A 113498-nucleotide genomic window follows, 5' to 3' on the forward strand; every position below is an offset into this window, starting at 1 on the left:
ATTTTCCAACTCTAAATGATAAACATTGCAAATCTCATACACTAAGAGATAAATGTTGCAAATATCTCACAATACTTTTCTTTAAATAATTCATAAAGCCAAAGGAAGGACCTAACTATCTTCATGTAAAAAAAAAAAATATAATGAAGGGCTGTCTATGGTGGAGAAGGGAGTCAAGGGAATAGTTTTGATTCTAGATGAAGAAATGAAAGAGAGGGTTGTGAGAGATCAGAAGATTTCTCAAAAGAGGTAGAGATATTAGTTTCCATTGAGACCTATTAACCTGTTACCCACTTCAGAAATAAAAAGATCCTTTCATAATTTTAATTAATTTTTAATTTAAATAAATATGATTTTGGCTAATCACGTTAGCTCAATCCTATGTTAAATGTACTCATATAAAATTAGTATTTTGTGAGAGCATGCATGTAAATATCAATTTGGAGGATATTCATACAAGTTCCAATATTTAGAAGGGTATTTATACAAAAATATATGATTTTTTTTGCGTGTATATCCTTCTAAATATATGAAATTGCATGAATATCCTCTAAAATTATTATTTGCATACATACTTTTATAAATATTTCTTTTTATATGTTTACCTTGGCATTTTCATTATTTTGGTTTTAAATTACTAACTTTTTAACGATGTTAGATGGTATGGGTAGATATATAAAAAGAAAAAAAAAGTATACTTATAAAAATAAATGTTTGATGATGATATAGATGTAAATATTAATTTTGAAAGAATATTTATGTAAATTTTAATATTTAGGAAAGTATGTGTTAAAAAAAAATAATATCATTGCGAAGGGGCTTAGGTCACTGTTGTTAAAAAAAGAAATTAGAAAAAATAAAATTCAGGGACAACATAATTAGACTAAAAAAGAAACCGTTTCTACGACAAGTGCCGGAAGCAATGCCAATTGTAGGGCATGTGAGGTCTAGACGGATCTCACCAACCGGGGTCTCTTGCACTGTGGAAAAAGAAAAACTCGAGAAAGCCCAGCTGTCACACTCCACTAATGGCCATCTCACCGCCCACTTCGACACTGATCGCCGATCGCCGCCCAGTCTGCGTGAGATCTCCACTCACGGCCCCCAAAGAGCCCAAGTGGCTCCACTTAATTCCGTAATTCCAGGGGCATTTTTGGAAATCTATCCAAGTATTCACACCGCGATCCGAGCAGAACGTTTTCCCCATTTATAACCTGTTCCGTGTCGGCGACACCCCGATTACCACCACACCCCCTTCAAAAAGAACGTTTTTACTCCCCCCGAGACGAGAAGGAAGAAGAGGAGGCCCGCTCTCCAACTCCACCCCCTCAGCCTCCTCTCTTTCTCTCTCTCCCCCCCTCCCTCCTTCCCTCCCTCCCTTTCTGTCTCTGCCCTTTCTTTCCCAATCTTGCTCCCGAAATCGATGGGAATGATCTCCAATTCCTTGACCCAGAAGTTGTGATTGTTTCCTTTTCTGCTTCCCTGGTTCCCATCTTAGGATCCGTTTATTATCTTCTTAGATTCGGAGATCCAGATCCGGCTGATCGGGATGGCGGCGATGGCGTCGCGGCGGCTCCGTGAGCTTCAGGCCCAGCCGGGGAACAAGACGTGTGTGGACTGCGCCCAGAAGAACCCGCAGTGGGCCTCCGTCTCCTACGGCGTCTTCATGTGCCTCGAGTGCTCCGGCAAGCACCGCGGCCTCGGCGTCCACATCAGCTTCGTCCGCTCAGTCACCATGGACTCCTGGTCCGAGATCCAGCTCAAGAAGATGGAGGCCGGCGGTAACGACCGCCTCAACGGTTTCCTCGCCCAGTACGGTGTTCTCAAGGAGACCGACATCCCCGCCAAGTACAACACCAAGGCCGCCGCCGTCTACCGCGATCGCATCCAGGCCCTCGCCGAGGGCCGCCCCTGGCGGGACCCGCCCGTCGTCAAAGAAACGCTCACGACCGGCGGCGGCTGCCGGGCCACTGGGACAAAGAAGCCCCCAATCGGTGGCGGCTCCGGTTTATCGGCGGCGAATAATGGAGGGTGGGATAGCTGGGACGGCGACGACTTCCGGTCGTCGTCGGACATCCGGCGGAACCAGTCGGTGGGCGATCTTAGGGCTGGGGGGAGCGGCGGCGGCGGAGGCGGGCGAGGAGCGCAGCCGTCGAGATCTAGATCGACGGAGGATATCTACACGAGGGTGCAGCTGGAGGCGTCGGCCGCGAACAAGGAGAGCTTCTTTGCGAGGAAGATAGCCGAGAACGAGTCGAGGTCCGAGGGGATCCCGCCATCTCAGGGGGGAAAGTATGTGGGTTTTGGATCGACGCCGCCGCCGTCTGCTCGACGCAACAATCCGCAGGGAGATGTGCTTCGGGATACGGTTTCCGTGGTTTCTCAGGTGAAGTGACGCGCACTTTTGTCTTTTGCTTGATAGATAGTGAAGCGATGATAAATCTTGCATACATCTTGGCATTTTAATACTTTTTTATGGCTATTTATGGCTATTACATTTTTTTTCCACATTTTATGGTATTTATTTATTTTGTCTGCAAGTTCCTTGAGAGCCAGCTTGACATTGTTGGAATAACTACATTTGATTAGAAAAATGTTATGCTTATTAACCTGTGAAACTTAAATAATTAATATATAAATTGTTAAGCATGTGCGGAAAGTCGCTGCTCATGTTCCTTTCTCTGGGGTTAATGTCTGCTACCTGTTTTTATATTTTCAATAATTGGAGCAGATTTCTATAACATATTGTAGGAAGGCTGTCAGAACTGAGGTTTGAAAAGGTACAAGCATCGATTGCAAAGGGAAATCAGGATTTCTATATGGAGGAAAACCTTTTCACCTCCCGTAGCGAGGCATATTGTGATATATATGGATGAAAGATGTGCCGCCTTCTCTAGCAATATTGGTAGCTAGAAGGCCTTCCACCAGAGGCATAATTTTGGAACATTAATGTCAACTCATGCTTCTGCATTATTATACATAACCAATCCAGCTAACCTCCAAGCCTCACAAAGGATGCGGCCATTGTGATCATCTAACAATCTGCCAAACCTGACAATGTCCTAGTACTAGATGTAGAGAACATAATTGAAACAAAAAGTAATCTTTTTGGCATGTCAATGAGAATTCATGCTTCTGCAGTGTCATATGTAGCTGAGCCAATTAATCTACAAGCCTCTGACAGCATCTGGCCATTGTGATCATCTATCACTTTGCCAAACCCAAAAATATCCAAGTACAAAATGTAGATTACGTTTAGCTTGGAGGCCAATTGTTGGGTAGGGGGGCTCCTGACCAATCTAAAAGCAATACATGCTCCTCAAGCTTTTTTCGGTGTTGGCTCTTCTTTCTTTTAAGACACTAGGAATAAAGGATCTATGTTTATCTATGTACCTTCTATAATGGGATTAAGAAGTGTAGATTTTTCGTTCATCATCTTTCTAAAATGTCCAAAATTCCTTTAGATTTCTTCTTTTTTAAAATGTTCAACATATCTCTATTTTTGTATAATTGTCTAACAAATCAAGTTCCAGAGTTCCTTTCAGATATTGCTAAACTGAACTTATTATCAGTTGGTGAGATCCAGCTTTTCTTAAGAAAAAAGACAAGTTGTAACTACTGCACTAAATATCTAAAGACATGTGCTCGATCACCTAACAATGAGAGGGAGCATTACATTTTGAAAAGTTTTCATCAAGTTTCAATCGAAAAATACCATGGATATTTGTTAATATTAGCCTATATGCTGGAGAAAAGGTTTCTTTCACTTTCTTGCTAGTACCAAAAAATGTTGCTGTTTACAAATGACCTCCTCTTATTATTTATTAGAAAACTACTTGATATTGCTGGCCTATTGATGCATGATGAGTTCATAGGCTTTCTAATTTTACTATCTGTTGGGATAGAAAGAAGAAGTTATTAACAAGGAAATGAGCAAGGAAAGAAGGGGGAAGAGAAAGGGAAGTGAATGAGAGAATGAAGAACAAAGATGGGAGAAGAAAGAAGAAGAAAGTAATACCCATAAAAAAAGAAAATGAAAGAGGGCTAATAAGAGGCAAAAGAAAAATAAAGGCAGGGGTGCAGTGGCTGTGCTCCAAAATTCTGACAAGAATTTGAGGTCAAATTCTACTACTTGGAATCAATAATTAACTAATAGGCATTTCAAATATTCTAAAAAGTGATCATATTCCGTAATCATAATTTAGATGATCTGTCCTGGGTTGTGGACTTCTAATTTGTGGTTTATATTATGTAAATAGGAGTTCAATTCAACTTTCTCCTCTCTCTCTCTCTCTCTATCTATCTTCTCTCTGCCTGCCCCATCCCTTCTTTCTCCCTGTGTGTTTCTTTGGGCATGCTTGGATGCACATGCAAATAGGTGCTTGGTCGATATTTTGTGGACTTGTACATATACACATGTAGACATGTTTGTTTGTAGATATTTATGCACATGCATGTTATATGGTTTAATATATGCATTCTTAATTATGGCATTCATGTATTTACATATGTACTTATGTAGCTTCAGTGTCTGCTGTTTACCAAACAAGAGCCATTATTATTGCCATCATCTTAATTTAACACTGTATTTTGGTCCTTTGGTTGATACATCTTGTTAATTGATTCACTATTTCTAGAGACTTCATGGCTCAATGCGGGTGTTTCAAACATAGATTGCAGATCTGAACAGTTCTATCTTGTACTTACATGTTGCATTCTAAATTGTTTTGTGCTATTAAGTTTGATCGTATTGCTCTAGAGGACAGGCTTTGTTTCTACGGTAAGGTTGCTTTCTTTGACTTGGGTGTCATGGGTTTGAAACACCTCTCCACAGCCGGGGATAAGACTGTGTATATCTAACCCTCTCTAGACCTTGCAGTAACGGGAGCCTCGTGCACTAGAATGCCTTTTTTAAGTTTGATTATATTACTGGATCCTTGTTTTGTTCAATTGTTTGGTCTTCAATTGCTAATAAACTATATTTACGTAAAAAGTGAAGGGGTGTTTTTACCTTCTTGGAAATCTCCTTTTTTGATCACCATGAATCTTTTTCTCTTCTTCTGTACATAGTGAGCCCTATACTGGTTGTTGCTGCACATCTTATGCACTATTTAAATTACCATGTTCTTATTTATTTTGTTAGGGTCTTGGTCGTCTGTCCCTGTTTGCAGCGTCTGCTGCCAATGTTGTCCAAGCAAGCACGAAGGATCTGACTTCCAAGGTATCTTTCATTTCTATTGGTATTTCAGCAGTTTTTAGGTATCATAAATATTTGATATTTAGCTCAGGCACTGCTAAATTTCATTAGTGTTTAACATGTATTTCTGGTTGGTGATAGTGAAGAAACCTTCGATTAGATTTTGAATTTTATGCTGCTGAATTTTTTTTCACTATATTGATGGTCTTTTTATATCTGAGGCATACTTTAGAAGTCAATGAGAAAAAATGATAATAAAATTAGAACATGTCTCCTTTTATGCATCCAACCCAAGGCGCTTGCGCTTGAAAGCAGCCTTGGAGTGTCCTTTAGGAACCTTTGGATACTAAGATTTCCGACCTCTTACTTTCGTAGTTCTGAATCCCAGAATTGACTCTCACCATTTATTTGATTCAGTTGATATCATAAATCAAATAAATGTCCGAATCAATCATTAATAAGTAAGGGTTACTTCATACCTATTGGTACTGGTTTGGACCGGTACCCAGAACTGACTTTCTTTGCTAGCTCACCCAAAACTCTGTCTTCAGGAGGAAAGCTTGCTTGAAATCAAGACTCAAGCTCTTTCAGTAAGCTTGTTCCTATAAATTTTGCTTTGAAATTTCTGATGTTACTAAATACAACAGATCATTTATTGATATGTTTTGTAGCCTATCATCTGGCCTTTCACTTTCTTACTCATTAATCTTCAGGTGAATATTGCCATTATTATTATTTTTTTGGGACATTCATATGAGTTTGTGAAATAGTTATCCATAATTTTGTACAAAAGGCTTAGTCATCTGGTAAGTATTTTACCACTTTATACTAATTTCACGTAGTGGTAGCCAGCAGTGGTAAATAAATATATTGGGAATGCTGTATTAGAATAATTAGCAAATTGGGATTCATAAAGCCAACCCAGATGGTTTGGACATATGTTGATTGTTGTTGTTTCCTGAAGTTGTAGCTTTAATTGGTAAAACATATCTTGATTAGAATATAGGGCCATAAAAAAGAAGTGCTTTCTAGATGCTATATGCCTGATCTGTTCCATTTCATAGTGACACAGGAAGCTTATCTTGAGAAAATAATTTATGTTTATGATAGCTTAGCTCATACACAAGTACATCATTTAGGCAGTACAAAACAGAGATGTCCCAACCAACTGAGGCTATTGAATTTAAATTGTACTCTTTATGAAGTTGAGAAAGAGGATGGGGAGATTCAAGCAGGTTTAGATCCAGTAGTCTATAATGGTTTGAAGATTCTCCAATTAGGAGGTGGGGCTTGGATAGGAAATGATAGCAGAGTAAGATACTTGTCGTTGACCTAATTTATGTGACAGGGCTTCTGTTTAGTGTGTTTTATTTTTGTAATCTTGTCTTCTGCTTTGAAAAAGGAAAGAAGATGCGAATGACTCTCCAACACAATTTACTTCTACCTAGCTCAATGTCACTGATTATCTGTTTCCTTGTAACCCTCATCTACCATGCCTGTTACAATTACCTATCTGTAGTGTGCCTGTCATGAGCCAATACTACACCAAGGCAACATTGTTACTTCCAACTTTATATCAATGTTTATTGACTAGAACTTCTGTGCAGTGCATGGTGCCTTTGTGCACAACTGGCAATGGAAGTGCTACTGATACATAAGACTAACTCTTGTTGATTGTTGCAAGATAGTTTGGTACAGTCTTTTACCTCATTCTGGGTATCCCTTGAAAGGTGCCTTCTGTTTCTGGAGTTCCGAAAATGTCAGAAGTTGCTAGGAATCTCTAAGGCTAAGATATGTGTCTCTAATTTGAGAGGGAAGTTGCGTAGCATTTCTGTGCTAATTTTAGTTTTTGTGGATGTAAACTACAATATTTTTTACAAGTGGAACACATTGTTGTTCCTATTATTAACTCATATATCACAGTCATCCATCTCTTATTCAAGCTTTAAAATTTTGTGTGCTATCATTTGATTGACAACACTTTGGCTTTCAAATTTTATGTCCTGATCAGGTGTTAGTACTGTACGATGTAAATTGCACAAGGTTCTTTTTGCTGCCAAGGTCTAGTAATTATCTCCATCTAGTGGAGATGTTGTAAATTTACTGTTGATTGGTAACTGATTGTTACATGTATGCTTGAAAGATCCGAAACAATTATTGTTTATAATACTCATACTCTTAAAAATGACCTTCGAAGAATTTAATGGGATCGTTTTTCAAATTACAATCATCCATCAAATCCTTTTATTACCACTGTTTGATATCTGATATTGGATGCTTTAAACTACAGGTGAAGGAGGGAGGTTATGATCAGAAAGTGAATGAAACTGTAAGTGTAGTAACTATGAAGACCACTGAAGTTGGGCAGAAGACATGGGGAATCATGAAAGGTGTTATGGCAATGGCATCACAAAAAGTCGATGAGTACACCAAGGAAGGGATCAACTGGAACGGGGATGATTGGCAAAGAAAGGAGAGCGAGAAAAATGGGCACTATCAAGATTTTGGACAGGATAAGGGCTTCAATTCCTCCGAAGGGAATTCCTTCAAACGTTACAATTCTGTCAGCTCTTGGGATGACTGGGATGAGAAAGAAAAGAAACAAGAGCCTGAGAAAGGGACCCAAAATAGTGAAAGCTGGGCAGGGTGGGATGATGTGAAAGATGATGGCTATGATAATTACAGTTACAGCCCATCCAACAAGGGTGTCAACCACAATGGCAAATCTGGTTCTTTGTGGACTGAGAGCGGCTTCCTTTAAGGTTGGCCAGCTTGTCAGATCTCTTTTTTCCTTTTATAATATCAAAATGTGGAGAAACTTGTGTGTTTATGCTAGTTTATAATGTTGATAGCTTTGGGTTCCCAATAATTTCATTTCTTTTGTACGAAGTCATCTGAATACTTGTACTTTGTACTTTATTTTTGCATCTGTGACAATCAACTATATCTATGATGCTTGCTCTTATTTTGCCATTTGATAATTGTGTGTGTCTAAGTATTGTTTGAACTTTGTACGGTTGCCAATTAAAAGTCATGCCATTCATTTGAGCTTAACTGCTTTTCAGCAGAGGGCATTTTGGAGCCAGTTATTAGTTTTTAATCTGCAGCATAAGCAGTGTGATTTTACGCATCGACTGGTTGTTCGATGAGTTTTGAAGAGTCAAAACAGAGTGGCCACGATTAAATTTGGTTATGATAAGTTTGTTCATATTTTGTTGGTTACCTCACATAGGTGGTACAAGGATCAGCCTGCATTGCTTGATGCCTGTTTTAACCGAGAATTTTGTTTGTTCATGGAGAGAGGCCTGTTTTATTCCTATGATATCTATGAGTTAGGTCTTCCGAATATTGCGCCATTTTGACCCAACCCACCATGCACGGCTTGGGGTTGGCTCGCAGCAGGTGAGCTGAGTAATGCTGGCAGACGTTGGAATCAGGCCGAAGTTTTTGTTGCTTGAATGCTTGATGAGGTGCCATTGAATGTCATGCATCTGAGCAATGGAACTGCAACAATGGCATATAGCGTCTCTCTCGGCATGCTGCAATCATTTAATTTTTCTTGTTTATGCACTATATTGAAATTATTTGTGATATTGTTTTTATAACAAGCCTTCTGGTTTCTTAACAAAGAGGTTAATTTGTTCAAGTTTTGGAGTCACATGGAAGCTGTAAAAAACTGTGTGGAAGATCCTCTTGCTTATCGTGTTTTCTACTTTCAGCGGCTTCGTGGGTGTTGCCGGCATCCACGTCAACAACGGTTCCATCGCTACCTTGGAGGACCATGGCGACAGGTGTCTCCTCCGAGTGGTCCACGTCGTGCTGCTGGATCACTAGAATATATGACACCACCCCGTGGCTCGACGACGCCGGCGCGTCCCCGATGGGCCCCTGCTCCTGATGCTCCGCCTGCCGCTCGGCCAGCTCCGCTACCATCGGCTACGGGAGCCGCCCCTTCCCCATCACTATTAGCTCGTGCGCTCCGCTCCTCGCGATCGCCAGCGCTGCCTCCAAAACATTCCCCACCGGCGTCTCCTCGTACCTCGCTGTCCCATCAGTCCGCCCCCGGAACACCGCCACCGCCGCCTCGTCCAGCTCCTGCCACCCAGAACAGCAAGCATCAGATTCCCCACCAATATGTTGCTTGACGCGTAGTCACATACATACGATTAAGAACAGAGATTTGTTGAACGAATAACCATTTCAAGCTCGCGGTCCATGACGGCGGTGGAAAAGGTGTAGCTGTCGTCGGCGCTCTTATCGGGGAGGGGCGCAGCATGACTCTCACGCCGCGGTGCTCCGCCATCCTGCCGGCCAAAGGAGAAAGTGGTGTTGTTGGATAATGAGTGTTCGGGACAAAGGAGAAAAAATAGCACAATAAGGGAGTGGGTGTTGATTCCATGAAGGAGCGAGTGTCTATGTGCTACGTTTTCTTGCCTTATTCATTACATTTTAAGAATAATAAAGAATAGAGAAAAAAAATATATATTGCTTATTGTGAGAGACCAATATTTACTAATATTAATGACAATATGATTTGTTGCAGTGTTACATTAAATTTTAGAAATATCGTGAAAAAGGAGCAATAATTGCACCTTGCATATATTAATGATGATGGTATGAATGATGGGGGTTTCTTAGGAAAGGCTTAACTTATGCAGAGTCATTCATCTTATGGTCTTTGGTATTAGTGACATTAATATTAATGACAAAAATTTTAGCTCAATCATCATTAAACTTTAGTATTTAATATGTTGCAAGGAGCAAAAAAAAATAGGTATCTTCCATATTAGTTTTTCAAAAATATTTGAAAAACGGGATAAAAACCGTACCTCACACATCATGTGAGGTTAGTTTTAATTACGATGCTATTAATAATGAGAGTTTATCTATGAGGGCTTAATTTGTAGAGAGCCATCATATGGAAGGGGGTATCAGTAAACATTAATAATAAAAATTATTATTAAAATTTATTGTTTAATATGTAAAAAATTTGTCTACCAAACACTCTGATTTATTATAATTTAGTATATTGCTATGTTATATTTTAAAAATAATTAAGAAAAAGAAAACATACCTTATGGATCATGTGAGTTACATGCTAATTTGTGTACTTTAGTCTACAGAAAATAAGTACAGTGCATGTTCGAATCAGTAAAATTGTATGAACAGCAAGTCCAAGCATGCGCATGCAATTAAATAACTGATTATCTAAATATTAATAAATAAATAGCTAATAAAGTTTAATGAATAAAAATTAATCACGTGAGAGCCAGCTGCACGACATCTTTGATGTCGACGAGAACGAATAAATTTATGTAAAATATGTTCGCTTGGTTACTCTTAACACGGTCTAATTCACTCCGTTTCGGTTCCCCCAGGCAGTCGCTCCCTTTCTGGTTCCCACTCTCATCCCCCGGCCCTTACCCACTTACCCTCCCATCGCGCTCCCCAACCCCTTCCTCTCTCCTCGAAACCCTAGTTCCCCCGATCTCCTCTCCTCCCAAATCCACCGCTGATCCCATCCTCCCCTCGAAAACCTAGCTCGCCGATCCCATCTCCCCCTTTTCGATCCCGCCGACATGTCGAGCGCCTTGGACATGTCTCTCGATGAAATGATCAAAAAGAACAAGACGTCCTCCGCCGGAAATTTCCGCGGCCGGGGACGAGGGTCTGGCGCCGGCCCCGCCCGACGCTTCCCCCCCCGCTCCAGGAACCGCTCCGCCCCTTATTCGATCGGCAAGGTACGAGTAGGGTTTCCACCGTCCCCTCTGGATATCTCGATCTCCGCCAGATTTCGATTCGCGGCCTTCTCTTCTTGAATCTAAGGTTTCTCACTCGATCTTCATTCCAGGCTCCGGATTCGGCATGGCAGCATGATATTTATTCTGGCCAGATGAGGGGTTATCCGGCGCCGGTGGCTAAGCCAGCAGCTATAGAGACGGGCACCAAGCTCTACATCTCCAACTTGGACTACGGGGTCTCGAACGAGGATATCAAGGTCGTTTTCTCTACCCTTTCTGTTTGATTTGGTTTATTTATGAAACTTTGTGATCCTACTCTTAGGATCTACTGTTCTTTCTTGTCTTTCTTTCGATCTTCTTTGGGCAAAAAAAGTTCAGTGTGTTGCTTTTGAAGAGGGTTTTCTACGCTCTTTCGTTTGTTTACCTATTAATGGAAACTTGGCATCTTGCTGATGACAATCGACATAGTGGGTAGATTCCAGATAGTTCTGTTCTATAACTTTCTTTAGTGGTTCTTTGGATTTTCTTTAATATAATAAACTAGGATAGCACTCCAGAAAATTTAACACCCAGGATAAGCAAAAAGTTGAAAACCCTTTTATTACTTGATACATATCTTAAGGACTTGAATACTTGGACTTTTAGATATGCCTTGGCCATAGATTCGGTGAATAACTAACGAAAGCCCTAACCCGCATGTGTGTGTGTGTGTGTGTGTGAGAGAGAGAGAGAGAGAGAGAGAGAGAGAGAGAGGAACAAAGAAGAGGAAAAGTGGAAGAAAACTCTATGAAAATTCTATTGATTAAGCAAAACAACTCTGCTGCAAATTAAACCCTAGGCTGCCTTATATTGACTAGCTTTGTTAAAGTAAATAGGAAATTTATACAAATAATAAAGGAAACACACTAAAAATATTTAACTAGAAACTATAAAACTTCTGCAAGAATCAACATTGATAAAAAATCCCCGAATCTGGTGAGCGAGTCTGCTGGCTCCTGAGATTTGGGTCTGAATGATCATAATAATTTCCAGCTGTATCCTGCATTGCTCCTGAGATTTGAGTCTGTGTTGCACTTAGCATGGTCAAATGCATCAATATAAGATCCATTTTAGAACTAAATATGTTTCTATAACTACCATTATAGGGATAGGAATCAAGAGATATCAATTATAAGATTAGGATGGGAGGATTGGACATCTCTTTTCTTGGGCATCTTATGCGGTTCTGGTAGATTGGAAATATCCACCTTAAGATACCATCATCCAGTCCTCATCATGCATGCAATTGTCCATGGGCTGATTAAGCTACTTTGAAGGAGGACATGTGTGCGCCGTGGGGCGGGGTGAGGGGGGGCCTTTGTTCCCATGAACATTGAAAAGATGGATGTTATATGAGAGATGGAGAATGGTTCCTGGATACCTACTGCGTTAGTTTGTTACACAGAAGTGGAGATGTCTGCTAAGAAACACATTCCCCTGTCAGCTTGATTCCTTGCTTTATAGTTAACAGAATTATGGTGTAATTATACGTGTAATCATGCTGCGTTTAAAATAGAATACGTGTTCAAATGTTGGGAAGAAGTTGAGGGTGGTGTATGCAAGCAAGCTCTATTGCATGTTTGTCATGCCTTTAGGTCACCTCTTTCCATCCCAGCTTGTCATGATATTGGAACACCTGTAGTTACCTAGGATAATCTTTTATTCCTCATGAAAATCTGCTGGATGCTTGTTTTTGATCCGATCTCTCAGACACTCCTTGTATCTATATTTTACAGTGAGGGGAATCTTTATTTGGGCCTTGTTTTTTTTTTTTACTGGTCAAAATTTGGCTGTTTGGTTGTCTAAAATTTTGATTAATTTGGTCTAGGAACTCTTCTCAGAGGTTGGTGATCTGAAGCGCTACTCAATTCATTATGATAGGAGTGGAAGGTCCAAGGTATTTCCTTCAACTCAGCCTTGGCATTTAGTTATAATATTTCATTTCTTTTTCCTTATATTTGGAAAAAAAATGTTCCTAAAGGGAACAGCAGAAGTTGTCGTCTCAAGGCGAGGAGATGCTTTAGCAGCTGTAAAAAGATACAACAATGTGCAACTTGATGGCAAACCAATGAAAATAGAGATTGTAGGAACAAACATCCCGACACCAGCGGCTGTGTCTCAGGTTTCAAATGGGAGCTATGGAAAACCTAATGGTGTTTCTAAGAGGTTTGAGATTTTTGCCCTTTATCAGATGCTTGCGATTTAATAAGTTCTTTGTTTATTGTTGCTTATTGTTTGTGAGATTGGTTGTTCACCTCTTGCTTTAAGTTTATATATTATAGGTAACTGCCGTTGCTGAACAACTGTATGACATGCATGTCATCTAGTGCCCCTAAAAAAAGTGACCTTCTATATTGTCTTCAACTCTTAACAAATGTCAGTTTCTATAGTATTTTAAAATACTATCATTGCTTTTCTGAGTTGAGTGTTACTTTTTTTAAAAAAATAGGAAATTTTATTTGTGCAGCTTGTTTTTTCAGAATACACAATAGTCATGAAAAATGTTGCAATACTTACATGCTTTAGTGTGCATTCTCACAAATATATTTAATTCTTTTCAATTACTACTCACTTTTTAATTGCTTAAATGCCATATCATCATAGAGAAGGCTTGCTTTTAAACCTTATTATATTCCAGCTTGATTTTTTTTTTTACTGAAACCATCATTGTGATACTGGCAGCCAACAAAGAAAATACATGAAAGGTTTCTAAGTCAAGTTTTGAAATTTAAAAATGGTTTATGCATGCAATTTTGAAAGAATAGCACCATGTGTGCCTAATTTTCTCGTGTTAAAACAGATAGTGATCATAACTAAGGTCTCATAAAAGTTCAAGATGGCAAAATCCTAAATGATCGACAGATTAGCTTGTTTATGCATAGGCATAGCAGAGGCTTCAAACTTAGCGCCCATGCTTGAATTTGTGGTTGAATAATAAATTAGTATCCAAGCTTAAAACCGGTCAGCCTCTACATACTTCAGCTTGTCATCTCCTTTGCCAGCTTGACAATCATATTATGCAGAATGTTTACATGATTAATGAAACATTTATATGCACAAATATTGGCACAGCATATGGTATCCTTTCACTACTCATTTTTTAATCCTAAAGTATGCTTTTATTGATCTATTGGATAAAAAGAGATAATTTAATCAATCTTTTAACTCTCCAGAGTTTTTCTCCCACCATCTGTTTCGTAATCTACATGTAAGTTTGTGTTTTAATTTTTAAAGTTTCCCCATAAGAGATATTAAAAATGTAAATGATGTGCTTATGGTCTAATTTTTCTATAACATTCAAATGAAAACACATTTAGACTCATTATTAGTTTGTGCTGTTTGACTATCACAGTTGCTATCTCTATACTGATTATAATGAAGGTTGCTATTCCTAGTCACTTGCACGAGTACTGCTAATCGTATATATAAGTTCATTTTCTTCGGATTTCACGGTTCCTTGAAGAACAATGTCATAAGAGGTAGTACATATATTTTCGGTAAAAGATTTCGATTTTGAATACGTGTTCATGTGCATGCATTATAAGAGTTAAGGTAGCCTAATAACTTGTTTCCTTTCTTTTCAATTGAACAACATATGTTTGAGACCAAATATTATAGTATTCGAATTATAAGAGTATGTATATGATTGCTTACATTTTCATGCTTACGTTTTTATTTTTTTATTTGTTTCTGTGTAAAGACTAAATGAATTTATCGCAGATATTGTAGGCTGAGTAAATCATAGAAAATTCTTTTTTTTTTTTTTTGCTTAATTCAAGATGCTATTAAGCAACCCTCATAGCATATCTTCTCAGAGATATTGAAGAATTGCTTCTTACATGTAGTCAAATTTTCATGTTTCCTAGCTCAAGATGATAAATCAGAACATATTGATGACCAGCGCATGGTGCATCCCATAATGGTTACATTCTCTGAATGACAATCGTACACCGTCATTAAGGTTTTGAAGCGCTGTTGTCAAAGCAATCTGAGTAGGTTAATTGATATAAGTTACATTCTCTGAATGACAATTTTACGTCATTAAGGTTTTGAATCTCAGTTCTCAAAGCAACCTGAATAAGTTACCAGATTCCAATATGAACCTAGACATATTTATCTCGCCGAGGTGGAAAATTGGAGGGATTTTAGAGTTGAACTTACTTTGGTAAATATCGAAAGATTGGCCAATACATGGTAAATACAGGGTGAGAAACCCTATTAAAGAGAGAGTTTGAAATCCTCCAATTGTGATCCATGAGGGGTGAGGGTAGGGAGAGAGGAAAGGAGGAAGAAGTCTAACATGTAGCCACAAGCAGCTACCTAGGTGCCTAGGCTCCCCTTCAACACCAATGCAAGGCTCGCCTGATTGCCTGGATCCTAGGTGCTTGCCCAGCAAATTGATTGTGTCTGCAATGGGCGATGCCCAATTCACCCAATCCAGTTGGGCGCTCGCCTATCTCAGCCCAATTGAATTGGTTCGAGAGAATTAGGTCTGGATTGGTGACTCATCAAACAAGCTTCAAGGAGGAGAAACTCAGGGTGCATGTTCTCTTTGCTCATCCAACCTAGGGCATGGATGGCTGTGTTCTCTTCACTGCCCTCTCGCTGGCATCCTGGTGGATAGTCGCTAGCCTGTGGGGATTCCAGTAGTGAGATAAGTTTCTCTCTCTCACGTTCTCTCTGCTCTCTTTGTTCTCCATCTAATCCTTTTTTTTTCCTTTCTTTGTTTCTTCTTTTCGTTCTGACTCGTCTCTTTGTGGCCGGATGCCTAGTGAGATTTCCATATAGGCTTCCACATCTCGGCCCATGCATCTCTCTCAAATCAAATCCGAGATGCACTTTTTCACAGCATCTCCCTTTGTGAAACTTTTGTCTATTCATTTTTTTCATCTCTGTGCCAACATTTGCGATGAATTTTTGATATCTGCTAGGTCTCTCACCCATGTATCTTACTTTCTTTTTATCTAATTTGCTTTCTTCCATTTCTATCAGCGATTTACCTAAGAAATTTGTCAATGATTTCCTTATCTATTATGCTAATGTTGTCTGATCATCTATTATAGTCTGACGATAATTTCCTGCTATTATTTTCTGCTTGCACACTTCTTTTGATTATTTCCTGTGTTCGATGAACTTTAGTGGGCACAAAATGTTTAGAATTAGTTGATGATTTCTTGAACCAAAGCAATTGATTATATTCACCATGAGTAAATGGGAGCATGGAAATAATGGGGCTCAAATGCTTGTGGTGATGTAGAAGAGGAATGATTGACTGGAGAGGGAAGATTACAGAAGTCCTAAGTGTTGGGATAACTCAATACTTTCCCTAGTTTTGTTTATTTGTTTATTTTTTGCACATGGAGTGCTGTTCCTTCTCCATGGTCGGACAGCTGACACTGCTTATTCCAAGGCCTCAAAATTATAGCTATATGAGTTTAAATGGATGTCCATTAAGTGATTGAATCTGCAGAACAGGGGAAAATTTCTTTTAATTCTTTCAGTATTCCCTTTTGTTTTGAACTTTTGATCTTGTGATTTATTAGGATTATTTGTTTTAAGTATGTTGATAATTTATTGAGAATTTTGTGAGTTGTAATCATTGATTGAAATTTATGGAAGTATGGGTTGTTTTGTAAATCCTGTACAAATTTTGTCACTTAATTGCTTCGGCTACAGACAGGTCCATCGTCTACGGTTGCCTAGGCTATTTGACAACAATGTTTCGAATCATTTATCCGATATCTGCTCTGTGAGAGCAAGCAAAGTGTCTTAGCAATATGATCCTCAAAGTTAGGAATCTTATACCTAGGGTGTGCTTCAAAAACTTCCTGGAATCTTGTACCAGCTCCTGCTTAGCGCTTCAAGATGAAATGTTCTCTTCCCATGCGCTTGCTCCCGGTTCTGGCAACTAAGATCTTATCTGTGAGTTAAAAGCCACAAGATCGTGGAGTGAATCGTGATGGAGTACATGATCTACAACTTTTTTGAGGAATCCCTCCATAAGATTGCCATGGATGTTATCTATGTTCTAAAGCGCTGAAATGGTGCCTTTGATATCTTTGGTAGATGGGGTACGAGATCACTTTGTTATCCCCCTTCTGATGCCAAAGTTCTTGGGCAGATATTTCTCTATTTACGGTTAGGTTTGATTTAAGTTTGGATGATTTAGCGAGGATGATGTTTTGCCTTTTGGAAGAGGTGGTTGAAGTTGTGGATGATCCAATCCTTCAAAATATAATAAAAATGCTTGTCATTTTGACAAGGAAACCTGATTAAGTTATTAAGTCGAAAACTACACAATCTTGGCAGGGATACTGATATCATATTGGCTAATACATTGAGGTGTATAGGTTTATTGCAGCAGATATTATGCTGGCCGATGTTTTTATTGTATTGGTGAGTGGCTGATACCAGTACAAACTAATATATTGGCTGAAATAAAACCTTGCATCCAAGTGCATATGCTATATTTTTTTTGTATGTGTTTTAGGTTTACAAATTTTCCACTTTCTCAAATTGCATGCCTTTTTTTTATTGTTGAAGTAAGGTTATGGTATTTTGAATAGGTTATGATACTCAGAATCTCAAAAATTTGACATTGGTTAAAACACCATCCTAAACATGTTTTCATTAATTACATCTTTTCTGAAGATTCTAATAGGTGGAGGTTCCTTCATATGTCCATCATGGATTGTTGGTTCTTTGATTTGTTTGCTAGGCAGTGAAAGGCATCTTGATTAATATCAAAAGAAGAGGATGACATGGAATTAACACTTTTAGGGGAAAAATGAAATGTGTAAAAAAGGTAGTCTGTGTTTTCGTGGTAGAATGGGTCAGACTTTCACCTGAATCTCGTCTTTCTGCTAGGAATTTTATGTATCAATTGATTTTCTTCAACATTTAAAACTTGAGAAAATAAATAAATGGTACTATTGATTCAGTTGTGCCTCCCATCTCAAAATGTTTTTCCAATTTCTGAAAACGTTGCCATTCAGAATTTCACCGTGTAGTGTTCCCTGTTTCTGATTTTTGTATGCTTTATTAACATGTTTCTAATGCGGCAAGATGATGTGCTTGCTATGACAAAGAATGACATATTGCTCTCTTAGAAGCAGGAATCACTAAATTTCAGAGTCGAACTCATTCTAGTTCACCATTCAATATTCCCTTAGCACACATACCTTGTGCCACCCTTACCATTTCTTGTGCCACTTTGGTCTTTGAACGATAAAATAACTGTACAGCTTTGCATTAAATTTTGTCAATGCTCTTCATGATTCTACTTCTAGTTAAGATCTCTCCTGGTTTTTCACAGGGAATTTACATATAAAGAAGTGACTTCGACAAAAAGAAACGAAGTGACTTAGACAAATCTTGTTTGTCGATAGCCTCGGACCAATCAATCGAACTAGATATCTGACTGATGTGCAACTAGTTCACTAGTAAAATGCCTCACATTTTACTATTGTTATAAAGGGCTTTCCAGTAGTTACTCTTCATTTGGTCCTGAAATGCTTTGGCGTTGATCTCACTTGTAGCGGAATGTACATTTTTTAATCGTACATGATATTTTTATATCAGTTTATTTTTCAATCTATGTATGAGAAGTAAAAGCTCCATATGATGAGGTGATTTTACTTTAAAAAACTGGAAAATAGTATGGATAGAAAGGTAGGCTGTATCCTTCTATAGGAGTTTGTGAGGACACTTGGAATCTTCATCATGCATAATAAAATCAGTGTCTGAGAGATAATTAAGAAACAAAAATGGGCATGCAGAAATCCTTAACCAACATGCTGTAATTCATTGCATTTAATTCTCTTCTTGAATTTGCCTTGCAAACGACAGCATATAGAGTTTGAGGAGGGCCATCATTTGACTAAGATCTTGAATATTCATGACATGACATTTGTAAACTATGTTGTTGTTGTGATACTACACTAATGCACCTTGACAACATCTTTTCCTGCAATTTTTACAGGAGATTTTTTGGTCTCTGGTAAATTCTGATCCATCACTGACATGTCTTACTGGATTCCAAAAGATAATGAGATATCCAAATTGATTATCTTTTGTTTTGTTTGTTAGTTGAAATGTTTTCAATCCAAGCTTTGGATCGATTCTGCCACCTTGTTTCTCAATGATTTTTCTATTGAAGTGGGTTTATGTCTTAAATCCTAACTTTTGCTTGTTTTGGCATGCTAATGGAACAGTGCACCAATAAGGGGCTCCATAGGACAGCCACGAGGTGGTGGCCGTGGAAGGGGGAGGGGCCGTGGTCGAGGTAAAGGCCGCAATGAACCAATTTCTGCTGCAGAGCTTGATGCTGATTTGGACAAGTACCATTCAGAAGCAATGCAAGTCAACTGAAACCACCTCTTATCTGGATTTTATGTGCTCCAATTGCTTGCTCAGTGCTGCCCAATAGTTTTTGTTTTTCTACATCCATGCTGCTGTAGGAAAGGGAAGATAGTACTCTTAAAAGTACTTCACTGGTTTATGGGGCTCTGATTTTCTTATTGTTACTGCTCTTGATTTCAACATGCTACTTGGATTAAGTGGACATCTGGTGACCGTGCTTGAGGATCATTTCATTTGGTTGGCTTCATTTTTCTCACTCTCAGTAATGCGGCTCGGATTCTATCTTGTATTGGTTGCGCAAACTGTTCAAGTCAGCTGCACAGGGTAAGCTGCAGTGCTTTTGAGAATATGCGGTCCTAGTTTCTCGTTCTGAATTGTTTCACATCCCATACTGGTGTAAGGTATGGGTCTTGTTTCTTAATAATCTATCTGCCTAATGCTGTATTATGTTACTGAATTATGCATTCGATAAATGATTGTCACAGTGTAAATATGGTTTTTGTTTACTTTTTATTTCTCTTAAGCACTAACACTTTCTTTAAGCATAATAATATTATTATTCCATGCAACTGCAGCCTGAAAAAAATTATTGTATTGTTTTACAGGTAGGCTGTATAGCAGAATCCTTAGTGACAAATGCTTTCCTTTAGTAGCATCTACTCAGTTGATGGTATGAGGTTCCTTTACCTACCTAAACCAAAAGTATCCGTGGGCTGCTGTTGATCTACGGTAGTATCAGCGCCATGACTATTGAAAATATGCTTGACGGTGCATCAAATACCATTAGAATTGCGCGTCAACTGAAAGCAGGTTGATTTTGTGGGCTGTGCTTGTTGGGCTTTAGGTTGGCAAGGTGCCTAAACCAAAAATTCTGTGGGCTGCTGTTGATTTCACAGTCATCAGTGCCTGTGAATGTTGGAAATATGCATGATGGTGCATCAGATATCATTAGAATTGTGCATCAACTAAAATCTGGTAGATGCTTGTGGGCCACTGAGGCAGAGGTTAGGGTGTCCAGGTGCATAAATCAAAAATTCTGTTGGCTGCTGTTGATTTGCTGTAGGATCAGTGCCCACGAATTTTGAAAATATGCATGATGGTGCATCTGATATCATTAGAATTGCGTGAACTGAAAGCAGGTTGATGCTTGTGGGCTATGCTTGCGAACTGAGGCTGACCTTAGGGTGTCGAGGTGCAGAACCATGTTTGGTTTTGCTTGCTCATGAACTGTTGAAGGTATTATACCTGCAATATAACATATGCTCGCTGATATCTGTGCAGCGTGTGATCAATGCTGTGCTCGAGTTTTTGGTATTTGGGATTGTGATGTTGAATAAAGTAGAAGGTGATGGCTTTGGAAGTACTGATATAATGATCATTGGCCAAGTTGGTCATTGCTCAAGCCTCAAAGGTGCTTATATGCCCCTGGCATAGGGTCACATTGTTTCATTAGGCACTGCTATCATGAGAACTGGTGCTGAAGATGAGGTTTAATTGGGTGGCACCTTGGATCCTTCATGTCGTATCTGATAGCTCTGAAATGAAGTTGAGATCTCATGGTATAAAATATGGCGATCAATTTCAACCGGAAGAATTGTATATCATCTCATGGTATTTCTCTTATCACCACTTTAGAAGTTGGTAATCATAGCGGTGAAAAGGAAATATTTGCAGGCTGGATGAATAACTAACTTAAACAATTTACCTTGGGATTATTTTTTGACTTCTTGTAGAGGTTATCATTGGCTTCCTTGCGCAGCTGCCTTAAGAATGCTGTGCTTGTATGTCATGCCAGTGTCACAGCAGTTGGTGTGCCTCACAAGCGACATCACATGTTGGACGCTGCATTTTAATGCAGTTCAACGTAACAATTATTTTTGCTGCACGGTCCGTGGGAAAGTTTGATCAAGTTCTGCTACATGGCCAACAAGCTTAACTTTGCAGTGTAGATGATGATGGTGCCTATCTGGCTTGCTATTGCTGGCAAGCTGTATTTGTGCATACCTTTTATTCGAAAGTGCCATCTGGATGTCATATCTTGATGCTAGCCTCTATATGTGGCTTGATGAAACTAGAATGGCCTTGGTCAAGCAAGATCAAGAGTTATTCATGTCTTTTCAGCAACCAACGGTTGCATGGATTGCTTCTGAATGGAAATGAGATTCATGTTCTCACGAGTCAATGGTTTTTTATTTGGAGCCGTACAACAAATTAATGATATTGAAACAACATTATAAAACGTTTTATTTCGTAAATCCCGTCCAAAGTTGAGAAAAAAATAAGAAAAGCTATTTAATAGTAACCGAATCAAATAGGCACACCCAATGGTAATCAAATACGGACCTCTAGATAAATCTACTTTTAATTTCTAAATATATTTTTAGTCAGTATATATCATATTAATATTTAATAAATTAAGCCATCTAGCAAGCTAATATATATTTTTAGATAAATTATTATATATATTTTTTAATTTTGTCTTATGTCATCTTTTACCGGCCGGAGCTTCTACAAAGGTTTCACAAAATCCATCCGTTATGAATCATGAACTTGGTCCCTCTTCTAAGGAATTTTTGCTCCTAATTTGTCTCCCCGCATGTTAAACAAACAATTGAAATACAAATACGCCAATGCCCAGAATTTGGTGGATCATGATCTAACCTATACGCGCGCGCGCGCCAAGGTCTACAATACCAAATGCATGATGTAGAGCAGAGCTGACTCAATTATGGCCCAACATCTACACCTATAGCACCTGATATGTAATTCACTTGACTCCAAATTGGACTCAATCCGGCTGTGATAAAGATTAACAACTAGGGTGCATCTCCAAATGCTAAACGCAGCACCGTTTCCCGTTGTCATGCAGGAGTGAACGCTGCTGACCATACTGCTTTGGGATGTGCACGGTTCAATTCGAATCAGTTTAGATTTAGTTTTTGAACCGAACCAATTTAAACTAATTTTTTAAAATCGAAAATGTAACTGACCGGCTAAAAAAGTCTATTCAGACCAATCCAAAAAATTCGGCTCAATTTGATTTATCAAATTGATGGTTAATGAAGTGGACCATATGGATTTAAATAAGTTTAAATATAAAAATTTTATTTTACATAGAATTGATGTTCAATGGGCTAAAGTAAATGCACTGGGCTAAATTTTCATACACGTAGTCGTGGCCGAATGGGTCAATTTAAATATATATTCTTATATATACATATAGAACGGATCACATCAGTTTAAATGTCTATACTTAATACTTATATATACAAATAGATCAGATCGGATTGATTTAAATGTATATATTTAAATATACATATGATTTGGAATGGGCCGGATCGATTTGAATTGGTTTTGTGAAAGCTCAAACCAAAATCAATCCAAATCTCTTCGGTTCAAAACTTTCTCAAATTGGTATCAAACCCAAATATATATATATATATATATATATATATATATATATATATATATATATATATATATATATATATATATATATATATATATATATATATATATAAGCCTAACCAAAGAGACCAGTTTGAATCAGGTTAGTAGTTTGGTCCCTTTTTTTGCACACCCCTAATACAGTAACACTGCTACTCACTTAAAAATAGATTGGCTGATATAAATAGGGTACTAAAAAAACTGGTTCAATTGTCTAAAACTACTCTTCATATTCAAACAAGAGTCTAGCAAACTAGATGAAAGCATATAAACTTATAATTTATATTTTTAGCAAAAGTTTTGATTACATAGCAAACTAAATGAAAGCATACAAACTTATTATTCATATTTTTAGCAAAATTTTGAATACACAATTTTACAACATTGAAATATCCAACGCAAGGACACAAAAACAATACATACAAAACGAAAAGATGTAACAGAAGCTAACCAAAATTCCTCGATACACCTCATACATTTACACTTAGGATCAAGAAGAATGGATCAAAAAAAGACAAGCAGTCCCCACATAGCACAGACAATGCTGTCTAGAAAAGTACTGACCTTCACTTGTGCCAATATTTTACAAGATCAGCAGCTTGTTCTCATGATGTTGGTCTTCTTCGGAACACTGAGAATTTTTATTACCCGAGGATGCCTCACAAAAAACCTGCATGAACCTCAGTACTACAGCATATGATTCCAAAATTTAATTACAAAAAAAAAAGTTGCTTATCAGGTGGCAGAACCCCATCGTCAAATCCTGGCGACTATTTATCTGTAACCAAAGAAATGAAGAGCCGCTTTCCTATGAAGGGGTTGAAACTTCACCTCTATAAAAAAGATTGGTACGATTCAAGTACTGACGGAGGGAATACTTTTAGCTGAACGGTGAACAATTTTTCCCTTGCTGATGGTTACTTGCAGAAAATAATTTAAATCAATTAAATGAAAGAAGTAACACGAAAGGTCCCTTGTGCATCACATGCTTCAATAGATATATTTATCCAGCAAAAAAGCTAATTTACAAGCTTTGCTTAAACACCTGCAAACAAAACTGCCAGAAAATTCATCAGTAACTACCCAGAAGAAACTAGAAGAAATAACAGCATAATGAGTTAATGACTAAATAGTTTGTGTCCAGTGGGCTTATGTAGTTGTTTAAACTAGCAGCTGTCTATTACATCTCTATCCGCCTCAGACCCTTATCTACGTGATGACCATTAGCACATCTTCCATATGCAACATCACTTTTAACTTAATTACAAGAACATTTTCAGACAAAATTAAAAAGCAAATTACCTTATGGTATCACCTGTGCCAAGTCCAGTCTAGGTATTCCAACTTGCATCCCTTAGGAGCACCACTAGGGTAATAAGAAGCATCATGGTTGTTGTTCATTGATACAACCAAGTTTGATATAATCTTCTAACTTTATAACTTAGTTCCAAGATAATTCGACAGCTGTATTATTCCGCGCAGTTGGAGATAAGGATTCTCCAGAAGTTTTTCATTGTTGCACTAATTTTTATCAAGGAAGAAAAAGAGATGTCAGTTAATGTGTTTATGTACGAATATATTTTTCTATTTAGAAATGAATTCAGGCAACATGTGAAAGGGCTACAACTTGTTGTGCTTTTATAATGAGGCTTTGAAGCATGCGTTGGTAATTCTGAGGCTCCTCTGTCATCATCCTCTGTGAATCAAAGCTGAACCAGTAAGCATTGTAGAGTACAGGCAATCAAATAGGAATAGTTAATTGTGAGGAGAGGAGATAATTGCGAGGGAAGGAGAAGGCATACTTTCAACAGAAAAGCAGCAGAATAATATGCTACCCTTGAGTCTGTATCATCTAAAAGACCTCTATCAACATTGAAAAGCACATTAATGTTAAGCATATCCAAGGACTGGTAAGTGTAATGACTAGCATGGGTGGGCAAAAACTACCTGAAGAATTCTTTGCCTTCAACTTCCTCAAAAGCTTCTTGTTCAGCAGTGCATTTACCAATTAAAAGTAAAAGAAGAGCGGCCCTTATATCTGATGTAGCACCTGGTAGATTACCTCTTCCTTTGCTGCCAACAGCAATACCTAGTGCAATATCATCTGTTGCTGCACCAGCAAGTTGTATTAACGGCCAGTAGAACAATGATGTTGGAACGTGGGCCACCAGCTGCATAGGAGCTATAGCTTGTCCTCGCAAAACCAATGCTGCCATTGATGCTGTCTTACAAATTGAAGTGTCTTGACCAGTGTCCTGACTGGCGCAAACATTTTGTGGCAGCTCCTCTCTGCAATCGTTCTTCCATAGTGTTTCTTGTGACACACGAGATTCCAAGTCACCTTTGTGAATTTCAGTTGTACAACCAAAAAAATGGCTGATGCTTTTAAGATCCCTAAAAAGCATTTCATTCGCAGACTGAAGCCTCAGACATAATTGAGAAAATAACATGTCACACATCTGCACAAAAGGGTTCAAGTCAGAGGAGAGAAATACTGAAGACAGAATGAATGCTATACAAATGTTTTGATATAGCTCTTCTTAGAAAGCAATGTAAAGATTAGAAACATTTGGTTAAATAAATTTGAAGAGAATACTGCTCTACAAAAAAACAATTTTTGAGATTTAAAATTTAGAGCATAATTACCTAGTACTTAAAAGAGAGTTTGAGCCATTTTGAACAAATTATACTCAAAAATAATAATTAAATACAAACAGAAGTACAAAAGGGAAAATCTTGCATAATACAAGTCCAGATCAAGTCAGAAATGAATATCCAATTTGACAAAAAGGATTGAATTCTCTTCATATAGTATGACTGTAGAATAGGAAGAAGAGACTGCAAAACCAAATTATACCCATCGCCAGCATATCTTTGTTATGCCATGATTTTAATCACTGGTTTTGGTAAGGCATTGCTAAAGCACAAAAAGCAATAAGTTGAAATTACTCATATTTCTAAAACAAATTCTAGGAAGAGATTGTTGCAGCTAATCTTTGACATGGTCAAGATCATGGTCTCAAATCCCAGTAGCATATCCTGCAGGATGCTGAGTGGGGTACCATCCACCATGGGATGTGACCATCCTGCACCCTCCCCAGAATTCCAATCAGTGTGTCCTGGGGCATCCCCCATCCCAAAATTCAGGACAGCGCAGGATGGCGGCATGTTCCTTTCCATGGAAAAACAAGGATGACCCCATCCCATGGGATTCAAAATCTTGGTAAAGAAAAGTCTACTTTAAAAAATCAGACAGCAAATGCCATTAAGGTATAGAAGTAATATATCAAAAATACCTTCAAGATGTTGATATAGTCAGTTTCATTAATTTGAACCACCAGTGATAAAGCAGTGCTCATTATGTCTATAACTGCATTTGCTTTGTCCAGACAGTTTTCACTAACACCTTCATGGGTTACATGCTGCATCTCACTTTCATCTAGCAAAAATTTGCACCGTGTTAGAAGTTTCTCTAAAACATAAAGAAAGCCCCACCGGATAAAGTTGTGTTTTGACTTCAAAAGACCACACATTATAGAGATAGGCAGTGGTACTTCTGGAGAAGTTGAATCTTGATTGCCAGCCATGGTGATTTGCTGCTGCAACTTTTTAACACTCGACCATATTCCCTCATCATTATCCTCACTGATTTCTGAAAGAAGCAATTCGGCTAGCCATATATACCCATGATGACGAAAAGCAGATCTATCTGAGTGAAGGAGTGAGTGTATAGTAGCCCAACAAAGTCTAGCTTTCGTACCAATGTCAGTTTCACCAAGTCCATTCTCAATACTCTTAAGGGACTTGTAAGATTTTGTTATTCGAATCATATATAAGAATTCATTATCTAATCGAGTGAATGTGCTTATAGTTGCATCAAGTTTCCTCATGATCTTGTCCAAGAGCTACATATAAGAAAAGAACCATTAGCGTATATAAATGAAATAAGAAGTATAAAGTGCAAATATTAATTTTTTATGTCCTCATACCTTTGACCTGATTCACATCCTAAAATGGACCATAAGTGTGGCATGTAACAGCTTGTTACACAAGTGAACACAGAACACAACCAGCACTTAAAGAAAAAAAAGGAATCACATGTTATCGGTTACGAATATTGTGTTTAAAAATCAAGTGCAATTAAGGGTCCCGTCAATTATCATTTTGAGAAGTATCATGTAAGTGTTGCAACCTCTTGGATTACTATGGACTTTTGTATATCAAGAACTCAAACCCACAATTCGTAATGTTCAGTTAACAGTGAATAGCAGTGATTGGTGATGCCATAGTAACACTGGAACAAAACAAAAACTAAAAGGAGATACGTAAACAGCATTTGATAGACAATATTTACAGGTAAACAGAGGCAAAAAAAAAAAAATTAAAATAGCTCTGACTTAGGTGTTAAGTTAGCCATGAGTGCATTAGAGTGACTCCTGAATCCTGATCAAGTGGTTCTCCCAGTGCATGGCTGGCCCTGCGTAAGCTTGTTAGAGTCTTTGTTCATAATATAGGCTTATCGAAGAACAAGAAATATTATCTAGGAAATGAGAAGTACAGAATTACAAGGGGAGATGATAGATTTTACAAATTAACTTACTAAAATGAATGCTAGAACCAACTATAATTCTCAATTTTTGTGCTTCTACCATCAACAGCCTATGGAGAAGCAAACTCCAATAGGAATTTCTTCATAATTTACTTTAGTTCATGTATATTTGTTGTTATTCCGGATTGTTTGTTATTTATTTCTAAATACATTCCTTGGCTTGAATAATAAGATATAATAATATTCACTGAAAGCAAATTACCAAATTTTGACGTTCATAGTTTGTTGATCTTGGTAAGGCTGGAGAGACAGATCTTTTCAAAATCTCTCCAATGCCTTCCACGCCATGCTTGACAGCAATATAAAAGGCTTCAGGTGCATCTGCAAGAGTAAGCATGGAAGCAACAGGTTGGATCTCATCATAGGCATAGGCAGAACTTCCCCTAGCCAAACATGCTTCATTTATTTGATATACAACATAGTCGAAGAGAACCAGAAATAAATCACGTTTTTCTTCCCTTGAGTTGGCTCGTGAGTACTGCAAAGTAAAATAAGATAAGCTTCACACCTTGACAACTCTAGGGGAACCTTTAAGTAACAAATAAACATCATTATTTTACTGAACAGATCCTTCAAAAATATATTTAAAGAAAGCAATTTTGCGGCCCTTAAAGGAAAGAAAGAAAGAAGTAAACCATAAAATTATTGGAAGATAAACTATGACTTGTAGCTCAAAAGTTACGAAAAAGCCATTATGACTAAATTTTAAGTTAACAGCATTTCAATGCTGCTAAAATTATGAGTTCATTTTATAAAACATCCCTCAGCATACTTCAATTATGCATATTTAACTCAAGTGTTTCACTTATTTCTGAAGCACTAGTCGACTGTCAAACAAGAAAATTTACCCCATTTGGATTAATAACTGATCGTAAGTATTGTGAAACACAGGCAATTTATTTGAAAGATGAGTAACACAGAGTGTACCTCAAGACATATGAAGTCAATTCCTCCAAGAAGATCAACTTGTTCAGCAAGAAGTGTTGGAGTATCTGAAGCAGCTTGGAGAGCTCCATTTGAAGTTTGATAGAACATGTTTGTCAACATGCAGATGAGCTTGCAATGAACTACTTCTGCCCATGAATGTTCACCACTGATCTCCAGAAGGGTCTTAATAACCTGAAAGTGAAAGCATACAACAGAAGGCCATAAGATAGGTGAGTGATACTTATAAACAAAAATGTAGCTATTCACAAGGCAGAGATCAGATAAATGCACCATAAGAGGATATCAGAAGGAAAGACTACTATTTTAGATGGTTCGATCAAAACCCATTTTAAGCCCTAAATCAAATCTAGACCGTGGTTCACCCAACCACTGCATGTACTGTAAAGACAGAGGTATGGTGGTAACTCCGTTCTTTATAAAATGCACATAGATTGCTCATCACATACATTAATTCATTAACCATTCCTCATCTTCCTCCTACAGTTCTAATCAAGTTTCGCCATCTCGGTACCAGACTCCGTATCAGTACCATCCTAGTAGAGTGTTGGTATGCCCGGTATGGGATCAGTTTGGCGTACTTACACTCAGTATGCCCCCATACCGCATACTGATTCGATACAGATATGGTACAGCCGTGTCCACCGGTACTGACTAGTACAGTGTACCATGGCTCCAATTATCTACATTTATAGTGGATCAATAACACAAAAAACTGGCAGAAAATATATAATGTATCCATAAAAGGTGAGCCATAGTTTATCAGCTAGATAAAAACTTTTGGAGTGCAACATATTCGTGACGAGCTGTTGGGGTTGCATGGAATATTTCATAAAATAGAAAGTGAATCATAACATGATAATATTCCACATGGATGACACTAAAAATATAATGGTAGCATATGAACAAGATAAATTAGGCAGAATTGAGGTCATTACGTACATCTATAGTAAATCTAGTGAAACGTAATAAGATAATGTGCAATAAAGGAAGCCTAAGCAGCCATAATGCAAGATGAATGGATAAATACAAACATCTCAAAAGTGCGGAACAAAATCTATGGACATCATAGATATAGAGAAAGGGAAACACACAAAGGAACGATGAGAGAGAAAAAAATTGAAGTACTATAACAGTAGGCAACCTTGGATGGCAATGAATGGCTAGATATAACCCATAAAGCAAAACTATACAGTGCTTGATTGGAGGGCTGCACATTGTGCATTTTGGATCAACTTCGTCGGGGATGTACTCAAGCTCAGTGCGCGAGCCACTTGAAATTGCTTTTTCTCAAGTCAAGCCCAAGGTTACACCAAAATCTGTCAGTGAAGGACTGTTTAGGCTCATTCCTTATAAGCTAAGCCATAAAATGAGGTTTTATCAAAGCATGTTCCTGGTTGAATGAAATGGTTATAGAGCCAAGTCCATGCTGCACATGAACAGCATGGTTCACTTGCAGCCCTACAAAGAGGCATGATGTGAGGGCTTTGCCAGGTCCAAACTTATTCATTTATCAACCAGTTGTAAAATCAGATTAATAATTTTCCTCTGCACATTTATAATGTGAATCCATGGTAATCAAGTTAGAAAATGCTAAGAAGCTATATCTCTGTAAATTTTAATTTTTAAATTGTCGAAGAATTGTCAAATTGTTGTCATAGGGTTAATATTTACAAATTTGTCTTCATATAAATCATGCTTAATTTACAACCTGCATCAAGGTATTCTTATAACATGGCTAATCATTTTCCCCTTTCAATAACATATTCTCCATGTTCCCTGTTCTCTCCAATTCTTTACAAACTAGGCCTTTTCAGCTGTCACTGCAATAAATAGTTCTGTCCTGACATACTAAGTCCTGAACCCCAATTATGTGACAATACTTGCAACTTATAGCAAGACCATCTGGTCACAAGCATTATCCCAGTTAATGTTTGAATCTCTTCAGTGTGGATGCAATTAATACTTCTTTCAAAGGAAAACAAATGGGCACCATATTTCCTTTTTTTCAGCTATAAGACAAACTAAAGATTGATGTGAAAGTGCATTCCGGACTAGACTGGCAGACCTAATAATAAGCATGACAATATGAGGGGCTGCATCAATTTTTTTAGAACATTAAAATTGCATATTCAACCATAATTTGAAAGGAGTTTCATAGTTCTAAGAAAAAATGACAGCAGAGTAATGAAATATTTGAAAATAAAGTACAAAGCTTAGTTTCCCACCCTTATGTCAAGACCTTCCAATCGGCTCCTTAATATTTTTCCTCGATCACAAACAAAGTAAAATAGACAACTTAGAGCAGATGCCCATACAATTTCTTCCCTTTCTTCTGTCTGCAAATACTCAATGGCACATATCACTAAGTGCAAAATAATTATCTAAAGGGGAAAAAATATTGCATATAAAGACAATAACAGTAAACAAGCTCGATTACAGCACAGACCATGAAACATCAGAAAGAACAGGGGAGTAAGAAACAATGACAGGTTTGTCCAACAGTTTCTCAAATGAAAATGAACCGATTAATGTAAAAAAAAAACTTTTGGGCATTTCATTATCCTTCATCTGTCAATCGAGATTCTGTTCTATCTACTAAAGCATTGTTGAGAATACGATGTGCAAAATTCTGCAAAGAGTATAACTCACTATATCATAAGAAAGTTCCATAACGATACCATAGGTGATATCTTCCCTTTTTTCTTTGAAAAGGAAGAATAGCACCTAACAAGACAGAAATAATAACTATCAACGGAAGGCTAGATCTCTTTTATTAAGAATTAAATAACATATGAATTGCAATCATATGTCTGTTGTTTGCAATCCAATTATTCAAGACATTGTTATGCATAAGAAGAAACTGTTGCACACAATTTCGATATAATAACTAAAGTCCAGCAGCCACAGCATGCAATTTCTTTAACCTTCAAGAGGCTATCAACTCTGAAAGAACAGATTGTTATACAACAAGTTCATTTAGCCTCATGGAAAGCTTTAAGGTCATGTTGTAAGCATGATTAAAACCCTTAAAGCTGCTACAATAAGCACATAATTGTTAAATAGACCTAAGGCAATTAACCGTGTGCTGACCTTGCACTGCCAGACAAGTTGGTGAAGAAGAGAAAGTAGAAAAAAGTGGAGAACAAGAGGGAGAAGATAAAGGGTTAAAAAAATGATTTTCTTCTCACTACTACTATAAACATTTTTTTTAAAAAAAAATAGACTTGAGAAGAGGAAGAAGAAAAAGTGGAGAACACGAGGGAGAAAATAAAGGGTTAAAAAAATCATTTTCTTCTCACTACTCCCATAAGAGGAGCAACTTTTTTGTGAAAAAAAAAAAACTTACAGCACCAACAACAACTTGACACTTCTTGTCAAAACCTACACTCAGAACCTCAGCCAAAGCTTCTCTTGGGTCACTGTTCTCTCTACACCATTGCTTACCAGTCACAATGGCCCTAGAGTACTATTCAATTCCAAGAAAAATAAGAATTCCATCTCCGTGCCAACTTCGGCCATAGGACAACATGTAAAGATGGCTATTTACCCTCCTAATCAAGCTCAAGCGGTGGCCCATCCATTTAAAGTTGTGGTCCATGGTTCACCATTAGAGGGATAACATTTGGATTAGATTGCATATGGGGAGTAAAAAAGAGATGGAGACAGTGGGTTTGAGAAAAAATGCATTGAATGGATGTTAGATGAAACTAATGGGCACTCCTATTGGAGCTAAATGCAAGAGAATGGTCAAGAAAGTCTTAACTAAATCTTAAGGCCAAAATGGCTCATTGCTGAAAATTATTCATGCTTTTGTCGAGATCCCAACCTATAGGTTTATCTATTTGTATTCTGTTTTTCAGAATAGAGGCATTCTTGGAACTGAATAAAAGTTGGAAATATTTTATACGCATGATACGCGATATTGTGCTTGTGTCTGTTAATGTGGGCATACACGTATCGATTAATAAATGTATGATGTTCAAATCAAGGGTAACCTAGGCATACTAAGACATGTCCATTGCCTAGTCGGTTGCATGGGCATTTGCCCAGCCCCCAAAGGAACCGCACTTGACAATGAAGCAAGTCCATCAGTTCAGCTGTAGCAATTATTCAAAGTTGCAAAAAAGATTCACAGATGTTATGGAAACAAGTTCTACACAATCCCCCAAAGGATCATAACAAAAGTAATATACAAATTGGCACTCACCTGAACAAGAAGACTAAGAATCTCAAATAATATGACCAAAAGCCATGACTCAAAATTATCGACAGATGAATTAATCCTCTGTTGCAGGTTAGATTCTGCATTCATCTTTCCCAGTGTCCCCAGTTGTTCTTCATTGGTCAAAGAAGGCTCTTGTGAAGGTTCAACTTCTTCAATTGCTGGAGAATCTTCGGGTAACATAGGCTCCAGTAATTGCGCATGCACAGCAAGGTTTAGAATTAAATCAAAAGCCCGTATCCTAGAAGCAACTTTCTTAGAGCTAAGCATACCCTGAAAGGTAGATAACAAAATGAGAAAATCCATCTACATTTTCCCTCAAGGAAGTCATGAAGCAAAGGAGGGCACCTCTAGCATATAAAGAGTAAGGGGAGCAGCAATTCCAGGATCCATCACATACCTACAAAAGGAGAGTATACTCAAATTAAACTCATTCTAATACACAACAAAACAAAAAGGAAATTAAACAAAAAACAAACTCATATTAAACTCATTCTAATATACAACAAAACACAGGAGATTAAAAAAAGTCAGTATAGATGGTATGCTCATAACTATATTCAGTCTTCCCATGAGTTTGCAAGTAGAAAGCTACATTAAACCAATGACTCTTAAAAAACAAATATTGTAAAATATGTGAAAACATCCATTTTACATTTTTCCAGTAACTTATTAACAAGTTTCTGTGGCAAAAATGCCCACAACGGGAGAAAATATATGGGTAAGCATTAAAAAAAGGTACTGCACAAATGTGCAACATAAGTGTTGGCTTTCTAGGAACAGGAGCAGATGAGAATCATGGCCATATGAGAAAACTAGGAATATAACAATTTCCTAGAAAGCTAGATAGGTTCTAATTAAGAAAGGGTGTAAGGATTTATCAGAAAAGTTGGAGGTGATTTTTGTGAGATAGGTTGTGGTGGTGGTGAGAAGAGGGCATCATGTAAAATTTATTGGTTTTTTATGTAGAAAAAAGTTCTATTAGATTGAGGAAGTTCAAATTGGACAGGAGTTTGAATATTAATAAAAAAGATTATCAGGTCTCTATTTTTATCCCATGCTCATTTTTAAGATAAATTAATTGGAAGTGTATATGCAGAGAAAGAAAGAAAAAGATTAGCATTAAGTGAGAATTGAAGAGATAGTAGAATAATGAATGGCTCAAGTGTTACTGATTGTTGGATTTATAGTGCAAAAATGGATATTAAGCATTCAATGGTGCTGATTCTTCTACCATAAGTAATTTATAAATTGGCCACTGATTATGAATGTAGTCCTTTGATGCAAATTAAAATATCAGATATTCATGGTAGTTAAGGATTATAGAGTCTTAAGATAAATATAATGTAGAACAGCAATGGTACTAAACATCTATTAGGTATCCTATCAAGTAATTTAAGCCATACTTAAGGTCAAGATTGTCTACAAATATGCCCAAAGAGTGTGTGATTAAGACAGTTTATGATCTTCTTGAGCTAGGTGAAAGATTCCTACTCTTCTTCAGCAACCGGACATCCCTAACATCTTTGAAGATTTAAGCTAATAAAAAATGAAGCACAATCTTATTACCATACAACAACCAGGTTCAGAGCTGGCTCTACAGCATTTTCAAACAAAGACAGGTTTTGTTAGGTTAATAAAGCAAACCTGAACAGAAGGTATACAACTCATTTCCCTTTTCATCATATAGCAAGGTTAGCCTGTGAATATTTTAAGACCCTCTTCCTCTGACGAATAAGCTCAGCAGTTAATTACATGCACTTATCTCAGCCTCTATAATACAGAAAGGAGGTCTGTTATTGATGTAAAAAACAAGGAATTCACCTAACTCTTGTTCCAACAGTTCATGTGCCTCTCTGGGATCCACTTTTTAACAATTTTCTCTTGGCAATGCTGGCACATCACTGGTTCCAGAATCTCCAAGCAGCATACAACCTTTAGCAAAATGTATTTTATAGTAGAAACAAAACCTACTACCTTTCAGCAGTCTTTTGTTATCGATATAGAACATTTCATCCATTGGTCGGGTTCAATATCAAGCTAACAATTTTAAGGAACAGGAGGAGAATTTATAAGAATTTTTGTGAATGTTTAGTAAAAGAGATGAAAATCAACGTGCTTTCATTGGTGTAGTACACATATAGCAGAGAGATGGTAAGGCACCCTTTGAAATCAATGATTATATGTCATACAACATGATCTCACACTGATGTAGACACTTTGGTGTCAAATGTTGCAATTTAGAAAATTTTGAGACAATGGGTTGTCGAAAAATTTATAATATCATACAGAAATCGATAAGAGTTAATGTAACATGAAGATAAGATTACACTTAGGCACATAAAAAGAAATCAGAACGTGTTCTTGGATTTCACAGAAAATCAGCACATGACTATTTAAGAGGCTGAAACAAATTTCAACAAAAACCAGTTGAAAATGTTAGACATGTATTCAAGAATTTTCAAATAGTCATTAAATTTTACGACAGTATATGACCAATTTACTTCAAACAAAATGTTTGTCTTACATCTTTTATCAGACAGTCCTACCATCGGCAACAACGAGGATCATCTAAAATAAGCATCATATTGTATACAACACTCAGGAAAAATATGAAACAATATTCTTGTATAATAGGCACATTATTTGTGCAAATATATCTTCAGTATTGCATTAGCTATGTGGAACTTAACAAGACAAGAGTTATATAAACGAGCCAAAAATTAATATAAGTAATCTATCTAGCCATTAGATCTATTTGAGCATACATGTCAATAACAAGTTTGATGAGCACATTAACTGCAACATCTGTGGCAGGCTGCCCACTATGCTTAGTTAATCGCGATGAGGCATTCAACTGAGTTGCATGTGGTGAAGAGGATTCTGAGCAAACTTCAGCTATGACTTCACAAATTTCAGCAGGATTCAGTCTTAGAGGTAGCTGCTCACTGGTACATGTTAAGTTGATAATAAGAGATAGCCAGAAATAAAGCGTAACAGCTTGCAAATACAAGTCAGTCTGGAGAGAGAGAGAGAGCTTAAGAACCTCAAGGAGGTCAGGAGGTGCATATGTTTGATAATATCAAGATATTTAATTGATGCAGCAAAGCTTCTCTATCCAATAAACAAGTTATTTCACTGATACATCAGCAATGCATCTTCTCATGACTGGCTAGAATACTACAGCAAAAAACAGTCACGGTACATCCAAATACTACGTTTTCTTTTCAAAAACCCATTCAACCCAAATTTTTGACCCACAAAATCAATTCCTCATTACCACCCACCCACTTCCTGTGCTGCTTCCAGAATTCCACTAGTTACTTTGCGCTGCTCGCCAGATAACTATAGCAAAGGAAAAGAAGTCCTACCTCCTCCAGCAGTGAGGTTCATGTTCCATTTTAGGATGTATCGGGTAACATCCCACCAGATCTGGCAGGATTGGTGGGGGAGAAAGAGTGGGAGAGGGGAGATTGCAGGACCAATCTTGGAAGGATTAAAAAAGACAACCTATCAAGGTTGTTTTTTTAATCTGGCAAGGATTGGGCACCGTGATCGCTGCCCTCTCCCTCTCTCTCTTGCCCTCCCATGCTCTCTCCCCTGTCAATCCCGCCGGATTCGGCAGGAACGTTCCAAACAGGCCCTTATTGGTGCTACAGATTGCCCAATACTTTCAGCCAGAAAAAATAATAGCAGTCATTTTCACATTCAGTATCCATCCGTATGTGGTAAGGTGGTCAAATGTAAGGAATTCCCCCTAACAACAAGCATGAAACAAGAAATGTTTCAGTCTTGTAATTCAGCTATAGTTCTTGAACCCCATGCTTTGGGGACTTTTCTGACCATCATGTCCAACTACTAACTCGGGTATTATTTCTTAAATTCTTTCACATTGTGGCAGCTACATTGTCACCCCTAGCCCTTTAGGAAAAAAGTGTACTCATAGTAAACAAAGACTGGTTAACATTAAGTTGATGAGAATAACATATCTCATAGGACTTTGCTTTTACATTGGCACCGACTTATTATTGGACCTCCCCATCACAAGGTCTGCTAATGTTTGATTTCATACTAGTAGTTAGCTCAACTACCTATCTGGAAAATTCTTTCTCACATCCAATGGCTTCCCTATCTCCTCCACTAACACATTTTCTAAATCCACATTCATAATTAAATTAAAATTCAAACTAACTTGGAGAGCTATGGACCAACAAAAGAAACCTAAGGAAAAATTAGGTTACATAATTGCCTCAAATTAGCACCATAAAAGAATCAAGTGCCACAAGCATATTATCAGTTTGTCATAGGGCACATTATCTTTTTCAACCAACACCTAAAGATTTCCTTTACAAGCTAGACAACACCTTATTGAAAATTGCCTTGATTATGGTAAAGAAAGAGGTGAACAGGGGTCAGCATATTTCAATAGTTAAGGTATAAGTTTCTTGGACATAATTAAGTAAGTACTTGAGAAAGTGGTATTTTAATTAAAAATCCATTCTATCCACATGGATTCAAAGCATCCTCTTAAGGGTGCACCCTCAACCATCTGAGATGCTTTATTCTTAAAATCATTCATGGGCATTTAGATTGTTATGCACAATAGAATTCATGATAAATTACGGGACATCAACTTTCGCATGGCCTTCAATTTAATCTTCTAACATTTTTTTAACAACTTAATCAAACAATAATCCTTAACACATTTGGTACTCTTGGACAGGCTATCATTTTGTACTGAAGTATCTTCTCATTCTTTAACTCAAGCCATTGCAATCATTCATGCAGCTTATAATTTTCTTGTGGAGCGTATGTTTCCTTAATTCAAAATAAGTCAATTATGTCTATATAATGCTCACCAATTTCAGTAGATCCAATTGTCCTTTCTATGTTATGCACAAATCAAGGTCACATATATTCCAATTTATTGAATGTTTTTCCAATTACTTCTGAAAATTCTTGTGAAAAGTTTATCGGATGTCATGGTAAAAGTCCCTTTAATGTTCAAGACACTTTTGAACATTCATGAACTTATAAAAAACCAAAAATTATTTGAAACTTCACTGAAATTTTGATCAATTTTGCCCTTTTTACTGAAATGTGTCAATCTTCTTTATACTTTTCTGCTCTTTTTTTTTTTCCTACAAATAAATATCTATCTTCCTTTTGTAACATACAAACATCCAGAAAGAATTCTAAATCCTGACTCTGTTACTATCTAAACAATCATGATGGCACACAGAAGTTTCATATCCAAATGAAACATTGAGCCTACTTACTTGATTTTTACTGCTGTAAAAGTAGATCTGTGAGATTGCAGAGAGCTTTGTTTAATACCTGTAGTGTCTATACTGAAAAAGAGGGCGGGCTCGAGGATGGAATGTGCTTGCTGGTACTTTCATCCTAAAGAAAAGCAGAATATTAGTTACATGCACAAATCCTCAATTGACCAACTATTTAGATGAACAATCTTTAATTTCACAAAAATGAGAAGTTAATTTAAACCATGCACTCCCATATGGCAGGACATGTCAGCAATTTTTAGTACATAAGTATGTTCTGATAGTCCTTTTTCTGTAGAAAGTTACAAGTGCAACATAATAAATGCACTGGCAGTACTGCAAACAGGTACATAATTGTCCTTTTAAGAGGGAAAAAATTCAAAACTAATATGAAAACAGATGAATGAAATTGAAGTATAAGGGTTAGCACATCTTTAGTGGGTGTAGGAAGGTTGTGTGGTGGGCCCCAATAAGCAAAAGTTTTGGGTGTTAACCCTGACCCTGATCAAGCAGGACCGAAAGAATAATACAAATATTTTGTAACATTAAAATTATTGCCATACCCCTGGTTATGTTCTGTCAAAAAGCTTAGATCATATTTTATCATGATTATCAAAAAGTGCATCTAAATTTTATAATCATAAGGCTTACATGAGTATGCAAGCAATTTCTGTCTATAATAATAAGGCTCGCAGAGTACACAAGCAATTTAGAGTTCGTAACATCAAATGAATTGCAACCATTACAATGACAGATGCAGATATGCAAACTGCAACAAATTGAAGGAAACAACCAAAAAGAAAAAGGAAAATAAATAAATAAATAAATAGGTACTTAATGGTACTAGTAAAAGAGAGCATACCAAACTTGCTGAGGTCCTGGTTTTATGCGTTTTGATGCAGTTATTGCTTTTAGATGGCTATGAGCTGATGCAAAATTAGTAGCTGCAGCAGCTTTCGAAGGTTGCAACAGGTCAAAATCAGGTAAATCTTGTGTCACTGAGTAGATCCATGGCTTTTCCTTCATTTTCGTCTCCATGTCTCCCACTAGAAGAGCTGCAGCACCAACTTCTAGGAAACCATGAGTACGGACGTCTTGGGGGCTCATAAGACAATCACTGGGTCAAAAGATGTTCTAGTGAGTTTCTTGCATGACTATACTAGTGAACCAAATCTGAACTTTAAGAAATACCAAAACACTCTCATATGATGTTACTTAGCACATAGAGGTGTTTGATAATCAGGAACACCTGTGAGTTACCTTTCTCTTGTGAAAGATGACACTTGGTGTTCTCTGTCCCAAGACCATCGCCATTTGAGGAGATCAAAGAATATATACTTATTATTCTCTCCTCCATCAACTTTTTCTACACTTGATAATCCTGAAGCAGACACACCAGAACCTTCTCTTGACTCAAGAGAGTCCCTATTGCTAATAACTTCTGGACTTAGCTGAGAAGTAAATGATCTACTTAACAATGATGACAGAGTTGGAAGAGATTGTTTTGCAGAAATTGATGCACCAGATTGTGCCAGTGGTTGGAATGACAGTTTAGGAATATGTCGTGCCACTAGGGAACGGACATAATTTAAGGACTTCACAAGTGAAGCAGATGCAAAATTGGAAGCTGGCAGGGAAGGGACAATAGCATTTGATGCTACAGCTGATATTCCAGAATGCTGACTTAATGATTTTGACCATAACGATACTCTTCGGTTGGTTACAGATTTGCATTCAGCAATTAAGTTTGCACAAAAAAGATCAATCTGCCGCAAAGTCTGCACCTTTGGTACATACCTATAAAGAAAATTCAAAACAATTACTCTGGTCATGCATATTTTTTCTGCATTAGGAACAAAATAATATCAATCAAATGTCATCAAATCCAAACAACACCAAGATTAACTCACCGAAGAAGATACTGTTTTAATAATGCCACACACCTTGGAACTACTGCTGGGCTGGTCCAATAAAAACAAGCATTAGAAAAAGATGATGAATAATTGACTCATGCTTCGGCAAATGATTAGAATTTAGAATAAGGATTTGAAAATGCAGTTCCATGCCTACACAAATAACAAGTTCAGATGTCTACCAGAATAAAAGTAAGTGCTAAATGAAATTTTTGTTTTATTTCTTGATCTGAAAATGTTTTTTTTTTAATTTTCTTTTATCCTTTCATTTTTCCTGATGGGTATGACAGGATCAACCAAACAAGTTAAACATGGAAAATAGTCCCATCTCTCAGTTTCAAAGCATATTCCTGTTAGAAAACCGCATAAAAAGTGATAGATTTCAAATTAGATCTCAGTCCCACATAGCACTAGGAACTCTACAAGCAATATATAACATTTTATATATCAAAATTTCAGAAGAGAACCAAAACATTACATATATTCCAAAAAAAATGAGATGAACAAATGTAGTACCGTGCAAAATCCTTCAAGCAGTCAAAAATATAAAACATTGCTGTCAACCTTTTTCCAAATAAAATTGATTTCAAACACATGGATTTCATTTGGTGCAAACATGGTTAATACATGAGAAAGGCCTCCATCGAACTCTGACAAGAGAAACAAAAATACGAACAATTTCAAATCTCACATCGAACTGTGACAAGAGAAACAGAAACCTGAGCAATTTCAGGACAGGATAAACATGAGATCTAATCAGCATCAAAATGAGCATATTGATTGAGAATCATTTTATTATAGATTTAGCATTGTATCGTCACACTCTCTTTCTTGCTGGTTTGGTTTCAAAAGAAGATATGCTGTGACAGTTCTTTTTGCTCATTTCAAGATATTCCTAAAGATGCATTTCACAAAAAGATTGAGCCATTATCTTTATTTATTCATAGATGCTTTATCCTCATATTATTGAAGAGAATATTTAAGTGATGGTGCAGATTCTTATGTTCCTATTTTTCAAAATGCAATTGTTTTGCTCTTAGTGTTGATGCAGTTGCGGACAATGGAAATTGTGGTAGAAGTAATATAATAGAGAAAATAGATGACAGATTTCTAAGCATATAAAAGAATGCTTCTTCAACTTTAACTTACAGAACTATCTTGTAAGCAGATTAGGAAAACAATCAAAGATCAGCTTGAGAGTACAAAGACCTCGCTTGAAACCAATTGGAACCAGTGCTGTGAAAAAAGAAAAAAGAAAATCCCATATAAGTACCTGCGATCTCTCTCTGCAAGTGCATGTTCTACAAGTACACTGTAAGCCATATCAGTGGTTGACTGGGAAGCTATATAATCCTGTCAGCATATAATCACTTCAATGTCAAACACAAAGAAAAAATTATATACCTTTCGTCACAGAGCTAAAATATTAGTTCATTGAAAGGATAAGGCTGGGGAACAACAACAACAAAATAAGGTAACTTGTAGAATTAACAAATACAGTGACTGAATGCATTCAATATATTTACAGATGAATCTCCCATATTGTGAAAGAATCATAATTGGCTGGTTCAAGACAAACCGGATTGGTCAGTTATCAGCACAGTTCAACACATCGGTTCAGTAAATAAGCCTTCCGGCACATGCCTCTCCCCTCCCAATGCATGCAACTCATGAAGCTTCCTCTAGCCGCTCCACTCTCTCCCGACGCGTACGAAGCCTCATCTGGCCACTCCTCTCTCTTTCGACACGTCCAAGTGAGTCCCTCCCTTCTCTCTCTCTCTCTCTCTGATGCTTTCATCCCTTCCTTTCTTGGTGGTCTCGATTACTTTGCCGCCGCCATCTTCGAACCTCCACTACTCTCGCTTCTTCTTTCACGTCGATTTCTTCTGATTGACTTCTTAGGATGGGAAATTTCTATGCCAACGACGTCCATGGCGGGATGGGAGGCACCACCTCTAGTCAGGCCGAAAGGTTTAAGAATGACAACACCAACGAGACTGTCAACCACTTTCTCAAGTCACACGGCCTTTGTAGGCCTCCACTCCTAGATCAAGGTTTGACTCCTGATCTAGAGCCCAAGAAGCCCTATATTTCTACTCTCTCCATCCCAGGTGAGTCACCTCCTCTCTCTCTCCTTCCTCCCCCACCTCCCTCTCCCTCCTCTCCCTCTCACTCATCATAGTTCTGAAATGCCGTGATTTGATGTAGTACGAACCGACACTATACCATACCAGTCGTTGTTCGGCATGCCTATCGGTACTAATTCTTCCAACCTTGGAATTAGGGCTGTTAGCCTTTTGAAGCAAACACCCAAAATCAACTCAGGAGACTTCCTAGATTATAACATAAAGGGGTTTCTATTAAGGCCATGGTTGTTATGAACACCTACCTAGGCACCTAGTCACTTGACCTAACCTAGCTCACACCTAGGCAACGCTAGCCTAGATGACCACTACACAAGTGCCCCCATGATTTGGGCACTCGCCTGGGGTATTGGGCATTGCCTGGACAACCCAATTTCACTAGGCAGATGCCTAGCTAGATCCAATCGGCTAACCAAACTAGACTCAATGTCCAATGGTACGTGGGGTTGGATTTGGTCAAGCCAACATAAAAAAAAGGAGATGAGGAAAAAAAGAGAGCTAATAAGCATCCATCTCCTCTTCCTCTTGTCTGTCTCTGCTAGGGCATCTGTATCTGCAAATTGGCCTTGTCAGCTTCCGACCTCGAGCACCTGTGGTCGATGGTGGCTAGCGAGCCTTGCTTTGTGGCCGCCAAATCTCCACTCTCCTCCCTCTCTCTCAATGACAAGGCTCTCCCCCATTCCTTCTCCACTCTCGACAGTAAGGCAATCTAGCTTATGTCCCCGTCGAGTACTCCATGCTTCAGTGTGGTAACTATCTTTCTCCCACTCTCCACTCTCTGGCAGTCGGCTTCTCCACTCTCGACTCTCCAACCATCCATCTGGCCACCGACACCACCCGTCACCATCCCTCCTCGCCTCTCCTCCTTCACTTCTCCTTCACCACTCTCTCTCTCTCTCTCTCTCTCTCTCTCTCTCTCTCTCTCTCTCTCTATGCGCGCTTAATAATAGTTGCATAATGGTGCTTCTATATTTTTACATTGTGCTGTTCGTACTTTTAGGTCTATTTGTAAGCACCTCATTTTTATATTGTTTAAATTGATTATGCGCGCATATTTAGTTTATATTTTTTGATTATTGATCTTGTATGGTTGTCTAGGGGATATGGACCCACATTCACATGCAATAGAGACATTTGAGCTGAGGTACCATCATTGTTGTATGCTTTTATTTCATAGATTTTGATGAAATGATAAAATTGTAATTGGATTTGAATGTATTATGTTTCGAATGATATTCATGTGTTAAGTTCATCACTGTATCTTTGGATCATGTGATTGGACAATGTATTAAGAACAATACAAGTTTTAACTAATAATTGAAATACATTAAGTTATAAACTATTTTAAAAAATTTTGTAGAAATTCTATCACCTGCATTGTCGCAGGCGATCGCCTGGGTTATTGCCTAGGCTATAGGAGAGCCTGTCACCTATAGTCGCTTAGGCTATTTGACAACTACGATTAAGGCATCACTAGGGGATACATTTTCTATCATGTGTTACTTATGTGATACTCCACAACACAATGGTGCAATATCACTATGGTACTACAATGACAAGGATACAACATTCACACCACATCTATTCTAGAATATGCCCAAATTCTGGAGGGAGGCATCAGTGAAGCTCATCGCCTCTGTGACTTCATGTCCTGTGCATCACACGTGACATGCTCTAATTAAAATTATAATAGTACTACGAAATTGGCATAGTGGTTATAGGGTGCAAAAATATTTAATTGTCATCAAACAAGCATACTATCAATTAAACATTGATATGTACAAAGCATCAATCATGCTTCAGCAATTTATTTAATCAAACTGTAAATCTTATCTTTTAAAGCTAAGAACAAATAACTAATGAATTACACAATGGGACAATACAGCATAATCATTGTCTAGTGGATATGGGATACCACTGAATCCAAATAGATAACATCTTACATGAACCACGAGACCATAATAAAATAATTTAAAATCTAGATGATATGATAATCAGAACAGAGTGATGCATGCAACGGAAAGGCATTAGCATACCTTTAAAGTAGGACACCTTACTCAAAATTACTAGTTTCCAAGAAAAAACCTTGTTACAAATCATAACAAGTATAACTCAATGCTTATTCCTATCTTGTACAATAAAGTATAGAATGGGAGAAGGTATTTCTAAAGTAACCATAAGATGAGATCATTGATTCTAATCAACTTCTAGGGTTCATTAGGATCATAGGATAAAATTTCTCTTGATAATTACTCTACCTTGACAAAATATGAACAAGCGATGTTATCATGAATGCTACATCATTGTGCAGAAAGAGGTGGATTTTGCCTTCTCATGAGATCTACTCTGGAAATATCATTAGGTACCACACATAAAAAAATCATCTTTCCTTGCATAACATCAAAACCACATAATTACATGAACCTCATAAATTTAGAGGACCACCTAGCAGGGAAGCACACTGAGCCAGTTCTGGTACAAGCTAATACAATCAAAATATAAAAGAACCAAACCTAATTAAATGATTTATTTTGCTTAGTCGTTCAAAATTGGCCTCTCTTTGTCCCATATGATTTCTAGCAGGGGATTTTACAAAAATTACCCACTTTATTTCTGTTTTTGGAGATTTGGGCCACTATTTTTAATTCTAGAAAAGGCCCGGATTCTAATTTTTGGACAATTTTCCTCCTAGCCCCAAATATATTCTCCAGCAATTCTATATAAAAAAGATTCTACATCTAGAGCTCCAAAAACATGTGCATTTCCTATAAAATATGTACATTCAACTTCACTTAAACATACAGCTTAAGAATATCTAATGGAGCTAGGTGCAAAAGTGTCTAAAATTTCAAAACCAAGTCCTTCTTGCCAAAATATAGAAGCAGTCCAAATATGCAAAGAGGAAAATAAAGTGGGTCACTTTCACAAAATTTCCTTTCTACCATCATTCAATATAAAAAGAAGAGAGAGAGAGAGAGAGAGAGAGAGAGAGAGAGAGAGAGAGAGAGAGAGAGAGAGAGAGACTTAACTTTAGCTGTGTTTGGCTCAAAAAAAATGCAGGAAAAGGTTTTCAAAAAAAATGAAATAAGGGAGAAATAACCAATTTTGTCAAACTTGTTTATGTTAAGAATGACCTCTGTTTCCAATTTATATGATACTTCTGGATCTTCCAAGTAATCAGAATGATCCCCAAAAAAGAAAGGATTGGATTGCCGTATACTTGGCATTGTGTTTTTCTTTATGAGATTATGGGTTATTCTTAACATGTTTTAGACTATTGTAGTCTTCAATAAAACACTCTCAAGAGTTGATGTGAATGGATTTTTAAAACTAATGTTCTGCACTAGCTTTTCCATCCTTAAGGAATAAAAGAAGCCCACTTATATGGAAATCTCATAACTATATTAGAGGGAGCCCACTCTAAGGCATACCCTTTAAATGTCATTACTCCCAAATATATGAACTGAACATTTTATAATACAGATAACACTTCTATCCTTAAGTGGCATAACCTCATATCAAAAAAGGAAAGAAATGAAGACAGCTAGCCATCAGACCTAGTTCCTACTCACTGAGAAGTGAACGATTGCAGATATAGGCTCATGAATCCCTTTATATTTTGATGTTTTGCAGCAGATCACTGGTGTAAAATGTAAAACAACAAGCAAATCTATTGAAAAGATTAGCGCCTGCAAACTTGGTTAAAGCTATAATGGTTTTCATCAATGCCTAAGAAAAATGATTTAGTACAGAAGGTTGCATCGATTTCATTCTATGTGGATCCCATCTTTGGATCAAGATCAGCCGAGAAATTAGGATCTTCTTCCATATTATGAAATGTACAGCCCCTCAGGTCATAAGATATGACTTGATTATGCTATGTAGGTATTAAATCATATATTATCATATTTTCTATAATTCATTTGCCTATATGGCATTTAAATTACTTATTGGTAATAAGACTTAAGTAGTAAAGTTAGCTACCTTGTTACTGTATGTAGTCTTGTTATGGTAATGAACTAACCAGGTACTTCGAGGGACCTATATCCTCCAAACAAGTTAACACAATATTTCAATGAAAGTAGTCATGCTTTTCTCATTGCATGGGAATCAAATAAATAGACAGCATTACAACGGGAGTAAACTAACTAGCCAAAATGTAGCTTACTGGCCTAGCGCTACAATAGGAAACTAACTATAGCTAACGGAGAATATCTCTCCGTGGGCCTGGTCAACAATAACAAGGAAATAACAGCAAAGCAAATAATAAGGCAAGTAACACGAGGCATGCAACCACTTTTTTGGCACTTTGGTGAGTGGGGAGGAACACGTAGCACCCCATGCATCCACCATGCAACTACGTAGCAGAGGCACGTAACACGAGGCATGCAACCACTTCTTTGGCACGTTGGTGAGTGGGGAGGAACACGTAGCACCCATGCATCCACCATGTAGCACGTAACATTTACCCTTCCCTCCGAAAAACCATGTCCTCATGGTTTGGGAACTTCTACCGGAATTGTTCATAATCTTCCCACGTGGCGTCGTCGACCGTGGTTCCCACCCATTTCACTAGCACCTCAGTGGATGCCCGATTTCTACGATCTAAAATTGTCTTCGGCTCCAGTTGTAATGTTCCTTCAGGAGTGATCGGGGGTAAAGTTGGCTGAACTGGGATGTTGGTACTGAGTTTGGGTTTGAGGCAGGAAACATGGAACACCGGGTGGGTTTTGCAGTCCTTCGGAAGAGAGCTTATAAGCCACCTGCCCGATACATTGGAGCACCTGAAAAGGCCCGAAGAATCGAGGGGAGAGCTTCAAATTATGGCGAAGGGCCAAAGAATGGTGGCGGTAGGGCTGCAAGCGGAGGAAAACCTAATCGCCTACAGAGAAGGTTCGCTCGGTGCGGAGACGGTCGGCTTGTCGCTTTATACGTGCTGGAGCTTCCTGAAGGTTGTTTTGCAGAAGAGATAAAATCTGGTCTCGTGTACGTAGGATCTCTTCCCCTGTTGCCACACAAGTAGTGCCCGTAACATACGAAATAAGCTTCGGGGGACGGACACCGTAGACCGCCTCATAAGGAGTGACTTTCGTTGCTTCATTGGTGTTGGTATTGTACCAAAATTCTGCCAAGGATAACCAAAAAGACCAATCTCGTGGCCGAGAGCCTGCAAAGGTGCGAAGGTAGTGCTCCATGCTCTTGTTCACAATTTCTATTTGGCCATCGGTTTGTAGATGATAGGAGCTGTGAGCAAGCGTAATGCCCTGGAGCCGAAAAAACTCTTGCCAAAAATGGCTGGTAAAAATAGGCTCTCGATCACTTACTATGGATCGCGGCATCCCGTGGAGTTTGAAAACATTGTCAATACATAATTGTGCAACTGTGGAAGCAGTGTATGGGTGGAGAGCTTAATAAAATGGTTGTACTTACTGAGTCTATCGACAACCATAAAGATTACACTGGACCCTTTGGATGGCGGAAGACCTTCAATAAAATCCATGGACAGCTCCGACCATATACATTGCGGAATGGGGAGTGGCTGAAGAAGGCCCGCTGGTTTGAGGTTCTCGGCTTTATGTCGTCGGCAGACATCACACTCGCGTACATGCTGCTTAACATCCTCTCGCAAGCCTTTCCAAAAGAATTCTCTCTTCAAGCATTGAAGCGTCTTGTGAAAACGAGAGTGTCCTCCCTGTGGGCTATCATGCATGTGGCAGAGGAGCTGTTGCTTTAAGTGGGGCTGGTCACCAATTAAAATCCGGTCTTTATAAAATATGAGCCCATTCCGCAATTGATATTTAGGAGAATCCATTGTACCTTGCTCTAAATGAGCTTTGATAGCTCTTAATGCTGGATCTGTGAGGTAGGCGGCCTTTAAGTCGTCAGACCAAGTTGCAATAGGACCTGTAATAGCTGTGAGAGAGTGTTGTTCATCCCTTTGTGATAGTGCATTTGCGACACAATTCTCCTTTCCTGCTTTGTACTCCACAAATAAATCATACCAATTAACTTAGTTGCCCAACTTTGCTGCATAGGCATTCCAATTCGCTGCTCCAAGAGATACTTCAAAGATTGTTGATCAGTCTGTACAATAAAGGGCTTCCCAAGGAGGTAAGGTCGCCACTTTTTAACGGCTACCACTAAGGCAAGTAACTCCTCGTAGGTGGAGAGGTGTTGATTTCGGCCTTTAAGAGCATGACTAAGAAAGGCTATTGGCCACCCGGCTTGCATTGAGACCGCCCCAATGCCAACTCCCGATTCATTGCCTCCACAGTGAAAGGCTTCGAGAAATCCGGGAGAGCTAAGACCAGTGGAGATGTTATTGCCCTCTTAAGTTGGTTGAAGGCGGTAGTGGCTTCGAAAGTCCAATAAAAAGCATTTTTCTTTAGCAAGAAAGTAAGAGGGGCTGCATTCTTACCATAATCGCGAATAAATTTTCGGTAATAACCAGTAAGTCCCAAAAATCCTCTAAGAGACTTCAAAGAAGTGGGAATTGGCCAAGTGAGCATAAAATCAATCTTGCCGGGATCGGCTTGAACTCCTTCTTTGGAAATGAGGTGGCCAAGATAGTCGATTTGGGAACACTCGAACTTGCACTTGGAAACTTTGGCGAATAGGTGGTGCTTCCGGAGTAGGCCAAGAACAATATGCAAGTGATTGAGATGCCCTTCTCAGGTCTTGCTATACACCAAAATGTCGTCAAAAAATACTAAGACAAATTTTCGTAAAAAGGGACGAAAAATGTCACTCATTAAACCTTGAAAGGTAGAATGAGCATTAGTAAAGCCAAAAGACATTACAAGATACCAAATGTTATGGTAATGAACTAATCAGGTACTTCGAGGACCTATATCCTCCAATCAAGTTAACACAATATTTGAATGAAAGTAGTCGTTCTTTTCTTATTGCATGGGAATTAAATAAATAGACGACATTACAATGGGAGTAAACTAACTAGCTAAAATGTAGCTTACTGCCCTAGCACTACAATAGGAAACTAACCATAGCTAATGAAGAATATCTCTCCGTGGGGACCTGGTCAACAATAACAATAACAAAAAAATAACAGCAAAGCAAATAATAAGGTATGTAACACGAGGCATGCAGCCACTTCTTTGGCACGTTGGTGAGTAGGGAGGAACACATAGCACCCCATGCATCCACCATGCAACCACGTAGCAGAGGCACGTAACACGAGGCATGCAACCACTTCTTTGGCAAGTTGGTGAGTGGGGAGGACCACGTAGCACCCCATGCATCCACCATGTAGCACGTAACAAGTCTGCACTGGTGAATGGAAGCCCATGTCGCAAAAAAAGAAGCAGCTCTTCCCAGGCTCCATCACCAATGAAGGAATGTGTATCCTTCAATGAGTGAAACTCCTAGGGCCTTTATCGCTGGGCGTGCTTACATCCTAAAGCATTATGAGCTATATTGGTATCAGCCAGACCAACCTCATTCTCTCTTTCTGAATTCACTGTTTCTTCATCAGCAGGTGGGGAATTCGAGACTCCAGCCTCACCCAAGAAAAAAGAAAAAACTTCAATCAATGAATAATCAGTCATTCCATTTGTTCTTTCAGCAAGTAGGCGACGCGAATCTATGAAGAAGATTTTCAATTGGATACCAATTTCATGGATGCGTTTGAAGGCCTCGAGATGACTCTTGCAGAAAAATTCTGATGTTGGGAAGCCTTAAGAAACCGGCAGTTTTTTTTCCCGAATGATGTTCTTTTGAAAATCAAGAACCCAAAAAACTTGTAGACCAGGTGATTCACTGCCTCGCTCTCGCTAAAATGGTGATGAATCTGGTCCTAGAACCAAAAATAAATAAACATACTCCTCAGTTGACTCAAAACTCTAATCGGAACTCGAGCTTGGATTGACATTTTGTTCAAAAGGCCTAGAATCCTGATTTTTTTAATAAATTTTATCATTTGCTTTTTCCTAAAACATTCTAACCAAAATGATCATTAAATTGACAGGTAGTATATAAATATCATGAATAATGAGACACCAAGTTGTATTAAACATGTTATATACGAGCTCATGTTGTTAAAAACTAGACTTCTTGCATGTGTGGCTTTTTATTCTTCATTCATCTACTTTGTATTTAGCCCATATTACAATTTTCACATTTCTTATATATTTTCAAAAAATGCTTGAAAGAAATCAAATAAAATTTTACTATTTGCGATCCAATTCGATCCAACCAACGCAACAATTTACGAGTCAATCCTGAACTTAAGAACATTTATCTCAATTATAATGATAGAGATGTTATCAAAGGAAATTTAAGCCAAGATAAGAATCTCGACCTAATAACAGTCATGTTAAATATCAAAGGTAATGTGTGATTGAACTTGAGAAGCAGTAGGAGAGAATATACTATCATCATCGGGCCATAAGCACGTAAAAACACAAGGAGTCACAATGTGCCATTGAGTTTAAGGAGTAATGGTGGAAAAAACACTAAAATAGGATTGATAGTGTCATAGGAATAGACAGGTCAAGATCATATCTACCAATGCTACTCTAGTTCCCACAAGAATGACCGACCAATATGTATGCAGTGGATTACTAAATAGAAAGAGCGTACTAGAGAGAAGAGACCAACAATGGTGATTATAATTGGAGAAGTGACTGGATGAATCTCGCGAGATGCTCGAGGATGTATAGCCGTGAATTAGCTATAGTACATGTGGATGTGCCAATGTAATTAACAAAGTGGAACCTATGAAGGTTTTTTTGTGACTGACATGCTGAGTTCAAATGTGAGTTGGCATGGTACAATGAAAAGCTGCATATAGAAATGACACATGGAAAATGTGGCAAGCAGCACATAGTCAATGATGTCTTGCAATGGAAGCATAAAAAGGCAAAGCAAATAGCCAAATGCATATCTAGAACGGTAACAACAATAATGATATGCTATGAGCTAATAGAATAGAACAATAGCTAGGCACAAAGTGGTAAACTACTTAGTAGAATCATATGGCAACGACAAAAAATGGCTAGCAAGTTCAGCAAGTAGAAAGGAAGACTACCAAAGAATTTATGAATCATAAATTCGACATTACATGCACATAATGACAAGAACTACAAGAAAGCAATATTGACCTAAGAATATTATCTAGGCAAAGGTAACATGACAAATGGTTAGTTGAATCTAACAGCAAGAACTAACAAAATTAATTAGAAAAGTATCAAAGGGCAGTGAAAAGGGTTACAAACGATCCAAGCTGTCCATGAACGGCACGTGATCAGCTCGGCGATCAACCTGTTTGGGCTCAGTTTGAATAGGAAAAGAACCTAACTCAAACAAATTTTAAAGCTAGGCTCACAAACAAACCAAGCCTGAGGCTTATAAAAGTACATAAAAGCTCGGCTCGACTTCGTAAACAAGCTCATTCATACTCGACTGAGATCCCATAAAAGCCAACCTACAATACCTTCTGTTAATCTTGGCTTGAGCTTGATTAGCCCTTTTCATACAGCAACCAAACCTGAATAGCTTACCACTCGGTTGGACTCAGCACATTTGCATACCTCGCTGCCACAAAAGATGACATCTATTGCAACTGCAGCTATAATAGTAGAAAGAAATCTCTAGCGCAATATAAGGCGATAAAAGAAACCTAAAGTAAAGAAACCTAGAGTCAAAGAAACCAATCCACAAAGATTCCAACAAATTCAGAAAAACAAAACGTTACTCAAAAGCATGGAACAAAGCAAGCCATCCCAATAGCCATTCTCGGCCATGCATCATTCATTTTAACTAAACCTAAAATAGTGCTGTTTTTGGAGTTATTTCATTTATGCTTTTAAGAAAGTACATTCTTTGTCCTCATTTTCTTTCAATCCTTCCAGTTACCATTTTAGACATTTTGTGCACCTTCTTGGTGCAATTTCAGTTTCTTCTTCTTATCAAATAATGATTCCTGAAGCGTTTTGAATAGTCATTATCCAAGGCCCAAGAAACATCTGTACATGAATAACAGGATTATATAAAAGAACTAACATGAAATTTCTGTAAAAATGTCATAACGAAAAGATTAAGGCTGAAAAGATCATGATTGCTTGTGAAGTATGACCAATAACTATGGTTAAAGTAGAGATCAGCAGACAATAAACAATCTCAAGATTCTAAAGCAGTGAGTACTGCTAATATAATCCTGGCAAAGTGAATATACCATCACAACAAATAATTAAGAAAAACAGAAGAAACCGTACAAATAGGTGAAATCAACAGCTAAAAATTACAGTTCAAGACTAGTGATGGCTTCTCCTATTAGGTTTACCGTAAGAGACCTCACTATCAATACCAAGAAGGATAAAAAGGAAAGAAAGAACATAAAAAACAAGCAGACATATAAATTCTAAGCAACAGAGGGAGGGGAAACGGAGAACAAAGATCAAAGAAACAACCATAGTTCCTATGACACAAAATCTGATGGATTCCAGCTCAAATTCCCCAAATCCAACCCCACCATCAATATAAAATATGGGCGTATACCCGTTCACAATTAACCCTCGACAAAAACCAAATTTGAGATCAAAACGCCCAAGAATCAAGTACCAGAAAAGCAAGAGCAGTAAAGAAAGGAAACAAGAACAAGAAGGCTCACCCGGAGAGTCCTGGCGGCCTCGGAGGCAACGGCGGAAGGGTTCCCATGGAGAAGGTTGGGAGCGGAGGGGGAGAGGCAGTCAGCGACGGCCCCCCGGAGCGGCTCCGGCGGCTTCTTGGCCGCCGGGGAGGATCTCTGCTGCCGCCCGGACGGCGCCCCGTACAGCCTCGCGCTCGCCGGGCTCCGCGACGGACTGTAGCTCAGCGCCCTCTTCGGCCCTCCTACCGGCTCCTCCGCCGGCATTCTATCCCTCTCTCTTCCCTCTTGTCTCCCACTAGCCCGATCACCCCCTCTCTCTCCCTCTTGTATAGCTCTCTCTCTCTCTTTTTATCTCTCTCTTTCTCTACTTCTCCCTCTCTTGCTCCACATTTGAACGCCTTCTTTCTTTCTTCTCGCTCACGCTCTCTCCTCTCAGTCAAGGAAGAACGATGAAAAAAAGCGAAGGAAAAAAAGGATCGAGGGATTTGGAAGAGAGATTTGCTGGAGTCATGAGAGAGAGAGAGAGAAAAGAGAAGCGGCGCCTTCGGAATCCTCGTTTCGACTTGTCCGGGGAGCGTCATAGGCGGCACCCACAAAGAAACCCCAAAACGGAATGCCGTGTGTCTCTCGAGTGCTGACTTGGGTCCGTTTTTGAGGTCCACTACTCGGGTGTCGCTACGAGTTGGGTATATTATGAGATGATTATAGCTGGCAATGCTTCCTGGGGCCCACCATCAGGGCTTCTTTTTAAATAAATTAATCCGCATGGCACAGACTTCCGCTAGTGTCCAGATTCCAGCGAGGTTATCAGCTTCTGAAATATAAAAAAAAGTTCGTCTTTCACACCCCTCCGACCAACAAATTCTATGGGAAACAGCAAGTCAATAAAATTAGGGATTAGATAGCTATTCATGTGACCAGCCATTTTGGTAGAATCTTATAAACTGAAAATGAAGAGTTATCTTGGACACTCCAAAACATTTTTTTTCTAATTTTATTGGATGTATCGATACTCATCAAATATGATCTATCCGCTTTAGTGGAAAAAAAAACAACTCGACACAGATGAGAAGAAAGGCAGGATCTCTTTCTTATTTTCAACCCTGCAATAGGCTAATGATGACTTCTGGTGGATCACAAAATTTAGAAATTTGAGATCTAAGCTTCGCAGTAATTTGAGAACAAATGGTGATACGATCTAGGATACATGTTATGAGTTTGCAGCATTTATCATTTCAAAAGTTGATGAAATGATAATATTCTTGTGAGACGTCAAACTGTGGAAGCTTAATTGCATGTTGATGAATAACATAATCAATGCATGCTCATCATCCCAGTTTGTCGGCATAGTCTATCAATTACGGAGTTAAAAAGATAAAAATAACAAAATTCTCTATTTAATTATTGAGGAATGCTTTGGTAATAGAGAAAATTGAGGAAAATTGTTAAACAACTGATATGTAACTCTATTGTCGCTCCCTTTTCAAGCAATGCATTGATTACATGTTACCCATATATCACCTTTTACCGGCTTTGATTTAAAAAAAAAAAATCAAGTTTGTAATAATGGATTTATAGTTTTTGGTAACCAAAAATCTTGCCATACAACGAAGCTTAGAAAATGACCAAAAAAATAATACACAACAAGGAAAAAATTAAGTACACAAGCATAGAAGGTTTGTTATCATATTATAATTGTTGTTAGTTTTTCAGCTATAAAACATGGTTAAAGAGTTAGGAGTCTCTCCGATTTATAGTTGAGTTGGAAGAGTTCTAATCCAATCCCCAATTATTACACGGTACTAGAAAAATCACCAATCAAGAACTGAACTTCTTCGATAGAACCACGAACCAGAGAAATTCCAATCTTATGGTCAAATTTATACAAAACACTTAAAAGGCAATTAATAAGAAAGAATACTATTTTATTCACATTCAATATTTAAACCATCGTATAGCCTGCTATGCTTCTCCATGATTGTATTTCAACAAGCCTCTCTCTCTCTCTCTCTCAAATGTGTGCCCATGAAGGTATAAGCTGCATTTGGAAGCTTTGAAGCCCAACTCATGCAAACAGAGATCAAATAGCGGCGGCATTTGCGTTGGATTTGGATTTTATCATAATTTTCGACAATATCAATTACAGAATAGTATTATTAATCAATCATCGGCAGTCATCCTGCCATGCTTCACAGACATACAACGGACACCATCATGTATACAATTGGATCTTGAATTGGGATTTCTTTTTTTTTTTTCCCTTTCTTCCTTGACTATGAGACCAAAAATCTACTGGTGGCCTTTATGTCCCCAGAAAATGCTACCAGTCAAATGTCAAGGACGAAACTGGGAGAACCCTGTGCTTCCTTTTCCCAGCTGCCGTACTATTCCCCCCGCCCTTGCAGTACGGCACTGCTTCCTCCTCGTTTGGGTGCCGTCCAAAGCCTGAACGCCAAATTGCGCTGTGTGGGGATGGGAAGAACGTATCCACCAAATCAAGTACTTGCATTCATTGCGTTAAAAAAAAAAGAGAGGAAAGAAACGTCCAGCAGCCACCATATGGAGAAACGTACTCCAATAGCTTCCAAGCAATCGAGGCACAGTTGGGTTTTCTCTTTTTTTGATGAATACAATAAATTCTTATCAAGGAAAATGGGGTTTGATGAATGACTATAATCATTTTGGATATAGATATAATAAACCATCCCAAATAAAGAGCCATATAAAATAAGAGTCCTATCTATTATTCAAAGCAAAGAATCAAATAATAATAATCATACAGTCCAATATAAAGAAATGTATTAAATAAGAATTGTATTATCCAAAATAAAAACTATATTAATAATATTATTAATATAGGTGCCCATGATGCAGAGCTCAGCACAAGCTGAAACTAAAATTATATATAATAGATAGTGAAAGCTCACGGGATGCTGATTGGGTGACAGATATGGGATGTTCGATGCAAGTTTGACTGGGCATCCAATTTTTCTAACTACAACTTTCAATGTATAAAGATTGTATGGTTGTACCCATAGAACTATGGTGTATAATCATCTTGATATCAATAAAAAGTAGTCTTGCAGATGCTACACGGTTGAAGCAATCAAACAAGACAATACGGAGTGGTGCCAAATTAGTTTTTCCGCAGGGGCATCCTTACGGTGGCAAGCCACTGAATTTCTTAAAAAAGCTTTTAACCGGAGCATATTTTAGATTAGACCAACAATACTGTTGACAGACCTTAGTTTCAAAAAATACTTAAAATCATCAAAAAAAGAAAGGAGCTTTTGGAGAATACTTCAACCCATGCACTGGAGATATGTTTAAAGCATCAGGCATCCAAAATTTTGGGAAAACTACTCGATTCACAAGTCATTAAACAGCAAATTCAAGGCTGAGATGGGAGAGGAAAAAATTGAGATATAGAAGGTAAGAGGCGGAAAAAAAAAACCAATTTTATAAATTTCATGATTTGCTTCTTCATTATAACTGATGCATGACTAATCTCAATACAAGCTCGTTGCAAGATTAAGAAGGTATTCCTCTGATCCAGTGTCGACAATGCACATATCTTTATTAGATAGACAGGACACCACATTTATTATGAAGAGATCCAACATGCACAAGCTTGCAAAAATGCAGACTGAATGCAGTCAATCTAGAGCTAGATATCCATGGAGCCTTAATTGTTTTGGCTTTTGGGCACGACAAGACGCTGACGGAAATCCTCTTCCATGAGCGGCAAACCCTCACGTAATGTTACCTTGGGCTCCCAGCCAAGCAGTTCCTTGGCCTTTGTGATATCAGGCTTCCTCTGACGTGGATCATCAGGTGTATTCTCCACAATCTTCACTTGTACTGTTGGGTCAATCAACTGAAATCAACAAGAAGGTTTAAGTAAGTTATTAACACTCTTTCAGCACTTCTTCATCAGATTATGAAGTAATCGATTAAAAACTTATGATTCTGCTTTTAGGTTACCCATAATCCACCAATTGGTCTAAATTAGGAGATATTTTATAACAAGGGTCAGATAGTTATAAAAAACTCAGCTTTGGAGTATATAGGGCCGATCAACTTTGTACCAACAGATTGTGTTAACAGCTGCCCAACATGAAACCAGTGGTCTCAAGTTTCATGCTGGGTTAATTACAAAAAACAAGGCAAAGACATCTTCAGCAGGAGTAAACAGGAATAACAAAGGATTTTGGGCACAAGCTGACCTCCTTCACAGTTTCTGCAAGCTCCATCATTGTAAATTCACCTACAATGGTTAATGCTAATTAGAATTATGGAAGTCAATTGCCTAAAAAGATAAAAAGTTATGACACTTAAACAAATGGGTCTACAAAAAATAGAGCTGAAAACAGGAAGGCCCACAGACAAAACATCAGCTAACTAAGAAAAATCAAAGAAAATTTCATAAGTTACCTGGGTTTCCTATGTTGATTGGACCAGTATGATCTCCTTCCATCAGGCGAATAAGGCCATCAACCTTTAGGATTAAACCAGTTAAATAATCAAATAATCACATCATACATGACCCAACAGCTCTGAACCTTACAGAAAGAAAAAGAACGTGTACCATGTTAGAAACGTAACAGAAACTTCGAGTTTGTGTTCCTGGTGCTTGAACTGTTAAGTGTTCACCTCTGCATGACATCAGAGAAAGTAAGAAAGATTACAACGAGATAAGCAAAAAGTGATGAGATGGGAGTCAATTAGAAAGTTGGAATGCAGACAAAAGTCCTTAAAATTCTCATAGAAAAATAAAATAAAATAAGGGCCCTTGGAAGTATTACCGGAGTGCTTGGGCTATGAAGTTACTCACTACACGACCATCATCAATGTTCATCCGTGGTCCATATGTATTAAAAATTCTAGCAATTCGAATTTCTGTTACAGAAGATCCATCAAAAGATAGAAATTTTCGAGAAGCATTAGGACTCACAATAAACATAACACTGAGCAGAAGCCATTAACTCAGACACAAAAGCTTAGAAAATTAAGTTTCAGTTAGTAAAAAACAGTATTTCACCTATGCCATGCTGCCTGTGATAATCGAACATTAAAGTCTCTGCCACACGCTTCCCCTCATCATAGCAACTCCTTACTCCTACAATCAATCAATAAATTCAGAAGTTCAGAAAATGCCTAGAAGAAAGTTGATTATGATTCTCAAAGAATGTCAAATATAAATTCCAGCAAAAATTATAACCATATAGAAGATGTCAAGGTACTGGTAAAGATAAAAACAGTGAAAAAGAAAAGAAACTAACAACTAAAAGACAATGATAACATGCATGAAGTCCAAACCTAATGCAAGCATTGAAGTATTGCAAAAATATAATCCACTTCGCAATAATAATCAATACAAATTAGTTCAGAAGGTAGAATCCAAAAAAATGAATGCCCAAGTAATATATGAGAAAGTTGTGCCATGTATATCAAACACACAATATCTATTAACTATCCCCTAATTCACCATCCTTCCTGAACAACAAAGCACAAAGATCTAAAAAGACCAATTATTTGAAGCATGGTACGCAGTAGTGGTTTCAGCACTTGTACCAGTACCATTTTGGCACAAAGTCAGTATAGGCTGGTTTGTGGTACCATCACAATGCACCTCTGTACTATCGGTTTGCTACCAGTATGGTGTGCTATACCTGGTGCCGCATGCTACTGTCCGGCGTCGCATGAGCGACCCACTAGACAGATAACAATTCTTCAACAAACAGGAAATGATTTTACAAGATTATCATAAACTAAACAACTCACCTTTTATAAGAAATTGAAGCATGCCTATGTAAGTGGATTAATAATAATCCACAAGTTTAGTTGAGAATGACATAATACAATTGAAGATCTCAGGGGAAATTGAGTGGTCAACATAAAGGATCATCACCCACAACATTTACAATAACCAATTCTGAATTACTTGCAAGAAGAATCCAACATACCAATTGGGTTAACATTGCCCCAGTACTCTTCGTTCTGGGGATGCTCAAGAGGATCACCATAAACCTCTGAGGTTGATGTAAGTAAGATCCTGCAAGAGAAAAAATGCGAGGGATTTAAAATATTAACCTTGTAAGAAAACAAATTAAGCACCATAAGCAAGTCGAGAACTAACCTTGCTCCAACTCTCTTTGCAAGCCCCAACATGTTTAAGGTGCCAATGACGTTTGTCTTTATGGTCTATTGCATATATTTTCAAGATATCACTTCCAAATTCAATAAGCATGACTTACAAAAAAACAAGTTTCAAGCTCAAGGAAATATGTATCTAAGATATAGGGAGGCAGAATTGAAGATATTCTTCTTATATAATGTTTTCTTGATTTTGATTCCAAAACATGCTCTATCTTTTTGTAGAGAGATATTACTTCATTTTTGTGTCTCTCACTAGATAATGCTATAAAGAGACTACAGGATTCTACTTCTGAAAAAGAAGAATCCAATTGTTTTTTGGTTAAGCTTAACAGAAGGGGTTTCGGTGATAGATATCATACACATGTAAGTCATTGTAATATAACACATGCAAGTTATGTTGTGCTGAGTAGGAGGGGCTTAGGGCAAGCCTAGTTTAGCTGATGAGGTACTTGCGAGGATTTGGAACATGTGTTCTTTGGGGGGCCATCTCCCTGCTGCTGTGTGGCACTTATTTCGTTTGAGCCATTGATTTACCTCCTTAGATAACAGCTGTCAGATAACCACGATGAAGTCATCAAAAGCACGATAAGTTGGGGAGTTGTATATTCAATTATTGTCTATATTTTATGGCTGTTATGGGACACAAGGAACAGGCAAGCATTTCAAGATGAAGTTGTATACCAGGCTGGTATCATAACAAGGGCTCAATTTTTGGTTAATGAACATGACAGTTTCCATGAGCTACACAAATGAATGGAGTTTATTTTGGTCATTGGGGAGATATATCTTTGCAAGATATTACACCATCATCCTCTTCCATTATTTGTTGGTCTCCCCCTCAACCTAACTGGATTAAACTGAACTTTGATGGCTCTTACAAAGCAGATGGCATGCTGGTGATAGTTTCATCATCCGAGATAGCAATGGATCTATAACGGCTGTCGGGATGTTCTCATGAATTCGGTGCCTTTTACTGAGTTACAGGGGGGCATGGGAAGGACTGAAGTATATTCAAATGTAGAAAGGGACTCATATATGGGTGAAATGTGACTGGGCAATAGCTATTTGTGGCTCAATTAAAGGCCTGATCATAACCATCCCTGCATCTCAGCCACAGCTGCATGTAGAAGGGAATTTATAAATTCTTAACGGGTGCATGTAACATGAGAGGCAAATCATGTAGCTGATAACTTGGCTAATATAGCTGCAGATTCAAAATAGTTGCGAGTTTGGACCAATGAATATCCTTATGCCATCTGTACCTATGCCATAGGCACCATGGCATTGCTTACGGTTGAATAAAATGAACATCCTTTCCTTCCAAAAAACTAACAGAAGCATATGAGAAAGGGCAGCAACACACAAAGAGACACAAAATGATGTAGAAATTGGAGTTTGCTAAGGGCCCCTCAACAAAGATTTCTAATGAGAAGGCTCTTGATACTATAGTCGATACTAGATACTAATGCTACATTTGGTTTCCGGGAATTAAAGGAATTGAATGGGGATTAGAATGCAATGGGAATGGAAGGCAGGGAATTGGAATTGCAATTCATATTCCAATGTTTGGAGATGAAACAAATGAATGCATGGAAAAAGAATAGCAAATCAGTTCCAATATTTAATTTAACTACTTATATATTAGAAAATAATAAGTTTTAATATTTTTTAAATATATTATTAACTAAGCAATAGAAGTAATCTTATAATAACGAGCTATAATTCTTTTGGGGACTTTCTATATACTTGTTACTTTTTTTTTATTATTATGACACAATTTTTACTTGTTATTTTCATATATACTTGGGGACGTTATTATATTTTTACTAATTTATTTCTATCTTACTTATATTTTTATATTTATTTTATTTCTAAATTTTATTTTAAATTTCAACATTATTTATTTATATTTTTCATATAGTAAATTTATTTTATTCATATTTTTGATTTTTAATATATATTTTATTGCATTTTTAGTTATTTATTTTAATCAAATACATCATTTCTTTCCATATTCATGGGAATAATCATTCCTCCCATGTAAGAGCCATTCCTTCAAGTGAAGGAATTGTGATTCCAAAGAAAGTGTGGTTACATTCTTTATTGCCATATCAAACATGGGAATGGAGCCAAAGTTGAAATCCTCATTCCATTCCTGTGCGTATTCAGCGAACTAAACATAAAGTAAAAGCAGAGGACTAGTAAACCATGCACTTGGGGCAATAAGCTTCCACGCATAAGAATGTGCAGAAAATTCTGTAGCAGAATTGTCAATAATGATAAAGCAAAGCCAAACTCATTAGTCATGTCCCGTACAATATAGTTTTTAGCGTCTGAGTTTCTCAGGCTTCTACAATTGGAAGTTGTTTCTTGTACTTATTTCATCAATTAGTGAAAAATCTTGGTTAAACCAAAATTTTAAGGCTTCGATAATTCTACAAAAACTGAAATTGGCCTAGAGGCTGACATATGATAGAATTTCAAACATGTTGAACGGATAGATTAGACTTATTCTATGAGAATCATCATCAAGCATACTTGATCCCTAAAATTAAGATAAGAGAACACCCACCTTTACAGGGTTGTATTTGTAGAAAATTGGAGAAGCAGGACAAGCAAGATGATAGATCTGATCAACCTCTACCAGCAATGTTTCCGTAACATCTAAAAGGATAATAAAAAAGTATTTAGCAACATGTAATGGACATGTAGACTTGTTCATGGATGCATAACATCTATTTAAATTGATGAAAGACCTATAAATATTTCTATGTTGGACTATACAATATACTAGGAGACAACAAAATGATCAGACATTCCAGACAAGGCAAAAGGTCTGAAATTATGGAATTCTAGAAACTCTTCAAATATCATTAATTAAAAAAAAGAATCGTATAGACCAACTAAAAGGCAAGGATATAAATAACAATTACTTAACAATGAGACCAATGCAAGCACTGATATTTTCATATTTAGGTATATCAATTTACCATGTCGAATAAGCTCAAATCTTGGGTGCCCAATCCACCTTTTGAGGTTATCTTTTGAACCAGTAAAATAGTTATCCACGACAATAACCTGAAGAGGATAAAGTTATTTTTTTTTAAAAAAAAAGCAAATTATCAAATAAAGCACAAGAATTTGTACATATGGTTTAATCAGCCATCCTGTAGAACAGAATGATCAGCTGGAAAGACACTGTGCCATTGCCACACTTCGAGAAAACATTTTGCCTTTAAGAATCATAGTTAATGCATTAAATAACATATGGACTTGCTAGCAGCATAATTTAATGAAGTTGCCTTTTATTTTTGAGATAAATCTTTGCTGATTAGTCAACTATATTTCAAACAATAATTATCACTTTATCCCCCGGGTGGGGGTGGGGGTGTTTTTTTTGGGGGGGGGGGGGGGGGGGGGGGGGGGGGGGTGGAAGTGGGGGCATTCATGCATTAACATTAATGTTACAGCAGATTGATCAGTTGACTAAGAGAAGATTGTGAACTTGTAATTATTAATATTTTGCATCTGAAATTAATAACCACAAAAAATATTAACACCACATATAGAAGTCATCAAAAAAATACCTCATGTTTCTCGTTTTCCATCAACCTGTCAACCAGATGAGACCCAATAAATCCGGCACCCCCGGTAACCAAGATCCGCAGATTAGCCTGTCAATTGTTAACATGACAGCGAGTTGACATACATGCACTCAGCGCATGCACATAGATCCCTTTCCTGAACAATCTAATTCTTTCGACCACAAATTTCAATAATATATAATTTAGCTGAAAGTAAAATAACCTGAAAGAATTTGGAAAATCGCAGAGGAGAAGGGGTCGGAGGCGGCCTCGTGATGGTGTGCTGATGATCTCCATTGGCAGACTCCGCCATCGCTCCGATCTCCGCTTAAACAGATGGCCTGCAGTACTCGTTTCGAAACCCTAATATCATCAGATCTCGTCGAAACTAATCTTATAAACAGGAATCGATTACAACCGATTACCAAAGTTTCGTTTTATACCATCCCAACATCTGAAGAATATTAAAAGCTTTTAAGAAAAAAACAATTTGCTAACGTCAAGGTAACAAAAACAGAAATTCTAACCAACAAATCTAGATTAAAAAAACGTCTATGTTCTCGTCCCAAGGAAATTAGCTTCGTATTTCCACCAATTAAATGGAGCGGAGCCTATAAATCTAGGACCTTTATCTAGAGCAAGCGAGCCCGCCGCCAACACCAACCGATGCAAAGATCAAAACCTAAAAACCCTTAAAATACAATAGAGAGAGCAGCGAAGATCACATTTGAAATGGAGCAAAAGGAAGGAAGAAAGCCGATCGAGAGCGATACCTCAACGATTACGGGACCTCGAATCAAATCCGAAATTACCGCGTTTATCTGCTTCGGAGGATTAAAAAGAAAAATACCTTTAGAAGAAAGGATTTGGTGAGGGTTATCAGCCTCCTTTGGGATCGAATTGAATTGATCGTTTTTTTTCTTTTTGATGAAAATAATGTCAGAGATTGTTTGGGCTGGCCGACGGTAGTTGCTATTTATACTAGCGTTTGCGCTCGCTCTCTCTCTCTCTCTCCTTCCTCCTTTGTATCCATCCGATCCTCCCAGTATGCCGCGGCTGAGCTGGCGCTGCGTATGACGGTTGACAAGCACCAAACGCATGTTGATCCGAAAACGAGCGTGCACGGTTGGGGCTGCAATATTAGTAAAACTATTACCCTGTTTTGATGGAATTAGGACCGTCCGATGCGGACCAACACGACAAATTTCCGTGATAGGCAGAAATCGGGATTTCTGGTTTTCTAACGTATGAGGAGGTAAGACGTGTCGCTCTTCCTTTATAGAGGTTTTTGTTCACTTCAGCGCAAGGACTCTTCCTTTATTCATTTATACTAGTTGACAGGGACGTGCATTGCATATTTGCATGGTTATTTTTGCACATTGATGGTAATAAAAAAAATAGCCTACTAATATTGGTGAAGGTGGCGAAATTTAACATCATATTATTGCTATCTTTGTTATATAATCGGGCTAAAGCCAAATGTAAATCCTAGATATCTGGATAAATAGTTAGAAATCAGGTTCTTATTGTAGTTCACTTCTTTGAACCAAATGTAAATCCCATATGAGAGAATCTGTAACTTACAAAAAACAGATGACCTTACTTATCTCATGAAAGCATACAATGCCATAAATATGTGGTTCATTTCATCAGACTACCAAATGTAAGTCCTGTATTGGAGACATCCACATTTGTAATAGGCTACAAAATATGAATATTTTCTATTTCCATAGCCTAGATAATTAGCGATACAAATTTACTGACATATTCGATCCTTCTATTTGCTTACTCTGCTCCAGTTTTGGACCTGCTCCAGTCTATATCATTACTGGCGATGGTGGAAAAGTAGAAGGATTGAAAAATTAGCAAGACACCTAGCTCCAGCTACCTCTCAGAAGTTCTATCTTAATAGGTTATTCTTTTCACTAGGGAAACAAGCCTCTCAAATCATATATAATTAATTAACTTGATTTGCAGTTTGACTCAGCCATGACCTAGCTACTCAGCGTATCGGGATGCAAGATTTGGCCATGCAATTCTGGAGATCAAGAGCCGAACACATGCCTACTTCTTGTGGCATCCCAATCGGAACGGAGAAAAAGCTAGCATTCTCTGATCTAGTAACATGATTTTGATATAATAACTAGCACATTCTCTACAGATTCAGCAAGGTGTGTTCGTTGTTGGTGAAGATGTAAATTCTCTGTTTCGACTGTGATTTTTAAAAAGCCAGAGTTTAGTCATTTCAAATGGCAAGGATAAACTTCACCTGCCATGATACCCAAGAATGTTAGTCACAACATCGTCATATTTAGTTATGCACACGGGCTAAAATGAGTTGATGTCCTCCTTGATCAAAATATTTATCAGTTGACGCAGTTGACATAAATCAGCTCTAGTTCTTTCTTTTTCTTTTTTTTTTCTGCTAGAACGATGTATTGTACATGGCAAATACGAATACACTCAAAAAAGTCAAAAAATAATAAGTCTTGAAATGCTCCGGGTTGATCCTCCTCCTCCAGCCAGAGAATTTTTTCAGAATGGTTAGCCACATAAAAGACTACCCAATCTACTGCTTCGTTGGTCTCTCAGTACACATGCTTAGCCTGAGCTCTAGTTCTTTCTGTTGATCAGATTTATTAATGTCTTCATAGTTAATAGCATGTTCTTGAAGTTATGCTCAAACTTTCCAGTATTCCATCATTTCTAAGGTTGATATTAGGTTATCTTTTGCCTGACCTTATCCTTGAAAAAAAAAAAAAACAAATATTAGGTTTTGCTATCATAGGATATCTTCGTTTGGTGAATAATCTGCGACCCTCTTTCTTAAGCCCTAAAGTTCACAACTTAGTAAATATATTATTGCGTGCACACACATCAAAATTAAATGAATAAATATATTGACCCCTCTTCCAGCTCTCACACTTCAACCGCCCACAAAGTAATCTCTACGGCGAAGCATAACATTCTAATCTCCTGCAAAACAGCCAGAACCCTACCCACCTTACTCATCCACCATGCCTGATCACGTAAGAACTTCCAACAAATTAACAATGTACCGTCAGTTGCGCATTCATCAAGATCTTTTCATTCTTAAATATGCCTTGTACAAACTATCGGCAATTACAAACCAAACAAATTATTGAACAACATATTTTAATTATTTAACATCAAGATACAATCTGGTCCATGGATCAAAACAGCCTTTCTTTGAACCATTAGATTAATGAGGGCAATCTAACATTTTAATGGCACCCCTGCATGGCTCAGATCTTCAGGCTTATAGCATTCAGAGCTGGAGGAACTTCCACTCTCCTAAACTATAGTGCAAATACAGTAACAAAAGATAGTATCATGCCCTGACACGAGGCATGTTACAACAAGTTAAGCAAAATATCTCCTTTAAGAAAAAGGTATATCTAGTGAGCCCACTCCTCCCATTTGCGGATGCACCAGCTGTAGCAGAAGAAAACCATGATTGGTGAAGAGATACATAGCACCAGGAAGGCTCAATTACTAGCTCGAACATGGACTGGAGCTCTTCCGGTCTCGCATTTCTTCTGGTTTAGGTTCATACCATGATATAAAATAAATTACACGCCCCGAAGGTGGGCTCTAGAAGATGTCCGGGTGGAACCGTCCAGGAATAGAACTGGATTCCTGTGCCTTTTGAAGATGTACCTTCAATGTGTAATTGTTCAGCTGCACCAAAATTATAACATTTTATCATCCCGGTCAAGACCAAGCTCTCTGAACATCCTAGAGCAATATGAACGTGGCAAAGATGTGTTTTCACCCAACATCATTAAGTTGAAACAAAATCCCATTAAAGGTTTAGAAGAGCACATAATGTGGGATGGCTGGTGATAATGTCAGCACCCAAGGTCTTAGCTTCAGATGAAGAACATGCAATGCGGCAGGGGCTGTAATTTGCTAAGCACACATGGTCAAAGTTCTACAAGTTGTGTGTCTTTCCATCACCATATCCCTTATACCATGCATGCATGCGATTGGGCCAAATTCAACATAGTACTAAAGTAGAGCAAAACTGACAGCTACTTGTGCTTACCTCCAATGTCCGGATTTGCTCTTGGTACTGACCAATAATGTGCTTCAATTGCTGCACCTCCTTTAGCTTCTCCTCATGCTCTATATTGCGTTCATGCTGAATAGCAACAGCTCTCCTCAGAATCTGGTTGTCTTTCAACAAACACTGCAATTGCTCTTTAAGAGAAGCAATGCCCTGCTGCTCCACATCAGTGTCAAAAAGAGAGCCAAAATTATTTATCAAGAACAGAAAAAATAGGGGAAGAGCTTTCGTGTAAGCCAAAATGGATCCTTTAGATCATCTACCTCCACTGATGATGTAGTCTGTGCAACAACACTTTGTTCAAAAGTTTCCAAGATTTTCATAGCACGGTTTCGAACATCATCCCAATTTGAGGCATTCATCATTTCTTGTACAAACATATCAATCCATGAAACCACATTTTGGGAAATATTAGGCTCAGAACCCAAACCGTCAGTCTGAGTACCTTCAACATTCTGCTGAGATGTCTGAGAATTACTACCACCTGAAACATGCAGACAAATAGAAGTTCTAAGAGAAAGTCATTTGCAAGTCTCAGACAGGGCCGGCCCAAGCCTTAGGCGACCGAGGCGCGGTCGCCTAAGGCCCCGGCCTAAAGAAGGCCCCAGGCAGCGCATCTCTTCGCCGGCTCCACCCCATGGCCAAAAACATGGATGGAGTCGACCATGACATCCCTCAACCCCGGACTTCATCTAAAGTTTCCTTCCTCGTGGAACGTCTCATCGTCATTAGTCTTGGCACCACACTCGCCTTCCTCTCGTTCTACTCGTCCTCCCTTACTCCCACCCTCGCTCCCAGTCCCACTCCCTCCACTGATGACTCCATCCCGACCTTCTATGACGACCCTTCCCTCTCCTACACCCTCGACGGCTGTCACCTCTCCGACTGGGACTCCAAACACCGTCACTGGCTCTGCCTCCATCCCACCTTATCATCATCATCATTCATCCAGGAAAAAGAAGAGCGGGTCCTCATGGTCTCCGCTCCTTTCTCATGTTCTCTGTCGGCATGAAGTGTTCGTCCCTTCTTGTAAAGATTGATATGAGAGGGAAAGACAGATGTCTACTTGCTGGATTTCAATATGTTTTGTTGGATTTTTGGGGGTTAGGAAATGGAGTGGAGTCGTTTTGAAGGGGGCATCAAGGCAAAGAGTAGGACAGGGGAAGGATGTATCATGTATGCCTCTGTATGCACAATGCACATTAATTAATAATACATTAGTAAGTTGCCATCTCGCTGCTCTAGAAGAAGTAGCACAAATCAAAAAAAAGAAAAAAAGCCCAGAAGAAGACAAGCATCCAACTAATTGTTGATGGGCCTGATAATAAACAGCTAGATTTGCAATCAAATCAGGACGAGAATTTTAGGTGCGATTCCGTTAACAACCTTGCAAGCCACGTTCGGAGTATGTATCACTATATGAAGCTGTTTTTGATTTTTTATTTAATTTTAAAAGGATTAAATTGATTAGCTATATTATTGATTAAAAATAGTATTTTAATGAATCTTGAGTATAAAAGTTTGATTAGAAAATTTGTATCTCAAAAAGCTAGACGAATTATTTTTAAATAAATTTTTTATAATATTTTGCACTTATTAAATTTTTTTCATCATTCAAAAGGAAGAAAAAAAAAAAAGCTCCCCTAGTGAGTTCGCCATAGGCCTCCAAATGCATTAGGCCGCCCCTGGTCTCAGAATTGAAATAATATCACCACCACTCAGATAGAAATATATGCAGGATATTACATGTAAATCCATGTCCTAACCTTCAACAGCATTTTCAGTTGCTTGGAGAATAGAGTTAAGCCTTGCTGATTCGATTCTTGCAGAATCATCACCAAGGCACAGAGCATGAAGACTCTTGATGGCATCATCAATTTTGTGATCATGGGTCTTTAAAACAGTTTCCACAACCTGTGCAGCAATTGCAAATAGAAAAATCACATTGCTGATGGTTAAAATAAAAAAAGATTTACAGGGGACAGAAACTCATGGAAATTTTAGATTCCAAGACATTTAACAAAATAATATTGGCAGAAGGCAAAATACACCTGAGTCAAAATAGTGCCATCAAAACTGGCTAATTTCATATAACAAACCATACATTTACAACATGACAATATCCCATATAAAAAAGAGGTGCATTTATGAGGTGACAATATGATTTCGCAATAAAGGTGCTAAGACTTTAATGTCAGCATATCCCATATAAAACCAGAATTACCCTATTGAGCACAACTGAGTTTATTCTCCTTTTATAACAGGGACACCTCCTATGGTTTGTGCATATCTAACACATTATTCAGAGAGCAGACAAAATAAAAGATTGCCTTTCGTACATGAACAGGAATGTACTAAAAAACAATTGCCAAAAATGTCATGCTTCTATCCCAATCTACAATGGTGTCTAAAGCAAGCTAATGAACTGCCAATTTTGAATGTCAACAATATCCGACAACATACAGCCGTGTTTGACGTGATTGTCACAACAACTAAATGAAACAAATCTCTTGTGAGGTATCACGCCCGAAAGTGTGGCAGCAAGAATCAAACTCCAATTAAAAGCATGAACTACTTAGAAATTAAAAAAGATTATGAGCTTAATTTGCCGCATAAAAAGCAAATAGGAATTCAGCCAGCAGATGACTCCAGTGTGTTTCAACATCGCTCTTGGGTCTGTATCCTAGGAAAGGATCTGTAAACTTTCATTTTATCTCAAATCCCCAGAAACAAATAATTTCCTACGCCAAGGAACAACATTGACAATACCTGCAAACAACTGTTAAACGTCAGAATCATCCATTCACCAAACACATTCTCTTCAACAGCTTTCAGTGAATTACTTCCCCATAGAACTTCGTACTTGCTTAGTTCACCAATAGCATTCGGTGTTTTCACAATTTCTAACTGTTATTCGATCATGATCAAGAATTAAAACCGAATAAGAAATTGCAGTAAATTAGAAAGTAATCGGTCCGACGAATTTATATCAGTTACTGAACAAGAAAGGGGGGGAAATTTAAGAAAACCGGCTCAAGGACGATAAAAATAGCCCAAACAAACCATCTAAATCCAAGATATATCAAATTAGCAAGCGGAAAAAAAAAAAAGAGGGAAAGAAGCATGTTTACCTCCCGATCCATGGACGGGAACATGCGAAGGAGTATGGAGACCTTGTCGTCGGATCCGAGGCCGAAATCGGAGGAACGGATGGGAGATCCGTAGCGCGAGCAGCGAGATCTCTTCGCCGACGGTGCCGGCGCCGGAGATCCGAAGATTTCCTCCAACCCTAGGCGCTTCCCGCAGATCCCCGCAGACATGGCAGCCAAACCCTAGCCCTGCGCAAAACCCTAGGGTTTTTGATCGAAAAGGGCGAGCCCTCCCTCCCTCGTCCCAATTCCTTTCGCCCCCCCTCCTTTATCGCCTCCCTCCACAAAACCCCACCCGTGTCTCTGCTTCTGGTTCTTGATCAATCCCAGAGGGGTGAAGTTCTCTCCCCGGCTCTCCTTTTATAGATGTATGAGTCTCCCAGCCAGCCACAGAAGAAGAAAGAGGCTTCCTTTTCTACTACACCGAATACGGTGTGGCGAAGCTTTGGACGGTTTGATCAGAGATGAACGGAAAGGATTTTTCTCTTTTTCAGATATCATAGGCTCACAACAGTGATCGCGTTTATGGGATACCGACGTGTCGACAGCTTCTGATCATGACCGTCAACGTTACACTGCACAAGTGTCGTAGTGCATACCAACAGCTGTGATTGAGAAGCTAGACACGTGGCAAAATAAGCACGATTTTTAGATGATTTTTTTATATCAATTATTACAGGAATATATGAAGTAACGAAGGTCGACAGCGATGACCGTTTGATTGGCGACTTCGAGCAGCCTTCCAACTTCGATTGCGAGTCTGCGACTAGGCGGCCAGAGGACTTAAATTTCTCCAATGTGATTAAATAGGTAGTTATCAGCATACCTTTCTTATCTGGTTGTAGTTTAATACTGAAAATTTTTACGTTGTGATGTATTCATAAATTCAATTGTTCGCTATGTTTTCACCTCCTTAGTATGGAGAGTTACTTTTTCAAACCTACGATAAATATCACCAAAATATAAAAATTGCTGCTTGAATGAAACGGAGTTAGAATTATGTCGATAAAAAATTATATATAACTAAAGCACGTGTGGGATAAATGACAATGATAATGAACAGAGTGTACTTATATCTTAACGTAGACAATTCTTGACAAGGTTTTGAATAATTTGTGTAAAATGCAAAAATAGCTTAATAGTTAAGAGAGTATTTTTTGAGAAATGCCTTTATAATATTGCAAAAGTAATAGCTTAGGGATTGTTAAGCTATTGTGTTTGTGATTTTGTTTTTCTAAAATTAGTGAAAAACACCGTAGAAAGATTGATGTCGATGATAGCATATATTATTTATTTTTATTTTCACATTGTTCCAAAACTAATAAATTTTTACAGTCAAAAGCTTTAAGAATTTTATAAATAGTTTTAAGAGAACAAAAATTTTATCATACACGTCTTAGTCAAATTCATTTTTTTTTTAAATTTTTAATAAAAAATAGAAAATAAAAATACTACCAAACAAGAGTGATGCTAGTTGCTTTAGAGTAGCTGTTTTTTGTACCGCGAGATTTGTCCCTCGCTTATCCACTTGACACGCACTCGGCTGCAGCAAGTCTCTGCCGCAAGGCCATCTTGTTTCCATTTGTATGTGCGCACACGAGCGCACAGTCACCGTGCCTTGTGTTTGGTCAGCCACTCGGTGGTCGAAGGTGCAGCGCGGGAGCAATTTTCAAGTCGGATGGGTTGTAGTTTGACTATTAATTTGTTGTTTAGTGGATTAACGAATGCCACAAAACATAGCTTGAAAAATTCTTTTGTCATGAAAACATACTAGTCCTGATGCAATCCAAAAATAGAATGAAGGACTGCACGTGCTGAGCGATGGGCTTCCACAAAATAGCATTTTCATCAGACGTGTTTTTCCTTTTCTACTTTTTCTGGTATAAAATTTTGTTAATTAAGCAATTATTTTGTAATGAAGACACGGTGTTATATCCTCTAACTTGTCATTGCATATTATAGTTTGTTGACTTAGGTACCATATCAAGCAATCAACGTATATGTTCGTTTCTTTTCCATAAGAACAGGAGATTCTTCGTGGTGCAAGTTTTCCAAAATTAGGTGAGAACTCAACAGATGATAAAATGCGTTGCAATCAAAGGCCAAAGTACCCACGTTCAGACGATTCTTGATCTTCAGAAGCAAGATTGTTCCTCGAATCATGCAACCCTTCCTCCAGAACACGTGATCCCCGTTCTCTGCAACGTGAGCAACCGTAAGTTATATGGGAAGATGACAACAACGAATCTCAACTAACTGTGTAACGCTAGTCAGCAACACTTCATGTCCTTGAAGAGAGTTCAACTAGCGGCAACATAGTAAACATCAATGCATATGAGGTTTTTATTCACACAATAGAATGTATTCCAAAAGTTTTGACTATATGTGCATTTAGTTATCAATGCATCACCGCATCTCTTCAACTTTAATAACAATAATGAGAATGAATGCACCTAGTTCCACATTGAATGATCAGAGATCATAGATTAGCTTTATGTAATTTCCAGGAAAGATAATATCAGCTTTAATAAGCTGACATTTAAGGGAAACTAACAACAGGTAAACAAGTGAAAAAGGATTGCAATTTAAGATATTATAAAATCCATCAAATCCTAGAATAATAGAAGAAAATGTTGATTCTTTGATCAATATGCTGCACAGGAAAAGATGTAACAGAAAAATATGAAGCTCTCTACAAGACGAAATTCGAAATCCATGACAATTCCCTAGAAAATTTGATGCTTCAGTGAGTTTTAGCCAGAAATGACCACGTTTTAATCTGTTTGATGGGATAATGCCAGGCCCATGCTATATTAAAAATGGGCATTATCATGCTTAGCTGAATAATCTTTCAAGTGTCAAACCATCTCCCTTAATCCTGACAACAGCCTCATCCCAATATATTTGCATCCTTTGAAATTGTCAGTTGGGTGGGATCAGGGGCGGCCCAAGCCTTAGGCGACCTAGGCGGTCACCCAAGGCCCCGGCTCGAGAGAAGGCCCCCGCGCGACGGCATCCTAGGCTCTAGCCTCCCAGCTCCCGCTCCTAGCTACTAGCTAGCTACAGTGTCAGAGGGTAAGGCCGCAGGAGCCAACGGCTACCTCGACAAGACACGGGTGCTCCACTGTCCACTCCTCCTCAATGGCTTAATCCGATCCCATATTCCCATCGGCCATGATGCAATCGCCCATCATTCCTCTCTGGCTCTCTTTAAAATCCTCATCCTGCTCCACTCCTCCTCCACTCCTCAATCCTCTTCTACTCTGTTCGACTGTTCCGTGAAGGTGTGACTGCCTGCCGCCTGGGTCGTCTACTCGTCTCCTCCTCGCCTCCCCCCGCGCGGCCGCGCCTCCGCCAGTCCGCCTCCCCGCCTCCTCGGGCCCCGGCATCCCGCGACCGTCCCCGCCTCCCCGGCATCCAGGCGATCCCGCCGCCCGCGACCTCCTCGCCTCCCTCCCGCGGCCCCGCCTCTCAGGCCTCCGGCTCTCGTGAGGCCGTGACCCCGTCGGCCCGTCCGGCTCAATCCAGCGAGCCGGCGAGGTCATCTCCTCCGCCTGAGCGCCTCCCAGCCCCCGGACCCCGCCTGTGACACCGTCAGGCCGTCAGTCCGTCACTCCCGTGAGCCGTGACCTCCTCCGCTCCTCGCCCGCCCCTGGCCCTGGCTCCCGTGAGGCGTGAGGCCGTGACGGTAGACGGCGTGACCTCCTCGCCTCCCTCCCCGGCCCCGGCTCCCGTTGTCCCGTGACCCCGGCAGGCCCGACCGTCCCCTCAGCCCTCACGTCCGTCTCACTAAGAGACTGAGTCTGTCAGTCTGTGACAGTGACTCAGTGGGTAGTGGCACTGTAGCACAACATATGGTGTGATCCTTCTAACCCTCCTTTTGTTGTTTGATTATATTTTCAACATCCAGTGTCTAATTTCCCTAATTTTGTTGCAATTTCTATAATTTTGTTACAATTTTTCTCTTCTATTTTTTCTCTTTTATATTTTAATTTGTTTGTAGTAATTATCTTAATTGCTTTGTTTGGTAATATAATTTTTATATTCAAATGTCTAATAGAAAATATGAATGTGGATATGAAAAACTTAAAAAAAAAAGAAAAATCGAAAAACTCGTTCAATCTCAAAAAGGAGCTCTAGATAAATTTATTATGACAAACAAACAAAACACTACATCAAGTTCAACTCAGGAATTAACAACAGAACAAGCACCTGAAATAAAGCTAAAAGATGACATGAAAGGAATGAAACAAAATGAGATTGACAACCATATTCATGGTGAAGAACATAATGAGAAATTAGATGAAGATAGGATAAATAAGGATAGTGTAGAGCTTAATGAAATTAGTTCTATTTCTACAAATATATACGATCCTGGTCAATGGAAGCAAATCGATACAAGGTTGAGAGATCTATTAGTAGAAAGAGGTCCAATTAGAGATTATGATCTCCATTTTCCTAAGAATGAAAATAATAAGCACTTCTCTACGCTACATTACATTCGTAAATTACCTAATGGTGAAAAATATGATAGAAGATGGTTAGTGTATTCGAAGGATTTGAATAGAGTATATTGTTTTTGTTGTAAATTATTTGATTCAACACCTAACACGAGTCACTTAGTCAATGAAGGAACTAAGAATTGGAAAAATCTAGGTATTATGATCAAAAGTCATGAAATAACTAATGAACATATTACTAGCATGAATAAATGGATTAATTTAGAAGTGAGATTGTTGAAAAATAAGACAATTGACAAAAGTCTCCAAGAACAAATAAACCAAGAGAAAGATCATTGAAAAAAAGTATTATTGAGAATTATTGCTGTCGTAAAAAATCTTGCAAAAAATAATTTAGCATTTCGGGGAAAGAATGAAAAGATCTATCAAAGCAATAATGGAAATTTTTTAAGTCTTATTGAAATGATTGCAGAATTTGATCCAGTAATGCAAGAATATATTCGACGTATTCAACATGGTGAAATTCACAATCATTATTTAGGTCATAAGATTCAAAATGAATTGATTCAAATGTTAGCATCTGAAATTAAAACTATAATAATTAAAAAGATTAAAGAAGTAAAATACTTTTCTGTAATACTTGATTGCACTCCTGATGCAAGCCATCAAGAACAAATGACCCTAGTTTTAAGATGTGTAGATACTTCAACAAGTCCAGTAAAAATAGAAGAATATTTTTTAGAATTTTTAGAAGTAGATGATACCTCTGAAAAAGGCCTTTTTGTTGCACTTATAAATATAATAGAAAAATATAAACTTGGGATTAATGATATAAGAGGACAAGGGTATGACAATGGATCTAATATGAAAGAAAAACATCAAGGTGTACAAAGAAGATTATTAGATATAAATTCTAGAGCATTTTACACACCATGTGGATGTCATAACTTAAATTTAGTATTATGTGATACTGCTAACTCATGTCCTAAGGCTATATCTTTTTTGGAGTAATACAACGAATTTATACCTTATTTTCTTCTTCTACAAAATGATGGAAAATTTTACAAGATAATGTATCTACATTAACTCTTAAACCTTTGTCACAGACACGTTGGAAAAGTCGTATTGAAAGTGTCAAAGCAATTAAACATCAAACTCCTAAAATAAGAGATGCATTAGTTCAATTAGCGGAAACTAGTGAAGATCCTAAAATAAAAAGTGAGGCTATATGTTTAGCTACATATGAGATTGAAAATTTTGAATTCTTGTTAGGCATGAATATATGGTATGATATATTGTTTGCTGTTAATTCAGTTAGTAAGAACTTACAATCTGAAGACATGCATATTGATGTTGCTATAGATCAATTAAAAAATCTTCTTTCTTATTTGAAAAGTTATAGGGAAAATGGATTCATGAATGCTTTGAATTCATCTAAAGAAATTGCAAATGAAATGGAAATAGAACCTATATTTTGTGAAAAACGTGTGATCCGTAGAAAAAAACAATTTGATGAAAATAGTAATGATGAAACAACAAGATCAGCTGAAGAATCTTTTAGAATTGATTACTTTTTATATATAGTAGATCAAGCTATTTCTTCAATTCAAAATAGGTTTGAACAATTCACCATATATGAAGATGTTTTTGGTTTTTTGTTTAATTTTAGAAAGTTAAAATCTTTGAATGAAGAGAATTTGAAAAAGTGTTGTCTTAATCTTGAAAACTTTTTAAAGCACGGTGAATATTCTGATATTGATGGTCTTGATCTGTTTTCGGAGTTAAATGTTTTAAAAGAAGTTTTACAAATAGAAACTAGTACCCCTATTGATACTTTAAGTTTTATTTAAAAAAACAGATTCTTTTCCAAATGCATTCATTGCTTATAGGATATTGTTAACAATACCTGTAATAGTTGCTTCTGCTGAAAGAAATTTTTCAAAATTAAAGTTGATAAAAACTTATTTGCGGTCAACTATGTCACAAGAAAGATTAAATGGATTAGCTATATTATCGATTGAAAATAGTATTTTAATGAATCTTGAGTACAAAAGTTTGATTAGTAATTTTGCATCTCAAAAAGCTAGACGGATTATTTTTAAATAAATTTTTAAAGTATTTTATACTTATTAAAAATTTATTATTATTATTATTATTATTTTAAAAAAAGGCCTCATTTAGTGAGTTCGCCCTAGGCCCCCAAATGCATTGGGCCGCCCCTGGGTGGGATCCACGCATGCAACAGTAGCAGACTACTTGATAAACACAAAAAGATGAGAGCAGGAAAACAAAATATGCAAATGAAACACAATCTAACATCAAGTTCAGCCAAATAACAAGGGTCATCGGTGGGCTGCAGCATCAGACCGGCCTTCTCTACCAAACACAAAAACTCCATTAATGGGAAAGAAGGCTGATATTCAGGCAGCATTGCTCATAGATCTAAATGAAATCAGCACTTTTCATCCAGATAATCTAATGGTATGATTCACAATAAAAAAGTCAAGACAAGAAGGTATAGATTAATGAATCATGTATAAAGTGGTGAGAGCTGACCTCCATCTAGATGCTTCAGAAGTATCAAAGCTGTGCATCAAGAACCTGTCCGAATGATCACCATGTTCTCCCCAAGGATTACAATTTTGGCACAGCAATTTGTCTAGACTTGAAGTGAAAACATCAATAACTGGCCTGCAAATACAAAGATAACCCTCTCCCATATTACATAACTGCAGAAACATGTTTGCTAACTGGAATATCAACAAGTTCTAATATTACACCCAGCAAGTTACAGCCGAAAAATAAGTAATTTGAAAGCAGAGGTAGAAACAAGTACCTGATGAATCCAGGAAAGAATGTCGATAATGCAAACTCATCACCAGGGGTGCCAGTAATATTAGATTCAGGAATTCTTTGAATGTACCGCAAGTAAAGCCAACCCCAATAAGTGCCGCAAAGCACAAATGGCGAATACCGCATTGCATCCGATGTGACAATGCTTATAGTAACGGACATAAGGATGAAGAGAGATGGTAGCCACTAAACAACATCCACGATATTGATAATGATGTCAATAAATGTTCAGTAGGTCAAGGGGTCTATCCAAATTAAAATAAAACTTATAAAACAAGGTTTTCTCAAACAAATCTGCAAATGTCAATTTTTTTGCACAAACCTCAGCTCTTATATCGAACCAACCAAGCACCTCAATATCTTGCTCAGGCGCAATTTGCTTCACTGCTACTAGAAAGCCTGGTAGTACTCCGTGAAATCCAGAAAGCGGAACATATCTGTAAAGCAGAGTATATAAAATAATGATGATCAGCCATTATTTTAAAGAGCTACTAGAGGATGTTAAAGGAGGACATAATAATGCCAGGCAAACTCATAACACAAAAGATTTCATTTTTTCCAAAAATTATTCAACATCTTTACATTATTAGATATTAAAATGAGCTTCCATAGTTATCTAACTTTTTAAATTCAACTGAATTAACAATTTTATTAGGCATATTTCACAAAAATAGCCAACACGAAAAGTGTTTTCCTTTCTTTCTTTTTACAAATGAAAAGTGTAGGTTTGGTGACATAGAGATTGTAGTAGAAGAGGCTGTGATAAATAAGTTTCTATTTGTGCCAAAGTCAGGGTGTTGCAATGGAAATTAAATACACGATATTAGGATTTGAAAGGTGTTACCCTGATTGTTAGATTCACTTTACCATATATAAGTACTGAAACATAAAAGTGTGCATGGGTTAGAATTGGTATCTAACACTGCCATTATGGCCATGGAGTAAATCAATGATGCAGCTTCATAAATAAATCACTCACAAGAAATGTAAAAAGATTTTTTTAGATGGTTAGAAGCTATGATGGAGAAAGATGCAAAAAAAGGGATTATATAGAAATATGTAAACAACATCAGCACATGTTGAAATATTACATCAAATTATATCAATGGTTGAAGAACCTCCATGCACAAACAGATACAAGACATAGAATAACTATCATGCATGCACATGGTTTGCTACAACGATAAAAAAGATCAAGCTAATTAACATAATAAATGTTTGTTCCAAGAAATTTAACAAAACAAGTAAGAAAGTGCTCACAGAAATGTCTCTCTCCTTGTTATATGGTAAAAAGCAACAGCAGTGACATAGACCCCAATTAAAGTGGTTGTGTTTACAAAGATAATGAATTTCAGGAATTCTCTTGATGTCCAAATGGGCTCCAGAAACTTCCCGAAAACAAGAAGGCCAAATATGCTCGACATCAACTGCAAAGTGCACACAAAAAGGTTTTGCAATTTATCTATCTATATACTGGCTCTGGCGATTGATAAAGAACAGTGTAGGCACCAAGAACAAAGATATGACAAGGACAACTGTAATATACTGCTAACAGTATTACTAGAGAATAAATTATTAGGTGGAAGAAGAAAAAGAAATAGAAAGGATACAACGGGTTAAATTTGAACAGCATCGATGCAGGCAAGCTACCAGTGTTGTGCGCTGACGATCCGGGTAACCATTTTTCTTACAAACAGGAGCCAGACTGGAGGAGGAGGAGGAGGAGGAGGAGGAGGAGGAGGGAGGGGGGGGGGGGGGGGGGGGGTGTTGTTTGGGGGCGGAGATTCTAATGCATCAATCAAGAATCAAGCAACAGCAAGGAAAATAGTATAACCAGAAGAAACTCTCTGATCATCCTTGTGAATAAGCTTATTTATAATAGAGAAGCAATTTTAAAATCTTTCCACAAGATGCAAGCTTTAAAGCAACCAAGACAGAACAGAACTTTCATTAGAGCATGATATTACTAAGAAAAATTTGCTCCATCAAGTTTTCAATTTATCAGGCGCCTCTTTAAAGAAAATACTTCTACCGTGAGCAGATGAATCATATCATCAAGAAAAAAGACCTTCAAATGATGCTGATGCCGCCAAATTTTACCAACATCATAACCATCAAATTCATACTTGTTCACAATCAAGAAGGGGGAATAATATGGACAGTACCCCAAATATCGACTGTTCTAAGTACCCTGCAGTAATGATGTTCCACACGAAAGGAAAGGTACTGCATCAAATCAAAAATCAACGTATCAGATAGTTCGCAGAACATTCCTCCCCCCAAAAGAAAATAACCAACCTCCCACTAAAATTCAACAATCTAAAGGCAGGCATATTGGTGTATTTTTTTTTCAGACCAAATTAATAAAAGAAAACCGATCGTACTTGGCAGGAACTAGAGCCAGGTAATTCAAAGTCCACGGAAAGATTAGGGTCAGAAGGTATCCAAGAAACAGAACTCCGGATAGTACTTTGGAGAGCCTGGTGAATCCACCCGTAAACACCTGGTGATAAGGGATTTAAAAAAAGAAAAAATCAAGAAACAACAATAGAATCGTAAAGAACTCAAGGCAGATAAAAGAAGAGTGGGGAGGGCTTACAACGGACAGAGACATGGCGATCGACGGAGCTTCTTGAGTTGAAGAGAGGGAGAGATCGGAAGAAGGGTCCATGGGGAGAGAGGGCGAGACAGCGAGCGAGCGGGCGAGACAGCGAGCGAGCGAGAGGGGCCAAGAAAGAAAAAGAGAAGCGGGAATAGACGTAGAAGGAAGAGAGGGAGTGAGTGTAAGGGTATTAAAGGGTTTTTGTTCGCTGGAGACGGTACCCGCATTTATGAGCAGCGATTTCGGTGGCCCAAACCGGAACCAAAAGCCCGTCGGTGCGCTCTTCTAGTAAATGGGGCGTAGAATAAGGGTGACCTGGTCATTTAACGCCTGGTTTCCGCATAGATCGGGATCTCTCGAACAAAAATCATATGGGGTGGGCGGAGGACCAAAAATCAAATAATAATAATAAAAACAAGTGCTTACTATTTTATTATACATATATATTTTTAATATATATCTTAAAAAATAAGAATTATATATTTTTTTAATAAAACCGTCAGTTTTAAAATTATAAATAATAAAAAAAATTGCAATACATACTATACGACTAAGTAATACATACCAAGCAAATTAGTTTCTTAACAAGTCAATATATATATTTAGGTAAATCGATATATAATTTCTAAAACATAGTGTTCACAAGTACATCTAACAACCCAATAGACACTCTCAAACAAATTAATACATAATTTTCAGAATACACTCTCAAACAAATTAATACATTATTTTTAGAATATCATATTCACCAATATATACTAGAGAGCGATAAACACTTGTCGACTTTGTGATACAAATTGCAAACTTATCTGATGTACACCTAGCAGTGATACAATACACACTTTCAGATAAATTGATATACAATTTTCATAATATATTTTTTATTAGTACACACTACATGGTTAGATGATATATACTAAGCAATTAATCATCTCACATATATTATTTTAAAAATTACGGGATTAACGGACTCCATTAGTAGCACATGTCTTATTCTTATTTGACTTTTAAATTTTCTCTTTAATTTAAATACTAGAAAAGATATGGAAAAATAAGAATCCTGCCTTATAAAATATTCTATAATGCCTATAATGCCTGCCTCGTATGATTTTTGTTCCAATCTCTGACCTGCTCGCTCAGGATGCATGCACATAAATCTCCATGCAGGCACTTGCATTCCGTCTCCCTCCGTCACATACAATCTCAATAAATTTCAGAGGGCCTTGCTCATCTTCACCTCAAAAGGAAAATCTTGGTAAGCTTTTTTGCATGATATACTTTGTCATGGGATCATGTTCTCTTGATTTAAGTGACGGAGTCACTGAACCATTTTGTTTTATGTACCCTTATTGGGCATAATGCCAAAAAGCATTAAAGATGGACACTAAATGTCCATCTTTTTCGATGTTGGAAAAGGGTGAGGATATAGCTTCTCACACTATCAAGTTGCAATGTTTACCGTTGTAACTAGTTGAAAAATCCAAAATCGCTCAATGCGATTCATATCTCAGATCACTCCCAAGCCATGGGTTTCAATCGACTGCCATAGCAGATGAAAAATAAGAAATGGTTCGTTTCATGGGCCATGTACAATAAGGGATAATAAGGGTTTCCATGTTACTCCTCTTTTTTTTTGAAAAAAATATTTTCACTAGTATTTGAAGAGTTTGAACCCCTCAAACTGCAGCTCGTGCAGGCGTCATCGCAAGTAGGTCTTTCCCATGGCCAGGGAAGTCTGAAAAACCATAACAGTAAAGAATGCAAGTAAACCTAACCAACATGGAAGGCAAATCCTATTTCGTTTGCAAGAATTTTGATACAATCAGTACAGCAATGATGACCAATGAAAGCTCCTGTTCTTGTTGGTTTATTCATCTGACATCATCTTGAGAAACAACTCTGCCGGCTGCTTCCATGACCGAGGGTGCTTTCTTTTAAATTTAACAAGCGCTTGGCATCCTTGTGATATCTCAACATGGGCATGCATGCAAGATGTGTGAAGCATATAGCAAATCAGGTAACCATGCTACTCGAACATGCTCTTGGTTTGAATTCATGCTCTTTTTAGTTTGAATTCAACTTGCAACAATTTATTCTGCAATCAGTTCCAACCTGTAAGACCATAAAATTAAGGCCTTTCCGCGAAGTTGATCACCCAGGGGTGTTATTCATATAATGCCTACAATATCATAAGATTAATCCGAGTCCAATGACAGCTGAATTATTGAACAACCCACTCGAATATAATATTACTACGTAATCTAGTGGTTTGGACTTCAGAAATGAGAATAGGGCAAGCCCCTGCGACTAAGACATCTGCAACCCATTTCTTCCAACACAAGTTCCTATGGTGGCCTTTTAATTTGTTGCTCTTATGTAAGAAGGATGGTATATTTGACACAACAATGTGGTCCAGCATCCCCCAAAAATAAACCCGGAGACCAGATGCAACATAAAATAGAGAGTAAATAACATCACATTTATAACTACTAAAGTGTGACGAGGTGAGAATTGCTAAATCATTGGCAAAGACAAAGTTGGGTTTCATCTAATTATAACATCATTTTTTCGTTCATCAGATGACATGGAATGCAGATATTTCTATAAGATGTGGTGCATGACCGACCTTCAACTGAACACTCCTTGTTTACAGCTAACCTCAATGGCCGCAGATGGAATAAAGTGGTTGTTACTTCAGAAGATCTACCAGGAGCCAGAGTAAACAACAGCTGGATATTGAGGTTAGCTGTAAACAGGAAGTGTTCAGTTGTAACATATGCCCACAGACCAATTAAATCAACTACAATAATGCATCTGGAAACTTGTAGATTGCAGTTTTTTAACATAAATACACGCATGCACAGGATTGAAGAGGTATTTCAAGTATGTGCTACTATAATTTGCAAGGCACAAATAACAAAATAACATAGCATTATGTTGCTTAAGGATTATTTTATCAAGTTCTGTTAATCAAGTGCAGGGGCCTTCAATACTTACTAGATGGAGAGAAAATTATAATGATCTTTGTTATATGGATATCATAGTTTCTATGCTACAAGAGGAGAATAAGTTGGCAACTTTCCTTATCAATTAAGGGTTTTAAGCAATTCTTCTCTCTTTTTCTTCTTTTTTTTCCCGAAAAATATGCTTATACCTACATCAATACAGTATTCACTGCATTTTATATTTTTGTTTCTATGCTATCAACATTTTAACTAAAAGGGAAAAATGATTGGGAAACTTCATTATTTCTTATAACTAATCAAAATCAATGGCTGCAGATAGAGTCATACCTCTTTTAACTTCTTAAAGAACTCATACCTCTTTTACCTTCAAAAAGAACATCTCTCGAGCACTCTGATACATCAGCTGATTTGCTTATCTCTTCTCTTTGCTTTTCCTACAATCCATGGAAGTTAGTTTCACAGGTAGTTTCCTCTAAACAATAAAGGAATGAAGGAACTTCCACATCATTTCTACAAGTCAAAGCAGTTAAAATTGCAGCGAACACTGGGTGGCTGTAAATATCTTTATCAGAGAGTTTCATGACTGACTTAGATGGAACAGTCATAGTTTCCCGATTCAGCTTAGGATTAAGCCATTTGACTTCAAAAGTGCATCTGCAGTGTACCTGATTTGAATGTTACACTCTGTATGTCTGCAGATGACACAGATCAAATGTACAAACAAATTGGCATGGAGTAAGCATTTATATAATGAACAGAAAAAATACAATAGGAAGAGAACTTGGACAAGGAAAATGTGAAGTTCTATCCTTATCTTTTCTTTAGATCATGTTATCTGAAAGGCCAAGAGACTATGTACAAAAAATTCCAGCATTCAGTTTCCTTGTAGAAACAATAGAGTTCAAGTTAATGGTTAATACGATTTTTTTTTTAAAAAAAATCCTTGAATGGTTATGCTAAGATTCATTTCCACTCTCAGAGAACACAATAACCTTCTTAAGCACAAAAAAGGTCAAGGTTCGTGCACCCTAGAACAGCCAGAGTTTGCAAAAAGTACACACTTGGACCAGGCATGGTGGACTGCTGAACCCCTGAGTTTGGCATATCTGGAAAAACTGAATCTAACATAATAACATTATGAAAAAAATAATAATAGAGAGTCATCAAAAAGCATTTTGCATTTTACAATCTTTAAAATACAAACAAGGGATATTAACATGCACAACCATTTGTGAACCAACAAACCAGTAACTTGTAAGAAACTGATTAACAATGTCTAATTGAACTGGAAGCCCTATCATCCATTGACTTCAATTTTTTCTTGGGCGCTACTTCAAAGTTCTAGTTCACTCTGTCTGGAGGGTCCAGACATCCGAGATCGATTAAAGGCTTAATGCGTAGAGGAAGAAGTACTAGGAGAATGGCTGCTACTGGAGAAAACCCTGCATCATTATTGCAATGGTGCTGCAGTTAGTTTACTTTTCAAATTTCAACTAAGCACTTCTTGATCTCATACTGCCCAACTACACGGACAGTTGCTTCATCCAAGCAAGCTGCCTCACGACACATGTTTTTTATGACAATGTATATGACTTTTCCTATATTATCTTTGTGAAGCTAACCTTAGAAAAACCACATCTCATTTTCCACTTTTTGTCCAAAATATGGCCAACAATTTCATGCATCACAGCATTAAACATAAACATTCAACTACTTTAATGTGTTTACAGCACCATTTGACGATATTTTTAGAAATTACAAGAGAACAAGTCTTAATTTCATTTTGGTTTGTATTAGGCATGTTGAGAGTTCTAATATCAGGTATCAATTCAGATGCAACACGGGAGTTTTAGTGGTCAAAATGGAAGGGATTCAAGGGACCATGGCCATAAGAGTCATTTTATTTTGGACTTGAAATACTCGAGTGCTTCATCGAAAACATTACATACTGGTTGAAGTCTAGAATAACAAGTGGAAAAATATAATATCCTAAATAGAATTGGATAAATATTTGGCATAAGCAAACTTAAGAGTCATTTTATTTTGGACTTGAAATACTCGAGTGCTTCATCAAAAACATTACATACTGGTTGAAGTCTAGAATAACAAGTGGAAAAATATAATATCCTAAATAGAATTGGACGAATATTTGGCATAAGCAAACTTAAATAAATGAAGCAAATGGGAATTTCTCTCTCGACTAAGTAAAATAGGCTATTTGGCTCCATTCCCCAGCTGCAAAATGGGCATGTAAGAAAACCAAAGAGAACTACCAGAAACATAAATAGAACATTTCACATGTTTCTTCCTTCTCTTTAAATTTGCCGTCACAGAGGTCTACAAAAATGGAAATATTTGGTAGAAAATAAGTACCTTCTCTATAACAGCATCAAAGAACAAGCTCGTTGTTTGCATGCTAAGGCATCTTCTCTATTGAATATAGTATCTTCTTGATTGCAACTTTCAAATTGCACGACAATAAAAGAAGTTGCATCATTGGAACTGCACAGTAATAATCATGATTTAAAATTCTAAATAAAAGTCAAGAAAGAAATAATTAGAAATAATAGTAACTTCAAGGGGAAAAAAATCATATTACATTTCACTCGCTGGTTACATCATACCTACACAAGCAGATGTACATATGCAAGTCTACATGTGCATACACAAGTTTATAATCTGTTTAAAATCACCAAATGCAGTTGCCAATTCGTTTATGCAGAGTATGATATCACCATATACAGTCTTAGGCAGGCAGGGATGTAAATATCTGTACGGGTGTGTGCATGTGCATGTGATAAGATGAGTTTAAGATTCAGATCAATGCCATTCTATGTATACCATGGAACATCTAAAACTATTCAATTTAAATAGACAACCAAGAAGTCAAAACTAGATAGATAGCACATATAATTAAAGCCTTCATATATTCTCAATCTGGGTGTGGAATTAATCATACTAGATGAAACTCATTAAAAAGAGAAAAACCTGGCTTTGCTAATACTTTCATCTTTTTTCCCCTCAATGGCATATCAAATACAGCAATTCCAAAGTTCTCAAATTTTTACAACACTTGCAGCTTAAGTAAAACATCCTTGAATGATTTCAACTAGAGTCTCAATAACTTCTTATATGAGAGAAATAGGACCCATATGAAACCAGAGGTTATTAAGTGCATAGGAAAAGTTCATTTTAATTTGGCACTTTGGATTTTGAACTGAATGTGATTCCTTATATGAAATCTTGCCTTCTCCGGTCGCATGAACTTAGGTTGTGAAACCAATTTGGAAGGTCTCATGGCAAGTTTCTTTCTTGACCAAAATTGCATTTCCCAGGAACTTAGTACTGATACAAGGGACTGGCATCATGTTGAGAGCCAATGGTGCTGAAACTTCATTGGACCATATGTTAATACATAACAATAATTTCATGTGAATAAGATAGTTTGTAGAGGGAACTGTACAATTTCTCCACAGTTATTATGCCAATGTTCAATACGATAGCATATCCTGCATGCACATTCAGATATTAGATGATCAAGGTTCCCTACGTTAATGTACACAAAAAATTCTGAAACCATTGCTTACGGATACACATTATGATACCACTTCCCTTTGTTCCCACCACAGTCAATACAGTAGCATGTCTTGCATGAACATTAAGATATTACATAGGCAATGTCCGTTACCTTAGCGTGAACAAAAGATTATAAAGCACATTGTTGGTTTGAGCATACCAAAACATTGTTGGGTTAGAGAGTTAGACATTGGAAGTCGATATGATGAAAAAAACCACCAATGCCTAATTGTATGACCAGAAAGAAAGATGCGAATCGAAGTTAGGTTTCAACTGTAGACATTTCCCTACAAGCCCACAACACTGATAACGTAAACTATATTAGCACACCGAAAGAGAAAGTACTCATAGATACACAATTTTGCATTGGAAGAAAGCATAACAGCTAATCATGCCTACCATGAACTGAACTTTTCTACTCTATGAGCGGCTTCTATTACATAAATTTAGGTCTCAGCAGACACACCCAAGAACTGGCAACCCCTATCGGGGAAATATTTTATATCTTGACGCCTGGAAATATCCCTAGACACCAACATTTCAAGTTTGCACAGATAAAATAAGGACCCCGATCACAACGCTCGATCTAATCTATCATACGTGAAGGGTAACCCATTAAGATGGAAGCACTTCTAACAGGAGCAAAGTCATTTGGAATTCTGAATCGCCCATCAGCGAGTATACTCGAAATCAAACCGAAATCCCAATGGCCAATCCCGAAATTTGGAGACTAGGAAAGAGAGGACCTCGAGGAGACGCGGCAAGGATGCCAAGTGCCGTCCTCCTTGAGCATCGCCTCGAGCTCCATGGACTCTCCCGACGTCGCAGCCATAGGAGCTCTCAGCTCATCAAACCCTACAGAGAGAGAGAGAGGAAGAGATGGGGAGTCTTCGGCTCCTCCCCGAGCGAAGGGAGGAGGCACCTCGGGGTCTGAACTCTCTAATGGTGCGGAAAAGAGGGGGGGGGGGGGGGGGGGAGAGAGAGCGCTCGGCCTGTCGTCCGGTGGTCCGGCAGGTCAACGTTTCACGATGGGCTACTGTTCATTGTACGGTCTGGATTGATGGAAAGAAAGCAATGCTGGGCCGGTGGGTGAGGAGCATCCTTCTTATGTTGGACTTCCGGTTTACCGCCATCGAGCAAAGAGTGCTTTAATACGGCCAAACACTGGGATAAACCGACTGCGGTACACCACAAAAATATAGAGTTGATATACAAATCAGGAAAAACTACCGTCAGATCTCGATCTTACGTTCATCATAATCCTTCGAATGTGGACGGCTGGGAGCCCTTTCAGACCTATCGGGTCGAGAGTTGGGTCGAGTTCCTGGACCTGGCTCAGTTGTTTGTTCGGACCCAATTTGGTTTGGTTCTGTTGATCTGACTTCCGAACAACACGAACCTGACTCATGAACAAGTGACTCCAATTCTGAGTCTGGACTTGGAGATTAACACGTCGTTCAAGTTTTTGGTCGAGATCAAGTCCTTTTTGCACAATTGGAGACCCATTGATTACCAAAACAAGCATTGGGTTTTCATCGGGGCATGATGCCACTGGCATGGGGATCCATGCTTGACAAAATGATGCAGAGAAAAATGATCACCTGCCCATAATTGAACTTCAATGTTTGTCATGAATGATATCCTGCTCCAGTGGAAACTCTCTGTATGGTAGACATATATCATACCTCTATTAGCTTGTTCTAGATACCTAAGGGCTCGTTTGGTTCGCGGGAAGCATTTTCCCTCCTAGGAATATGATTCCTGGGAAACAAATTCCTAGGAAAATGATGCCTAGGAAAGTACTTTTGGCATATTTGGTTGACCATGGGAAAATGGCAAATTTCCAAAGTGCTTATGTTTGGTTGGCCATCCACTTTCCTAGGAAAGTTATGTATAATTCCTATTATGCCCTTAATAAAAATTAAGTTTTTAATGTCTCTTTAATGCTTCTTTAATGCTGAAGGGACTTTTTGGGAAAAAGTAAAAATGGAGTAATTCCTGCCTCATGGGAAAGTAACTTTCCCATGTTTCTCATGGGAAAGACTTTCCCATGAAATGTGGGAATCATATTCCCATGGGAATTCAACTTTCCCTTCTCTCTCCTTTGAAAACTCCAACCAAACAAGAGGCATCTCATTACTTTCCCGTTGACCACACTTTCCCCCCTTCTTTTCCCGCGAACCAAACGAGCCCTAAAATTAAAGTCATCCACCTCCTTCACACTATAGTAAGTAAGAGTGGCTTTAGAAACAAAAATTTCCATGAGAGAAAGAACGAGACAGATGGATGCATATTACGATTTTTCAAATCCAGATTTTCTCAAATACATTGCGTAAAAATTGATTTTAGAATCCTTGATTGCTAAGGGAAGGGTGGTTAGCATGGAGACAAGCCTCAAATATGAAAAAAATATGATAGGCTTGACGAAGAAATCTAATAGTTGGCGACGTAAGTTTTACTCATGCATAATTATATATATTTTCATTAGTAAGGTACCAAATCATGGATGTGGAGCTCATAGCAAGGACATCCATGTCAGCAAGAAATTCCATCTAACTAGATGTTTTGACGAACTCCCTACCCCATGCAAGCCCATCCAACTAGGCATGGGAGCTAATAAATAAAAATAGCATCGGTCGGTACCTACAAGTGTATGATTTGTGAGATTCAATTACTTGCATGAGTTGTGACACTGTGAAATTCATGCACAAGGGACCATTCAATCCACTCTATAGCCCACCGAAGGGTGCATGGATGCAGGCTTACATTACTTGCGATGTCAACCACATCCTCATGAAATTAAATACCATCCAGCAACTATAATCATGCATAATGTCCCTCTAATCCAACATAACGCGACTCGCCGACTTAGGCATTCCTTATCTCATTATCATCCAAGCCCATCAAGCTGCTACATGGAAAGGGCATTCCATTGGAAACTTAATTGCTGCTGGTCTTAAGAAACTGCTTGATAGACTTGAGCACACTTATCCACCGTCCAGACATGGGAGGATCTTAGATGTTATGTCTAGCTGTAGCCAAAGAAATAGCCAATATTTATAATATCGGCATCTGCAAGCATTAAACGGTCAAGTTTGAATCCTCTGCGATGCATGTTTTACACTGTCGCATTAGCATACCAAATATGACTGCATGTCGGCATGTCATGCATGATATATTGTGAGATATTTTGGAGATGTGCGATTTTTTTTTTTAATCTAAATATGTAGCAAAATATGCTGAGAACGAGTGTGGATTGTGTGACAGCATCTTATTCGAGGGGCAGGTAGGGACTCGCCTGGCGCCTGATCGTCTCCATTTTCACGTGATTGTAGATATGGTGTCTCGGTACGGCACACTACTTAAAGCTGAAGAACAACTAAGAAATTCAGGGGCAAGGGAGGGAGTTTATTGATATGGAGACGGTGGGAGCCAGCGTTCTCAGTTTAGTTAGCGTCCGAGTCAGTATGACTCGGTCGATCACTACGAGTATACATACGCTAGCTTATACAGAAACTTACAAGTCAGCGGCCGGCACGCGATACGATATCAGAAATGGAAGGGAGAGCCGGTGATGATGTAGGAGGCGACGCGGAAGGCGGAAAGGAGAGTAGAGAGTGCGAGGAAGGCGAACCCAGCGAAGCCCAACCCCACCGAGATGTACGACTGCAAGCAGAAACCGCCGCTCTCCGCCGCCCACGCACCCGCCTTCCCCCGCGCCTCCGTCAGCCCCGACGCCTCCGCGGACAGCAGAATGTACGCGAACACCTAATAACCACACCAATTCCACATGCATGAAAAGAAGAAGAAAGGAGAAGAACATCATCTCTTTGGAGGGGGAGAGAAAGAGCTAGTGTTATAGGTATCGAAAATGGGAATAAAGAGTGTTCGCCCACGCACCTGGTCGTGACTGAAGTCGAACCAGAGCTGCAGCGACTCGGGGAGCAGGGTGGCGCCTTTCAGGATCTCCCAGATGGAAGCTCCCATCTCGAACAAGGAATACAGGGCCACGATCCCATTCGCCGCGAACACGAACCTGCGAGAATTAGCGGACCTGATCAGCTAGCTTACATATTATTCGAGAGTCAGCGAACGAAAGAGAGATGGAAGTAAGGAGAGGGCGGAGAACTACGTACCTGAAGGGGTGGAAGTGGAGCCAGGAAGGGGAGGTGGGGGAGCGGGAGGAGTCGGCGGACATGAAGACGGCGGCGGCGAGGGAGAAGCAGAAGGCGGCGAGGCGCAGGAGGAGGATAAGCGCGTTCAGCCGGCGGATCTTGTGCTCCGCGACGGCGGAATGGAAGTGGCGGTGCGGTGGTCCGCCGGCCCCAGCGGGGAAGGGGGCGTCCCCGTTCCGGAGAGGGGATGGCATCGTTGGAGGAAGAGGAGGGCGAGGGAGCAGCAAATAGCGGAAGAAGTCATGAGAGAAGGGAGGAGAAATAGGGGAGTGATGAGAGAGGATTGATAGGTAGTTAATGGAATCACGAGCGGGGGATGAGGTTAGGGGTTGTGTGGATAGAAGTAGGGGGAAGAGGGGAAAAGGAGAGGGAAGGGAATGGATAGCAAAGAACCGGCTTTCGCTTTTACGGGTTTTATTCCTCTCTCTGGTTCTTGGGTGATGGAAGAGGGGTTTTAGGTTCTTCTAGGACCCAGGCGTCCTCATAAAGCACACGGTTTAGGAGAGCAGAGCGACCTTTGGGAGGCGGATTAGGACGCCCAAGATTCTAATTACTTCGAAGTTTTATTTATTATATTTCATCAACATTATTAGTATTGTTATTATTTGGATGTAGGAGGATGGAAAAGGGACTTGAATCAACTCTAATACATCCGCCTAAATACTCTACCAACCTGATAAACTTTCCTTTTTTTTAATTTAAAAAAAAGGAAGGGAGAAGAACCTCAGAAGAAAAATACTGCAACTAAGTTCTAAGCAAAGCAAAACTCAAAACAGTCCACCAAGAGAATAACAGGGCCAGCAGTTGAGGCATGGGATACTTAATACCAAAATGGGAATCACCATAAACACGCAGATTAGCTGAGTATTATGCCACCTAATTGCCCTGTCAATCTATACGAGATGCATGAAACTAAGCCCCAGGGACATGAGATATGGCAGGTACACTGCAACAGATGACAACGGCTAAGACTACAAGGAACAGGTCCAGTCACCTAGCTAATAACAATAACACCTCTGGATCTGTATCCTAGCTAGCTAGAGGCGTGGAAATCAAAGAAAATTATACATGAAGAACTAATCTAGGAGAAAAAATGGATTCCCTTCAAACCTGCTTAATTCAAACCTCTCAAAATATTAAGAAAATATAAGAGAAACACAGAAGTAGAGTTCAGGATCTCCTTTTCTTTCATCAATTCATAATACAACTGATTGCAAACCTTCTACTTATGCTAGTGAGATCTATCCTTACAAAATGAGGATAGATTTCTCTTTTAGTTAGAAAATATTACAACTTTTATAAATTAACTATAGTTAGAAAAAAATTATCATGAAAAGCTCCAATACTTTTATAGCTGGATTTCCAATTCTACATTAACTTTATCTTTAGCAACTTTGTCTAATTATTTCTACATTGGGAAATTTGAAAGTTTTGACATGCAGCTACGTTTCCGATATGATGGATCTTGATCTTAGATTCTATCCAGACCAACCAAGCTACTCGACATGGCCATACACATTATTTAGTAAGAATTCAGCACTAATGAAACTCTTTTTCATAGACTTCTTTTGGTTCATTTAGTACATCCCTTGCCTTGCTTTGCTTCTCTAAAATATAAAATAGATATACAGAATGGAGGACAAAAGTGGAGGTGATTACTTGGTACAATGTCACTCTGGAGGAGAATCATGGATGGTTAAGATAAATTTCACTTAAGCTTCTACATTTTCTATGGCTACTCTCCTTTAATGTTGGCTTCACCAGTTAGAAAGATGAACAGAATGGAAATGCGTTTGCAAACATCAATGACGGAGACACACCAATCGATAGAACACGGATAATATCATCAGAACAGTAGGATATGTCTCCGTCTATGTTATAAAACTCACATTTGGTCCAATCTCAGACCTGAACAAAGGGCAAGATTAGAAACACAAGCGACTAGAATCCAACCATCGTATGCATTGCACAACTGGTAGAGGGATTATAATCACAAATCACAACCAATTTTCCATCCATATCTCATCATCCCAAACCTGTCTAGTAGTTACATAAAAGATATTTTGCCATGAATGACACATGTCTCGCGCGTGAGTTGTAAAGCAAATCCTACGGTTCCGTAACTCTGATGCCTTACCCTTTTTTTACATAACTTACCTTAAGACTTTAAACATGAGATGAGATGAAAGGATATATATGACCATTGATAGGATCTGCTCGACTTTTAACAGGGCGTGAATGCATCATCATTCGGCGGCATAGATGTTGAAGCTGGCTTGGCCCCATAAAGATACATACACAAAGGCCAGCGGAGACCACCACGGAGTGCGCAAAGCCGAAAAGAAGTCCACTCTTTTAGCAGACGTTGAGGCTAGTGAGATGGTATGGCGTGCATGGCCGCCACCCCTCTACGTCAAAGACGTCGCCAAGTCGGTGGCCTTCTACTCCAACGCGTTCGATCGGCTACAGCGTCCGTCGCCTTGACGAGTTCCACAAGTCCATCCACCTCTCCCTTAATTTCTTCTTTCTTCTGTTCTAAAAATTCTTTAGATGGGGCGAGTTGGATAGCGGACGGACGACGATCGCCTTCACGCTGGTGCACCAGAGGGAGCGGTCCAGACTCCAGCCGCGGGATGGGAGAGGGGCGCCGTGGAGCTCTCCTTCCCTTACGCCGACGTAGACGCGGCCTACAAAAGGGAGGTGCAGAACGGTGCCATTCCGGTGAGCCGGCCCGCCCGAAGACAAAGTCCGGGGGCAGAAGGTCGGCTGTGTTCGGGACATCGACGGCATCGTCGTGCGCCTGGGAAGCTATGCGGTGGAGACGCGTCCATGAATAACTTCTCTCGCCGAGCTCACCACCGTTTTGTATGATACCCTTCAAATCAAATGGATGTTATGATCTTTCAGATTCGAACTAATGGAGGTCCACTGGCATTCCATTCACCAGTAATTTGTAAGGACATTAAACAGGCTTTGAATATTTATTAAATTGCACCGTTTTCTTTTTCTTTTTTTATTTCAAGTAAACTTAAGATCCTATGAGATTCATACCTTCTACTTTGGTGGTCCGCCCATCAACCTTCTTGGGACAAAAGTTTGATCGAGCAATATCCATCAGGACAAGCCCTATGTACATACTTGCGATGATTAGCATCTTATGAGGTCCGCAAGATCATTATGATCTCATGGATTCTAGAACAATACGTAACATATTACAGATAGAGCAGATAGGGCGACTTGGATTGCTCCAAACCTTTAACAATCTCGGATGACACTGCGTTTCTACATCCGTATCTGGTCCATAATTTACGGAAGCTGAGGAGTAATCCCCATATAAATCGGGGACCAGACCTGACACTAGGAGTCAAGGTCAAATCGCAGAGAGGTTCATCAGTTGGAAGTTCCGTCTGATACATAGCGGCACCGGCCGGCAGACAAGGAATTCAGGGCATAAAGAAGAATTCCGATCTAGACTTAATTCTAACGTTCTGAAAAAACTGCAAAAGGAAAATCTCGCAATTAAAAGGAGGAAAGTAAATTCTCCGCAAGTGAAAGGGATAATGATGAAATTAAGAAATTAATGGAGGAAAAATAATGGTTCGAAGTTCGAACAAATATAAGGAGGAAGTAATAATGTTTGATATACCAAGCATCCACTCTTCAGAGATGGAGACGGTGTGCGTCCATGAATGCATACTTGCATTCTTAAAAAAAAACATTAAATTAAAAGGCGAACCGCATTTCTTAACCTAACAACACCATCAAGTGCGCAAATTTTCTAATCCACTACTAAAACAGGGTTGGCTTCATGAGTGGGGAAAATATTCTCGATAGATAAAAGGAAACGATGAAACCAGAAAACTTACGAGCGACACCAGGCTTTGCATGACAAAATTTAGAGACACCCAAGTTCGAGATAAAAAAAAGTTGGAGCAACGAGTGTTCAATTAAACATCCGTATCATGCTGTTTCTTATGGCACAAACGAGTTTGACGACAATGACAATGATGAGCACTACAATTGACCCGACAAAGGATATTGAAACTCTTTTAGCTAGCATATTAAGGACCCGTCCCGTACATATAGTTTTCCAGCAAAACAGGCATGAAGCCATGGCTTACGCAGATCCCCATGAGGCCTGATTTTAAAGCTCTCAAAGCATTTCCTGTGATCGTCTAACGATGCGACTGACTGTTTTCTTGAATTCGTCCCTTCTCTCTCTCCATTCCTTCTGCAATTGGCAATTAGAAGAGATTCATGTCAAAGCAAAGTTCTCTTCAAAACTCACCAATTATGCTCACCCGAAAATTGAACATAGAGAAATAAGAATAAGCACGATCCATGTCATCACAAAATTCTTTAATAGGAGCCATCAAGAAATGGTCATCTAAAGAGAGATATTGCAAAGATATCTAATGGATACCCTACCAACTTATTGTTAGGTACTCTAAATCAAGGAAGAGCTGAATTCATGGATTAAATTATTTGCCGTGTTGGTTTGTACCATAAAAAAAATATCATTCCAATAAGTTCCGAGGTCGGTATTCAAGTATCTCCCTCTGTATCCTGCATCACCATATGCCAGTCCATGTAGATCCGTATCAGAGCTTCCTACATACACCAGTGCACTGATACCCACTGATACAGAGGCTAGCATAATTTGTTTGCTGCAGCCCTGGCACAAAGACAGTACAGCTCCATACAGTAGGACGCACCAGCACGGGATTGGCAACAGACAATACTTTAATCCTTGGTTAGGTCTGCACACATGTAGATGAAAGCTGCCTACACAATGTGTACGTAGCACCACAGTCATCGTTACTCAACTAGCACTTGGTGCAGGATCCACAAGAAAAACAAATATCAACACACTGTTAGATCTAGCATTCCAATTCTGAAACATGGCCTAAACCCCCCTTTTTAATATGAATTAAAGGAAAGAGTGATTCTAAAAGTGACCTTGCAAAGTATTCGCTTTCTAACCTATTTCCTCCTGCTTGACGTAGGGTTCACATGGAAAAGGATTTCAATTTCATCACACGAAGGACCGTGCTGTTCTATGTTGCACATAAGATAATAACAAACAGGTCTGGTTTTCAATCAAAATCAATAGATAGGAAAACATGATTAGGGAATAATACAGTAGTTTGTGCAGGCACACATTGTTACCTGCGCTTTAGAGGATTTTTTTTTTTTCAATAAAGGAGATATTTGATAATTAATTTTACATTGGTGCCGAAGACCAAATGGAGTCACATGACCTATATTACTGCTTGCTCAATAGATTGTTCTGGTTGAAATACTTTAAATAACCTTTTTGTCATCGAATTTCAAATGATGTCTCAAAATCTTGGAGAAAGCAAACGAATCCTAGTACTTTCTTACCACATGCTGGACAAACCACCATCTGTAACTCCATTGTCTGAACTCTCCCCTCATCAAATTACAATCTCTATTCACCAAAAGTTAAAACTTCAGGACTTCATCTAGTTACATTCAGTTCAGCAAACTAGAATCCAGAGATCCACAATTTACCTTTGTGCAACCCCTTCCTCCACCTTTCATTCATCTATCTCAAATCTTTCCAGAGAATTTGGTCCTCCACTTGCCGCCTAATGGAAGCAGATAGCACCATATTGACATTCCCTCCCTCATCCAAATCACACCCTCTTAAACTGCTAACCAATTCTGTTATTAAAGTATCCTATTTTTATAACAAGTCCATTTTCCTTCACACCTTCGAATTCCTAATCCTGTAATATAACCCCAAAGACCTCCCTCCAAACCACAATGATGGACCAAGTTTTCTCTCCATTATGAGCACCAAACAATCTATTTTTTAATTCTTATCCCAGCATTCCCAGTTAAACAATCCGACTCAAGATGTTTTAAACAAGTGCTGAAGCTCTGACAGGTGGTATCCACGGCCCTATATTGTAAACCAAACAAAATAGAATCTGCTCCAAGATGGGTATTCTCTCTGAAGACTAGAGAAGTAAATTTCATAATCCAACCTTGCTAACAATACACCATCAGTCCATTGGTTCTCATGAAGTGTCAAATAATTGGCTACAACCTACCTAATATTCATCACAATCTTCAAAAAATCTTAATTTTTATACTTCATAAGAATCTTAGCATAATGCTTGTGAAGACAGGGACAAGCTTGAAAATGGGACAAGGGAATCCCTGTGCCTTTATATATCCTGTTTTAGCATCATCTGTTTCAAGTCACCATATCCATGCTGGAGGATTTTTGGTGTGTACTTAAAAACCACCATCGTATCTAGAAGTGCACGCGTTAAGAATATAGCATCTAAAAGCTAAGAAATTGTATTAACATCCCAATAAATTAAATCAGCAAAATAAAAAATGATATAGCATATCCCGAGCTCATACATCAAATATATAGAATGAACACCCTTCCCCTGCCGAATATCAAGAACCACCAACTGATAGAGAGAGAGGAAAAATAGAAGAGACAACTCTATCTTTCTCTTCAAAGGCACATAAGCTAAAGCCTAGGTAATTACAGATTCTTTCTTTGGCCTAGTCGCAGATATGCAATTCCCTGAGTGTACCATCCACTAATTTATGAGGACCAGATTAATATCTGCTATATAGTTGAATCCCTAAATCCTAGCAAATAAAAGGTTTGCTGAATTTGATGCCAGCACTCAGATCTATGCAACAAAAAATTACTTGAGAAATTTAAACTGTTTCCACTTAAAACAAATGATTTACTTATATCTATTTAAGAATAAAATATATATGCACTTGATAATACTAACCTCTTCATAATTAATACTCTCACTTATTTATCCAGATCCAACTCAAATTTCAAGATCCTAATAGCATGTTTCTCACAAAAGAATGAAGAACATAGACACTCAAGAACATTTTTCAAAGAAAACACATCATATTAAAATTAGAACCTTACAAGTCAACTGACTGAGAAAATTACGACAATTCATTTAATGAAAACCAACAGTAAAAAAATCCACCTAAAGAAAAGATATATTTTTTCCTGATATATTCAATGTGCATAAAGATATAATAACCTGTATCTTCTATTACTACAACATATACTTCAACTTGTTCCTTTCTTGTTTAGTCTAAATTGGCTTGCCCTGAAGTTCTTAGTTCCTCAAGTAAATTTGTTGAGAGATAATTTCATAGAAGATAAAAGAAGATCAAGTTGCAGATAACCAGTAAAAGCAGTGGTAGAACATTTCTTTTACTTACAGCAGCTTCAATATTTGCAGGTGATTCATCATTGGGACTCGAAAGCATGGAAATGATACTTAAAACTATGCTCTCAACCTGCATATCAATACATGTTCATTACAATTTGCTCCGAACAAAATTCTACAGTTATATTAATTGTAAAGACAGCATGAATTTCCATGCAGAGTACAGGATTGAACTTTGAAACTTCCATCTTAAGCTCTTTACCTGACAACCAAGTAATACCATCAAATGATACAAAATATAATGCTCTGAACCTGCATATTTTGAACTAAACCAAATAAAAGTTGGAAAAGTAACATGAAAATTCTCAACCAGAGGCCAAATGATTTGCTTAACAGGGTCCAATAGTGGTTCATACTGTGTTTTCAATTCAACTGGCTGAGATTCCGTCCTACCAGCAAAATACATGAGCTTGAGTGTGAAACAAAATAAGAAAACCTTAAACTTGAAAATCTGAATTCTGGCTTACAAGATCATATTTTTGGAGAATCTATAGCATCAACAAGAATCACAGTCTATAGCAAGCATGGAGGAACTTCCACAAAACCTAGGTTTTCACACATACCATAAATTGAAGGCCATTTATTTCCTATCTTGGGATGAAGGAGTACTAAAACGACCTTCCCAATGCTTAAAAAGAGATGAAAGGAAGGAGGACCGGTTCGGTCCAAACCGGACGGCTCGCACGGAACCGGCCGGTTTGAACCGATTTTGACTCCCATAGCCGAACTGACTCGGTCTCGCATCGGGTCAGCTCGGTACGGCCCGAACCAGACAGTTCGAATGACCATATCAACAAATCTTCCCCTTTCACTATTACAGAAGAAATTGATATAGCTCTAGAAAGTTCCTAAACAAGATTGTAAAACCAAACCACCACCTAGGCGATCCTAGGTCATGAACGAACCCCCGACACCAAAAAAAAAAAGAAAAAGAAAAAAAGAGTTATCGGGATAAAATCCTTAGTGGCTGGACGTACACCTTGAGTTGAAATTACATAATAATGTTCATATTTTTGTAAAAATATAGAAACTTGCTTCATGTACTGAGGACCTGTGCGGGCGTATGTTTAGTCCCACATCGGTTATTCGCTGAGTAGATCTTGGATACTTATACAAGATCAAGAAACCCAAATAATACCTTCCAGCTAGCCATTTTGGGTGAGGTCCTGGGTTGTTACAAATGGAATCAGAGCAGACCCGGCCCATAACCTATGTGGATTAGAGAATACTGCAACACGGATCCATTGGGGCCGACCACGGGCTGATCGTGGTGCTTGTGATGAGATTTGAATGGATTTGAACCTTAGCCTGACGAGGATGTCAGGATTTAAATAGGGAGAGTATGTGAGAACCCATATGAGCATGTGTTTAGTCTCACATCGGTTAATCGCTGGATAGATCTTGGATACTTATATAGGATCAAAGAATTAAAATAATATCTTTTGGCTAGCCATTTTGGGTGAGGTCCTGGGTTGTTACATGCACACAGATAGAAATATGTACACATGACAAACAATTCTAATGACGGAATGGCTTCTAAAAGAATCAAGATATTGACAAAACACTAATGCCAACAAAATTGAATTTAACATCTAATTGGCTCCTGTATTACGTATATATGAAGGAAAAATCGAATAAAATCATTGATAGCAATCCTTGTCCACACACAAAGTGATAAGCAGAATTGTAATAGGAAGATCGTCAAAACACCTATTATGAAGTGAATTCCTTGTTGGCCATGTGTTTCTTACAGCAAACACTTTTAAGCATGTTGTAGATTGTGTGAAATCATCAAGAACCATCAATTGTATCAAATGAAGTTTAATAATCAATAGTTAACTTTTGAATTTTGTGCAGTAGCCAAAACATATTGTATCTAGAAAAATATGTATAAAAAAGTACTCATGACACACATGATAAGAGATGAAACTATGAAAAGAGTAAATTAACTCGAAAAGCAAGATAACAGAGAGAACATAATATTAAAAACATACCGTGTGGACAGGCGACCAACGCTCACTTGCAAGCTCGTAGCCATTAGGGTCTTCCCCAGGAGCATGAAGAATTGATATGCAAACTCGACCATCTGGGTAAACTGAGAAATATGTGCCGACCAATTAATTTTCTAACATTTCCTTTTCATAATAAAAATAAGCTGGACATAAAACACTTAGACAAGCATACGTAACTAACCATTTGGATGCCACATCTCTGATATAAATCTAACTGTAGGGGGACTGTTAGGATAATTTGCTGGAAAGCTCATGATCGCATTGAAATAACCTCCTTCACTACAACACAAGGATTGGCCAATCAAGATCACTGAGAAGAAAACGGTGAAATGCATAATAATATCACATAAATTAAAAGGACTTTATACTATATGCAACTAATTATAGACCACATTTTTTGTTGGACCATGTGTCTAAAACAGCACATCAGGAAGCCCGGACAAATTGAGGGAAACATGGACAAATTAACAAATATAATTTTAATACCATGATTTAGTAATTTCTGAAAAAAGATTCTAAATAACCATCAAGATCTCAGTTAAAGATATGAACATAGAAAGGCAGATGTTAATATTTAATATTTAAATTTGACACTTCTGATTTTGTAGCTTTTGCATGATCCCGAATCAATGACCACAATTAATGATTAGCATGAGCATAAATTGCAAAATATGAATGCCAAATTTAGTGAATCATAAATAATTCTCGAACATTTACCAAGAAATGAGAAAGTTTCCAGTAAATTCAAGAAAATAAGATACTTCAAGCACTAGAACCACAAAAATCTCCCATACAAGTAAAGTACGGCAATGTACACAAATGGATTTAAGGGGGAAAACGAATCTCAATAAAGAAAGCAGCCTTTAAGGGAAGAAACATTTTTTCCTCATATTTTCACGATTACACCATCTAAACTCCAATCACTCACATGAAAATCCCACCTTTGAGAAAGGGAAAAGAGAGGAGTTTGTTTTGTTTGGGGGGGGGGGGGGGGGGGGGGAGGGGTGATGGATTCTATGTACGAACAACTCCGCACCAGATGCAACTGGAATAAAGAACGCAGACAAGAAGGGATTCTAGTATCGAAACCCAAGAAACCAAGAACCATAGAGAATGAAAGAAAACCATTTCAAAACCGAAAAAAAGCCAACAACTTTACTCACTAAAGTGTGTCCGGAGGGCCGATGATGGTGACGCTCCACTCGAAGATGTTATTATCGTCAACGAGGCCAGCGGAGAAGCCGTCCACCGGATTCTTGCTGAGATCTGGGCCAAAGACAAAGAAAAGATATTTAGCGACCCATCGATCCGCTTCCGGACGCCATGACCCAAGAAATCGGTGGAAAACCCTAGAAAGAACGGAAGAAGAAAGATCGAATCCCCATACCTCTGAGTTGTTTCTGGAGGAGTAGGCTTGCCTGGCTCGTCGAGGCCATGAAAGGAGGGAGGACGGCGGAGCGGAGCTTCCTCTCGGGACCGGAAGGGCGTGGAGGAGTAGCCAAGAAAATGGCCTTGAAGCCCAAGGCACTCCGGGGCTGTAAATCAAGACGATGGAGCTCGGCCGAGTAAGGAAGGCGGCGAGGGATCAAGAAGGCATATATCATATTCGGTATCTTCTAATTTTAATGTTTCGTAGGGTTGCAAATGTAGTCGGTAGACATCGACGCCGACTCACAGTAGTAATATGGCCATTTTACATATTAACCCTTCTATATAATGAAAATATGCTTGAACTTCCCAGTGCAGCTTACTCTACTTGCGGGATATGGTTTGCCGATATTAGTTTAAACTAATCACAAACTCCCATGGATTGCAAATTTGACATTTAAGTCCCCTTACATCTAACATGTCATCATATCTGGTGCTTAATGCCAGCTCCTCTATTTGCTTTGTTAAGGAAAGCTCTTCCCGATTCAGTCCTTGGCTTCAATATTGGAGAAAGCAACACATTTTCTTGCGATAATAGTAATTTATTTGTTAACTTCAAAAATCATGCAAATTTTTGATCAAATTGGAGCCACAACAGCTATGCTTCTTCTCATAAGCATATGTTCATTGAACTGAACTTACCATCTGCACTGCAAATTGCAAGGAAGGCTTTCATGGAACACATTATTCGGCTAAGAAGTTTTAATTTGAAGTTTTTTAAGAGTATTCTAGAAGTTCAGGTTCCTAACTGTTGGGGGGAATAAAGTTTCCCCCCAAATGACATAAATGCCCCTAAGAAGCCGTACAACCTCCGACCCCGGACAGCCGAAGTCAGCGTCCGACCTCGGAACGCTCGGCCACAAGACGACCGACCCCGAAACCTCCGACCTAAGAGAAACCCCGATGTCCGAGGACCGTACTCTAACACCCCTCCGGCATTTATTGCGCATGGCCGCTGTAATCTTCCGGCACACTCAACAATAAATGCGGATCTCCGGCTTACTCCACCATTAATGCGGATCTCCGGCTTACTCCATAATAAATGCGGATCTCCGACTTACTCCACAATAAATGCGCATGGCTCCTGACATCTACGGATCCCCAGCTCTCCACGGCAAATCGACCCAGCAGGGTCTAGTCGACTATGATAAGTCTCTGATCTCGGCCATACCGCCGACATCAGTGCAATGATTCGCCTGACCGAGCGCCGACCTGAACAACATGCCAAGCCGTACTACGGCCTCGCCCTGTTACATCACAGGTAAACCGACCCCCGCATATAAAAGGGAGCCTTGGCCTCTCAAGAGGGGATGGGAACATTCATACACCCAAAAATCACTGTTTATCTCCTTCTCCCCACTATTTGCCCCCTCCCTGACTTGAGCGTCGGAGGGCCGGCGCCGGAGAACCCGGCCACCGGTTCGTGTGCAGGCACCCGGACGGAGGACGCCGCCAGCCAACGGATCGCCGCCCCGCTGTGAGGACCTGCTGTTCCTTCTCTCCGACCGCCCCGGACGGATGACGCCGCCAGCCAACGGATCGCCGCCCCGCTGCGAGGACCTGCTGTTCCTTCTCTCCGACCGCCCCGGACGGAGGACGCCGCCCGCCGACAGACCGCCGCCCCGCCGTGAGGACTAACAATCGCTCCCTCTCCTCGACCGAAGATTGCCCCCGGGTCCAATTTCCAGCAACACTAACTATTTTTACTAATAGAAACGCAAGCAACTAACTCCATTTTCCAAGAAGACATCGTAGTCAACTGGTTTGAATAGGTATTTGTATGAGCATATTCATATTGTTCTTAGCCAACTTAGCTAGAACAAGCATTGGCAAAATTAGCATAAAGCTAGCACATCAAGAAGATCACCACATGCACTCAGGATACCACGTTTTTTCCTCCTTCCCCAATAGCTTATGATATAACAGATAAGATGTGTAGAAATTAACGAAGAAGCAATCGATAACCATTCCAATTTACATGAGTATAGCAGTCTGATGATTCACTTTTTTTTTTTTTGTCAATGGAAATGTTGCCACCTTAAGAATAAGGGTGGGCAAAATGATTGCAAAACCATAAGCATATGGCGCATGTACAGATGTGAGGCCTTTTTTTCTTTCTTTCTTTATCCTTCTTCTTCTTTTCTTCGCTTTTCTTTTTTTCTTTTTTTTTCTTGAGGCCGCCGGGGGGGTTGAGAAAAACCTGATAGCAATCCTCACTGGATCTTCTTCCCGCTGGAGAGTATTCGGTGCGGATAGAACATTTTTTACCCATATCCTTTCCATCCATGGCAGAGCCTCACCGGTATGGCAACCTTATTTTCGTGTGAGTATGTCACATCAGCACTATCTGAGTAACGGCAGACCAGATAACGATTCCACCAATCAAATCAGATAGGGAACATCTGGTCTCCGCATTTAATCGATATCCGCGTGTTTTGAATCTGGGCCACTTCGGTAGAATTAAAGCTCCATTCCTCCTCTACTGTCACCTCGGTGGTTGTAGGGCCATCTTTTATCCCATGGAACGAGCAAATGTATCATATTAGCTTTTTATTTAAGCTACATATAGTAATTTATCCTTCAGCAATAGGCCTGAAGAGAGAGAGAGAGAGAGAGAGGGGTTAACGGAGGGAGGCAACGCGCGGCGAGGACGGGGATGACGAGGCCGACAGAGAGAAGCGCCTCGGCGAGTGGTTGGAGGTCTTCAAAGACAAGCATCTCAAGGCCGCCGCCAGAGCCTCCTCTTCAGGAACTCCTCCGCCTATGAGCACATCGTCGAAACCGTCGCCGAAAAGTACATCCGCCCTTCCCTCTTACACGTGTTGGACTCCGGTTGGCATGGTCCACAGATAATGTGGGGGGCCTGGTCCAATCACTAATTGTTCCACGCAAACGCTGTTTGGTGCTAAAGATCCAAGCGTCGAGATGTAGAGCGGCGCGAAATTGCGTTCGTGGCTTCGCCAGAGAATTCTGGAAACGCCCAGTTAGCGGGCGTGGCATCGACCACCTTCTACACAATGGGAGATGAAGAGAGCCGTAGATCTAACGCTAATCCGATGGTCCACAAGCTCCAACAGAAGGATCCCGAAATAAGGACCTTTTGATCTCTACACCCTATAAAAGGACCCGTCGTCCCCCTGCGTCCTCCCCCAAGGATTTACCGTTGGCGATTAAGCTTCGTATCCTACGCGTTCACAGGCTCCCATTCTCTATCGTTAATCTTTCTTCTGCTAAAACCGCTTCTCTTCTTCTACTTCTTCTTCGATCTACTACTTTTCGATGGCGAAGGGCGAGGGTCCGGCTATTGGAATTGATCTCGGCACGACCTACTCGTGCGTGGGAGTATGGCAGCACGACCGGGTGGAGATCATCGCGAATGACCAGGGGAACCGCACCACCCCCTCCTATGTGGCGTTCACCGACACCGAGCGTCTCATTGGTGATGCTGCCAAGAACCAGGTCGCCATGAACCCCACGAACACCGTCTTTGGTGAGTTATTCGATTAAATCCCCTGGTTTGGAAACTCTCTCTCTCTCTCTCTTGTTTTCTTTGTGTTCTTTCCGTTACGTGCGGATGTGATCGAAGAATTGTAGGGTGTTTAATGCGACGAAATTGCTCGTCGATTTCATCACTTGGATGGATTTTTGATTCGTGATTAGCTGCTCTTTAATAGCTACTCTTTTTATAAAAACAAAAAAAAACAAAAAGAAAGTAGAGCAAGAAGTTTCGGTTCCTTTTGATAAATTGCTCTTTAAGCAGCCTTTTTCCCGTTATGTTTCTAAAGTGTCCAAGGAGTTGACTTTTTCCCGCTTCGGTCAACCGGCATGGCGTTCGATTGAAACCATGACTCCTTTGCTGATGCTTGGTCAATTGCAAGTGAAAAGTTTCTAACAGAGTTTCCTCTCTAAAAAAGGTGTTATCTTTATATTGTTTTAATTCTAAAAGGGCTGTTACCTTTATGTTGTAATTCTAAAAAGGGTGCCGTCTTATATTGCCTTGGTATATCTGGATTTAGGGAATGTTTGTAATTCTCATAGGAAGAAACAAATTCTATAAAAATTTTAAGATTACAGAATATAAGGCATGGCCTGCTGAGATTTTTATTTTCTTCCTATATATAGAATTCTAGCCGGCCAACTTCAAGGCTATTCCTACGTATTTTATTGATATAGATCCAACCCATTCTGTAGTCTGTGATCCTGCTGTTATCGATCCGATCTATGAATTTTACAGAATTTTTAGCGCAATCCTGTCGGAAAATTGAAACAGGCTCTTAATCTTATTGCTACTCTAAATTCTATAAGTTTTTTGATTTTTCATTGCTTCATTTAGGCTTTAAATTTTATATGAGTAAATTACGAGGGAACATAGAGTACTCACAAGCTTGCTCTGTTTGGTGGGTTTAACGTGGCAGATGCCAAGCGTCTGATTGGGAGGCGTTTCAGTGACCCCTCTGTTCAGGCTGACAGGAAACTGTGGCCTTTCAAGGTCATTGCTGGCCCTGGCGACAAGCCCATGATCGTGGTCCAGTACAAGGGCGAGGAGAAGCAGTTTTCCCCGGAGGAGATCTCCTCCATGGTCCTTACCAAGATGAAGGAGATTGCGGAGGCCTACCTCGGCACCACCATTAAGAATGCTGTTGTCACGGTCCCTGCTTATTTCAATGACTCCCAGCGCCAGGCTACCAAGGATGCTGGAGTCATTGCCGGCCTCAATGTGATGCGAATCATCAACGAGCCCACCGCTGCTGCTATCGCCTATGGTCTCGACAAGAAGGTCAGCAGCTCAGGGGAGAAGAACGTTCTCATTTTTGACCTTGGTGGAGGCACCTTCGACGTCTCCATCCTCACCATCGAAGAAGGGATCTTCGAGGTCAAGGCCACCGCCGGTGACACCCACCTCGGTGGCGAGGACTTCGACAATCGAATGGTGAACCACTTCGTTCAAGAGTTCAGGAGGAAGCACAAGAAGGACATCAGCGGCAACCCGAGGGCTCTGAGGAGGCTGAGGACGGCGTGCGAGAGAGCAAAAAGAACCCTGTCCTCCACTGCTCAGACCACCATCGAGATCGATTCCCTCTACGAGGGCATCGATTTCTACGCCACGATCACTCGAGCGAGGTTCGAGGAGCTCTGCATGGACCTGTTCAGGAAGTGCATGGAGCCCGTCGAGAAGTGTCTGAGGGATGCTAAGATGGACAAGAGCCGCGTCCATGATGTTGTTCTTGTCGGGGGGTCGACCCGGATTCCCAAGGTGCAGCAGCTGTTGCAGGACTTCTTCAATGGGAAGGAGCTCTGCAAGAGCATCAACCCTGACGAGGCCGTCGCCTATGGTGCTGCTGTCCAAGCTGCGATCTTGAGCGGCGAGGGCAATCAGAAGGTGCAGGACCTGCTGCTGTTGGATGTCACCCCGCTTTCCCTTGGACTGGAGACTGCCGGAGGAGTCATGACTGTTCTGATTCCCAGGAACACCACTATTCCCACCAAGAAGGAGCAGGTCTTCTCCACCTACTCCGACAACCAGCCTGGTGTGGTGATTCAGGTCTACGAGGGTGAGAGGACCAGGACCAAGGATAACAACTTGCTGGGCAAATTTGAGCTCTCTGGCATCCCTCCTGCTCCGAGGGGTGTGCCCCAGATCAACGTCTGCTTCGACATGGATGCCAATGGTATACTGAATGTGACTGCTGAGGACAAGACCACAGGACACAAGAACAAGATCACGATCACCAATGACAAGGGCAGGCTCAGCAAGGAGGAGATCGAGAAGATGGTTCGTGAAGCGGAGAAGTACAAGGCTGAGGACGAGGAGCACAAGAAGAAGGTCGAGGCAAAGAATGCTCTGGAGAACTATGCCTACAACATGAGGAACACGATTAAGGATGACAAGATTGCCTCGAAGCTGCCTCCAGCTGACAAGAAGAAGATAGAGGATGCAATCGAGCAGACTATACGGTGGCTGGATGGCAACCAGCTTGCTGAAGCTGATGAGTTTGAGGACAAGATGAAGGAGCTTGAGAGTCTCTGCAACCCTATCATCGCGAGGATGTACCAAGGTGGCGGGGCAGGCATGGCTGGAGGTATGGATGAAGATTCTCCCAGCGGTGGTGCTGGGGGCGCCGGGCCTAAGATAGAGGAGGTCGATTAAGTGGTTTGAGTTGGAGGGCTGTGCTTATGGATTAGTCTATGGTTTGTTTTGAACCCTAGTTACTTGTTCAAAGGCCTCGCATCTGTATGAGGGAATGCTTTTGTGTCCGATCTTATACAGTAAATGTTACAGGTGAAATAATAAGTGAAGATTTTCTTGTAGTTGTATCTTTTTCGTATATTAAAAAAAACAACTGCTGTATCCTGTGCTCTTGGTTGATTTCCTGCTTGGGCTGATGCAGGTAGTGCATTGCAGCGGCACTCCAATTAGATGAATCTGGCCGAGTTTTTTTTCTTTTTTTTGGGTGTGTGCGCGCGTGTTTGATCGTTTGGGGACTTGGAATTGAATTGTTATGAATGAACCTGCTCTTGGATTGATGTGTGGGGGTTGACGTGAAAGCATGTTGTTCATAATCCTTTCTGTTTCTGTTCGAGCAGATACCTATCGTTGGTAATTTGGGTCTGTCCTGCTTGGGCGTTTTGATAACCCTAATTCAAGAACGATATAACCTCACTGAAGCATGTAGCAGCCAACAAGGATTGATAAGCCGAACGTTGCGCAAAGCCATGAATTGATATTTAAAGCTCTCCACTGAAGGCTTAGAACTCATCACATATATTATTAAACAACTTCTGAGCACTGTTATACAAAGAAAAAGTCCCGTAATCAAAATATTAGCTTAGCGATACCAACCAAAAAAAAGAAAAAGAAAAGTCCATGTTGATGTCAGACTTATATAGATGCTACTGTATTACTAAGCTGATTTGGCATATTAGTATCGAATTAGTACAATATAATACATTTTGTACAGTTTGATTTAATATGGTATCACATATCTTGACATCAACAATATCTAGTAACATTTAGTAACATTTAAATGGAGGCTAATTCAGACTTCAGAAGATACTGATCTCTCTGATATTGATCATTAGAGAAGAATACAGAAAACAGCCTCCCCAACAAACATGACAAAAGAGAAAATTAATTCCATATAAAAGAAAGACATGAGAGAATTAATGTGCACAAAACAGTCTAAACGTCTTCGAAGATGTTAAAATCATCAATGAAAAGTGAGAAAAACAAATCTACATTTCAGAAAAATAATATTGAAAATCTAAATCTTGCACGGACACTTTGGAACTTAAAAAGGCCACAGAAACTTGATCGCAAATTCAACCAGCAGAACACATGAAATTACAATTGGATCAGACGAGTACAGGAAAAAAAAAATGCAGTAATAATATAAAAGGATCTAGGCGGGAGCTAAAAAAACCAGCAAAGTAGAATTTGTATGTCACGAGGATCAGAGATGTTTATAAATATTCGGAAACAAATATAAACACCCATACAAGGAGTCAAGTAAATCCTAGTCAATAGTTTTTTTAAAAATATGGAATTTTGAATGAATCAACAGCTCAACTCCTAGTAGACTGCATACTGTACTTGATAGCAAGCTTATTTATAACTCAAAACACTAGATAGAAATTGGAAGCCTCTTGTCTCTCATGTGAAGGGCTGACAGCACAACCCTATACGTATCCCATTCTCTTTGGAAAGGAAGAAAGCCAGTTCCTTGCTCTTTTTTGGCAGGCACAACAAATAGCAAGTTCATTTTATAATAATTCAACTATTCAATTCTCGTTTCTCGTGAAAAGGCTTTTGCATAGCTTCAGTTCCATCGGCAGCTGAGGCCTGCCTGCAACAAGAACATCAAGAACCATGCTAGTAATACCATTCGAGACAACATTAATAAGCACAATGCTCATAATCCATAAAGGGCAGCAGTTCTTACAATTCCACTCAGAGGAAATCATTCTATAACCAAAGCCTGATCCATACTTTGCAATGTTCCAAATCTATAGGATGCTGACAATTGATTTTAAAAAAATAAAAATAAAAAGAACTCGATCATGATTGGTCGACGAAAATGCATTGCTCTAACAACTTTCACCTCTCTGTAACAATCAGCCAAATAATATATAAGAAACCATTTAAAGCTTGAGGGTTGTTTGAAATATGCCAAGATATGCTCGAGTTTCCTTATCAAGGTTGAAGATCTTGTAAAACATCAGTATAATAAACATGTTATTGACTGATCCAGTCTGCAATCCTACCAGTGTGAAAAATAGAAACTAGCATTGCCTTGCAGGAAATTTGCACCACTTTCAAAGCTACCTTAAGAAAATCAGTGATGTTTACAAAATCGAGCAAAAAAACATAATGTTTCTCTGAAAATCTTTCCTTTGTATGACAAACCAATGGCAACCCATCCAACAATATTGATCAAAAGTAAACTAAATCTGTTTCTCCTTGAACCATGACGGCCTCCTTTAATATTATTGGAAGTCCTTCTACAGATCAATCTCATATAAAATATCCAATCATCCCCATTCCCTGGCATTGGTGCACTTTATAGATTAAAAGAGCGTTGAATCTTACCTGCATTTTAGCATGATGATTAAATGAAATCATTTCACTAACAAGGCAATAAGTCAGCATGGTGCCAATGTAGATTTTGTATCGATTAATGGTACATTGATCACCCTAGAGTTCTTTAAATCCAATGCTTTTCTAGGAGCAAAATCAACAAAGGTGGATTCGCAAGCATTAAGTATATTTGAAAGAATTTTTTTAACACCCCAAATCCAGGACATAATACAACTATGCTACCAAGGGATACAGCCCATGATAACACAAAGCCAATCATTACATTTAGCCCATAAATCCATCACAAATAAAATATCATAAAAGAATTCAATTCCATCATCCATTAAATAACAAATTAAACACTGGTTTAGAGTATCTAAATCCAAATATAATTACCAAACCCATAATCTGCACTAATTATTAAGCTACAAATTTATAACCAACTAATGAACTAAATTTCTGCTACAAAATCGCCAAGCTTTCGAATGCCAACTCCAAGCATGGACCATCCTTCATCCCTACTGGCCCTATTCGTCTATAGAGAGAAAAATAAAGATAGAAATATGTGAGCAACATAGCTCAGTAAGAAAATTTTACACTGCCTTACCGGATCAAGCATAAGTTTTTCCATATCAATGCATCGCTTAAAAAAAATAACAATATTGCAAATAAAGCATTTCATAGTACAATATATCAAATCAAATTATAAAGCAAAGCATGCATGAACACATCATCTATATTTCATGGGTCCAAGTTCATTTTACAAGTAAATTCATAAATCATTCTTCATGCCATTTAACCACATCGCAGTTCAAAATATTGCTCACGGATATTCGTGCTAGTCACTTTATACCCGTGATAGGGACTGCGCTCGTAGTCGACAAATCCATGTTTCATATGCCAACTTTATACCTGCTAGCAGGGCCTGTGTTCGTACGGATGCGAGCTCTGGATGTCGATCTTTCCAATTTTAGGGATCATACATAGCTATTTGAGAGCCTTTAAGAAATATTCATATCTTTTCTTAAAACATACACATAGATAGATGAAAAACACTGAATGGCATGATCAGATACAAAGCTATTTTTGTTAAAATATTCATGAAGCTATTTTTCATAATAAAGCATGATTTTCACAACATATATGTCAATCCATAATTTTAAGAAAAACATGATATTTCGATTAGCAATTCTTATGCAGAAAAAGCATGATAATTTGACAAATAATAAACAGTGTAAGATCTATTTCTTTCACCTTAGATCGTCAAACATCACTAAGTAAATCTATTAACCCTATTTAAAATATTAAAAGCGAAATTAATTTATGTCCAATGATTTTAATAGAATTAAAATAATAAAAAAAAGGGGATGATTGGTCGGGTGATAGAGTACATCGGCTTCAGGCAGGTCAGGTTTAAGCAACTCGATCAATGAATCATAGCGTATGGACTTGATGAGAGCCAAAATCAATGGGTTCCATATATACTTAACATCAGTCCAGTATGTGGCCTGGCACTAGGGTAGTTTAGGGTCACTTTCCAGGGATCAACTCGAGTTCATAAATCAGATCGATGGGATCCTATACTAGGATCCATAAGGTTGTTAAGAGAGACAAGAAGATGAGAGAGAAAGAAGAGAGACAATAAGAGAGAGAAAGGGATGGGCTCTCTCCTCTTCTTCTTTTCTTCTTTCTTTCTTTCTTTTTTTCTTGGTAAATAGAGGAAGGTAGTGGGTGGACCAGTGGATGTTGTGGTCATGGTCCGGCGAGGTGGCAACCGAAGGGGGTGGCAGATGGTGGAGAGCAACCGGCGGTGGTGGCCGGCCGAATTCAACCCAAAAATAGGGCCGAGAAGGATGATTATTGGCTCAGTTGTACTCGGATCCTAGCCCGCTCGCCGATGGCTAGGAGGTCTAGCTTCGACTAGGGACCAGCATGGGGAAGCGGCCAAGGGCTTCGGCGATGAACATCGGCGACAAAGATGGCCGAGAAAAAGGAGAAACAAATCGAAAAATAGGAGAAGTAGAGTTCTGCTGATTTTCGGCGAATATTTCGCTTGCGACAGTCGTTTAAGGCCGTGGAAGAAAGAGAGAACAAAGGGGAAGAAGATCAGGGCCTTACCTTGGCTCCGGCCTCAATTTCCAGCGGGTATGGTGCCCGGATGCTGTGATTTCGAAGAGAGAAAAGAGAAAGAAGGAAGCTCGATGTGGAGGACCAGGAGAGGTGGGGAGGTGTTTATATATAGAGGAGTCCTAAGGCTCCGATGGCCCTATGCCTCCGACTCTTAGTCGAAGTCGCCAAAGAGGAACAAGGCTCTCTTTGAGAGTTTTCCACTTCCTATCACGTGCATGACATGCGAGCCAGCAATGGGCTAGGCCGATCAAGTGGATCAGATCTGGACCGGGCCTTCACATTAAGTATATTTAAAAGAAGTTTTTTTAAAGAATCCATCCAGCCATCTTCATGACTTCAAAACTTCAAGTGGAAAAGGTTAAGAAAACAAGCAAGCCCTTTAAATTTCATGATTCTTGAATCCCTGACAAACAAAAATATGCAAACTCCGTCCGTCAAAAATCTACTATAACTACACTGCATAAATACTATCAACTTCTCAGCTCCAACTCATAAAGTCTATTATAACTATGCTGCATACTTACTATCAACTTCTCAGCTCCAACCAATAAATAAAGTCTTGCCTACAAACACTCTCCCCGTGAAGTAGCAAGGGGTGATCCACAAGCAACCCAGCACCAAGCATGCCATTTATGTGAGTTTATGTCAATATTAAATACAATGTTCCTCAAGAAATCAGCAATCCTATTGGAAAAAGGCTGAGTTATCATTAACATCATTTTTTTTTTTCGGGGGGGGGGGGGGGGGGGGGGGGGGAACATAATTATCCTCCTTCCACTAGGTATCCCTACATCTCTAAATGATGGCCATCAGCACAAATCAAAATCATTCCTCATTTAAGTTTTTCCTCAACTTGTATCCTTGGGAAGGTCTCCTCCTCCAATAAATCAGGTTCAAGAATCCTGCCAAAATGCTGACCAAACTTAAAGGTTATCCATCAACCAAACCAATCTCTTAAAAGTCCATGACTTCAAATATAAGATATAAAACCTGAAGGAGTCCAATTTTACAAAAATGTCAAATCAAGAACAGATCCTACAACAACCCAATCATTGCTCCTTAATATGAAAATTGACCAGAACCCTCAGGTTCAGATCCCAAAAGCCCAATTAGTTCACACACAGGCACATGAATACGAATGCAGAGAGTCTTGCGAAATTACATATAGATGAATGACCTTAATCAACAATAACACCTTACCAAATAGCATATCCAACAGGAAGATACTAAAGTTAGAATGCACCCACAAATATACATATAATCACCAACTAAATTAGGCCCCAACATTTGGACCCATTTGACGAATATAAGATCATGAGAATCCAAATTTTGAGCGATGAGATATGATATGCAAATTTATTAATTGAAATTGATGTTGATCTATAGATCAGAGTGCCCGTCAGTTCCATTTTGCACCAAATATACACTCTTCTCCATATTGTCGAACCAATTTTCTTCTATTTATTGGTTAAGACCAGATGTCATGGCATACAATTAATTCTTATCTTTAATGTTTTGACCTACCTAAAAGCATCTATATTATGCCCATGTTTCAAGATATTTCAAAACCAAACATTTCATCAAAAACGCATAACTCTAAACCAAATCTCATGATACATTAATTTTGTCAATGAAATCAAAATACAAATGAGCTCGGTGGATAGGTAACAGCTAAAATTCATATTCTTGCTAAGAGCAACTGCACAAAGACCTAACTATGTAGCAATGAATAACGGACTTCAATTCCATGATCATGAGATAACAGGAGGCACACTGATGCTGCATAACTGAAAGTGTCAGTGAATGATAGACTATATCAAAGTAATATCCATGCAATGAGCACGATGTAACTGCGCATCTAAAAGAATCCAAGAAAACCCTTTAATACATACATTGTACAGCAAAGGTACCTTCAAACATATGATCAGAATGTTCTATCATCCAGAGAGTGAATAGACGAGAAAAGAATGAACCATG

General features: G+C 38.7%; 9 protein-coding genes across 18 annotated transcripts; 3 read left to right on the plus strand and 6 right to left on the minus strand.

Annotated features, from left to right (window-relative positions):
- The first annotated feature begins 1236 nt into the window (after positions 1 to 1236).
- LOC103723031 (ADP-ribosylation factor GTPase-activating protein AGD7-like) lies at positions 1237 to 8178 on the plus strand. The gene is made up of 3 exons (XM_039133094.1): positions 1237 to 2386; positions 5144 to 5221; positions 7488 to 8178. The coding sequence occupies exons 1-3, from the start codon at positions 1550 to 1552 to the stop codon at positions 7956 to 7958; spliced, it is 1386 nt and encodes a 461-aa protein (XP_038989022.1). The 5' UTR covers positions 1237 to 1549; the 3' UTR covers positions 7959 to 8178.
- Positions 8179 to 10549: 2371 nt separating this feature from the next.
- LOC103723018 (THO complex subunit 4A-like) lies at positions 10550 to 21501 on the plus strand. Of its 4 annotated transcripts, XR_003382838.2 has the most exons (7): positions 10550 to 10938; positions 11049 to 11195; positions 12806 to 12874; positions 12959 to 13143; positions 19191 to 19739; positions 19944 to 20949; positions 21072 to 21501. XR_003382838.2 is itself a non-coding variant. In XM_026799947.2 (5 exons), exons 1-5 carry the CDS (start codon positions 10777 to 10779, stop codon positions 19345 to 19347), a joined length of 720 nt encoding a protein of 239 aa, XP_026655748.2. In that variant the 5' UTR covers positions 10550 to 10776; the 3' UTR covers positions 19348 to 19844. The 4 variants fall into 4 exon arrangements, 1 of the variants encoding a protein (XP_026655748.2); XR_003382837.2 differs by having other exon boundaries at positions 19944 to 21501; XR_003382839.2 differs by having other exon boundaries at positions 19191 to 19662; positions 19944 to 21501.
- Positions 21502 to 23102: 1601 nt separating this feature from the next.
- LOC103723019 lies at positions 23103 to 53023 on the minus strand. 3 transcript variants are annotated; one of them, XM_008813804.3, is made up of 18 exons: positions 52531 to 53023; positions 41033 to 41112; positions 39757 to 39807; positions 39107 to 39643; positions 38709 to 38963; positions 37902 to 37967; positions 35333 to 35512; positions 32913 to 32964; positions 32550 to 32837; positions 30568 to 30678; positions 28322 to 28513; positions 27597 to 27872; positions 26082 to 26690; positions 24733 to 25244; positions 24588 to 24648; positions 24413 to 24481; positions 24088 to 24306; positions 23103 to 23830 (listed from the first exon to the last, which is right to left on the minus strand). In XM_008813804.3, the coding sequence occupies exons 1-17, from the start codon at positions 52771 to 52773 to the stop codon at positions 24220 to 24222; spliced, it is 3669 nt and encodes a 1222-aa protein (XP_008812026.1). In that variant the 5' UTR covers positions 52774 to 53023; the 3' UTR covers positions 23103 to 23830; positions 24088 to 24219. The 3 variants fall into 3 exon arrangements, with proteins under 3 accessions (XP_008812026.1, XP_008812024.1, XP_008812028.1); XM_008813802.3 differs by having other exon boundaries at positions 23103 to 23842; XM_008813806.3 differs by lacking the exon at positions 35333 to 35512 and having other exon boundaries at positions 23103 to 23842.
- A 2919-nt stretch (positions 53024 to 55942) lies between these two features.
- On the minus strand, positions 55943 to 63273 carry LOC103723020 (UDP-glucuronic acid decarboxylase 6-like). Of its 2 annotated transcripts, none has more exons than XM_008813808.4 (13): positions 63026 to 63236; positions 62476 to 62593; positions 62256 to 62342; positions 61659 to 61746; positions 61241 to 61332; positions 58649 to 58713; positions 58476 to 58564; positions 57551 to 57628; positions 57315 to 57408; positions 57098 to 57164; positions 56944 to 57007; positions 56736 to 56776; positions 55943 to 56386 (listed from the first exon to the last, which is right to left on the minus strand). In XM_008813808.4, exons 2-13 carry the CDS (start codon positions 62563 to 62565, stop codon positions 56195 to 56197), a joined length of 1047 nt encoding a protein of 348 aa, XP_008812030.2. In that variant the 5' UTR covers positions 62566 to 62593; positions 63026 to 63236; the 3' UTR covers positions 55943 to 56194. The 2 variants fall into 2 exon arrangements, with proteins under 2 accessions (XP_008812030.2, XP_008812029.2); XM_008813807.4 differs by having other exon boundaries at positions 55956 to 56386; positions 63103 to 63273.
- A 2055-nt stretch (positions 63274 to 65328) lies between these two features.
- Positions 65329 to 69829, minus strand: LOC103723021. Of its 2 annotated transcripts, none has more exons than XM_008813810.4 (5): positions 69474 to 69829; positions 68109 to 68256; positions 66606 to 66826; positions 66322 to 66495; positions 65329 to 65954 (listed from the first exon to the last, which is right to left on the minus strand). In XM_008813810.4, exons 1-5 carry the CDS (start codon positions 69660 to 69662, stop codon positions 65868 to 65870), a joined length of 819 nt encoding a protein of 272 aa, XP_008812032.1. In that variant the 5' UTR covers positions 69663 to 69829; the 3' UTR covers positions 65329 to 65867. The 2 variants fall into 2 exon arrangements, with proteins under 2 accessions (XP_008812032.1, XP_008812031.1); XM_008813809.4 differs by having other exon boundaries at positions 66322 to 66498.
- A 608-nt stretch (positions 69830 to 70437) lies between these two features.
- LOC113460989 (rhomboid-like protein 19) lies at positions 70438 to 78497 on the minus strand. The gene is made up of 5 exons (XM_039133095.1): positions 78065 to 78497; positions 77127 to 77241; positions 76788 to 76990; positions 76508 to 76642; positions 70438 to 71689 (listed from the first exon to the last, which is right to left on the minus strand). Exons 1-5 carry the CDS (start codon positions 78226 to 78228, stop codon positions 71587 to 71589), a joined length of 720 nt encoding a protein of 239 aa, XP_038989023.1. The 5' UTR covers positions 78229 to 78497; the 3' UTR covers positions 70438 to 71586.
- A 2502-nt stretch (positions 78498 to 80999) lies between these two features.
- On the minus strand, positions 81000 to 90642 carry LOC103723022 (CASP-like protein 4C1). 3 transcript variants are annotated; one of them, XM_026799948.2, is made up of 4 exons: positions 90085 to 90642; positions 89849 to 90002; positions 89470 to 89716; positions 81000 to 84874 (listed from the first exon to the last, which is right to left on the minus strand). In XM_026799948.2, exons 1-3 carry the CDS (start codon positions 90315 to 90317, stop codon positions 89498 to 89500), a joined length of 606 nt encoding a protein of 201 aa, XP_026655749.1. In that variant the 5' UTR covers positions 90318 to 90642; the 3' UTR covers positions 81000 to 84874; positions 89470 to 89497. The 3 variants fall into 3 exon arrangements, with proteins under 3 accessions (XP_026655749.1, XP_008812034.1, XP_038989024.1); XM_008813812.4 differs by having other exon boundaries at positions 89849 to 89984; positions 90085 to 90620; XM_039133096.1 differs by lacking the exon at positions 81000 to 84874 and having other exon boundaries at positions 89336 to 89716; positions 89849 to 89984; positions 90085 to 90615.
- A 3391-nt stretch (positions 90643 to 94033) lies between these two features.
- LOC103723024 (ubiquitin-conjugating enzyme E2 7-like) lies at positions 94034 to 101007 on the minus strand. The gene is made up of 6 exons (XM_008813813.4): positions 100776 to 101007; positions 100552 to 100654; positions 99570 to 99667; positions 99371 to 99471; positions 97369 to 97446; positions 94034 to 94354 (listed from the first exon to the last, which is right to left on the minus strand). Exons 1-6 carry the CDS (start codon positions 100990 to 100992, stop codon positions 94277 to 94279), a joined length of 675 nt encoding a protein of 224 aa, XP_008812035.1. The 5' UTR covers positions 100993 to 101007; the 3' UTR covers positions 94034 to 94276.
- Positions 101008 to 103941: 2934 nt separating this feature from the next.
- Positions 103942 to 107183, plus strand: LOC103723025 (heat shock 70 kDa protein 4-like). Its single transcript, XM_008813814.3, has 2 exons — positions 103942 to 104306; positions 105232 to 107183. Exons 1-2 carry the CDS (start codon positions 104096 to 104098, stop codon positions 106962 to 106964), a joined length of 1944 nt encoding a protein of 647 aa, XP_008812036.1. The 5' UTR covers positions 103942 to 104095; the 3' UTR covers positions 106965 to 107183.
- The last annotated feature ends 6315 nt before the right edge of the window (positions 107184 to 113498 follow it).

Source organism: Phoenix dactylifera, chromosome 13 (genome assembly GCF_009389715.1).
Source record: "Phoenix dactylifera cultivar Barhee BC4 chromosome 13, palm_55x_up_171113_PBpolish2nd_filt_p, whole genome shotgun sequence".
Taxonomy (NCBI): domain Eukaryota; kingdom Viridiplantae; phylum Streptophyta; class Magnoliopsida; order Arecales; family Arecaceae; genus Phoenix; species Phoenix dactylifera.

What these genes read in the sequence shown, in the direction of transcription:
- LOC113460989 (XM_039133095.1), bottom strand. Translation starts at nt 78,228, where the DNA reads ATGTCGAGCATATTTGGCCTTCTTGTTTTCGGGAAGTTTCTGGAGCCC. An exon ending in TTCTTTCCTGGATTCATCAG is followed by an intron (nt 76,643 to 76,787) that starts GTACTTGTTTCT and finishes TTGTATTTGCAG; the next exon opens with GCCAGTTATTGATGTTTTCA. An exon ending in TCTGAAGCATCTAGATGGAG is followed by an intron (nt 71,690 to 76,507) that starts GTCAGCTCTCAC and finishes CTCACGTTGCAG; the next exon opens with AGAACGGGGATCACGTGTTC.
- LOC103723018 (XM_026799947.2), top strand. Translation starts at nt 10,777, where the DNA reads ATGTCGAGCGCCTTGGACATGTCTCTCGATGAAATGATCAAAAAGAAC. An exon ending in TCTCGAACGAGGATATCAAG is followed by an intron (nt 11,196 to 12,805) that starts GTCGTTTTCTCT and finishes AATTTGGTCTAG; the next exon opens with GAACTCTTCTCAGAGGTTGG. An exon ending in ATAGGAGTGGAAGGTCCAAG is followed by an intron (nt 12,875 to 12,958) that starts GTATTTCCTTCA and finishes ATGTTCCTAAAG; the next exon opens with GGAACAGCAGAAGTTGTCGT.
- LOC103723021 (XM_008813809.4), bottom strand. Translation starts at nt 69,662, where the DNA reads ATGTCTGCGGGGATCTGCGGGAAGCGCCTAGGGTTGGAGGAAATCTTC. An exon ending in TCCCGTCCATGGATCGGGAG is followed by an intron (nt 68,257 to 69,473) that starts GTAAACATGCTT and finishes ATTGCTGCACAG; the next exon opens with GTTGTGGAAACTGTTTTAAA. An exon ending in AGACTACATCATCAGTGGAG is followed by an intron (nt 66,499 to 66,605) that starts GTAGATGATCTA and finishes GATGTGGAGCAG; the next exon opens with CAGGGCATTGCTTCTCTTAA.
- LOC103723031 (XM_039133094.1), top strand. Translation starts at nt 1,550, where the DNA reads ATGGCGGCGATGGCGTCGCGGCGGCTCCGTGAGCTTCAGGCCCAGCCG. An exon ending in CGGTTTCCGTGGTTTCTCAG is followed by an intron (nt 2,387 to 5,143) that starts GTGAAGTGACGC and finishes TTATTTTGTTAG; the next exon opens with GGTCTTGGTCGTCTGTCCCT. An exon ending in CGAAGGATCTGACTTCCAAG is followed by an intron (nt 5,222 to 7,487) that starts GTATCTTTCATT and finishes TTTAAACTACAG; the next exon opens with GTGAAGGAGGGAGGTTATGA.
- LOC103723022 (XM_026799948.2), bottom strand. Translation starts at nt 90,317, where the DNA reads ATGCCATCCCCTCTCCGGAACGGGGACGCCCCCTTCCCCGCTGGGGCC. An exon ending in CTCCACTTCCACCCCTTCAG is followed by an intron (nt 90,003 to 90,084) that starts GTACGTAGTTCT and finishes CTAGCTGATCAG; the next exon opens with GTCCGCTAATTCTCGCAGGT. An exon ending in TCGACTTCAGTCACGACCAG is followed by an intron (nt 89,717 to 89,848) that starts GTGCGTGGGCGA and finishes TGTGGTTATTAG; the next exon opens with GTGTTCGCGTACATTCTGCT.
- LOC103723019 (XM_008813804.3), bottom strand. Translation starts at nt 52,773, where the DNA reads ATGCCGGCGGAGGAGCCGGTAGGAGGGCCGAAGAGGGCGCTGAGCTAC. An exon ending in TTAAAACAGTATCTTCTTCG is followed by an intron (nt 39,644 to 39,756) that starts GTGAGTTAATCT and finishes TTTTCTTTATAG; the next exon opens with GTATGTACCAAAGGTGCAGA. An exon ending in TGGAAGGTCTTGACATAAGG is followed by an intron (nt 28,514 to 30,567) that starts GTGGGAAACTAA and finishes TTTCACTTTCAG; the next exon opens with GTTATTAAGACCCTTCTGGA.
- LOC103723020 (XM_008813808.4), bottom strand. Translation starts at nt 62,565, where the DNA reads ATGGCGGAGTCTGCCAATGGAGATCATCAGCACACCATCACGAGGCCG. An exon ending in TTCATAGCCCAAGCACTCCG is followed by an intron (nt 57,165 to 57,314) that starts GTAATACTTCCA and finishes GATGTCATGCAG; the next exon opens with AGGTGAACACTTAACAGTTC. An exon ending in AATCAACATAGGAAACCCAG is followed by an intron (nt 56,777 to 56,943) that starts GTAACTTATGAA and finishes TAACCATTGTAG; the next exon opens with GTGAATTTACAATGATGGAG.
- LOC103723024 (XM_008813813.4), bottom strand. Translation starts at nt 100,992, where the DNA reads ATGATATATGCCTTCTTGATCCCTCGCCGCCTTCCTTACTCGGCCGAG. An exon ending in AGAGATGTGGCATCCAAATG is followed by an intron (nt 99,472 to 99,569) that starts GTTAGTTACGTA and finishes CATATTTCTCAG; the next exon opens with TTTACCCAGATGGTCGAGTT. An exon ending in CTGCAAATATTGAAGCTGCT is followed by an intron (nt 94,355 to 97,368) that starts GTAAGTAAAAGA and finishes TGCCAATTGCAG; the next exon opens with AAGGAATGGAGAGAGAGAAG.
- LOC103723025 (XM_008813814.3), top strand. Translation starts at nt 104,096, where the DNA reads ATGGCGAAGGGCGAGGGTCCGGCTATTGGAATTGATCTCGGCACGACC. An exon ending in CCCCACGAACACCGTCTTTG is followed by an intron (nt 104,307 to 105,231) that starts GTGAGTTATTCG and finishes TTAACGTGGCAG; the next exon opens with ATGCCAAGCGTCTGATTGGG.